This window comes from Scatophagus argus, chromosome 8 (assembly GCF_020382885.2).
Source record: "Scatophagus argus isolate fScaArg1 chromosome 8, fScaArg1.pri, whole genome shotgun sequence".
Lineage (NCBI taxonomy): Eukaryota > Metazoa > Chordata > Actinopteri > Scatophagidae > Scatophagus > Scatophagus argus.
The window spans coordinates 22,839,287-22,982,235 of NC_058500.1; the positions used below are offsets into that span (position 1 = coordinate 22,839,287).

Consider the following 142,949-nt stretch of genomic DNA (forward strand, 5'->3'; position numbering starts at 1 on the left):
TCAAGGATTCAAGGAGCTTTATTGTCATTTCACACATGTAGAAACATGAGGTGGGACGAAATTAGTTTCCCCGGTCCCGGTATAAGCCCAATTACCTAACAAAATGCCTAATGCAAATAAATATAAACAACACTATATAAATATAAAAAAGACAATCAGAATAAAAGATAGAAACAATCAGAATAAAGCTATCTAAACAGTACTGCGGTATTGTGCAAATGACAGTAGTGCAAATGAAATGAGTAGCAGGGTGAACAGGAGTGGGCTCAGCGCACAGCCCTGGGGAGAGCCGGTGCTGAGGGTGATATCATGGATCTTCACTGTTTGCGGCCTGTCCGTCAGGAAAGCACTTCATGATAATCAGAGTGAGGGCTACTGGCCGATAGTCATTCAGGCTCGTCACTGTGGAGGTCTTGGGAATGGGGATGATTGTGGCGGTCTTCAGACAGGTGGGGACCGTCGCCTGTTGGAGAGAGGTGTTGAAGATGTCCGTCAGTGCCTCTGTGAGCTGATGTGCACAGCCCTTCAGCACCCGCCCCGGGATGTTATCGGGACCTGCAGCTTTGTGTGGGTTTATGCTCTGGAGGGTCCTCCTCACTTCTGCTGGGGTCACGCTGAGGGACTCTTCACCAGGTGAGGGGGTGAGGCTGGTGCTTTACCAAAGCTCTATACCACCAACAGTTTCAGCAGTTCTTGATTGACATCCAGGCTGAATACAGAGATGCAATATATCACGATGTGAGGTGGCTAAGTTGGGGGTGCAAATGCAGCGATTTTTTTCTCTCAGAGAGGAAACTGGACATTTTTTGGGTGAAAAGGGGCAACCGATGGAAGAACTGTCCGATCCTGTATGGTTGGCAGATTTGGCTTTTTTGTTTGACATAACAAAGTATGTGAATGTGCTGAATGTTAATCTTCCAGGACAAGATGCAGTGGTGAGCCAGCTGTACGCTCATATCAAGGCCTTTGCCAAGCTGCAGCTTTTCCAAAGACACTTATCCCAAACAGAGTCCTGCACCGCGCACCCAACTTTGAAAGAGGTCATTGACAGTTTCCCCACAGGACAACATTGGTGCGCAAATGAAGAGTTACGCAACAGGGATCGCATCTCTTTCAGTGGAATTTAACCAACGCCTTCAGGATTTTGCAGTTATTGAAAAGTTGAAAAATGTTGCCTTCTCCGTGGAGCCTAATGATGCTCGTCCACAACTGTAGCTGGAGCTCGTTGAGCTGCAGTGTGACAATGAGTTGTGCAGCAAACACCAGCAGCTTTATCTTGTTGACTTTTACTGGCAACGGGATAAAGGCAGGTTTCCAGAAATGCAAACATTTTCCCAGAGAAATCCTGAGCTTATTCGGATGCACATATTTGTGTGAGCAGACATTCTCTGTCATGAACTTGAGCAAGAACTGATTGAGGTCAAGACTAAGTGACTCCCGCTTACATGATATTTTACGCATCTCAACTACTGCCATCAAACCAGACCTGGCCTCTTTACTGAAATCCAGATCCAGATTATTGTCAGCAAGTTATCTGTTTCTTGATCAATCTGAAATTGGGTGTTATGAAGGGTAACATCTGTCATTATTAACAGTGAAAAGCCAGAAACACAATTTCTACACCCACCTGGACAAGCCGGCAAGCACTGTGAGAATCACGTTCTTTGATTTCTCGAGTGCATTTGACACCATCAGGCCGACTCTGCAACACTGGGGTTCCACAGAGGACTGTCCTCTCTCCCTTCCCCTTCACGATCTACACCACAGACTTTAAGCACTGCACAAAGACCTGCCATCTTCAGAAATTTTCTGATGACTCTGCAGTTGTTGGGTGTATTACTGGGGGGGGATGAGAGAGAGTACAGGACGGCAGTGGACAACTTTGTCACAAGGAGCGGGAAAAACCACCTACAGCTCAATGTGACAAAGACCAAGGAACTGGTGGTGGACCTGAGGAGGACTAAGGCTACAGTGACCCCTATCAACATCAAAGGGGCCACTGTGGAGGTGGTGGAGGAGTACAAATACCTGGGGGTGTACTTGGACCACAAACTGGACTGGTGCAAGAACGTGGACATGGTCTACAGAAAGGGCCAGAGCCGCCTCTACTTTCTGAGGCGGCTGAGGTCCTTCAACATCTGCAGGACGATGCTGAGGATGTTCTATGAGTCGGTGGTGTCCAGTGCCATCACATATGCTGTTGCCTGCTGGGGCAGCTGCCTGAGGGTGAGGGACACCAACAGACTCAATAGAATCATCAAGAAGGCCAGCCATGTTGTGGGAGAGGAACTGGACTCTCTGACAGTGGTGTCTGAGAGGAGGATGTTGTCCAAAATAAGGACTATACTGGACTTTCCCTCTCACCCTCTCCACAATGTGCTGATCAGCGGAGCTTGTTCAGTCAGAGACTCTTACTGCCACGATGCACCACAGAGCGACACAGGAAATCATTCCTGCCTGTCGCCATCAAACTGCTAAACTCAGCACTGTGACGGACACACTCACTCACTTTATATATACAATGTATATATTGGTTTTTTACACATGTACATACCTGTATTTTTAAATTTTCTTAAAAAACTCATGGAAATTTAAGGTATTCCATACAGTTTGTTCAATGTTATCTGACTCTCCAGATATGAATGCAGAATTGTGTTTTAAGAGTTGTTCATGTCTACCTAAGTGGCTTATATTTGGTTAAAATGCCATTTGAAAAATAAAGATTATTGTAACAATGAAAATTGTCTTATATTGTATTGTATTATATTTGTAGTTAAAAAAAATGTCAGGCGGAACTATTGGCCCCTGGTGCATCTTCACTTTATCAAATCTCGCCCTCTTTGCAAAAAGTTTGGACACCCCTGCCCTGGAAAGTTGTTTTGGGCATGTCCGTTCGGGAGCAGACAAATGGACGTGTACTTTGGTCTGTATCCTCTCTGTTAAAATGGAGAGGGAGGGGTTTATGACCTACAATGGAGCCAGCCACAGGGGCAATCAAAATAATTTGGCTTCACTTGCCAAATTAGTAAAAATATTCCTGCTACGTTAAGTTGAGCCTAGCCTAGTTTTGGTGTAACACAGCTCAGTGTCACTCAGTCTGAAGTCAGTAACAACCAACTTAAACCCTGATTTGAATATTTTTAGTGGGGCGGCCATTTTGATTACATTAAAACTACAGATTGTGATTTCAATTAAAAACATGTGGAGGAAAAATGGAATGGAACTGTATAGATCAAAGCCAAATAGCATAGAACCTTCGTGAATGAAAGGAATCAAAGGATCAAAGGAAATTCCATTCTATGGTCCCTATATAAGGAGCAGCTCTTCAGATCATTTCAAACTTTTCAACAGGTGACCACTGTGAAAACGTGCCACATCTTCCCGAGCAAACACTGTTACAGAATCTGTTACACATCTGTTAACTGGAAACAAAGTGTTTACAACAGACAGAGAAAATGCAACAAGTGAGGAAAACAAGAGAGTTCCGCAGGACACGTGGACCGAGCTTCACAGACAGTTCGTCCAACAGTCATCAAAACCCCTCGATGGAGCGCTCTGCACCTCGTCAAGTAACTGAAGAGCTGAAAGAACTTAGGAAGCAGCTGGACGAGACAAGGGAAGAGTTGAAAAGACAGAAGACCCTGAAAGAAATGTTTATCAACCAGGGAAAAGAGACAAACAAAGAACTGGAGAGGCTGAAAGCATACTGTGATTCTAACACTCTCAGCACTGCAAATATTGCCGCTCAGGTGAGAGATACCACCAGAGATAAGAAGAAGAAAGACCTCCACAAACATTATGAGGAACTGCAAGTGGCTCACATTATCAGCCACGAGAAGTTCACAGCTGAGCTCCAGGCAGAGAAGGAGAAGAACCAGTCTCTCCAAGCAAAACTGGACACAACCAACGCTATGCACAATGACCTCAACAGAATGTTTCAAAATGAAGCCAACAAGGCCAAGGAGCGGGCTGACACCCTTCAGTGTGAACTGGAGAAGGAATCCCAGCAAAGGATGATCCTTCAAAAGTCCTATGAGGAGCTCCAAGAGACACACAGACACAGCAAGGAGACACTCACTGCTCAGCTCCAGGTGGAGAAGGAAAACAAAACACTTCTCCAGCAAGAACTGGACAGAATGAAAGTTTCATATCAGGAGGAACAGCTAAGGTATGAAGCTGAGGTGACGTCCTCAGCTGAGCTTCAGGAGCAGAAGGAGAAAAACAAGCATCTCCAAGAAGAACTGGAGAAGATCAGTGTTTTATACCATGAGATCAGCCAGAGGTATGAAACCGATGTTCTCACTGCCAGACAGCAAGCTGACACCCTCCAGCGTGACCTTGAGAAGGAGAGCCAACAGAAGACAGTTTTGCAAAAAGAATATGAGGAGCTGCAAGCAGCACACGTGCACGCCCAGGAGACATCCTCAGCTGAGCTCCAGGGGCAGGAGGAGAAAAACAAGCATCTCCAAGAAGAACTGGAGAAGATCAGTGTTTTATACCATGAGATCAGCCAGAGGTATGAAACCGATGTTCTCACTGCCAGACAGCAAGCTGACACCCTCCAGCGTGAGCTTGAGAAGGAGAGCCAACAGAAGACAGTTTTGCAAAAAGAATATGAGGAGCTGCAAGCAGCACACGTGCACGCCCAGGAGACATCCTCAGCTGAGCTCCAGGGGCAGGAGGAGAAAAACAAGCATCTCCAAGAAGAACTGGAGAAGATCAGTGTTTTATACCATGAGATCAGCCAGAGGTATGAAACAGATGTTCTCACTGCCAGACAGCAAGCTGACACCCTTCAGTGCCAGCTTGACAGAGAAATTGAGGCACACACAGAAAGCCTTTCACAAAGTAGGAAAACAATCAACCAGCTGAAGGCTGCCTTCTGTCAAAAGATGGTGGAGGAGACCGACGACATGTTGCAGACAGAGAGTCCTTATGCGAGAGAGCTGGAGAAGCTGAAAGCTAAGCTCAATGACCAGATCTCACACAACCCAAACCCTTCCACTCTCGAGGCCGAGAGAACAGACGACCCGCCTCCAAGAAATATGGCCAAGCAGGAGGAGGAGCATGAGGATGAACCCCACCCTGCACCTGCTGTGGACACACCAAAAGAAGATGAAGTTCCTGAGGAGCTGCAGAACAATCAACAGGCATCCACCTACGATGCATCAGACCTTGAACATCAGTCTCCAACAGACCCGCCTCCAAGAACTATGACCACGCAGGAGGAGAATTGTGAGGATGAGCCCTGCCATTCACCTGCAGTGGACACACCGAAAGAAGCCGAAGTCCCTGAGGAGCCGCCAAACAATCAACAGGCGTCCACCTCTGATGCACCAGACCTTGAACACCAGGAGGAGGCTGAGATCTCCGAGGAGACTCCCCAACCAAAGACGCCTTCCTTCTGGAAAAGAACACGTCACCTTCTCGGCTTGAGGAAACCACAAAAGTGGAAAAATAAGAACTAGGACTGCCAGAAACACCATCATCCACCAACACCAAAATAAAACCAAACAGTGCCATTCTTTGGACCCTTTCCACAGAAGATATTTTGGCTTGTCATAGCGTGACAAGACAAAATGTCTACAGTGAAAGGGTTCTGTTTAACATAGGGACTGACAGTAGGGTTTTCCCCGGGTGCTCCGGGTTCCTCCCACAAATCCAAAATCTTCCAGAAAAATGGTTGATAAATGGATTTAAAAAAAAAACACACACACACACACACACACACACAACACACACATGCACATATGTGCATATAAAATAAAATAAAATAAAAATAGATCAAGGTCATGCTGGAAGCTCAGTGAAACTGAACTAAGGTACAGCTGTACTTGTTGTCACGGTGGCCGAGAGGTTAAGGCGTTGGACTTGAAATCCAATGGGGTTTCCCCGCGCAGGTTCGAATCCTGTCCGTGACGGTCTGCCTGTATTCAGTTTCCCTGAGGGAGTCGTCTCAAAGGGATCAATAAAGTGAAACACAAGCAGCTATGTGTGCATTGGTGCAATTTAGACCTACCAAATGGTTGTTACCCAGAGCAGGCATACTGGCTCACAGCATAGAAAATAAACAGTGACAGTTTCAGAACTAATATCTAATCAAAAATAACCAATTAAATTTAGAAATTAAACTGATTACCTGAAAATGACCTTGAAAGCGTATACAGTATATAGACAAAAATATCCAGACACACCTCTTTATGGGGCTATTTTTCAGGGTTAGGGCTGAGCCCCTGACTTTTTCCTGCAATAATGTTAGCAAAGAAGGAGGTAAGACTATTAAACTTCACTGTATAATTCACTAGCAGGCATCTCAAACATCTCAAATTTGATCATGATATGAAACCATCGATAAAGGCAATCGATTCTATTCGCTCCAAAGGATTCAAGGATTCAAGGAGCTTTATTGTCATTTCACACATGTAGAAACATGAGGTGGGACGAAATTAGTTTCCCCGGTCCCGGTATAAGCCCAATTACCTAACAAAATGCCTAATGCAAATAAATATAAACAACACTATATAAATATAAAAAAGACAATCAGAATAAAAGATAGAAACAATCAGAATAAAGCTATCTAAACAGTACTGCGGTATTGTGCAAATGGCGGAGTAGTGCAAATGAAATGAGTAGCAGGGTGAACAGGAGTGGGCTCAGCGCACAGCCCTGGGGAGAGCCGGTGCTGAGGGTGATATCATGGATCTTCACTGTTTGCGGCCTGTCCGTCAGGAAAGCACTTCATGATAATCAGAGTGAGGGCTACTGGCCGATAGTCATTCAGGCTCGTCACTGTGGAGGTCTTGGGAATGGGGATGATTGTGGCGGTCTTCAGACAGGTGGGGACCGTCGCCTGTTGGAGAGAGGTGTTGAAGATGTCCGTCAGTGCCTCTGTGGGCTGATGTGCACAGCCCTTCAGCACCCGCCCCGGGATGTTATCGGGACCTGCAGCTTTGTGTGGGTTTATCCTCTGGAGGGTCCTCCTCACTTCTGCTGGGGTCACGCTGAGGGACTCTTCACCAGGTGAGGGGGTGAGGCTGGTGCTTTACCAAAGCTCTATACCACCAACAGTTTCAGCAGTTCTTGATTGACATCCAGGCTGAATACAGAGATGCAATATATCACGATGTGAGGTGGCTAAGTTGGGGGTGCAAATGCAGTGATTTTTTTCTCTCAGAGAGGAAACTGGACATTTTTTGGGTGAAAAGGGGCAACCGATGGAAGAACTGTCCGATCCTGTATGGTTGGCAGATTTGGCTTTTTTGTTTGACATAACGAAGCATGTGAATGTGCTGAATGTTAATCTTCCAGGACAAGATGCAGTGGTGAGCCAGCTGTACGCTCATATCAAGGCCTTTGCCAAGCTGCAGCTTTTCCAAAGACACTTATCCCAAACAGAGTCCTGCACCGCGCACCCAACTTTGAAAGAGGTCATTGACAGTTTCCCCACAGGACAACATTGGTGCGCAAATGAAGAGTTACGCAACAGGGATCGCATCTCTTTCAGTGGAATTTAACCAACGCCTTCAGGATTTTGCAGTTATTGAAAAGTTGAAAAATGTTGCCTTCTCCGTGGAGCCTAATGATGCTCGTCCACAACTGTAGCTGGAGCTCGTTGAGCTGCAGTGTGACAATGAGTTGTGCAGCAAACACAGCAGCTTTATCTTGTTGACTTTTACTGGCAACGGGATAAAGGCAGGTTTCCAGAAATGCAAACATTTTCCCAGAGAAATCCTGAGCTTATTCGGATGCACATATTTGTGTGAGCAGACATTCTCTGTCATGAACTTGAGCAAGAACTGATTGAGGTCAAGACTAAGTGACTCCCGCTTACATGATATTTTACGCATCTCAACCACTGCCATCAAACCAGACCTGGCCTCTTTACTGAAATCCAGATCCAGATTATTGTCAGCAAGTTATCTGTTTCTTGATCAATCTGAAATTGGGTGTTATGAAGGGTAACATCTGTCATTATTAACAGTGAAAAGCCAGAAACACACTTTCTACACCCACCTGGACAAGCCGGCAAGCACTGTGAGAATCACGTTCTTTGATTTCTCGAGTGCGTTTGACACCATCAGGCCGACTCTGCAACACTGGGGTTCCACAGAGGACTGTCCTCTCTCCCTTCCCCTTCACGATCTACACCACAGACTTTAAGCACTGCACAGAGACCTGCCATCTTCAGAAATTTCTGATGACTCTGCAGTTGTTGGGTGTATTACTGGGGGGGGATGAGAGAGAGTACAGGACGGCAGTGGACAACTTTGTCACAAGGAGCGGGAAAAACCACCTACAGCTCAATGTGACAAAGACCAAGGAACTGGTGGTGGACCTGAGGAGGACTAAGGCTACAGTGACCCCTATCAACATCAAAGGGGCCACTGTGGAGGTGGTGGAGGAGTACAAATACCTGGGGGTGTACTTGGACCACAAACTGGACTGGTGCAAGAACGTGGACATGGTCTACAGAAAGGGCCAGAGCCGCCTCTACTTTCTGAGGCGGCTGAGGTCCTTCAACATCTGCAGGACGATGCTGAGGATGTTCTATGAGTCGGTGGTGTCCAGTGCCATCACATATGCTGTTGCCTGCTGGGGCAGCTGCCTGAGGGTGAGGGACACCAACAGACTCAATAGAATCATCAAGAAGGCCAGCCATGTTGTGGGAGAGGAACTGGACTCTCTGACAGTGGTGTCTGAGAGGAGGATGTTGTCCAAAATAAGGACTATACTGGACTTTCCCTCTCACCCTCTCCACAATGTGCTGATCAGCAGGAACTTGTTCAGTCAGAGACTCTTACTGCCACGATGCACCACACAGCGACACAGGAAATCATTCCTGCCTGTCGCCATCAAACTGCTAAACTCAGCACTGTGACGGACACACTCACTCACTTTATATATACAATGTATATATTGGTTTTTTTACACATGTACATACCTGTATTTTTAAATTTTCTTAAAAAACTCATGGAAATTTAAGGTATTCCATACAGTTTGTTCAATGTTATCTGACTCTCCAGATATGAATGCAGAATTGTGTTTTAAGAGTTGTTCATGTCTACCTAAGTGGCTTATATTTGGTTAAAATGCCATTTGAAAAATAAAGATTATTGTAACAATGAAAATTGTCTTATATTGTATTGTATTATATTTGTAGTTAAAAAAAATGTCAGGCGGAACTATTGGCCCCTGGTGCATCTTCACTTTATCAAATCTCGCCCTCTTTGCAAAAAGTTTGGACACCCCTGCCCTGGAAAGTTGTTTTGGGCATGTCCGTTCGGGAGCAGACAAATGGACGTGTACTTTGGTCTGTATCCTCTCTGTTAAAATGGAGAGGGAGGGGTTTATGACCTACAATGGAGCCAGCCACAGGGGCAATCAAAATAATTTGGCTTCACTTGCCAAATTAGTAAAAATATTCCTGCTACGTTAAGTTGAGCCTAGCCTAGTTTTGGTGTAACACAGCTCAGTGTCACTCAGTCTGAAGTCAGTAACAACCAACTTAAACCCTGATTTGAATATTTTTAGTGGGGCGGCCATTTTGATTACATTAAAACTACAGATTGTGATTTCAATTAAAAACATGTGGAGGAAAAATGGAATGGAACTGTATAGATCAAAGCCAAATAGCCTAGAACCTTCGTGAATGAAAGGAATCAAAGGATCAAAGGAAATTCCATTCTATGGTCCCTATATAAGGAGCAGCTCTTCAGATCATTTCAAACTTTTCAACAGGTGACCACTGTGAAAACGTGCCACATCTTCCCGAGCAAACACTGTTACAGAATCTGTTACACATCTGTTAACTGGAAACAAGTGTTTACAACAGACAGAGAAAATGCAACAAGTGAGGAAAACAAGAGAGTTCCGCAGGACACGTGGACCGAGCTTCACAGACAGTTCGTCCAACAGTCATCAAAACCCCTCGATGGAGCGCTCTGCACCTCGTCAAGTAACTGAAGAGCTGAAAGAACTTAGGAAGCAGCTGGACGAGACAAGGGAAGAGTTGAAAAGACAGAAGACCCTGAAAGAAATGTTTATCAACCAGGGAAAAGAGACAAACAAAGAACTGGAGAGGCTGAAAGCATACTGTGATTCTAACACTCTCAGCACTGCAAATATTGCCGCTCAGGTGAGAGATACCACCAGAGATAAGAAGAAGAAAGACCTCCACAAACATTATGAGGAACTGCAAGTGGCTCACATTATCAGCCACGAGAAGTTCACAGCTGAGCTCCAGGCAGAGAAGGAGAAGAACCAGTCTCTCCAAGCAAAACTGGACACAACCAACGCTATGCACAATGACCTCAACAGAATGTTTCAAAATGAAGCCAACAAGGCCAAGGAGCGGGCTGACACCCTTCAGTGTGAACTGGAGAAGGAATCCCAGCAAAGGATGATCCTTCAAAAGTCCTATGAGGAGCTCCAAGAGACACACAGACACAGCAAGGAGACACTCACTGCTCAGCTCCAGGTGGAGAAGGAAAACAAAACACTTCTCCAGCAAGAACTGGACAGAATGAAAGTTTCATATCAGGAGGAACAGCTAAGGTATGAAGCTGAGGTGACGTCCTCAGCTGAGCTTCAGGAGCAGAAGGAGAAAAACAAGCATCTCCAAGAAGAACTGGAGAAGATCAGTGTTTTATACCATGAGATCAGCCAGAGGTATGAAACCGATGTTCTCACTGCCAGACAGCAAGCTGACACCCTCCAGCGTGACCTTGAGAAGGAGAGCCAACAGAAGACAGTTTTGCAAAAAGAATATGAGGAGCTGCAAGCAGCACACGTGCACGCCCAGGAGACATCCTCAGCTGAGCTCCAGGGGCAGGAGGAGAAAAACAAGCATCTCCAAGAAGAACTGGAGAAGATCAGTGTTTTATACCATGAGATCAGCCAGAGGTATGAAACAGATGTTCTCACTGCCAGACAGCAAGCTGACACCCTCCAGCGTGAGCTTGAGAAGGAGAGCCAACAGAAGACAGTTTTGCAAAAAGAATATGAGGAGCTGCAAGCAGCACACGTGCACGCCCAGGAGACATCCTCAGCTGAGCTCCAGGGGCAGGAGGAGAAAAACAAGCATCTCCAAGAAGAACTGGAGAAGATCAGTGTTTTATACCATGAGATCAGCCAGAGGTATGAAACAGATGTTCTCACTGCCAGACAGCAAGCTGACACCCTTCAGTGCCAGCTTGACAGAGAAATTGAGGCACACACAGAAAGCCTTTCACAAAGTAGGAAAACAATCAACCAGCTGAAGGCTGCCTTCTGTCAAAAGATGGTGGAGGAGACCGACGACATGTTGCAGACAGAGAGTCCTTATGCGAGAGAGCTGGAGAAGCTGAAAGCTAAGCTCAATGACCAGATCTCACACAACCCAAACCCTTCCACTCTCGAGGCCGAGAGAACAGACGACCCGCCTCCAAGAAATATGGCCAAGCAGGAGGAGGAGCATGAGGATGAACCCCACCCTGCACCTGCTGTGGACACACCAAAAGAAGATGAAGTTCCTGAGGAGCTGCAGAACAATCAACAGGCATCCACCTACGATGCATCAGACCTTGAACATCAGTCTCCAACAGACCCGCCTCCAAGAACTATGACCACGCAGGAGGAGAATTGTGAGGATGAGCCCTGCCATTCACCTGCAGTGGACACACCGAAAGAAGCCGAAGTCCCTGAGGAGCCGCCAAACAATCAACAGGCGTCCACCTCTGATGCACCAGACCTTGAACACCAGGAGGAGGCTGAGATCTCCGAGGAGACTCCCCAACCAAAGACGCCTTCCTTCTGGAAAAGAACACGTCACCTTCTCGGCTTGAGGAAACCACAAAAGTGGAAAAAATAAGAACTAGGACTGCCAGAAACACCATCATCCACCAACACCAAAATAAAACCAAACAGTGCCATTCTTTGGACCCTTTCCACAGAAGATATTTTGGCTTGTCATAGCGTGACAAGACAAAATGTCTACAGTGAAAGGGTTCTGTTTAACATAGGGACTGACAGTAGGGTTTTCCCCGGGTGCTCCGGGTTCCTCCCACAAATCCAAAATCTTCCAGAAAAATGGTTGATAAATGGATTTTAAAAAAAAAAACACACACACACACACACACACACAACACACACATGCACATATGTGCATATAAAATAAAATAAAATAAAAATAGATCAAGGTCATGCTGGAAGCTCAGTGAAACTGAACTAAGGTACAGCTGTACTTGTTGTCACGGTGGCCGAGAGGTTAAGGCGTTGGACTTGAAATCCAATGGGGTTTCCCCGCGCAGGTTCGAATCCTGTCCGTGACGGTCTGCCTGTATTCAGTTTCCCTGAGGGAGTCGTCTCAAAGGGATCAATAAAGTGAAACACAAGCAGCTATGTGTGCATTGGTGCAATTTAGACCTACCAAATGGTTGTTACCCAGAGCAGGCATACTGGCTCACAGCATAGAAAATAAACAGTGACAGTTTCAGAACTAATATCTAATCAAAAATAACCAATTAAATTTAGAAATTAAACTGATTACCTGAAAATGACCTTGAAAGCGTATACAGTATATAGACAAAAATATCCAGACACACCTCTTTATGGGGCTATTTTTCAGGGTTAGGGCTGAGCCCCTGACTTTTTCCTGCAATAATGTTAGCAAAGAAGGAGGTAAGACTATTAAACTTCACTGTATAATTCACTAGCAGGCATCTCAAACATCTCAAATTTGATCATGATATGAAACCATCGATAAAGGCAATCGATTCTATTCGCTCCAAAGGATTCAAGGATTCAAGGAGCTTTATTGTCATTTCACACATGTAGAAACATGAGGTGGGACGAAATTAGTTTCCCCGGTCCCGGTATAAGCCCAATTACCTAACAAAATGCCTAATGCAAATAAATATAAACAACACTATATAAATATAAAAAAGACAATCAGAATAAAAGATAGAAACAATCAGAATAAAGCTATCTAAACAGTACTGCGGTATTGTGCAAATGACGGAGTAGTGCAAATGAAATGAGTAGCAGGGTGAACAGGAGTGGGCTCAGCGCACAGCCCTGGGGAGAGCCGGTGCTGAGGGTGATATCATGGATCTTCACTGTTTGCGGCCTGTCCGTCAGGAAAGCACTTCATGATAATCAGAGTGAGGGCTACTGGCCGATAGTCATTCAGGCTCGTCACTGTGGAGGTCTTGGGAATGGGGATGATTGTGGCGGTCTTCAGACAGGTGGGGACCGTCGCCTGTTGGAGAGAGGTGTTGAAGATGTCCGTCAGTGCCTCTGTGAGCTGATGTGCACAGCCCTTCAGCACCCGCCCCGGGATGTTATCGGGACCTGCAGCTTTGTGTGGGTTTATCCTCTGGAGGGTCCTCCTCACTTCTGCTGGGGTCACGCTGAGGGACTCTTCACCAGGTGAGGGGGTGAGGCTGGTGCTTTACCAAAGCTCTATACCACCAACAGTTTCAGCAGTTCTTGATTGACATCCAGGCTGAATACAGAGATGCAATATATCACGATGTGAGGTGGCTAAGTTGGGGGTGCAAATGCAGCGATTTTTTTCTCTCAGAGAGGAAACTGGACATTTTTTGGGTGAAAAGGGGCAACCGATGGAAGAACTGTCCGATCCTGTATGGTTGGCAGATTTGGCTTTTTTGTTTGACATAACGAAGCATGTGAATGTGCTGAATGTTAATCTTCCAGGACAAGATGCAGTGGTGAGCCAGCTGTACGCTCATATCAAGGCCTTTGCCAAGCTGCAGCTTTTCCAAAGACACTTATCCCAAACAGAGTCCTGCACCGCGCACCCAACTTTGAAAGAGGTCATTGACAGTTTCCCCACAGGACAACATTGGTGCGCAAATGAAGAGTTACGCAACAGGGATCGCATCTCTTTCAGTGGAATTTAACCAACGCCTTCAGGATTTTGCAGTTATTGAAAAGTTGAAAAATGTTGCCTTCTCCGTGGAGCCTAATGATGCTCGTCCACAACTGTAGCTGGAGCTCGTTGAGCTGCAGTGTGACAATGAGTTGTGCAGCAAACACCAGCAGCTTTATCTTGTTGACTTTTACTGGCAACGGGATAAAGGCAGGTTTCCAGAAATGCAAACATTTTCCCAGAGAAATCCTGAGCTTATTCGGATGCACATATTTGTGTGAGCAGACATTCTCTGTCATGAACTTGAGCAAGAACTGATTGAGGTCAAGACTAAGTGACTCCCGCTTACGTGATATTTTACGCATCTCAACCACTGCCATCAAACCAGACCTGGCCTCTTTACTGAAATCCAGATCCAGATTATTCAGCAAGTTATCTGTTTCTTGATCAATCTGAAATTGGGTGTTATGAAGGGTAACATCTGTCATTATTAACAGTGAAAAGCCAGAAACACACTTTCTACACCCACCTGGACAAGCCGGCAAGCACTGTGAGAATCACGTTCTTTGATTTCTCGAGTGCATTTGACACCATCAGGCCGACTCTGCAACACTGGGGTTCCACAGAGGACTGTCCTCTCTCCCTTCCCCTTCACGATCTACACCACAGACTTTAAGCACTGCACAGAGACCTGCCATCTTCAGAAATTTTCTGATGACTCTGCAGTTGTTGGGTGTATTACTGGGGGGGGATGAGAGAGAGTACAGGACGGCAGTGGACAACTTTGTCACAAGGAGCGGGAAAAACCACCTACAGCTCAATGTGACAAAGACCAAGGAACTGGTGGTGGACCTGAGGAGGACTAAGGCTACAGTGACCCCTATCAACATCAAAGGGGCCACTGTGGAGGTGGTGGAGGAGTACAAATACCTGGGGGTGTACTTGGACCACAAACTGGACTGGTGCAAGAACGTGGACATGGTCTACAGAAAGGGCCAGAGCCGCCTCTACTTTCTGAGGCGGCTGAGGTCCTTCAACATCTGCAGGACGATGCTGAGGATGTTCTATGAGTCGGTGGTGTCCAGTGCCATCACATATGCTGTTGCCTGCTGGGGCAGCTGCCTGAGGGTGAGGGACACCAACAGACTCAATAGAATCATCAAGAAGGCCAGCCATGTTGTGGGAGAGGAACTGGACTCTCTGACAGTGGTGTCTGAGAGGAGGATGTTGTCCAAAATAAGGACTATACTGGACTTTCCCTCTCACCCTCTCCACAATGTGCTGATCAGCAGGAACTTGTTCAGTCAGAGACTCTTACTGCCACGATGCACCACACAGCGACACAGGAAATCATTCCTGCCTGTCGCCATCAAACTGCTAAACTCAGCACTGTGACGGACACACTCACTCACTTTATATATACAATGTATATATTGGTTTTTTACACATGTACATACCTGTATTTTTAAATTTTCTTAAAAAACTCATGGAAATTTAAGGTATTCCATACAGTTTGTTCAATGTTATCTGACTCTCCAGATATGAATGCAGAATTGTGTTTTAAGAGTTGTTCATGTCTACCTAAGTGGCTTATATTTGGTTAAAATGCCATTTGAAAAATAAAGATTATTGTAACAATGAAAATTGTCTTATATTGTATTGTATTATATTTGTAGTTAAAAAAAAAGGCAGGCGGAACTATTGGCCCCTGGTGCATCTTCACTTTATCAAATCTCGCCCTCTTTGCAAAAAGTTTGGACACCCCTGCCCTGGAAAGTTGTTTTGGGCATGTCCGTTCGGGAGCAGACAAATGGACGTGTACTTTGGTCTGTATCCTCTCTGTTAAAATGGAGAGGGAGGGGTTTATGACCTACAATGGAGCCAGCCACAGGGGCAATCAAAATAATTTGGCTTCACTTGCCAAATTAGTAAAAATATTCCTGCTACGTTAAGTTGAGCCTAGCCTAGTTTTGGTGTAACACAGCTCAGTGTCACTCAGTCTGAAGTCAGTAACAACCAACTTAAACCCTGATTTGAATATTTTTAGTGGGGCGGCCATTTTGATTACATTAAAACTACAGATTGTGATTTCAATTAAAAACATGTGGAGGAAAAATGAAATGGAACTGTATAGATCAAAGCCAAATAGCCTAGAACCTTCGTGAATGAAAGGAATCAAAGGATCAAAGGAAATTCCATTCTATGGTCCCTATATAAGGAGCAGCTCTTCAGATCATTTCAAACTTTTCAACAGGTGACCACTGTGAAAACGTGCCACATCTTCCCGAGCAAACACTGTTACAGAATCTGTTACACATCTGTTAACTGGAAACAAAGTGTTTACAACAGACAGAGAAAATGCAACAAGTGAGGAAAACAAGAGAGTTCCGCAGGACACGTGGACAGAGCTTCACAGACAGTTCGTCCAACAGTCATCAAAACCCCTCGATGGAGCGCTCTGCACCTCGTCAAGAAACTGAAGAGCTGAAAAAACTTAGGAAGCAGCTGGACGAGACAAGGGAAGAGTTGAAAAGACAGAAGACCCTGAAAGAAATGTTTATCAACCAGGGAAAAGAGACAAACAAAGAACTGGAGAGGCTGAAAGCATACTGTGATTCTAACACTCTCAGCACTGCAAATATTGCCGCTCAGGTGAGAGATACCACCAGAGATAAGAAGAAGAAAGACCTCCACAAACATTATGAGGAACTGCAAGTGGCTCACATTATCAGCCACGAGAAGTTCACAGCTGAGCTCCAGGCAGAGAAGGAGAAGAACCAGTCTCTCCAAGCAAAACTGGACACAACCAACGCTATGCACAATGACCTCAACAGAATGTTTCAAAATGAAGCCAACAAGGCCAAGGAGCGGGCTGACACCCTTCAGTGTGAACTGGAGAAGGAATCCCAGCAAAGGATGATCCTTCAAAAGTCCTATGAGGAGCTCCAAGAGACACACAGACACAGCAAGGAGACACTCACTGCTCAGCTCCAGGTGGAGAAGGAAAACAAAACACTTCTCCAGCAAGAACTGGACAGAATGAAAGTTTCATATCAGGAGGAACAGCTAAGGTATGAAGCTGAGGTGACGTCCTCAGTTGAGCTTCAGGAGCAGAAGGAGAAAAACAAGCATCTCCAAGAAGAACTGGAGAAGATCAGTGTTTTATACCATGAGATCAGCCAGAGGTATGAAACCGATGTTCTCACTGCCAGACAGCAAGCTGACACCCTCCAGCGTGAGCTTGAGAAGGAGAGCCAACAGAAGACAGTTTTGCAAAAAGAATATGAGGAGCTGCAAGCAGCACACGTGCATGCCCAGGAGACATCCTCAGCTGAGCTCCAGGGGCAGGAGGAGAAAAACAAGCATCTCCAAGAAGAACTGGAGAAGATCAGTGTTTTATACCATGAGATCAGCCAGAGGTATGAAACCGATGTTCTCACTGCCAGACAGCAAGCTGACACCCTCCAGCGTGAGCTTGAGAAGGAGAGCCAACAGAAGACAGTTTTGCAAAAAGAATATGAGGAGCTGCAAGCAGCACACGTGCACGCCCAGGAGACATCCTCAGCTGAGCTCCAGGGGCAGGAGGAGAAAAACAAGCATCTCCAAGAAGAACTGGAGAAGATCAGTGTTTTATACCATGAGATCAGCCAGAGGTATGAAACAGATGTTCTCACTGCCAGACAGCAAGCTGACACCCTTCAGTGCCAGCTTGACAGAGAAATTGAGGCACACACAGAAAGCCTTTCACAAAGTAGGAAAACAATCAACCAGCTGAAGGCTGCCTTCTGTCAAAAGATGGTGGAGGAGACCGACGACATGTTGCAGACAGAGAGTCCTTATGCGAGAGAGCTGGAGAAGCTGAAAGCTAAGCTCAATGACCAGATCTCACACAACCCAAACCCTTCCACTCTCGAGGCCGAGAGAACAGACGACCCGCCTCCAAGAAATATGGCCAAGCAGGAGGAGGAGCATGAGGATGAACCCCACCCTGCACCTGCTGTGGACACACCAAAAGAAGATGAAGTTCCTGAGGAGCTGCAGAACAATCAACAGGCATCCACCTACGATGCATCAGACCTTGAACATCAGTCTCCAACAGACCCGCCTCCAAGAACTATGACCACGCAGGAGGAGAATTGTGAGGATGAGCCCTGCCATTCACCTGCAGTGGACACACCGAAAGAAGCCGAAGTCCCTGAGGAGCCGCCAAACAATCAACAGGCGTCCACCTCTGATGCACCAGACCTTGAACACCAGGAGGAGGCTGAGATCTCCGAGGAGACTCCCCAACCAAAGACGCCTTCCTTCTGGAAAAGAACACGTCACCTTCTCGGCTTGAGGAAACCACAAAAGTGGAAAAATAAGAACTAGGACTGCCAGAAACACCATCATCCACCAACACCAAAATAAAACCAAACAGTGCCATTCTTTGGACCCTTTCCACAGAAGATATTTTGGCTTGTCATAGCGTGACAAGACAAAATGTCTACAGTGAAAGGGTTCTGTTTAACATAGGGACTGACAGTAGGGTTTTCCCCGGGTGCTCCGGGTTCCTCCCACAAATCCAAAATCTTCCAGAAAAATGGTTGATAAATGGATTTTAAAAAAAAAACACACACATACACACACACACACAACACACACATGCACATATGTGCATATAAAATAAAATAAAATAAAAATAGATCAAGGTCATGCTGGAAGCTCAGTGAAACTGAACTAAGGTACAGCTGTACTTGTTGTCACGGTGGCCGAGAGGTTAAGGCGTTGGACTTGAAATCCAATGGGGTTTCCCCGCGCAGGTTCGAATCCTGTCCGTGACGGTCTGCCTGTATTCAGTTTCCCTGAGGGAGTCGTCTCAAAGGGATCAATAAAGTGAAACACAAGCAGCTATGTGTGCATTGGTGCAATTTAGACCTACCAAATGGTTGTTACCCAGAGCAGGCATACTGGCTCACAGCATAGAAAATAAACAGTGACAGTTTCAGAACTAATATCTAATCAAAAATAACCAATTAAATTTAGAAATTAAACTGATTACCTGAAAATGACCTTGAAAGCGTATACAGTATATAGACAAAAATATCCAGACACACCTCTTTATGGGGCTATTTTTCAGGGTTAGGGCTGAGCCCCTGACTTTTTCCTGCAATAATGTTAGCAAAGAAGGAGGTAAGACTATTAAACTTCACTGTATAATTCACTAGCAGGCATCTCAAACATCTCAAATTTGATCATGATATGAAACCATCGATAAAGGCAATCGATTCTATTCGCTCCAAAGGATTCAAGGATTCAAGGAGCTTTATTGTCATTTCACACATGTAGAAACATGAGGTGGGACGAAATTAGTTTCCCCGGTCCCGGTATAAGCCCAATTACCTAACAAAATGCCTAATGCAAATAAATATAAACAACACTATATAAATATAAAAAAGACAATCAGAATAAAAGATAGAAACAATCAGAATAAAGCTATCTAAACAGTACTGCGGTATTGTGCAAATGACAGTAGTGCAAATGAAATGAGTAGCAGGGTGAACAGGAGTGGGCTCAGCGCACAGCCCTGGGGAGAGCCGGTGCTGAGGGTGATATCATGGATCTTCACTGTTTGCGGCCTGTCCGTCAGGAAAGCACTTCATGATAATCAGAGTGAGGGCTACTGGCCGATAGTCATTCAGGCTCGTCACTGTGGAGGTCTTGGGAATGGGGATGATTGTGGCGGTCTTCAGACAGGTGGGGACCGTCGCCTGTTGGAGAGAGGTGTTGAAGATGTCCGTCAGTGCCTCTGTGAGCTGATGTGCACAGCCCTTCAGCACCCGCCCCGGGATGTTATCGGGACCTGCAGCTTTGTGTGGGTTTATGCTCTGGAGGGTCCTCCTCACTTCTGCTGGGGTCACGCTGAGGGACTCTTCACCAGGTGAGGGGGTGAGGCTGGTGCTTTACCAAAGCTCTATACCACCAACAGTTTCAGCAGTTCTTGATTGACATCCAGGCTGAATACAGAGATGCAATATATCACGATGTGAGGTGGCTAAGTTGGGGGTGCAAATGCAGCGATTTTTTTCTCTCAGAGAGGAAACTGGACATTTTTTGGGTGAAAAGGGGCAACCGATGGAAGAACTGTCCGATCCTGTATGGTTGGCAGATTTGGCTTTTTTGTTTGACATAACAAAGTATGTGAATGTGCTGAATGTTAATCTTCCAGGACAAGATGCAGTGGTGAGCCAGCTGTACGCTCATATCAAGGCCTTTGCCAAGCTGCAGCTTTTCCAAAGACACTTATCCCAAACAGAGTCCTGCACCGCGCACCCAACTTTGAAAGAGGTCATTGACAGTTTCCCCACAGGACAACATTGGTGCGCAAATGAAGAGTTACGCAACAGGGATCGCATCTCTTTCAGTGGAATTTAACCAACGCCTTCAGGATTTTGCAGTTATTGAAAAGTTGAAAAATGTTGCCTTCTCCGTGGAGCCTAATGATGCTCGTCCACAACTGTAGCTGGAGCTCGTTGAGCTGCAGTGTGACAATGAGTTGTGCAGCAAACACCAGCAGCTTTATCTTGTTGACTTTTACTGGCAACGGGATAAAGGCAGGTTTCCAGAAATGCAAACATTTTCCCAGAGAAATCCTGAGCTTATTCGGATGCACATATTTGTGTGAGCAGACATTCTCTGTCATGAACTTGAGCAAGAACTGATTGAGGTCAAGACTAAGTGACTCCCGCTTACATGATATTTTACGCATCTCAACTACTGCCATCAAACCAGACCTGGCCTCTTTACTGAAATCCAGATCCAGATTATTGTCAGCAAGTTATCTGTTTCTTGATCAATCTGAAATTGGGTGTTATGAAGGGTAACATCTGTCATTATTAACAGTGAAAAGCCAGAAACACAATTTCTACACCCACCTGGACAAGCCGGCAAGCACTGTGAGAATCACGTTCTTTGATTTCTCGAGTGCATTTGACACCATCAGGCCGACTCTGCAACACTGGGGTTCCACAGAGGACTGTCCTCTCTCCCTTCCCCTTCACGATCTACACCACAGACTTTAAGCACTGCACAAAGACCTGCCATCTTCAGAAATTTTCTGATGACTCTGCAGTTGTTGGGTGTATTACTGGGGGGGGATGAGAGAGAGTACAGGACGGCAGTGGACAACTTTGTCACAAGGAGCGGGAAAAACCACCTACAGCTCAATGTGACAAAGACCAAGGAACTGGTGGTGGACCTGAGGAGGACTAAGGCTACAGTGACCCCTATCAACATCAAAGGGGCCACTGTGGAGGTGGTGGAGGAGTACAAATACCTGGGGGTGTACTTGGACCACAAACTGGACTGGTGCAAGAACGTGGACATGGTCTACAGAAAGGGCCAGAGCCGCCTCTACTTTCTGAGGCGGCTGAGGTCCTTCAACATCTGCAGGACGATGCTGAGGATGTTCTATGAGTCGGTGGTGTCCAGTGCCATCACATATGCTGTTGCCTGCTGGGGCAGCTGCCTGAGGGTGAGGGACACCAACAGACTCAATAGAATCATCAAGAAGGCCAGCCATGTTGTGGGAGAGGAACTGGACTCTCTGACAGTGGTGTCTGAGAGGAGGATGTTGTCCAAAATAAGGACTATACTGGACTTTCCCTCTCACCCTCTCCACAATGTGCTGATCAGCGGAGCTTGTTCAGTCAGAGACTCTTACTGCCACGATGCACCACAGAGCGACACAGGAAATCATTCCTGCCTGTCGCCATCAAACTGCTAAACTCAGCACTGTGACGGACACACTCACTCACTTTATATATACAATGTATATATTGGTTTTTTACACATGTACATACCTGTATTTTTAAATTTTCTTAAAAAACTCATGGAAATTTAAGGTATTCCATACAGTTTGTTCAATGTTATCTGACTCTCCAGATATGAATGCAGAATTGTGTTTTAAGAGTTGTTCATGTCTACCTAAGTGGCTTATATTTGGTTAAAATGCCATTTGAAAAATAAAGATTATTGTAACAATGAAAATTGTCTTATATTGTATTGTATTATATTTGTAGTTAAAAAAAATGTCAGGCGGAACTATTGGCCCCTGGTGCATCTTCACTTTATCAAATCTCGCCCTCTTTGCAAAAAGTTTGGACACCCCTGCCCTGGAAAGTTGTTTTGGGCATGTCCGTTCGGGAGCAGACAAATGGACGTGTACTTTGGTCTGTATCCTCTCTGTTAAAATGGAGAGGGAGGGGTTTATGACCTACAATGGAGCCAGCCACAGGGGCAATCAAAATAATTTGGCTTCACTTGCCAAATTAGTAAAAATATTCCTGCTACGTTAAGTTGAGCCTAGCCTAGTTTTGGTGTAACACAGCTCAGTGTCACTCAGTCTGAAGTCAGTAACAACCAACTTAAACCCTGATTTGAATATTTTTAGTGGGGCGGCCATTTTGATTACATTAAAACTACAGATTGTGATTTCAATTAAAAACATGTGGAGGAAAAATGGAATGGAACTGTATAGATCAAAGCCAAATAGCCTAGAACCTTCGTGAATGAAAGGAATCAAAGGATCAAAGGAAATTCCATTCTATGGTCCCTATATAAGGAGCAGCTCTTCAGATCATTTCAAACTTTTCAACAGGTGACCACTGTGAAAACGTGCCACATCTTCCCGAGCAAACACTGTTACAGAATCTGTTACACATCTGTTAACTGGAAACAAAGTGTTTACAACAGACAGAGAAAATGCAACAAGTGAGGAAAACAAGAGAGTTCCGCAGGACACGTGGACCGAGCTTCACAGACAGTTCGTCCAACAGTCATCAAAACCCCTCGATGGAGCGCTCTGCACCTCGTCAAGTAACTGAAGAGCTGAAAGAACTTAGGAAGCAGCTGGACGAGACAAGGGAAGAGTTGAAAAGACAGAAGACCCTGAAAGAAATGTTTATCAACCAGGGAAAAGAGACAAACAAAGAACTGGAGAGGCTGAAAGCATACTGTGATTCTAACACTCTCAGCACTGCAAATATTGCCGCTCAGGTGAGAGATACCACCAGAGATAAGAAGAAGAAAGACCTCCACAAACATTATGAGGAACTGCAAGTGGCTCACATTATCAGCCACGAGAAGTTCACAGCTGAGCTCCAGGCAGAGAAGGAGAAGAACCAGTCTCTCCAAGCAAAACTGGACACAACCAACGCTATGCACAATGACCTCAACAGAATGTTTCAAAATGAAGCCAACAAGGCCAAGGAGCGGGCTGACACCCTTCAGTGTGAACTGGAGAAGGAATCCCAGCAAAGGATGATCCTTCAAAAGTCCTATGAGGAGCTCCAAGAGACACACAGACACAGCAAGGAGACACTCACTGCTCAGCTCCAGGTGGAGAAGGAAAACAAAACACTTCTCCAGCAAGAACTGGACAGAATGAAAGTTTCATATCAGGAGGAACAGCTAAGGTATGAAGCTGAGGTGACGTCCTCAGCTGAGCTTCAGGAGCAGAAGGAGAAAAACAAGCATCTCCAAGAAGAACTGGAGAAGATCAGTGTTTTATACCATGAGATCAGCCAGAGGTATGAAACCGATGTTCTCACTGCCAGACAGCAAGCTGACACCCTCCAGCGTGACCTTGAGAAGGAGAGCCAACAGAAGACAGTTTTGCAAAAAGAATATGAGGAGCTGCAAGCAGCACACGTGCACGCCCAGGAGACATCCTCAGCTGAGCTCCAGGGGCAGGAGGAGAAAAACAAGCATCTCCAAGAAGAACTGGAGAAGATCAGTGTTTTATACCATGAGATCAGCCAGAGGTATGAAACCGATGTTCTCACTGCCAGACAGCAAGCTGACACCCTCCAGCGTGAGCTTGAGAAGGAGAGCCAACAGAAGACAGTTTTGCAAAAAGAATATGAGGAGCTGCAAGCAGCACACGTGCACGCCCAGGAGACATCCTCAGCTGAGCTCCAGGGGCAGGAGGAGAAAAACAAGCATCTCCAAGAAGAACTGGAGAAGATCAGTGTTTTATACCATGAGATCAGCCAGAGGTATGAAACAGATGTTCTCACTGCCAGACAGCAAGCTGACACCCTTCAGTGCCAGCTTGACAGAGAAATTGAGGCACACACAGAAAGCCTTTCACAAAGTAGGAAAACAATCAACCAGCTGAAGGCTGCCTTCTGTCAAAAGATGGTGGAGGAGACCGACGACATGTTGCAGACAGAGAGTCCTTATGCGAGAGAGCTGGAGAAGCTGAAAGCTAAGCTCAATGACCAGATCTCACACAACCCAAACCCTTCCACTCTCGAGGCCGAGAGAACAGACGACCCGCCTCCAAGAAATATGGCCAAGCAGGAGGAGGAGCATGAGGATGAACCCCACCCTGCACCTGCTGTGGACACACCAAAAGAAGATGAAGTTCCTGAGGAGCTGCAGAACAATCAACAGGCATCCACCTACGATGCATCAGACCTTGAACATCAGTCTCCAACAGACCCGCCTCCAAGAACTATGACCACGCAGGAGGAGAATTGTGAGGATGAGCCCTGCCATTCACCTGCAGTGGACACACCGAAAGAAGCCGAAGTCCCTGAGGAGCCGCCAAACAATCAACAGGCGTCCACCTCTGATGCACCAGACCTTGAACACCAGGAGGAGGCTGAGATCTCCGAGGAGACTCCCCAACCAAAGACGCCTTCCTTCTGGAAAAGAACACGTCACCTTCTCGGCTTGAGGAAACCACAAAAGTGGAAAAATAAGAACTAGGACTGCCAGAAACACCATCATCCACCAACACCAAAATAAAACCAAACAGTGCCATTCTTTGGACCCTTTCCACAGAAGATATTTTGGCTTGTCATAGCGTGACAAGACAAAATGTCTACAGTGAAAGGGTTCTGTTTAACATAGGGACTGACAGTAGGGTTTTCCCCGGGTGCTCCGGGTTCCTCCCACAAATCCAAAATCTTCCAGAAAAATGGTTGATAAATGGATTTTAAAAAAAACACACACACACACACACACACACACAACACACACATGCACATATGTGCATATAAAATAAAATAAAATAAAAATAGATCAAGGTCATGCTGGAAGCTCAGTGAAACTGAACTAAGGTACAGCTGTACTTGTTGTCACGGTGGCCGAGAGGTTAAGGCGTTGGACTTGAAATCCAATGGGGTTTCCCCGCGCAGGTTCGAATCCTGTCCGTGACGGTCTGCCTGTATTCAGTTTCCCTGAGGGAGTCGTCTCAAAGGGATCAATAAAGTGAAACACAAGCAGCTATGTGTGCATTGGTGCAATTTAGACCTACCAAATGGTTGTTACCCAGAGCAGGCATACTGGCTCACAGCATAGAAAATAAACAGTGACAGTTTCAGAACTAATATCTAATCAAAAATAACCAATTAAATTTAGAAATTAAACTGATTACCTGAAAATGACCTTGAAAGCGTATACAGTATATAGACAAAAATATCCAGACACACCTCTTTATGGGGCTATTTTTCAGGGTTAGGGCTGAGCCCCTGACTTTTTCCTGCAATAATGTTAGCAAAGAAGGAGGTAAGACTATTAAACTTCACTGTATAATTCACTAGCAGGCATCTCAAACATCTCAAATTTGATCATGATATGAAACCATCGATAAAGGCAATCGATTCTATTCGCTCCAAAGGATTCAAGGATTCAAGGAGCTTTATTGTCATTTCACACATGTAGAAACATGAGGTGGGACGAAATTAGTTTCCCCGGTCCCGGTATAAGCCCAATTACCTAACAAAATGCCTAATGCAAATAAATATAAACAACACTATATAAATATAAAAAAGACAATCAGAATAAAAGATAGAAACAATCAGAATAAAGCTATCTAAACAGTACTGCGGTATTGTGCAAATGGCGGAGTAGTGCAAATGAAATGAGTAGCAGGGTGAACAGGAGTGGGCTCAGCGCACAGCCCTGGGGAGAGCCGGTGCTGAGGGTGATATCATGGATCTTCACTGTTTGCGGCCTGTCCGTCAGGAAAGCACTTCATGATAATCAGAGTGAGGGCTACTGGCCGATAGTCATTCAGGCTCGTCACTGTGGAGGTCTTGGGAATGGGGATGATTGTGGCGGTCTTCAGACAGGTGGGGACCGTCGCCTGTTGGAGAGAGGTGTTGAAGATGTCCGTCAGTGCCTCTGTGAGCTGATGTGCACAGCCCTTCAGCACCCGCCCCGGGATGTTATCGGGACCTGCAGCTTTGTGTGGGTTTATCCTCTGGAGGGTCCTCCTCACTTCTGCTGGGGTCACGCTGAGGGACTCTTCACCAGGTGAGGGGGTGAGGCTGGTGCTTTACCAAAGCTCTATACCACCAACAGTTTCAGCAGTTCTTGATTGACATCCAGGCTGAATACAGAGATGCAATATATCACGATGTGAGGTGGCTAAGTTGGGGGTGCAAATGCAGCGATTTTTTTCTCTCAGAGAGGAAACTGGACATTTTTTGGGTGAAAAGGGGCAACCGATGGAAGAACTGTCCGATCCTGTATGGTTGGCAGATTTGGCTTTTTTGTTTGACATAACGAAGCATGTGAATGTGCTGAATGTTAATCTTCCAGGACAAGATGCAGTGGTGAGCCAGCTGTACGCTCATATCAAGGCCTTTGCCAAGCTGCAGCTTTTCCAAAGACACTTATCCCAAACAGAGTCCTGCACCGCGCACCCAACTTTGAAAGAGGTCATTGACAGTTTCCCCACAGGACAACATTGGTGCGCAAATGAAGAGTTACGCAACAGGGATCGCATCTCTTTCAGTGGAATTTAACCAACGCCTTCAGGATTTTGCAGTTATTGAAAAGTTGAAAAATGTTGCCTTCTCCGTGGAGCCTAATGATGCTCGTCCACAACTGTAGCTGGAGCTCGTTGAGCTGCAGTGTGACAATGAGTTGTGCAGCAAACACCAGCAGCTTTATCTTGTTGACTTTTACTGGCAACGGGATAAAGGCAGGTTTCCAGAAATGCAAACATTTTCCCAGAGAAATCCTGAGCTTATTCGGATGCACATATTTGTGTGAGCAGACATTCTCTGTCATGAACTTGAGCAAGAACTGATTGAGGTCAAGACTAAGTGACTCCCGCTTACGTGATATTTTACGCATCTCAACCACTGCCATCAAACCAGACCTGGCCTCTTTACTGAAATCCAGATCCAGATTATTCAGCAAGTTATCTGTTTCTTGATCAATCTGAAATTGGGTGTTATGAAGGGTAACATCTGTCATTATTAACAGTGAAAAGCCAGAAACACACTTATGCACTTAGACTTATGGCACTTATTTTAATAAACTCTTGAATGTGATTTGGTTATAACTGTTGATGTTATGTACCTGTAGATGTGACACAAACTATTACTTTCTGAAAGATCTTGTAAAAGACAAGAGCAAAATCAGAATCAGAATTCCTTTATTTAGCCCCGAAGGGAAATTCTTTGTCGTACAGACATTGCACTTGCAGTATTCCCAAGAAAGACCAAGAAAGATAAGTGAAAGGTATAAAAATATTATTACATAAAAATAGGATAAACAAAATAATCTAACAACAAAAATCTAAAGAAGAAGAATCAACTTTATTAGCAGGATATATATTTTTACATACACATACTGAATTTGACTTCTGCATTAAACCCATCCTTAGGTGAGCACACATGCAACACCCAGCAAATTACATGCAGTGAAACACACACAGGAGCAGTGGGCAGCGTCAAGCGCCCGGGGAGCATATTGGGGGGTTAAGTGCCTTGCTCAAGGGCACATCAGCCGGCTAATGAAGGGAGGGGAGCATTTTTTCGCATGAATCACTCCACCACACCCAAATTTTTCCTGCCCCTCCGGTGGGGGAATCGAACCGGTGACCCTCCGATCACAAGCTGCTTCTCCAACCTCTAGGACACGGCTGTACAGGTATTTACAATGTGTTCAAAATTTTTTTTTTTTTTTTAATTAAAAATACAGGTATGTACATGTGTAAAAACCAATATATACATTGTATATATAAAGTAAAGTGTGTCCATCACAGTGCTGAGTTTAGCAGTTTGATGGCGACAGGCAGGAATGATTTCCTGTGTCGCTGTGTGGTGCATCGTGGCAGTAAGAGTCTCTGACTGAACAAGTTCCTGCTGATCAGCACATTGTGGAGAGGGTGAGAGGGAAAGTCCAGTATAGTCCTTATTTTGGACAACATCCAGTCCAGTTCCTCTCCCACAACATGGCTGGCCTTCTTGATGATTCTATTGAGTCTGTTCGTGTCCCTCACCCTCAGGCAGCTGCCCCAGCAGGCAACAGCATATGTGATGGCACTGGACACCACCGACTCATAGAACATCCTCAGCATCGTCCTGCAGATGTTGAAGGACCTCAGCCGCCTCAGAAAGTAGAGGCGGCTCTGGCCCTTTCTGTAGACCATGTCCACGTTCTTGCACCAGTCCAGTTTGTGGTCCAAGTACACCCCCAGGTATTTGTACTCCTCCACCACCTCCACAGTGGCCCCTTTGATGTTGATAGGGGTCACTGTAGCCTTAGTCCTCCTCAGGTCCACCACCAGTTCCTTGGTCTTTGTCACATTGAGCTGTAGGTGGTTTTTCCCGCCCCATGTGACAAAGTTGTCCACTGCCGTCCTGTACTCTCTCTCATCCTCCCCCAGTAATACACCCAACAACTGCAGAGTCAATAGAAAATTTCTGAAGATGGCAGGTCTCTGTGCAGTGCTTAAAGTCTGTGGTGTAGATCGTGAAGGGGAAGGGAGAGAGGACAGTCCCCTGTGGAACCCCAGTGTTGCTGATCACTTCATCTGACAAGCAGCACTTCAGGCGTACATACTGCGGTCTGCCCGTCAGATAGTCTGCGATCCAGGACACCAGTGGGGCATCCACCTGCATCGCTGTCAGCTTCTCCGCCAACAGAGCTGGCCTGATGGTGTCAAACGCACTCGAGAAATCAAAGAACATGATTCTCACAGTGCTTGCCGGCTTGTCCAGGTGGGTGTAGACTCTGTTCAGCAGGTAGATGATGGCATCATCCACTCCAAGACGGGGCTGGTAGGGGATCCTGAAGTGGTTGGACCATGGGCCGGAGCTGTTCCAGGACGAATCTTTCCAGGGTCTTCATGATGTGTGACGTCAGAGCCACAGGCCTGTAGTCCTTGGGGTCGCTGGGACGCGGCGTCTTTAGATTAGATTAGATTAGATTCAACTTTATTGTCATTACTCATGTACAAGTACAATGCAACGAAACGCAGTTTGGCATCTAACCAGAAGTGCAATAAGCAGTAAGTGCCAGGTATACAATAATTTACAGTATGTACAGGGTATGTACAGGTGTCTATGCTACAGGTATACTATAAACATGATACAGATTGTTGTCATAATATACAGGGTTTCTAAGTACTATGAACATCCTATACAGATGGATATGTGCTTTAATGTGCATCCAGTGTAGGCAGAAACTATAACACAATTTAAATTTACATATGATATTTACAGATGTTAAATTAAGCTATAAATCACTAGTGCAATGGACAGTATAGTGTACACAGCGATAGGCAGTAGGCTAACTATATTAACAGTGAGGTAGAGGAACTAGTGCAACACTCAGTACATAGTACTCAGTTAGGATAGGGTGGTGTAGTGGAGTGTGGTGTAGGGTGAGGGTGTTAGTGGGGGGCTGAGTTCAGGAAGGAAGCGACAGGACAGGAACGAGGCATGATGTCTTCCACACCACGGGGACCCTCTGAAGACTCAGACTCAGGTTGAAGACATGATGAAGTTCTCCGCTTAGCTGGGGGTGACAGGTTTTCAGGACCCTGGGGTTCACACCATCTGGGCCTGCAGCTTTGCCTGCACAGAGTCTCTGCAGCTGTCTTCTCACCTGATCAGCTGTGAAGGTCATCGTTCAGGTGGTGGGTGGGGGAGGAGTGCATGTGATACCCAGGTGAGAGTGGTCCACCCAGGTTTCTGGGGACAAGGTGTGAGCAAGGCCATCCAGATGGAATGTGGGGGGAGGGAGAGAGGCTGAGTGGCTAGTTGCTGCAACCGTACTGCTGAGGAGTCGTTTGAAGCGTGAATTAGGGTCCCTGTGCCGAACAATCAACAGGCGTCCACCTCTGATGCACCAGACCTTGAACACCAGGAGGAGGCTGAGATCTCCGAGGAGACTCCCCAACCAAAGACACCTTCCTTCTGGAAAAGAACACGTCACCTTCTCGGCTTGAGGAAACCACAAACATGGCAAAATAAGAACTAGGACTGCCAGAAACACCATCATCCACCAACACCAAAATAAAACCAAACAGTGACATTCTTTGGACCCTTTCCACAGTAGATATTTTGGCTTGTCATAGCGTGACAAGACAAAATGTCTACAGTGAAAGGGTTCTGTTTAACATAGGGACTGACAGTAGGGTTTTCCCCGGGTGCTCCAGGTTCCTCCCACAAATCCAAAATCTTCCAGAAAAACGGTTGATAGATGGATTAAAACACACACACACACACACACACACACACACAACACACACATGCACATATATGCATATAAAATAAAATAAAAAAAAAAAAATAGGTCAAGGTCATGCTGGAAGCTCAGTGAAACTGAACTAAGGTACAGCTGTACTTTGACGCTAACGTCAGTGTTAACATGCTAACACAATGACAAAGCTAATATGTTGTTCAAAAAAAATATATGTTTACCATGTTCAATAGTAATGGGCCCTGTGATTGACTGGCGACCAGTCCAGGGTGAACCCCGCCTGTCGCCCGTAGTCAGCTGGGATAGGCTCCAGCTCCACCGCGACCCTGACGGATAAGCGGTATAGAAAATGGATGGATGGATGTTCAATGGTCATGGTAATTCACAATGTGAATTTCCCCACTGTTGGACAATAAAGGAATCTTATCCTATCATCACCATCTAGTGTGTTAACACGCTAATATTTGTTAATTATTACAGCTGAAGCAGATGGGATGTTATTAACTTGTAGGTATTTTATGACAACTGGTCACTCAGAAGCAGGATTGAAACTGACAGTTGTAACAGGGCTGACATAAATGTAGCTGATTCAGTCTTGTAGCCTAAAATCACAATGCCTCAGGAAGCTTTACTGTCTGTACAGTGTACAACACCCTCTGAGACCCTCGATTTGAGTGAAGAAAAACCCTGTAACAAGATAAAAATGGAAGAAACCCAAGAAGAGCCACAGAGGAGGGATCCATCTCCCAAGGTGGACAGGAATGTGATAAATGTCACATGTACAGAACAGAACAACAAAATCACAGAATATACATGGTTGTAGGGTTGTTTCATGAGGTCAGATCAAACATAATGGTTACTGCAAAGACAAGTAACCTAAGAAAAAAGGGTTACAAGAAATGATATAATAAAACCTCACCAAACATGTGAATGAAGGGTTAGAATGTAGTTAGAAGATCTTTAATGATATTACAGTAATCTGATCTCAAACTGTATTTTATCAAATGGTAGAAGAAAAAGAAAAAACACAAAAACAACAAAACTCAATCATTACTGTACAGTAGTAAAATGATTTTGAAATGGAGCCCCACAACAAGCATTTTTCCATATTGTCAGCAGGTTTTGTGCCTTGTTTGATCTAACAGGGCTATTTTTTCCCATTGGTAAAGCTACTTTGACTGTGAATAACACAATTTTTTTGCCCCTCTTCTAAAACACCAGTTATGACAGTTCATGCAACACAATGTTTTTGAGGTATAATGAAAAACAAAATCAGTATAAAATCAGAGTCTGTGTCTGCCTAAATTTCCCTTTCTCACACAAGCAAGTAAGCAAACAAAAACAAAAAAACAAAGTTAAAAACAACATTTTTGGGGCTACTATCATGTGTGAGGTCTGGACCAATCACAACTGGACATTTTACACTGGTCCCCCTGTACAGCTTCAGGTGTTGTCTTGAGATGGGTTCAGCTGTAGTCTGAAGATCTGAGATCCTGAGATCTTTCCCTGATTGTAAACAAGCCGTTTTGGTGTCTCAACCTGAGTAGTTGTGGGACATCTGTGTGCACATCTCACCGCTGCTGTGAGTCCACAGATAGACTGGCGGTGATGGCCAACACCTGAGACCTGAGACCATCTGCCCTGCATGTTTTAGACTTATGTTGTTATCAGACTTCTGCAGAGCTTCATGACAAGCTGATGACTTCACACCATGACACTTTGTCCCAGGCAGTGAGCAGGGTTACATGCAAAGGCAGATTTCAAATTAGTGTCAAAAATTCACCTAATATCAAAGAAATTGTCATTCATATAGACAACATAGAGATGACGTGTCCCATCGAGTTTAGTCATGTTTCCACGTTCCTTCATATCCCATGTGTCCTGTTTTTATTTCTAAACTGATGTTGTCACGGTGGCCGAGAGGTTAAGGTGTTGGACTTGAAATCTAATGGGGTTTCCCTGCGCAGGTTCGAATCCTGTCTGTGACGGTGTGCCTTTATTTGATTTCTCTGAGGGAGTCTTCTCAAAGGGATCAATAAAGTAAACTGTTGCATGAATGGGCAAAAATTCCCACAGAAACACTCTGAAATCTTGTGCAAAGCTTTCCCAGGGAAGTGGAAGCTGTTACAGCTGCAAAGCTGTCTTAGAATGTGTTAAAGTCCCTGTTGGTCTATTGTTCAGGTGGCCTAATGCTTTTGTCTATATAGTGTAGTATTCTCTGTTTCCTCTCTTTTGTAATTATAGTCTTTTAATTTGTGGTTCTGAAGCTTTTTGGTTCCCTGCACCAAAGTTCATACAGTGTTGCTTGAACTGACATTAAAGATTTCACGGTGGTGCAGTGGTTAGCACTGTCGCCTCATAGCAAGAGGGTTCCAGGTTCGCATCCCGGTCTGGGCCCTTCTAGGTGGAGTTTGCATGTTCTCTCTGTGCCTGCGTGGGTTTTCTCCGGGTACTCCGGCTTCCTCCCACAATACCAAAAACATGCACATTAGGTTAATTGGCTACTCTAAATTGCCCCTAGGTGTGAGTGTGAGTGTGTGGTTGTTTGTCTTTGTGTGTTGGCCCTGTGATTGACTGGCGACCAGGCCAGGGTGTACCCCGCCTCTCGCTCGTAGTCAGCTGCTCCCCCCGCGACCCTGACGGATAAGCCGTATAGAAAATGAATGGATGGATGGATTTGATTATTAGCCAGTCCAGTTTTCTTTCTCCAGTAACAATTAAAGTAGTCACTCAGCTTGGCTCAGCACAAACGCTGGAAATACTAAAAGTAGCCTTGCCTGAATTTCACTAATTCACCTGCTATATTTAGTGGTATAATATTGTACTGTAAAAATAAATAACTAAGTTTCATTAGCCTGTTCACAGATTTGTCAGCAACCCCTTCTCTCATTCTGATTCACCCTTGAGAAAAACACAAGGTGAGCTCGCCAGCAGGATGGCACTGGTCTGCCAGTCTTGTATGGAGTCTCTTAGCTCTCTGTTGTCCTCTTACTGCTGGTGAGGCCTGTCTATTCGTTGAATGATGTTGAATTTTGAAGTCATTATGTGAAACATGAAATCAAATCTATATTATTGTCAAATTTTACGTTGATACAACTGATAAAAACACATGGCAGAACCTCGAACTAGAAGTCTTCTGGGTGATTAAAAGTTCAGGTGGTAGTTGGATATTTATCCAGAACACAGAACAGTAAGAATATCCTCTATGAAATGTTATGAATATATACACATGTATTACACATATAATGAAGGGACTGTAGTGCAACCCTTTCCTGGTAACCCCTGTGAGAGAATGCAGCAAAATTTGTCTTTACGTGTCTTCCAAATGTTTATGTCTTTCGTCGCAAATTCATAAAAAAATATAAAATAATAAAATATATAAAATTATAAAATAAAACATTAAAGCACATCATCTCAGTTTGAATACATACTCAGCTGAGTATGAACTACAATGTATTGACTGCTTTTACCAGAAGTTAAACCAGTAAAACCAGGTTAAATCCCTTTCCTCCAATTAGATCAACATATTTTAATTTAGTAATTAAATTAACAAGTTCATACATCTCCTCTGTCCACTGTAAATAAATCAGTTACACATGAATTACATATCTACATTACGTAAACTTAAACTTGAAAGTTCATAAGGCAGAAATTCTGTGTATTTTCTATATATTAAACTACATTGATTTTTTTTTTTTTAACTCCACATCATTCACTTCCTTCCTTCTTTTGCAGCCGGCCTGTCAGCTGCAAATCATTGCAGGTTTAATTACAACCTGCTCTCTACTGTGTCAGTGTGTGTCCCTCAGTTACAATGAGGGAGTGGTAGTTGCTCGACCCTCACTGACACTGGGATGTAGAGGAGCAAAATGCTCAGATTAAAAAGACAAAAAGCTGTAAGAAAAATGGGCTGTAAAGGTAAAAGGAGAGAAATAAGTGTGAAAATAAAGGAAGAGGAAAGGAGAGGCAGCATGCTGGTAGTAGTAAATCTCTTTGTAGCAGCAGAGAGAGGAGATGCCATGTCCAAATTTATGGTGGCCTGCTGGGGTAATAAGAGAATGGATTGGATCCCTTTCAATCGCCCCACTCACCGGGTTGTAGTACCTGCAGCCAATATCAGTGTACTGACTCACTGCTGCCGTGTGAATATCTATATGCTCTATGAATTCCTACAACATGCAGCCACTTTAATCCAATGTGATTTACAGATATCTTGTCATACAGATACAGATATCTTGTCATATGTAGGTCAGTGGCTCCTGTCTGGTCCCCACAGACCCGGTTCTGCCAACCGTACCAGATGATTGTCTGCTGCCATGGAGATAGAAATGGAGTTGGCTCTGATTTTGGCTTTTGAAGAGACAAACAGTTTTTTGTGCACGTGCAGAGACCAAACTAATGAGCTATCTAAACAGTATAATGACTGCAGAAATGATAAGGCCTTTCCTCTTCCCTCCTTCCTGTTGATACCAGAATGTTTCTCTTCCTCACGCTGTACAGTCTCAGGGGCTGAAGCAAAAGGCAGAGAAAAGTAAGCATGATATTATCTGCATGCTCACTAATTACGGAAAAACTCACGTGATGATTGAGAATGTAAATATCATTTGCCTGCAGCAGCGTGGGGTTATTTCTCTGCAAGATTTTGGCTCTGTTTTTGGTCTCCACCAATTGCTGAGGGAAATATCTAGCTGTTGGAGAAAGAGAGAGGGCCAATTCAGCATTGTTTAAGAATCCTATACAGCAAACATTTAGACATGTCATAGCAGGAAAGTCACAGGTGTGTTGATGATTTTTGCATTCAACCTTGGCTATCCATTTTATCGGTTGAATGACTGACCAAGGTTGACTAATTTTTTTTAGCATAGACAGCATAATAAGGGGACAGAGCTTCCCCATATGAGAACCTAAGCCAATATATTAAACCTGCGTTATATAACCTGCACCCAGTATTTTCAAAAAGAAGTCTGATTGTATGTAAGCTTATGAGAAAATGACACTGCTTCTCACTTGATTTATTACCTCATTAAATAGTTTCCTAATGAGTTTACACTCTCAGTCGCCGGTATCAAGTCTTCTTCAATACGGATGGATGTTCATTTTATAAATTATGTCCAAAATAGATAATAAAGCAGGGTATGCGTAGGGGTGTGGCTACCTTGTGATTGACAAGTTGCTATATGTCGTGTTCTTGGGTTCACGGTCAGATCCAGTCAGGATAGAGGCGTAACAAGGAGTATCCTCCCCAGCTTCACTTCCGGCTCCAAAACAAGATGGCAATGTCTGTAATGCCAAACTTGTGTCTTCAAAATGGCTGTCCACAGACATATTAGTGGGTCCTCTGCTATTTGTTAAATAGCCTAAGGTATGTTTTTTCAAATAGCTTAAGGTTTCGCACATGCTTTATCCCCGTCCCCACTTTTTCATTATTTTCTTTTTCTCTTTGTTGATCCTTCCTCAATATCACTCATAACTAAAATATACAAATTGAAAGAAAAATCTCCTTTTGCTTTCTTTTAATTGTCTAGTACTCACTACAGAACTTTGCATGGGAAAATGTAAACAATAATCATCTCCAGTCTGCATGCCAAAATTGTTTTGTCTGGTTTTGTCTGAAATCTGACCCGCTAAAAGGCATCAATAATAACTAGAAATAGCCAGTCTTCTTGGTGATGGTCTGGTTTGCTTATCTAGGTAATATAGAGCTATCAGTATTTACACTGTTTCATAACCCAGTATATAAACATATTTTGCTGTTAAATACTTCTCTTCTTTTAAGAGTACCCCCCAAGTTATTGACCACGAGTAAGACTATGGAACAGTGTTTTTACTTGTATGTCCCGATTTTGTTTGAGAAAATGACTCAGTACCGGTACATATGTTAGACCTCAAGGGTCACACAGTGTGTTTTGGTGAAAACATGACTTTTGTTTGTGCAAAAATAAAACTTTAAATACAGGACATGAATTCCTATTTTTACACTGTGTAATCAATACTTTCATTTAGAGAAAGGATCTGAGCATTCTTCCATAAGTGTATCTTGAGATTCTTTTTAGAGATAATGCAGGTAGCTACTGCTTGTCTAATCAAACATATGCATTTGTTTATGTATCAAGAATCATTCATGAAGTGAAGAAACAAACTCATTTGTTTTCTTCTAATCTGTTTTCACAACTCTATATGATGGCATTACTTTTGCTATTGCAGATATCACTGACGACGTCTCATGAATGGTGAACCAGCATGAAGTCTTCTAGGACCCTCTAGTCACTAATACTCTATTACTTTTCACATGTTTGACACATTACAGAATGGTGCAAGGTATGTGTCAGTGGTATTATGTCATCCAGAGCATAAGAAATAGTTCTGACAGTAATTATGTTTAGGCAGTTGATGGGCGGGAACAAAGACCCACACTGACAATGACCCTCAGGGCGGCCATTGTTGGAGCTGACTTCACCTGAACTCATATTACGGAGTCTGTGTGGTGGTCTGAAAAGTTGTCCCAAAGGGAAATACTGATGCAATGCTGTGGTTTCAACAGACTAAACCACTGCTGGTGATGACATTGATACAAGCACAATGAGTATCATAGTGCAGGGTCCAAAACCTCTGTGGCTCTTGTGACAAAAATACAACAAAGAGAGCATAACTTCCTCTTGGCTACAGATTATGTGGTACACTGAAAGAATGAATATGAAGATCGACTTCTGGAGAAAAATTCCAAACCTGTGTTGCAAGGAAAACCAAAGTGAAGACTCTAAAATATATATCCCAATATCACTTACGTTTGCATATACATAATGTACACATTTGTTTTGGGAGCCAGTGGTTTGTGGCACTGTTGACCTTTAGCAGGGTAGTTATGTTAACACAAGGCCTTGACCCATGAGACAGCACTTTTTCTTTAAGTATTATTCCAAAGTGCCCCTTGGTCAAAAAGTTACGTGCTTTCCTGAGACTGACAAGCTATTATTGGGGTGGGGTGAGACCCAGCCTTCACGAACAAACAGCCAGGAGTCATAAACAATGCTGTGGTTCTCTTTATGTTATGGTGTCATTGCCTGAGGGAGGAAAGAAGAGCAATTTAACTGCACAGCTTGTGTATGTGATTTAGAGGGGTGGGCTACATACAGAGAGGTGAAGGGATGTTCTTGGGTCTCTGGGTTTATGGGTGCTTGTCTGAATCAACCTCCCCCAACAGCTTCACTTTTATCAGCTGCCTTTTCACCTGAATTTCATGATGCTCTGCTGGTTATTGACAGCCTGGCCTGCAGGCTGCTCACAGATTAAAATGCATCATTTAAAATGACAAACATCCCACTTCTATATATGGCCATATATTTTAAATAAAGAGTTTTGAAACATTTTGGGGAAACATACTTATTTCACATTGTTGACAAAAGCTGACGTGAAGCTGGAGCAAGGAGGTGATGAGTTTATTTTAACACATGTTCACTAGAGTTTCTCTCCAGGTGAGCTGTTTGGCTCTTCCCTATACAAATAAATGGGATAAAATAATTTAATCATAGGGCTCTTCAAGACTTTCCAAATGTCATTAGATTGAATGAATCCAATTCTGGAACATATAGGGCCTTGTGAGATTTTACATCTGTGCTGTTTCCACTGTATGTGATTGTAATCATACATTGATTGTGCATGGGGAAAAATTTTTTTGGGCCAGGAATGTAAATGTAGCAACACCATCTGTGACTACCACCTGAAAATGGCTTCACAGTTGCTATATAACCTACTGTGATATATAAAATATATCACAAAGGTCTAGTTGTTGTAAACATCTTAATGTGGAATTGCTACATATTATATCTTTAACTTTAGGCAGAGGTAAAGCAAATTCTTTCCCCTTGCTTTCTGTTTTATGCGAAGCTAAGCTAATAGGTCATTAGCCCTAGCTTCAGACTTAGCTCAGCTCAAAAGGTCCTACTAACTTTACATTTAAAGCCTTATCAGTCTCAACTAGCAAATTAAACCAAAAATATCTTGTCTGATAGCTTGTCTCTTTGCCTCCACCTGGTGACTATGTTTAATCACATCCATACATTCTGAATGTGACTTTCTTTGTTAGGTTCATTGAATCACTTCCTGGTAATGTCTTTAATGCATACAGGACAGGGCAGACAGGGCAGTCAGTGTCTGCTGCGTGGGTCTAATCTTTTATGGTAGCATCACACCACAACAACATCAGCTTTAAATCTCAGGGAAAGATTAAGTGCATGTGTACACATACATCAACACACACATGCCTTCAGGGCTTCCTGAGGCGACAGTCACTGCTGTCAGCCCATCACTTGTGCTGTTGATGACTCTTACTCTGACTGTTGTGTTCTGACCTTTCGCATATGTTGCAGTACTGATGTGAGACAGACTTCAGCAGTTACTGAACAATACCTGTTTCTCGTTTGTCACCTGTAGTGCTTTATTTATCTTGCTTCTTTCTTAGTTTCTCTCACATACACACATTTTCTTGCTCATAATATGCCTGTCTCTGTCAGTTTAAACATCTTTCTCCTTTTCTATTGTCTCTTTCCGTCTCTTGCCCTGTATCTGGCTGCTGTTGCCTCATCACACGGACCCTGAAGCTAAAAACATCCAAAGGAGAAACAATATAATCACCTCCGTTTTAGCCTCCTCAGTGTGTAACACACCGTATATTTCTGTTTTTGTCTTGTTCTTTGTGTGCTTCTGAGAAGAGATGGGGGTTGTGCTTCATGAGGTGAGGTGACAACATGGTTTTCTCACTTTGCTACAGATTAATTAGCCTTGAAGATCAAACAGCCAACAGCTAACACATGAAAACTACACCAACCATGTCCCCCTCCCGAAACAATTATGATGCTCCCAATCTGTCTATTTATTACTTGGTACCACCAGCCTGCCATCAGACACTTCAACAAGGGTACAAAGATCTCTCACCAGAAAAATTCTCTCCATATGTTTAAAGGCACATGTTTGGTGTGGCAGTTTTGTCAGTCGGCATCTGTTGACTTTGTCCATACGTCACAAAAACAAACAAATGATGAGCAAATAATAACTGCAGGAAAGCACAGCATAAAACTACTTTTGGCCAACTGGAAAGCTCACAAACTGAAGAACACAAGTTGATCTGACAACGTTTAATGAAAAGGTGATGGACCGGCACTAGTGAATGAAAATGACTGTAATATGCTGCAAATATCATATTTTTTTATATAATCACATCACACGTAGCCTACTCCTTTTTAAGTAGTGACAGGGGATAATTTAGCCTTGGCTAAAAGCCGTATATGCTACGCATCTGTTTAATGTTTCTGTAACTTGTTACAAAATTACTTGCATTGTCTCTATCAAAAAATCTTACACAAATAAAGTCTTGTATAGAGAAGCAAATTAGAGATAGGTAAAGATAAAGTTTGATAAGATGCAGATCTTATTAAGATTAAAATCTGATTGCTGTAACAGAAGCTCTGTGGTCTCACCCTGGGGTGTCACATCTGGATAAGACGGGATGGCATCAAAATAATAAGACAAGATGAGAGAAAACTCTTACAAATGTCTTTAAAAGCATCTGATTTTCTGCATTTTGATAACCTGGAATCAAAATGTATTAGAGAAAGCAGTCCCAGTCAATAGCAGATGATACAACTATAAATAAAATGAATAGATTTTTGATTGTGTAGATTAGTCGCATCCTCTACTATCAAGCATATTAGTCATTATGAACTGCACATAGCCTAAGCATGTGTAAATATAAGCATTCTAAACTCTCTGCCCTTCTGTGAGGCATATACACAGAACATAGAGGGGAAAAAGCCTTATGCGGTTATATGCACTAGTTATAAGAGACGCTGGCACATCTTCTTTTATGTTCCCTGATCACGGGGGTCATATAGTCTACAGGGCTAGTCAAGACCTTTGTTATGAACAGAGAACGCTCATGAGTTAATTTAGTTTTGTGTGACCTGGGGATACATTGCCACCTTGTGGTGAAAATAATTTTAGCGGTGCAGGAAATCGTGGTTATCAAAAAGCGACTACAGACAGTTTAAATATAAAGAATCCCACATGTTTTTAAACACAAACGTGTTTTAAACCACGTGTTAGTCAGCTTATGTCATTGTAATATGTTTGCCAGAGTCTTTTTTAATATTGACCCTGGTTAAAACCAGATAGGAACCATCATTTGTTGCTTGTTTCCTCAGGTGGAGGCGGACGAATCGTTGAGCGAGCAAATCAAAATGGCGAGCCAAGAAGAGTCTGTGAGGGAGTTCGTTGCTGTTACTGATGTGGACGAGGAGAGGGCCCGGTTTTTCCTGGAGTCCGCTGGCTGGGATTTGCAGGTATGTCTTTTCTATATTTTTCTATTGAGATGAGGTGGTGCATATGATGGGAAATGAAAAGGACAGAGCGTGCCATGACTTGTGTCAGACGAATAGCTCACCGGCTAACGTTAGCATGTGTTGCCGGTAATTTGTGCAAGTCACTCTTTGACAATGGCCTGACCGCCTTCTGTCACCAGTAAAAAGGCTATTGTATACTTGGTTACATGACACAGCTGCTCTCGCATGAAGTTCCATTCTTGTCTCATTACTAAGCAGGTTGCCATCAAGTTTTGGCTAAGAGTAGTCCGCTCTAGTGTCCACTGAGCCGTCTTAGCTAGCTTTAGCGTAAAGCTAGGTTCGTATTAAGTTAATCTAGCAGGCAATATTGGCTAGCTGGCGATGCTGCAGTGTCAGTTGTCTCGTTGAAATTGTAGTAGGTGTTACTAGCGTTAGGTAAGACAGCGAATATGAATTCTATCCCCCCTAGTATGTTTGGAGTCTAGCAAATAGAGAAAATGAACCAGAATGACAGTTGTGATCAGTTTTCGCTCTCGCCCAGCGCTTGCCCACTTACAGTGGAAAATATAAAACTGATCAGTTAGCTGGCCTATTGTTTTGTAGGTATTTCTGTTCGGGTTTTTGGTGAGAGAACGGTCAAGAACCTCCAGTATAGAATCGTATAGATTGAAGTGATCTAGCCTTTAGATGACCTACTGCTTGAAACTTCATCACTGACATATGACATGTTGATTGCGTTTGCTAAGCTGTCTGTCAGGATGTTTTTGTGATACTGAGTAATTTTGCCTCCTCGCAGCTTGCACTCGCCAGTTTCTTTGAAGACGGAGCTGATGACGACATAGTGACCCTTCCTCAACCTGAAGGAGGATCCTCGGTCTCCCGGTCTGCAGGGCCATGGTACTGCTGCTTTCATTTGTGCACACACAGTTTAGCTTATAGTTTATAGTCCTGTTCAAGCAGTTCTCACCCTTTGGGTGAGAAGGCTCAACAACACCTAGAACTCCAGTCAGAGATACTGCGTATCACAATGGTGGTTATCAATTGTCTTTGTTAATCCAGACTTTCTGCTACAGGCTCCATCTGCATTCCCATAAAGGGGCCATTTAGTCTGTCGTTTGACTCTTCTACTGTGCAAAATGTGCTGATCGCATGCCGCCTACTTTGGTCAAGAAGAATAGGTTGTTATAATGGGAGGTTATTAAGAATATAAAATAAATTATTACTTCAAAGGGCAGCATTGTTGCTGCTTGGCAAGGTAAGAAACGAATGCTGACAACAAACATAAAGGATGTATATAGACATGAGAGTGGTATATGTATTGCTTATGTGACCTATTCCATCAGCTGAAAATCTATATTGCTCATGGAGAGCATCGTCAAGAGAGTCAATGAAAGGGCAGCACTTTTTATAGCCATTTTATTCTGAAACTCTGAACATTAGTTAGTCTGTGGGAATGCTGTAAATGAGAAATCTCAGTTGGGTGTTGTTATAAATGAATGATAGACAGATGGTAATGCAGTTAAGTTGGTCATCAGAGCAACACCTTCAAATAAAATGAAAATCAAGTTAATAAAATCAACTAACGATTCATCATCCGCTTTTTCAGTTCACATACATTTCACCTCTTTAGTTACTGATTTTGTATGCCTTTTCATCACCATTTTTTCAGTTATTTTTTGTTTATTGTATTTGTTGAGGCCACTTTCCCTCAATGGTAAATGACAATGCAATGGTAAATGACATAAATGATTTTGTGTTGTTAATGACTAATGCAAGAAGGGGAACATAATAGAACATTGTTCTGTTTTTATCACATCATGACTGTTTTAATCAAATTGGCTTCAAGTTAATCAAAGTGTTTTGGAATTTCTCATCCCATGTTTCATTTCACATGCATTTTTGCCACTCTGTCTTTCGATTCACATGCATTTTCATCGCCTTCTTTTTATGTGGTAATTTTTGGTGATCGAGCCAAGTCAAAAAACAAAAAAAACAAAAAACAAAAACCTTTGACATTGAATACTGGCTTTAAGCTCAACACACCTCGCTGACCCATTCATCTTACTTCACGGTACATTCCTCTGGGCCAACATTTTTGATAGTAAACTTGAAAGATCTTAAAAGCTTACTGTTTGTCCTCAATATAATTTTGTAACATAAAGTTCAGTTCATCAACTCTATATTTTCTTTATCGTCAGTGTTCAGCCCAGAGTGACCTCCTTGAGAGATTTGATGCATGAGGCTGAGGAGGAGAGTGATGAGGAGGAAGGCCAAAGGTAAGCTTAGTTTCCAGTTTCCTGTGTTTATTCATCATTAGAGAACATGTGATTCACTGTAATAGTGCTGGATTAAGAAATAAGTCTCTTAATGGTATTGAAGTGCCACATAACCTTTTTCCTGCAGTCATTTAAGTAGCCACCGTACAGGATATCTTTGTCGGTCTCGAGAAACCCAAAGTTAGGGTGAGATGCTAAACATGTTCAAGGACACTTCAGAGGAATAGAGGGATTAAAGTGGACTCAAAGACAAGCTAATTAATAAAGTCACAGCCCAGTTGATTCTGCTGGTTTTTCCCATCCTCATGAATGGTGGCAGTTGTTCAAAGCTGTAGATGTTGCTGTCTGTGTGAGGTGTACATCCCCATAGCTTTTATAGAAAGTCACACCTAGTGGGTCAATTCCAGAATGCACCAAACTATTTTTGGTCTCACCTCATTCACTGTGAGCTGACTGTGCTTTTCTGCAGCATCACCAGATTCTGCTGTTGGGTCAGTGCAGCAAACTGGTTGTTAAGGGACTGTGTGGAGTTGCTAATGTCCTCTTTAGCCCATTTTTATTACAGTCTGTAATTTCCCCCAGTTCAGTATTGCAGTGCATAATGGCATTGACTTGTTTTTGTGTGAAGGTATTTTTTGTTTGTGTGAGTTCTCTCTGATCTTCTCCTGCAATAAATAGGCAGACTGACAGTCAGTAAAGTAACATCATACACCACCTATATGGAAGCACTTGATATGAGCATTGGACTTCATGTCTGTTGTGGTGGGCAGTTTTCAAGTCTGTTCACACTGTTTTCTGTGTCTGTAACTGCTGCTGCAATGTGCTGTTCATTTAAAGTGCAGTATACAAAGTGTAGTTCAGAAAACTGACGTCATGTGCTATTTGGTTTGTGTGTTTAGCAGTCAGAGCATCCATATCTTGCAGTCTACAATCCACTGATTGTTGCTGATGTCCGATTTATGGCTGAAGCAGATACCTACAGTTCTGATGAATAGTTCAGTATCAGAAATCCCCTGCTGACATCACTATTACAACATTAAATGGGTGTGTTGTACATGTTCGGGCTGTAAATGTATCCATTTTTATCCACAATAACTGATCCCTTAAAAAAAAAACAAGAAAACAAAAAACTCTCTTAATGAGTTGATCATGATCAATTCCAGCATCCAAAACATAGGAGAAAATACAAGCAGTTCGATCTGACCAATCACATTTCTTGCAGTTCACTTACAGTATCTTCACAGCTGCCATAGTTGTGTAGTTACATTTTTGGGGGAGGCACACATCATCTTTGACATAGCTACAAAGCCACCAAATGTATGGTGTAACCCCTTGAAGCAGAAGTATAAACACACTGTTACATAATCACTGCTCTTCAGAGTGATTCATGTACATGAACTAGAATGAGTTAGATGGTCATCATTACCATCAGCCATTTATAAGCTGTGTGAATGTAAAAATAAGCAAAAAGGAGAGGTGATTCTGACTTGACAACAGTAGTCCCCTTTACACTGTGACTGGGAGCAATATGTGATGAAAGATGGTGAAATCTTTGGTAGTTAACCAGATTGGTGGTCATAGATTGTATTGTGAGGCATGGACAGCTGATAAGAGAGCTTCAGTGAACAAAGATAGTGCATTGTATTGTTTCTTCTTTTCTCTGGTCTTCACAATCTCTTTGTGCTCCCCTTTTCAGTTTTTGATGTAGCAGCGCTACATGACCAAAGCTTGTTTAGGTTTTGCACGAACGATGATGCAAATTGTTGACATGACTCTTCTTGCAACCCTTCATTTTTGTGGCACAGCAAATCATTGCACAGTTTGACATGTCTCGAAATTGAGATCATACACTTGAGCCTTACATCTCACCCATCTCACCTTTGTTCACACCTTGCCAGGTTTTTTGCAGGAGGATCAGAGCGCAGCGGACAGCAGATCGTTGGGCCTCCAAAGAAGAAGAGCTCCAATGAAGTGGTCGAGGATTTGTTCAAGGGGGCCAGGGAACATGGAGCCGTGCCTCTAGACCGCACTGGGAAAGGGCTAGGAGAGCCCAGCAAATCCAAGGTAAAATGAAACCCACAAACCCAGAGCCATTGTCCTTTTCTGGTCTCTTTCCGTGTTCCTACTTTTTGTTGATTCTATTGTCTCATTTTGTTTCTGCTGTCTCGTCTCATAACTTAGGCGTTCTTTGGCGGAGGCTACAGGCTAGGTGCAGCTCCTGAGGAGGAGTCAGCCTATGTGGCTGGAGAGAAACGAGCCTCAAACAGCCAGCAAGATGTGAGTTTTGTTTGTTTGTTTTTTTTTTTTTTAAACATATAAAATCTTGATATCATTCAGGCAATCATGCTTTCCTTTATAATGTCCAGTGCTGTATAACTGCAATTTATTTCTTCAAACTATCAAGAGATTTGGGACTCGTTCCTTGTCCAAGTTCAACCCGACTACTCTGCAGCAGTGGTGAGGTGTTTTAACACCCTCCACTTCACTGACCTTCTCCTTTGTTGGCATATTAATTTAATGATTTCAAGATCTCTGCATTTATATTCATTCAAATGTTGTCTTCCTCTCGATTTGGGTATCATTGTCAATCATCAAAGTTCTGGAACATCGCAGAGCTGTATTCAGATATTTAATGTTGTTGCATTAAGTAGTTGACATGCCTGAGAGAAATCCTTCTGTAAACACATGGCTTATCTGCATTGCTTCTTGATTTTTCTGTAGGTGACCTCCCTCATGCAGTAATAGAGCAGGCCACACAGATGAAGTCTGATTATTTTAGATAGATAGATATACTTTATTGATCCCAGGCTGGGAAATTGCAGTTTTCCAAGAGACTTTCTATTCATTTTTCCATTACTGTATGCACATGCATTTCTCCTCGATTTGTTTCTTTGATTTTTGATTTTCGATTGCTTGGCATTTAGCCTCGTGATATACTTTATAAAAGCGAGGCTAAGTGTGAAGCTGTGGCTATTTGCTGGAAGCACTACATACCAATACAGATCAAGCACCTAACACACTAAAAAAAAAAAAGTAGAAAAGTTCCATTCATTTGATTTTTACCTGTACTAATTGTAGGAGAATAATATCCACATTGGATAATGTCCTCTGTCTAAGGGCATGAATAATGTTTGTCTGTGTGTGTTAGGTCCATGTGGTGCTGAAACTGTGGAAGACAGGTTTCAGTCTGGATGATGGTGAACTCAGAAACTACAGTGACCCTGGCAATGCCAACTTCCTTGAAGCAATCAGAAGGGGGTGAGATTTTCTTTCCACCTATCACACATCCCTCATGTTTTTATATAATTATGTATACAGGCATCTGATTGACCTTTTTCTCTCTGAGACTTTGTGTGCTTGAAGTGCACACATTAAGACCACTGAAAGCATGTAGCTAAGCCCCCTGTTCACCTACTGTTTGCTCCCACCCCAACACAGGGAGATTCCCCTGGAGTTGAGACAGCGATCTCGAGGGGGTCAGGTCAACCTTGACATGGAGGACCACAGGGATGAGGACTTCACCAAACCCAAGGTTGCCTTCAAGGCTTTTGGAGGTGAAGGACAGAAGTTGGGAAGGTGAGATTGATGAGCAGTCTTGTTGTTTTATTTAATATGCTTTCTGTACCATTTCTCCATGGTGAAATCCAAAGCCCTTTTTCAGACCAAAGTGTGTGTGGCAGGACTGAGTGTGAAAAGGCGAGCAATGATGTTGTCAGTTTAGCAGTAAATTTATGGACCGACACAAGTGCTCTTCACACAAATGGATGAGCAGATACCCATTTTCCTCTAGGGGTGGGCAGTCTGCTCATAAAATATCATGATCTTTGATGATCCACAAACTGCAGTCACAAACTGTGATTGTTTTCCTCAGTTTTGCCCTGTGGACTGTAGCCAGCCTCTGGATTTCTCATTTTTCACCATTCAAACACGGTATTGGGATTATTACTCTAAAGAGAGTTGTTTAGCACAAGGTCCTCACCGCCGTGCTGCTGGCTATAACTCACACTGCTTTGTTTACAGTGGTGGTCCACAAACTGCTGCATGCATTCCATGCATGGTCTAATAACAAAGGCTGGAAAACCAGTCATCTGCTCTCTGCAAGGATAAATGACTGCTTGCTAATTAGTCATGTGGCAATGTTGGAGCACATTTAAATTTCAAGGACAGAGTAAGTAAGTAAAATGAGGGAATTTTAATAGCACTTAGAAAGGCCCAAATAAGAAAACAGCAGGTTTAAGTAACACTATTCTCTAAGTTCTTCACAGTCATACCACAGTTAGTTTTCAGCAGTGCTGTTTATTCACTGTGAGGCCAGGATCCTTATTTGCCGCACTATATTTGATTGGGCTGGGCCTCTTACTTTCAGTGAAGGAAAATCGTAATGCTTCAGACATTTTGGACAATGCTATGCTTCCAACTTCCAACTGCACAAAGCAAAGCTCCATAAAGACTTGGTTGGATGAGTTTGGTGTGGAAGATCTTGACTGGCCCACAAAGAGCCCTGAACTCAGCCCCATCAAACACCTTTGGGATGACCTGGAACAGAGACTGAGAGCCAGGCCTTTTGGTCCAACATCAGTGCCTGACCTCACTATTGCTCTACTGCATGAATGGACATTAATCTTCACAGAAAGCCTTCCGAGAAGAGTGGAAGCTGTTATAGCTACAACCTTTTCTACATATTTAGGATGTGTCATTGAAGTCCCTGAGTAATTGCCATATAAATAATATGGTACAACTGCATTAATCTGACTTTTACATGTTGCCTCCTCTGACTTAGTTTTCATCATGACCACAGTTTGACAAAGTGAATGTAAATTCTCATCTTTTTCCATCCTCCTCTCCTCTCCAGTGCCACCCCAGAGTTGATTTCAGCTCCAGCCACCTCCCAGCAGGACCAGGCTGCCAACGAGGCCCAGGCCAGTGCCTCAGTGAACCTCGACCCCTCCCAGCCTGTGACCAACATTCAGATCCGACTGGCTGATGGCGGCAGGCTGGTCCAAAGGTTCAACCATACCCACAGGTGATTGGTTAGCTCTTTTCACCTCGAAGTCGGTATGTGTTTGTATGTACAGAAGACGGCTCCAGTATTTGTGCAGGTCAGCGGAATGGTCTACTGGCCTGTTTAAAACAGTACACGTTCATATATTTGGACTGAAAACTACATCTGAAGTCTGTCCCTGGCAAGAGCTCAAGCACTAGACAGAATAATTAAAGTAAAAATATGAACCAAATATGAAGATTTCACTTTTTGTATCCTAATTTATCCTTGTAAAAAGACCAAAAACCCTGCCTCTTCATTGACCAAAATCAGTGAAGCAAAGTGAATAGTTCAGTAAAACCTTATGTAATAAATATGGCTCACATATTTACTTTCTTTCGCATATCTTTCGCATTTTTCTTTTTTTCTTTAAATGACTGCTCAAATATAAAATGTAATGTGGCCAAAAATCTCAAGTAGTCAATAGACAAATAGTCACTGGCCTGCAGGCTTTTCTTTATTTAGTGTCGATCATTTGACAACAAAAACATTGAGTTATTGAAAGGTTATTTAGGCAATTTAAAAAACAAAAAGAATTAAAAAAATCAAATCAAAATTGTTAGTGGCAAACTCAACCACATTCTGTACCACTGTGGTAATTTGTTTTACTGCAGCATTAAGAAAGAAAAACAAACACTGCTGTTGGTTTTTCAAATGTATTTTTGACACTTGAAACTTGCTATGTTGTAGTTCCATTAAAGAAAAAGCAGCTACAGCTGATATCTCCATAACTCAGCAGCTCATACCAAAAACATCTAGATGGTTAAAGAGCACTACAGGTGAAATGAAAAAGCGTATTTTTGATTGGACTGAGGGAAGTGGTGGAGACGGAAAGCACGTTTTCACCTGATGCCAGAGACAGTTCTTGTTTCTATATCAAGTCCTCATGAAGGGTTGTGTTGAACGTCTATTCTTTCTCTTAACTTGCAGCCACATTTCAGGCACACAAACTTGCACATTTTTCCTTGAAGCCCTTACATATGATATGACATTTTTAGGTTTGATTTAGATTTGACCCTCAAATAAATCTATGTAGCAATCATAGCAAATAAATGACACTCCTACAGACTTCAGAACTTCTTGAAACATCACATTTTTACGTTTTCTTCAGTAATACAGAAGTTCAGAAGACAGAAGTTTGTACTTTGCAAACAGGAGCTACTAAAAGCTAATTTAGCGCAATTTTACAGATGCCAAAATGTAAATAAATACAGGCTTGAGAGATGTAGCTGACGGCTAAGTGGAGCATAACCGTCCCTCGCTGTGTCAAAATGTTAAAAAAAAAGGAGAACTCTGCTCCCCAGGTCGTCATCGTTTGGATCAGCTAACATAGACCGCATTTCATCCTGTCACAGAAACATAAGTAAACCTGTATTTCCTGTCACCATGTCACATTTGTGTCCCTCAGGGTTTCTGACCTGCGACAGTTCGTGGTGGCGGCCCGGCCCGCCATGGCTGCCAGAGAGTTTGTTCTCATGACCACCTTCCCCAACATGGAGCTGTCGGACGAGAGCAAGACGCTGCAGCAGGCCAACCTCCTCAATGCTGTCATCGTCCAGCGGCTAAAGTGAGGAGGGGGTGGGTGTGTATGTGTAAGAGCAAAACACCCCACCCCACCCCACCCTCTGGTGGTGTGGCTTTGTAACTGCTGCGCTGTGAAACCTGCTGCCCCCCCTCTGAGGGAGGAGAAAACGTGGACTTATGTATGAACTTGTAATTTCTGAGTTTTGATTTTCTAAAGTGAAACATAACATTCTGCCCCCCATCCCACTCCCACGCCCCCCCCTCCCTCTGTGGCCTGTGATGGCAGTAATGAGGAGGGGTAACTAAAAATCTTCTTGAATGGAACAGAGTTGATGTCAGAGCTATTGGAAAGCCAAATAGATGCTGTAGAGTTGTGGTTCTGATGGGAATGTGTTGACCTGAAAGCAATTTCTGGTTTAACCCAGAAAACACAGCAGCAGCCAAGCTTTCGGAAGAGCGGTTTGGGTGCAGAGATGTTTACTAAACGTTGCTCTTTTTCTCATTAACTTCCCATTAACATCCCCACTTCTCCTCTTCTGTTAACCTTAACTGGACCCTTACTATCAGATGCTGTGGCATCACCAGGTTCATGCAGCAGCACTTCTGGTTTGTCTCTGTTACAGTAGCACAAACCAGACCCACATGAGGAATACTAGTCTTATTAAAGTAGAAGTACATATTCATAGTGTGGTTTTGTACAGGTTTCCATTTCTTTTTAGAAAGAGAAGTGTAATGATGTGACAAAACACAAAGGATTTTTTCTTTTCCACAAAGCAACTTATACCAGTAGCCTTACTCTCCTTCATTCACCTGCAGAACTACACCTCTCCCTTTGTTTAAATGAAGATGGAGTTATTTTTTTAAACTGCCTTTTTTGTCCCTCCCCCCCCCCTTACAGATTGTCCCAGTTAGTGGCATTTTGATATAGTGTAACATGAAAACCAGTTACACTTTTCTTGACTGTCAAACCAATGGTTGAGCAAAAGATCATATAGATTGTGAACACTGGTTTGTAGTAGTGGAATTCCTATGACACATTGACATCTTCTATGCATCCTGGGGCAACATAGAAATATGCTTGGACCTCTGGTAAAATAAATCCATTTTATGGTTGATGTATAAAGAATTTATCGTCTTATCGTGTTTTTTGATAATTGAGAAGCATGACTTCTAATGACAGTTCAACCTAGACTGTTGTATAAATGTGATGTTGTGTTTTTGTCCAAATGATATGAAATGAATGAAACGTAGTGAATGTCCAAAACATTCACTACGTTTCAGTGCAGTCACTTGAGCTATACTAATCAAATCACTTTGGCCAGTAGCTGAATTACAGACATGCTGATTTCCCTTCTGTGGAAACTGAATTCTCACTCCCTGGCTTGTAAGGAAGGTCAAAAGTGGACGCAGCCAAGACGCTCTTAGCATCACATGATGTGACGTCCCAACAACAGATAACGTAATGTTTTTATTTCATCTTTGACTTCTGTGTCAAAAATTCTTGACAGAAAGGAGGCGCATCCACCTAAAATGTTTTCTCTGCTGCAAATCTCATACTGACGTTATTCGTGTTTAGTGTTGTTATCAGTTGTGTGCGCAAGTTATGAAACAAAAATAATCTCTAGTCCTTGTTTTAAGTGATTGTACATGAGCCATCATGATCCCGTGAGGCTGTGCACACCCTTGTTCACTTTTGATGACTTGCCAGTTCTCTGTTCTTGTGACCTCAGTTTAACACTCCCACAAGTATTGAGCTGCAGTCCTGTAAGCCATTAGATTATATATGCTAAGGAAAAGCCTCACACTGTTGTGTGTGTTAGAGGTAGCTGCACATGACAAAGTCAGACTTTTTGGTTTCACATATTTATCACACCTTCATTTGTTGACAATTTTGATTTTCTTTAAAAAAAAATCTTAAAAAGTTGGGTTAAAAAAAATGTCCCAAAACATGCCCTGTGAGCCTCATACTTTTCTTTGGATTTGTGCATGACTTGGCCTGAACTTTAAGTGCAGTAAATGAAATTAGGAAATTTCATTTGGACATTAATGGGTGAATTCAAAGCTAAGAAAAAAAGGTGAATTTAGTCGGCTGTTCTTTCAATTGGTTTATAACTCTAGTGATGATGGTATCATTACTGTCTTGTTCCTGTGGATGTTCGACACAGCAGCTTTGATCTGATGCTTCACTCTGCCTGCTTGCTTCCCTCGCTGTCTTCTTTAGTTTCACACTGCAGTAGGTGTGCTGTACTTCCGTCATGAGCGCTCACTTTTGTGCTTTTCACGCGTTTTATGAAAGCGTCTCTGAAGTGTGACAGTGAACCTCACAGATTAGAGTTTGTTGTTCAGTGGAATAGACCCAGTCTCATCACACAGTCTTTGTACAGTATCACGCTTTACTTCCTACCAGATGTCAAGTTTAACACAGCGGAAAAACAACACACTTAATAGACCTTCAAAATAAAAGCACCCGATATTCCCAACGCTCCAGAAGTAGCCGAGTGATCAGTCCATATCCAAAATGTCTTCCAACACATTTCCAGGCTTTGAGTTGCAGAGAAATATGGAATTCTTTTGCGTGATTTTAGAGGGAGATTACATGCTACTACAGAATTACTGAGATGCAAATGCTAAACTATAACCATCTTAGCAAAATAAGGGCTTTATGTGTGGAGGCAGCTGTTAGTAATATACTAACTGGAATGGTGGCAATTAGGCCAAAATATTTTGAATCTTTAATTTATTTTAAATGCCCTTGAAAATGTGATTTTGAATAAAAATATGATTTTTATTTATATTTGTTTTTCGTGATAATGAATAAACAAGTTAATGAAGTGTTATCAAGTTTGTTAAAATGTAAACATGACAGAGTTGTGCGAGTCTTTGCAGTAACCATAACAGACTCAAAATGAAGAAGAAGAAGCTGAACATTTGAATATTTAGTTAAACATCTACCCTTGCAATAAAGACAATATCAAGATTCCTTCATACCAATGTTACATTCTGTTAACGCTGGGACAGAATCAGTTCTCCGCTTGTCTTGTGGCTGCCCTTCATCCAGTAAGTTTAGCACAAATACACAGATTTCTGTACAGTTTAAGTAAATCTTAATGTCATACTATCTCCTTTGTGGTTTAGTGTGAGTCTCATGCTCTTTAAATTCCTCCTTCTAAATAAATCTATAATGTAATAGAAAATACTATAATATAAATTCTTGATCGAGCACTTCAAACAGGCCAGAGCAAGAATGTGTGCTCATCACTGAATTGTGGCTTATTTATTTTCTGTGTATTTGATTAATATTTCACTGCTAAATATTCTGTTTGTGTGTTGTCATGGTTTCTTGTTTATTTGCTGAATATATCCATTATGCTTATTTGCACGACGCACTGTGTATCAATCTGACCTGACTAAAAATAGTGCATTTGTTGACGTTGCTCAGTACAAAAGAAATACATGCTTAATGGTTTTGTGGAGTAATACAGCACTTCTTTAAGTCACGCGTGATTCGATTAAGACGAATTAACGTTAATGTTGACCTCCTTCTTTGGCCACCAGAGGGCAGCGTTTATCGGCTGAAATTCGGGTTTTACTTTGGAGGCCGTGGGCGGAAGTGTTGTTGTGTAATCTGAGTAATAGACGCTGGTCTCCCTGCAGAGAGGCAGAGAGAGAGAGAGAGATAGAAGGCTGAGAACATCCGCTGGAGGAGCAGACAAACGGACTGCGGGAAGAGTGTGGCCGGCTGCAGGCACAGCTCCAGAACACGCTGCTAAAATGGGAGTCGAAATCGAGACTATAACCCCGGGCGACGGTAAAGCGACTGCACGACACCGAAACGTGTCTGTGTTCATTACTAAGTGCACATTTGCACTTATCTGTTTGCATCTATCTAACCCAGCCGCAGAAACACCGCCTTTATTGCGTAGTATGCCCGTTATATTAAGCGCTTCTTTGCTTTCTCTCCACAGGAAGGACTTTCCCCAAAAAAGGACAGACGTGTGTGGTGCATTATGTTGGTGAGTTTTAAATAAGAAACTTATTACTCTGCATAGTGCACATTTAGCTGCTCCACTTGTTCTCATGGAGGCCGTGGGCAACTGTCTCCCCGTGTGAAAAACAGCCCAGTATGGTAATCCTGTGAGTGTGACAGCAGAAACTGTAAATCCTCATAGGAGAATTGTAATCGCGGTGCAGGAACTCTTTTATACACGCTGTGGAGTGACCTAAACTACGCACAGCGGACATGTTTGCCCTCAGATCTTCCAGGCAGTGGGGTTTTTTTTTTCAGTAGGGCAAAGAGGCATGACTGTCAGTCACCGACCGGGCTGCGAGAAAATTTAACCCCTTCACCACATTTTCACTCAATGGAAGCACATTTGTTTTGAAGACACTGGGATCCTGTCCACAGCAGGAGCAGTGGCGGTATGTCCCGGAGACAGCGCACCGCATCCATCCTGCGTATACAGCGTAAACACAGCGTTCCTTTGGGCCCCTTGGGTCCCTTCTAGTCTAATCTAGACCACTGGGTAATTATTTTCATTTTTTTTAAAATAAAGATAAACACACACGAATTCCGCCGAAAGCTTCACTCGGAAGCCCAGACAGACAGATAAACAGACAGACAGCAGACAGCAGGGTTTTAAATCCCGTCTGATTTCCAGCGCTTTTCGTGCTTTGTTGGAGTTTCTGTGGGGGGTTGAGCCGATTATAACCGTCTGGGCGACTGCAGGAGACTCGCTGTGTTATGATTTGTTTTATACTTAATATACAGTATTACATCAAGGGCTGGAACTAATCATTATTGTCATTATTTATCAATGTCGATACGCTGTCTAGATTAATCAATGAAGTAGTCGATCTACAGAACGTAAGCAAATATAGGAAAAGCCCGTCACAGTTTCCCAGAGTTCTTGTCTCAAAATTAGTGATGATCAGTATGTTTTTTTTAGTACCAATACCATAACCATCATTAGTAATCAATGAGACCGATAACTGATATTCAAAATCGAAGTATTTGCAGCTATAATGAAAATCAAAAGTTGGAAAAGGTTCATGGGTGAAGGTGTGGTGGGTCACATACTGGAGCTGCACGTTATTTATAAAGACTTATCATGACTTATTTCAATTTATTTTTATTATTTTCAATTTTCACTCATATTTTGGTTAGATTTGGGCAACAAAATTACCTGGTAAGGTTCCCACCTGTGTGTAAATAGCCTTACTGCTTATTACTGCGATTAATCAACTAATCATTTCAGCTCTAATTATGTCATGGCTAGGCCTCAGTATCAGTACATGGTACTTGTGAGGTATTGACTGAAATAACTCAGTATCTGTTAGTAATGAAACATCTTCAGACAAACGACACATGCATGCGCTTCTTTTTGTACCTGACTCTAGGAACAAATGACTGTTTGCATGGTTTGGCTCACAGCCAATCACGACAAGCATTCTTGGATTTAATGTGCTGTGTGAATGGCCCACTACCACCGCAGCTACAGACCATACAGGCTGTGGTGTGGTGAAGACGAGCATGATGTATTTGACTGTGTTGGCAGTTCATTGGACCATGATGTCAAATATCAAAGCACTCAATTGGTATTGTTATGACTTTAAGGGTACTGATGTTAGTACCGGTATCATGATTTCTTAAATGATAGCCTGCCTTAGTCAGAACAAGCCCAAGAGGCTATAGCCATGCTAGCAGCTCTGTGAGTTTGTGCTTTGAGCTTTAAATAAACATCAGCATGCTGACACATTCACAATGACAATGCTAACATATTAATGTTCAGCAGGCATATTCAGAGACAGCATAATAGACATGATTTAGGGGTTTGGAAAGTGAAGCCAGTGAAGAAGTGCTTTAAACTTTCATTCTTTCTAATGGCCAGCAGTAGGCGACACCACTGGTTTCAGAAAGAAGTCTGATTGTATGTAAGCCTATGAGAAAATGAGTGCACTTTATTTACAGTTTTCTAATGACTTAATTTCCCATTTAGAGTAAAATAGATGATGAAGCAGCTTATGCTTTTGCGTGTGCCTACCTTGTGATTGAGAAATCACTACCACAACGTTCACAATCAGAGCAACTCAGCATAGAGGCGTAGCGATGCGTATCCTCCCCTTTTCCGCCGCCCCCTCGAAATACGAACATAATGCTAAACTTGAGACTTCAAAACAGCGTTATTATTTGTCCTGTTCTGTATGGTTATGGACATGAGTCTGTGAAATCAATCAAGCAGTCCACACACCAACGGGTGACATCACGGTAGCTTCATCCATCATTTATTGTACAGTCCGAGGGAACTTCAGCATGTTGGCACGCCAACTTTGCTGAACAGCTTTGACCACAAAGTACAGCTGAGCCTGATGGGAATGTTATTAATGTGGCAGCTGTTAGGTCATAAACCAGTTAAAAAAAATAAAAATTTTGACCTGATGATGGCACTAAATTAAAATGAATACAGTGCAAACAATGAAACATGTAGCATTAGGAGCAAAATGGAATTTCATATGGATTGTTGCTTCCAGCGTGCTGGACTGTATATCTGTCTGCACCTATTCTTAGTTTGGCAAAGCTGGCCTCGATCTTTTTGCTTGGTAAGACAGACACACTGCTGTAACACAAATCTCTTTGCTTCAAGATTATATAACTTGAAGTAAGACATGTTGTAGGCACTGCACGGTGAATTATTTTTTATCTGTTTTTGGGCATGAGACTTTTATTTAATATCACACAAAGTACGGGATTTCCCCTCTGGGCGGTCTCCTTTCCTGCTCAGCACAGTCAAAGCAGTACAAACAGGATGTTTCATCACACAAGTCCCTTTAATTTAGACGTCCAAGTGAAGATCAAAACAAGGATTTGTTGGTTCTTTGGAAACGCTCTGTCTGCAGGAAATGGTCGGCTTGTGAAAATGGTGGTGAAATGGGAAATGCAGTGTAGTGGCTCTCACTGATAATCCCACAGGACTGCTTTCTACATGTCCAGACCACCCCAAACCATCACACGCACATGCGCTGCCATGCTGGTGTTAATAACAGTAATAGTGCTAGTGTAAATTGTCTTGGAGGGGTGCAGTTCTGCAGATTGATGCTTGCGTTTTCCTGACTGTCACACTGAAACCCACCCTGCAGACAGCTGCAGCGTCTATTTCTGAGATCCCTGGAATCTCTTCACTTGTGCTCTCATTATACGCCCAGCAGAGAAGATGGTCAGACATGTCAGACAAGCCTGGAAGATGTATCTCCAGTTTTTCTAAAATGTTATAAATGCAGTTGTTTCAATCTGAATTTTGCTACATGGAGAGCCAGTTTTTTTAATCACTACCTGTAATGTTGTTGTGCCTGGAGGATTTATTCACAGGAAACATTGGCAGCTCATCCACTTTATTGCAGACTGTGTCTCTGTCCTTCTCCCTGTTTGCAGGCTCCCTGACGGACGGACGGAAGTTTGACTCATCTCGTGACAGGGACAAGCCTTTCAGGTTCAAGATCGGCAAGCAGGAAGTGATCCGAGGCTGGGAAGAGGGCGTAGTGCAGGTACGCTGGAGTACCAGAAGTGTACTGTGCACATAAAATTTGCGTGTTCATTTCAGTTTTGATGAATCAAAATTTTAACTTGGTGAACTGATACAAATTCTGCAGGTTGCGCTCGTTCATCCCCTCAGAGAAGCCTGTACAGTATTTATTGATGCCATTGGAAGAGATTGTGAAGGCAGAAAATGCATTTTGCTGCTGCTGATGTCATTAGTTCTTCCACTGAAATGCATTCATTTATTGACATGGTTCCATTATCTAGTTTTCACTCAACGAGATTTCCATCAAGACTGCAAATAGTGGGCCAGTATGTGTCGCAGCTCTGTACCTCATACGCTCAGCCCTGCCGCATTTGGCTGAGGTGGCTGGTGGATGGTGCTGTCTGTGGTCATTCACTCTATACATTGTGTTTACAGTGTCAGGAGGCCATCTGTTTAAAAAGCCACTGATGATTGTAACATCCATCCAGCTGACTACGGGCGAGAGGCAGGGTTCACCCTGGACTGGTCACCAGTCAATCGCCAACACACAAAGACAGACAACCACACACTCTCACACTCACACCTAGGGGCAATTTAGAGTAGCCAGTTAGCCACATAGAAGGGCCCAGACCGGGATTCGAACCTCTTGCTATGAGGCGACAGTGCTAATCACTGCACCACCAATTAATAATGATGAAACATTAAAAATAAGAGGGTTGTTTTCGCTGTCACGTTCACTGGAGCTTACTATTTTAATTAGACTGTTGAGACTGCATTGTGATCTCATCACTTTTGCTTTTTGCACTCCATTCTGTTCTTGTGAGCGTCCATGACAAGTGAATTTCCTTGCTGTTGGATCGATAAAGTTCATTTTATCTTAACTGGATTTCATGTTGCAGACTAGCTATTCCACATGACCCCTGTTGTTTCTTTCTCTTCCCTGAGTTAATAATGTCTGTTTCCCTGTACGTCCAGATGAGTGTTGGTCAAAGGGCCAAGCTGACCTGCTCACCTGACTACGCTTATGGAAACAAAGGCCACCCAGGCATCATTCCTCCTAACGCCACCCTCATCTTTGACGTGGAACTGCTGGGTTTGGAATGAAACTAATTCACGGCTTATTTGTTTGTGTGAGTAATCGGCAACACCTTACAATCTGCCAGTTGCTGTTGGTTTTGCAACTTTTAGCCACAAAAAAAACAAATCTTTCACCTTCCTGTGGTGGAGGCTGTGCAGCCATTGATCACTATCGAAGTCAAGTTCAGCTTATCCCAGTAGTTTGTAAAACTTCCTGTCAGCACTGATCAATCAGTCTCCCTCCAGTAACAACACTGCTGTCTGCCTGTGCAGGGTTTACACACAGCACAAAAGAAAATGTCGCAATACTCAAGTGTATCAATATTTTCTTATACCTCTAACATTAACCAATGTGTAGTCAGGATAACACCTGGCGACAGTTGCTATAGTAACCACCATGCTGTTACTTTGATAACATTTGTTTATTTATTTGGTGTTTTATTACCAGGAGTGACTACATTTACTTTTCATAGTGTACTTTCTAACCCCTCGCATCACACATGACACTGTGTTTACATTACATACTGTGCAACATGGACATGCTTACACGTTACCTCTCTGTCTCTTCACTACAAATACTTTCTACTTAATAATTTCCATCTCCCTCATGATTAGTGAATAAGTGGAGAGCAGTTGCTGTGTGTTTAAGCCATTCGACCGTGAGCACTGAGGCACACCTGATGCATGATGTTATTTGTTCTTAATTTTGAATTTTGCTTCTTGCTGTCTTCACAGGTGACTTCCTACTGGGGCGACCCAGAGAAAAGCTAGGAGAGTCTGCACTTGGCTTGAGTCTATAGTTCCACTACTTATTTCATTGAGCTACGACAGTTTGTGTTATTTTGTCTCTGTGACTGAGTGAATTATATTTTTTCCATCATACTCTTCCTCCCAAAAACTATGGGCCATAACCTTACAAACCTCCATGTTCTTAATCTTGAATTATTTTTGAATTGCTCTTTACTTTGTGTTTTTGAAGTGTTGGTTGTGCATGGTTACGCTGAGATAATACCAATGAACCACTAGCAGCGACACTCATCTTATGAGTCAATGCGTACTAGTATTTCAGTGTCTGAGAGCTGGTGCTTGTTATATTACAGAAGAAAAAAAAAGTATAGAAAAGGGAATGAAAAGCACACATTTATATTCCTGTCCAGCTTAAAATCAGAACAAATGAAATAAGTTTAGAGACATAAGACCTAGCATTGAATTTAGCGGCTACCTGTAATGGGAGCCCTTAGTGGTGCAACCGACACTGAGTTTACTATATAAAATGCCTATTCTCTATAATACCACTGTGTTTTCTTTTTAATTGAAATTGTTCACCATGTGTGAGCTGGGGAGGGGTAATTGGCTCAAAGGAGAACCAATCACGGTCATAGATAGTTCTAATGTGTGCCTAAATATTCTCACCAGACACATGGTTACTACCTTACCCTGTCTGCATGTTCTAGGTCTGATGGAAACCCAAGTCTGTACATGTTGAAAGCTTTGCATCCGGTTTGCATTATTACTGCCTTGTTATCTTGCCAAGTCTTTAAACCCCATTTAAAGCCATACACAGGTCGAACAGTGTTAAGACAGGATTTGCGTTGACGCACATCAATTGGATTGTTGTTTTTTCTTAGAAAAATGGAAAATGCTTGAAATTTACATAAGGGGGTTAAGGAATCGATCACATTGTGACTTCCCCCAAACTTATTTTGTGTAACAACTACAATCGTGTATTTTTCAGATGCCAGCTTCCTATCTCTGAGAATCAAATAAGCTAATATATAACCTGTGATGATAGATAATGTTTTTCTTTCTTTCTTTTTTTCTTTTTTTTTTGCCTGTGTCAGTAAAAAAAAGACCACACTGCCTGTTTTGTGGTAGAAGAAAAAGTGCTGACATACAGACATCCTTGTGGTTTTGTATCTCAAATAAAAAGTTTTAAATGGAGTTTAAATGAAGGAATATGCTGGCCTGGCTGTCAGATATTGACCGTGGCTATCAATGTTACATATTGGCCAAGCTGCAACTGGTGTGGCAGCAGTCCACTTCTGTACTGTGTAGTTATTTGCAAATATGTGACTGTATGCAGGCTAAACCAATGATGACGTATTTAAAATAAAAGAAATGCTCTCCACTTGCCTATGGAGTTCAGATTTTCTCACTACTGCCATCCTATATTTGATTTATTAAGAATGTGCATTTGATCTTTTAAATTAATGGAAAGGTGATGGTTTGGGTCTCTAATCCATGCAGACTTTTGAAATACTACTCATGTTGCTAAAAATATTGGCTATACATGCAGATTGACTGGGCATTTGAAGCTGTAAGGAACTGTCTTGCACCCTACCTGCTGAGGGATGACATATACTGTAGAAGGCAAAGTTGTGGAGTGCATGGGGCCAGTGCTACCACAGACTGAAAAGATTCCGTAGGGAGTGCCCCATGCACTCCAAAGGACCTCAGCAGGTACAGTCTGCTCTGGCTCCTCCTGTGCAGTGCAGTGGAGCTGTCTGTCCAATCCAATTTGCTATTGAGGTGAAAACTCAGGTACTTAGAGGAGTCCACTATCTCAATGAAAGCTCCAACTTGTCCCTCAGCAGCGCAGGCAGTTGAAAGCGCTGGAGACATCAAAGAACATGATTATCCCAGTGCTCCCAGGCTTGCCAGGTCAGAGAAGGCCCTGTGCAGGAGGAAAGTGACTGCGTCATCCACCCCATTGCCAGGCTGCTACACCAACTGGAATGGGTCCATCGACGGGCTCACCAAATGGTGAAGGTGTAAGAGGTCCAGCCTCTCCAGAGTCTTAGAGAGGTGAGATGTCATTGCCACTGGCCTGTGGGTGTTCATGTCCTTGGGCTGCGGCGCCTTCTACACTGGTACCAAACGGGATGTTTTCCACAGCTGTGACACTCTTTCCAGCCTCAGGCTCATGGTGAAGACGTTCTCCACTATCCCGCATAGCTGGTCTGGGCAGGACTGGCTGATGCCATCTGGACCTGCAGCCTTTCTCGCCTCTATTATTCTGGTACTGCCCAACAGTAAAGAAGTTATGAAGGAGTTCAAATTAACTCTACCTTGGCACATGCTGCTTATACGTTACATCTATAATTAACACTGATAAGATTCATTACTTCTGATGCATTTTTTCTTGCAATGGAAAATTTCTACATTATAGCATTATTACATCTTCCTCCACTGCTCAGTAAAAGCATTTGATATAACAAAGTACCCCAGCAGACAGGATTTGCAGCCATATGCGCCTCACACATCCTGTAGGTAATGCCCGAAAGTGAAATCGTTTTTTAAAACATTTTTTTATTGAACGTGACTTTCAAAATGAAAATAAGTCAATAAAATAAACTAGATTTTTGAGTAGTTAAGAAAACAGTAAAACATCAGCACTGTTTCCTTTCAATATAAATGATATTCTATTGATATTCTAAGTGGCCCTGCACAAATTTTACACATACAGGTTAGTTTACTATCAGGATGAGTTCTACACTGCCTGTGAAAACAGCTGTGTAATATCTTAGGTGGAGCTTTGTCAAGCCTAAGAAAATAAGACTGATGATGTCATAGGTTACTGTTTGCATTATGGGAGATGTAGTATCCGGTATTTTTTTATTCTGAGCTTCACTCCTGATACAAAAAATCAGGATATCTTGGCCTCTATGGCTTTGATTATTCTATTTGACTAAATTATTTTTAGTCTCCTGTGGCCAACTTCGTGGAAGGTTTTATTTAAAAACTGGAAACACTCAAGTACTTCAAAATGGTAGATAAGCACAGCCCTTGAGTAAATATGCTTTGTCACTTTCCACCACTGTTGCTGTATAATGCTGAATAAACCAGTATGGGCTGGGTACAAAAGTGTTGGACACTTAATCAGTCAATCAGTGGAGAAAAGTAATCACCGGGAGCTGGTTATGGACGTTTTCTTGAGGAAAAGGCCAAATGGTTAAATATTTAAGACACAGTAAACTGTGGTATGGCGTAAGAGCTGCCTCTTTTCATAAAGGCATATGACGAGCAGCTGACAGTCTTGTTACATAGATTTGTCTTGGTCGACTCTTCATTCACTTGACCCCAAACAGAGTGCAACAGAACAAACAGGGAAGCAGACAAAGCACAAGACACAAAATGGCGTTTTGTTGATTCAAAATATTCCATTTAGGTTAAGGAAGTCACGATGATTACCATAAGGTTTTATATGCTCTACTTCATAGTCATTAAATGGTCACGGTGAGTCAAAGTTCATGTGACCGATACGGGGCGTGGCCGACGACGTCAACATTGATTGACGTGGACCGCACGACCAGGAAGCCTGCAGTGACATCACTTTCCAGAAATCCCCTCCACTGCCGTTTCAGCGACGAAGAGCTTAAGCGACGAGGAGACAAACAGAACAATAAAGGAGTTTGAAGCTGTCTGAGGTTCCGAAGCGTTTCAGCAGATTTTTTAACAAAGACATTAAAGGTGAGTCTGCCTCTACCAAACCGCTGTACCAAACCGTCTCTGGTGGTAACTGTTACATCCAGGTTTCATTTACCTTTCAAGCTAGCGTTACGGCTAGCTCTTTGCTTCCCTGCTGTGTATCTGAACAAAGACAGTGCGCTAAGAGATTCAGCTAAAAGGCATCAGTTTTGTTTTCATTAACATACATTTAACCTGCTCCAAATTCAACTACAGCTAACTACTGCATTAGTGCTTAAGCCAGATAACAGTGATGAGGTTGGTTAATGTTAATAATTAATGGCTGCATTGAGGCACGGTAACGTTAGCCAAGGTTGATGTGCAACATTTCATGTCGTAACTTACCGAGTCATATGACAGAGACACGGCAGCCTTAGAAGTTATACACTTTGCCTCAATATCAGATTTTAATGAAAACAACTAACATATTGTAATTAAGCTCACGTCCCTAATGTTAATTATACGTTAATGCAGTAGCTCGTGGTGCGTTTTTATGAAGCATATATAGGCATTTTATCAATCTGTAATGTGTGCAACAATATAATATACTGTGACCCAATTAATGGCTACAGTAGAAAGGGCGTGGGTCAATTTAAAGCAGTACAGACTTCTGCTTCCTTTTACCGTGGTCAGTCCTTCTCGCCTCGCTTCTTCCCACTCCCTCTGTCTCTTTCCCAGCCATGTCAATAGACCGGAATAAGCTGCCCAGAAGACTACATTCTTGTATATAACCAATTCGTTCAGGTTTACTGAAGTTACCCCCCCCCCTTCCTTTCCAGTTCCCAACAGAGCTTTTGCTTTGCTAAATACATACTTTCATGCTGTTTTGCAATGAGCATAACAACAAAACAAAGTGGTTTGATCCCCAACTCTTGTTCATATGTCAGAGTGCCCTTGAGCAAGACACTGAACCCTGAGTTGCTCCCAATGGACAGACCAGCACCTCACATGGGGTGGGTGTGTTTGTATGTGTGAATGTTGTGTTGTTCAGGTAGAGAAGGGGATATAATAATGTATAGTGACAGGAAATTTACATTTCTTGCATTTCAGAGTACATTGCTTGTCTACTTCATTTGAACTGCAGTTGCAGAAGTAACTCAAGGATTAGGTTATGTCATTGCAGGAGCTGCCCAAACAGTAATTTTTTCCAGGCTTATTCAGTTAAACTCCGGCAGTGAGTCTGAATGAGGGAGGAATATAAAGCGAGCAAACAAACTCAGCTGAAAAGTAAACACTAGAAGGTATTAAAATGCCCCTCTGTGTCCCCCAGCACAATGATGCCCTTGTCTGTGAGGAGTGAGAATAGAATAGAGTAGTGGTTGGAGTAGATGGGGAGTGAGAAGTGATTGCGGTCAAAATGATCTCTTTAAGGGATGGCAGTTTTCACTTACAGGTGTCAGAATGAATGTTTGAGCACATATCCTTCCACTGTACGCTCCTGACAGATCAGTGTGGGCAGTCTGTGCTGTTTAAACTATTTGAATAGTTTCTTTGTGACTGATTTTTGCTGCAGTATGGTGTATCAGGTGTTGGTGTGAATTTTTTGTGATGGCATTAATAAATATGAAGAAGAGTGACTTACATGACTTGACAAGGTTGCTGCCTTTTGTGTCTGTCAGTATGTTATTGGATTTTTGTAGCGTGTTATGCTTTATCAAACTGTCATCCTTCTCATTTTGTTTTCCTGTTTCTTATTGAGTAAGAGATGTATTCTTGTCTTGTGATTGTGACACACAGTTGTTACAGTGTGTTGAAGAAAATGGGTAATAAGTCAGCGAGGCTTCTGACCATATCAAATTTTATATAATGGAAGGAGTGGCAAGAATGAAGAGCAGTTGGATTGCTTTTTAAGATTTTGGCTTTTTCTTTGCTTTTATTTTTGAGTCTTGCCAATCCAATAGACTGGATTGGTGGGTGTCCATACTGAGTTTGTCACACGGATCATGTATTGGCCATTACGTGACTAATCCACATTTAATAGTTTCTTTTCAGTAATATCATTATTAAATCCATATTTTCATTTATCACTTAAATTCTTCAGTTATGGAGGATCCCCAGGCCAGATTTTTTTTTAGCTCAAGTATCTTTATTTGGAATTTGCACGAGCACAGAGTACAACAACATCCGAATTATCGCAGGGATCACTGAGTCATTGAAAAGATTAGACCAACAAAGAAGGGGGTGGGGTTAATCAGGATGGTATATGTTAAAATGAAAAAGAAACTCCACATCCAGGTCACATATTGAGTAAAATAAAGTTTGAATATTGGTATTTGTATTGGATTGTTACCAAGTTTTAGAAGATACCCTGAATTGAGGCAGCTTTATTGAAGCAGAGCTGAGGAAGTCACGTTGGACTCAGTTAACTTGTCATATGTCTGCATTTTATAGACCACAAGAAATGAATTTGGAATGCTATTTACACTGTATATGCCTTAGGCCAATAGCACTTTTGATGCTAAAGAGACTGAAGGGCATGGGGAGAGGTGTGAGCATTAGTGGATATCAAGGCCAGTGAAAGAGTGAATGGCATTCACACAAACAGATGCCAGACTCAGACATACTTGTGTTTGTTACCTGTCGTTGTGCTGCTGCCTGTCTCAGCATGTTCTGCTGGGCTGTATGCATAATCTCACCCAGCTGACCGACTTTTATCTTTCATTTCCTCTTCCTGTTGCAGGCTCGGGTTTTCTGTATGTGCTGTGCTAACGAGTTCTTCCGAGTACTTCTGAGCCAACTTTGTTCAGAGTAGACCACCATTATTGTCACAATGCTTTACAACATCACGGGACCCTGAGAGCAATTGTGCTTTTGTGTTCTCAAGTGTTTCTCGGTGTAAGTCTTAGTTTAGTTAGTTACTTATTTTAAAGCTTTAGGTCTTGTGCTTGCTTTTTGCCTGCATATCCTCTGTCCTCATGCCACCCAGCACTGTGGTCCACTTGTTATTTATAGCAACAAGACAAAGTCGAAGTCAACACACACAACCAGTGTGAAAAGATAAGGTGTGGTGTCAGGGTGACATCATCAGAGACTATTTTGGCATTTTGTCTGTCACCATCTTGTGTTTTTGTTTTTGCAGCCAGAAGTGACTATAGTTGGAGGTGGCAAGCAGGTGGCGCTAACACCACTGCAGGCTAGCTAGCCCGGTTGCCTGGGTGCCTTCCAGAATTCATGTTAACTGTGATGCTAATTTTATCCAGTGTAAAATAGGCTGAAAAATAAATTTCATTATCAAAAAGAAAGAAGAACTGACACTTTGGAGTGTCTGTTAGTACAGCCGATCGCTGAACAAGACATTTTTAGGCAACCAAAATGTTGCAGTTAACTTTGAAGTGAAGACAAAATAATCATCAGCATGAGCATCCCTTTCAGTGTTCATATAAAACATAGCTCAATAGATTAAGGGAGTCCAAAGCTAATGGATGACAATATGGTAATATGTGGTTACCCCAGTCAGTAATCAGGTGAGGCTTGTCTGGCTCTTATATGTACAGCTATGCTATTTTACCTTCCTCAAGGTCCTCCACTCACAACTGTTTAACTGTTTGTGTTTCCTCCTTAGGATGTCCCTGTATCCATCCCTCGAGGACCTCAAGGTCGACAAGGTTATCAGGGTAAGTGTGTTGGTTGAGGATTCACAGTATGTATTTTTCTCAGCTGATAACCAACAATCACCCTCCTGTTGTGGCTGAAACTGATAACCGATCATTTCACTTTTTTGTATTTTGAAAAAGTTCATAACCTGTAGTTAATGCACAGCTGAGGGTCAAGAGGCTAAGATGTAGTGAGCAAAGATTGATGATTTAAAATTCCATAGCTTTAAAAAGATTTGTTGTGTTAAAACTCGCAAACATTTCCCTCCTCTCTGAACATGTCTGCGGATGTCTGTGTTGTCTTAGATAGGCAGGATATATATTTCTAATGAAAATTCATGTTTCCTAGTTCAGTCATTTCTCCTTTCTCTCCTCGTTTGTGTTGTACTGAGGACAGTTGTCCAAGTTCACTTCCAGCTGACTGTTGCGTCTGATTGCTTTCTAGGCCCAGGCCCAGTTCGCCCAGACTACCGCTCCCATGCCAGCCATCACCGAGGGAACCTACCAGCCTCAGCCTGCCACTGCTGGGATGCCAGGATCAAGTGAGTCTTTTTGTGATTATTTTCTCCCTTTATTGTGTTGCAAACTTGACTGTCCCTTGTTTCTCTAAGGAGTAACAGAACAACCTTCACTGGTTCTCCTGCTGAATGCTTGTTGGTGTCTCTATGTGGGAGGTCTGTGCTTCTGAACCTGTGTTGTTCTTCTTCGGAGAGCACTTCTGTAGTGTTAGGGAAAGGATAAAGATGAGTGGAGTTGCGGGGTTTGGGCCCACCCACACTGGCTATGATCTCTTTCTTACTCTTTCTCTCTGTGCTTGTGACTCTATATTTCTTTTTCTCTCATGTATTTCCTATGTTTTCCTGAGAATGTGACTGTGGACATGAACTGCACATTAAGTCAGCTTGAGGTTTGAAGAAAAGAGAGAGAAAGTAGGCATCCACAAAAATCAAAGTGTGTAAATGATGGGCAAAGGGGCCCTTTAGAGATTACAGAACTTTTCACATTCTCCCACTCATTCAGTTTCTTTTTACTCTGTTTAGATGCAAACTCCTGTGGGCTTTTCGTCTTTTGTTTTCACCTCAGTAGAGCTAGCTGTGAGTCACCATGGAGACCGGCTCTGGCAGTTGTGCTGGGACAGGGCATGATGGAGGAAAGAGCCTTGAGGAGGAGGAGGAGGAGGATTTGATCTGAAAAGGAGGGTGGGAGGGGGCAGGGAGAGACACAGGGCTGTAAGGGTGACCTAGAGGAGAGATGGGAGGAGTTTGCCATCCGGATGTGCAGTTAAAGAATCAGAGAGGGAGGTCAAAGGGGACGGCCTGATTCACATCAACACTAGACCACAGCCCAGCCAGATACGCCGAGGCTGTATATCAGTGTCGCAGCATTTAAACCCTTTTCCTGTCAAGGTTTTCTAACTGCAAAATAATTGATATAGTAATTTGACTCTCCCAACATTAAGAAAGCAAGATTCAGAAACAGTCGATGGAATTTCCAGGGAGACGTGAATCCAGATCCTCATTTACCAATTTGGAAATAGTGATTTGAGTCTTGAGTCCAGATTCTGTAACTCAAGATAGATTTCTGAGAAGAAGGGGGTCAGCTGGGGATAAATTGCAAGAACAGTAAAATAATATTGGATTAAGCTCATTTCCAAAGCAACAACTTTTTTTTTTTTCTGGTGATTCACATATGTGGGTAGGTGTGTAGGCATGTGAGGGACAGTTCAGGGATAGAGAGAGAAAAAGAGACGGTGATAAAACAGCAGAGCACAAAAACAGAAACGAGTTAAAAAGGAGAGGGCGACTGTCAGGACTAGGCCTTCTCAGTTTTCTCATGTAATGCATTTAGTGTTCTTTTATTAAGGCTTGGTGGAGGAGTACCAGATAAGTTATGACCTGCATTTTATATACTTGTATGAACATTTGATATACTTTTTCTGTCTGGCCAACGAGATGTGGACGTTTCTCTATCTTCATTGTCTGCACCGCGAGCAGAGCTGCATCATGCAACTGTACAGTAGAGTGGGTCCTATCTGTCTGCATGGGTGGAGTGTGTTCTCTGTACTCAAACCATGCTGACTTTAGACTTGTCTCCACCTGATGCAATAATTGCGCAGTCATTGTTGATGAACCAAAAAACAGGTCCTGATTACTTCACACAGCAAACTATAAACTAAGGTACTTCCCCACAGTGTGAATGGGTAGTAAATTCTAAATAACTGGTTAGCATGCATATTTGTGGTTGCCTCTTTGTAGCCACTGGCTGATTTAGTTTCTGCTTATTTTCCTCCTTCTCACTAACTCCCTGACATGTCCTTTCTTTGCCAGGGTACATGCAGTAATCATTGCTCTGCTGCAAAGTCATGGACAGGCTCTTGTTGCCAGATAAGTGATGCAGTCGAGCAGGCAGGCAGGTAAGGGAGGGCACAGACAGACAGGTACCCGCTGTCCCAGCAGACAGAGGAGGGAGACAGCAAAACAGGAGGACACAGCATAATTCTGACCCTATCTTACATCTACAATAGTGTATTAGAATTCAAAGGAGAAGCTTGGTTAATAAACTGGTTAAATTGGACGTGAGTATTATTTCCTTAGATTTGGAGTTTACCTGAAGAAAAGGTGAGGCTGCTGCCTGACCTACTGAAGGCCTCATGAGTGAGACACTTACAAGGCATCACCAGTTTGCGAGAAATTTCTGCATAAATTATTTATCTTTTTAAACAGCAGCAAGACAAAGAGCAGGGAGTGGACACACGCATAGCCATAGCTAGCACTTCAAGATTATAGTGGTCTTTCCATCATAGCAAGGAACCTGAATGCTAATGCCAGGAAAGTTTTACTGAACTGCAACACAGAGTACTCATTATCAGCATTCTTCCAGTGGAGGGCTCATTGTAGATCAACTGTGATGGATGGCATGAATAAAATATAAGGTGGCAGAACGAATGAGATCAGCTTAAAAGATAAGTTATGCGTGGCTAATGTTTGCACACTTACGACTTCAAACTTAAAACTTGACATGCGAACATGTACAATGTACAAATGTCTGCAGCGCTGCAGTTTAGGAAAAGTGCTAACAGAAACCCTGAGCAGGACATGCATGCAGTATGTGTTACCATATGTAATAATTTATTCAGTATGTAACATCTCTCTCACCTGTCCAATCCATTTGGCCTCCCTCCACCCTTCTTTGCCCCCCCCCTTCCAATTTCTCATTTCACCTCTCTTTCTCCACTCACCCAGGCTTGTACCCAAACCTAGAGGAGCTGGGAGAATACATGGGTCTGGCCCTCAACAGTGATGAAGTCCAGAGGAACCTGGCCCTGTTGCCTGTAGCTGACAATGTAAGTGTGTATCCTGGTGATGTGTGTCAGTGCATGCTAACATCAGAAAGTCTGAGTGCAATACTGGAAGAGTACTCCAATCATTTAGCATTGCACTCAGGATGTTATCAAAATCATGATAAACGGTTTAAAAAGGCTAAAAAGTTTCCTTATCAAAACCTTGTGGCTACCTTACCCACAATGCAACGTGATCACAGATCAGTTTGAGATTCAGTGTGTTATGCCAGTAACAGCTAATGTAGCCTGCATCTTCCAGTCTGCAGCCGAGATGAGGAGCAGATACAGATAATAACCTAACTTCTTTTTTAACTCCACACCTGCAGAAGGAAAGCTGTGTTGTACTGGTGAAATGTTAAGCTGTGTGGAGACTTATGGTTACATGGTTATGGATTCCTGCATGTAACACAGTCAAGAACGTTAAGTGTGAGCAATAAATATTCCATCAAAGTCAAGAAGCAGAAGTCGGAATCCCTTATTTCATCTGACTGCTAAGAGATGCTACGACCAGCATGTCTGTTATTAGCCTGTCTGTGCTGCACCTCAGGGGTTTTCATTTTACACTGAAATGTCATTTATAGTCAAATGTTGGTCCATAAAAACACAAGCATCTGTTACTGATGTTAACAACGCTGGTTCACTGCTATGTCTGAGATGTTATTGAATTGAATTGTGATTAATAATTTCTTTTATACATAGTATTTCCACTGACACTGTTTTATTTTTAGGCTTGTCAGCTAGTTTAAGCTTACATTAAAACATCCCTACAGTCAAGTCTTTACACAGCTCCTTCTGGAGACGCTTAAGGTTTTATGCAACCTTTTTTTTTTTCACATATACTGTAGTGTCCCCCAAGACCCCAGGCTTTGATGTGTACAGTCTGTGGAGTTTCCCTTTGGTATCTTTAGTCCATCCAAAAATTGTAGTTTTTGTCATTTGGATCGAAAAATAGGAGTTACAAAGAATAGTTTCAGGTCACATTTAACCCTCTCACTTCGAACCTTCATCCCTCATTGATTCAAACCTGTTTTTAGTTTATCTATCAGAGCACAACAGTGTTCTGTATGTAGAGATCCACATTACTGAGTGAGTCACTGCAGGCCTGGAGCAGTGTGTGTGGGAGGGTGTGAGCTCTTCACTCCCCTCCAATTGCGTGTGTGTGTGTGTGTGTGTGCATGCGGATCCTGCAGATGTCAACACTCTTTCACAGCACCCTAGCTTGTCAGCTGGCATTTAACCATCTGTGTTCTGTGCCTTTTGCTGATACCAACCATTATTCTTCTCATGTTTCCCGTTTCTTTATTTTTAATGCAAAGCGTAACATGATGAAGTTTTTAAAAACAGTGCCTAAAGCATTCCCGATTTCTGGTAGAGGAGGACGTGAAATTGAATCCTCCCACATAAGTCTATTTGATGCAGCATTCCTTTTTATGTTGAGCTGAATTTTAATGTAACATGTCTTTTGAATTCTTTGTTCCTCTCACCTCCTTCTTGCTTAATTTCCCTCTCATTCTTTCTCAACTCACCTCTTTACTTTCTCACCTCCCTTGATGTCTGGCTTCCTTCCCCTCCTCCTCTCCAGCAAGTGGCAGTGCCCTCCAGCTCAGGTATCGGGGGCATGGTGCGGCCCGTGACGGGGGCAGACGTCGGCATCATGAGGGCAGAGATCCGTCCAGGGCTGCGGGAGATTATCCTCTGTAAGGACCAGGAAGGGAAAGTGGGACTCCGGCTCCGGGCCATTGACAATGTGAGTCAGCATCGCAAACTCTGACAGCGTTTATTATTCAACGCACACCGACTGTCATTATCACTCTTGTGAACACATTTACTTGGGGGTGCACACCATTCTGTTCTGCTCTTGATCAGGGTCAAACTCTGCTCTACTTGGTGTAAAACTTCAGTGTTTGACCTGTTCTGCTCAGTATCAGGAACATGTGGTGACTCAGCATGTTGATTCCTAGGGTTTTCAGCAAAACTACTTTAGAAACTAATAAACACATCCTACATTTTAGTGAGTGACAAGTCAAATGTTCCTTAGCTTACGTTGCTAACTTTCATTTGAAGTGGTTGTTTCACAGTACATTGTTCACATTAAAACCATTGACATATATAAAGATGAACAGCACATGTTCAGTTCATCTCACTGTACAGAGGTTAAGCCAGAATGTCTTGATGTCATTCAGAGTTTTATTTGATATATGCTCTTGATTTTTTAGTTTGGCCCATGTCCCACCTGCTGACATGGTGGTGGAGGTGTATATGACCTGTATCACAGCCTGCTACTAGGGTGTGATCAAGATGTTTTTGCTTCCTGTTTGGAGAGCTTTCATGTCATCCATCTTTATATACTTTCAAAAATTAAAATGACACATGAACTAGTGTAAATCTGATTATGTCGTCTAGCACCCCTTGAAAACCCCTGTTACATACAATCTGCTTCTGATAATGTTACAACCTGACCTTAAATTAATCTAAGACATGTAGTAGGCCTGTTTAATAATCATGCCAATATTCCTGGGACACTTGCACATTGGCTGTAATTAGAGTGTTGACATAAACAGGGACTTGGTGGTGTTTATTATCAGTACTAAGAGCAAGGAAGCATTAGTATGTTGTTAGGACAACCAACAAAAGTTTGTGTTTGATCTCCTTTGATACTTGCTCGGGTTGTGAGTGGTAATGCGCTCTTTAATGTGGTTAATTATTCAGTTTATATTCAGTTGCACTAATACAGAGGGAAGCCTTTGAGATGATTTTGCAAAAGAAAAGTTTCAGTGTATTGGCGATTGATGCACTGATGAAATGACACAGCACATTTTGTCGGGAACAGTTTATCACTTCTGTCCTGTCTGTGTCCTTGCTTCCCTCCCATTGAGATGCTTTTTGTGTTTTCTCTGTACTGTCAGCCTCTGTCTTCTCCTCTTCCTCCATTCCTTGGACTTATTCTGAATGTTTTATTTTTCAGGGAGTGTTTGTGCAGCTGGTCCAGGCTAACTCCCCTGCCGCCCTGGCTGGTCTGCGTTTTGGGGACCAGGTACTTCAGATCAATGGGCAGAACTGTGCCGGCTGGAGCGCAGACAAGTCCCACAAGGCCCTGAAGGCTGCGGCTGAGACTCGCATTGAGCTCGTGGTCAGGGACAGGTGAGGGACATTTAATGCACAACTTCATGTCCTAAACCGTCTCCCAGGACTCACTGTATTTCTCTTGGCTCTAGTTTGATCAGTCTCAATGTACTGGCTTGTTTGTGGTGTGTTCTTGTTGTTTTGTTGGCTTGGCTTTATTTTCAGTCTAGAATTGACAACACTGTCTAACATTACAGGAAGAGACAAAACATTATGGCTTCGGGTTGCAGGTCAGGCAGCTGAATCAACTTCTGAAGAAGTTCTGTTTATTTTGGTGGCAGAGGACTTTAATTGCCCATCAGAAGCAGCATACAGTATATCTGTAGCATGCTGGATGTTGCATCTATCCTTTGTTATGTTATTTATATATATTTATTGTAATACATTTTGTCATTTTTTTTTCCTGCAGTGGTTAATTTTTATGTAGTTTCAGTCTCATTTATGTCGTAGTGTTAATGAAAATCTTTCACTCTAACAGTAATTTTTAATAATCTATTTGTCTTGCGTACAAACCGCTGCATTGTATTTTATTATCTTGGCATATGGAGTTCAACTGATTTTCTGTCTGTCTTCTCAACATTAGCATAGCTTTTCATTAGAAGATTTGGCGCCCTCTGCTGGCTGTGCCATCCTCAACTCTCCTGTTACTTTTGCTTTCATGAATGTAGAGTATAGAGCATATAGATTCATTGTACCTTGTGTTTGTGAATTTTCCATATTTTCTCCATCATAATTATTAATAACTGTAGATACTGGTATGCAGCATTTGTTTATGTTAAACCTTCACATCTGTGTTTGTTTTGTGTATCTGTGTGTATCTCCAGGCCATTTCAGCGCACGGTCACCATGCACAAAGACAGTTCAGGCCATGTGGGCTTCATCTATAAATCTGGTAAAATCACCTCACTGGTGAAGGATGGCTCAGCTGCTCGCAACGGCATGCTGACTGAACATTACATCTGCGAAATCAACGGACAAAACGTTATCGGACTCAAGGTCAGAATCTTGAGTCTTTTCATCAAAACTTTTTACAAATTCTTTATTCTATGAAGAATGTGTGTGCTGTAAGACAAGATGAACATCATGGATCACAACGAGTTGACTAGTTGGAATTCCGACTTCGATTGGCACTCAGTTCATCACTTCCAGCATTGGAAGTCGGAACACAACTTGGAAAACGACTTATGAGTACAAATCGAATGCAGCATTAAAATTTGAGTAAATACAAAGCATCTGTGGTGCTCGGAGAATGTCTGGTGGCTAATTTGAATTTTGCTTCGGAGAATGTGCAGCATTCTGATGTAAGTGCAGCGTTCACCAGCTCCACATCTGTATTAGCATGAAGTGAACAGGTGTTTTTATTTCCTATGAGTATTGTAGCCACCGTTTGCTTTTAGTCCGGTGCAGCTGTTTACTTTTGATCCTGCACTATGATGAAGGTTTTGAGTATGTTTCAGGCCTAAATGTTCTGGTTTTGCTTTGCTGGCTTCTAAAACCCCCCACAAGATCCTCACATGTGACTGTTCCTGTGTGAAAATTTCAGGATTCTCAGGTCAAGGACATTCTGACCACCTCTCCCACAACCATGACCATCACCATCATGCCAAAGTTCGTCTATGAACACATGATTAAGAGGTAAGACTTCAAATATTTTAGTTAATCCGGTCACTATCATATGAGTGAGGTGGTGGCACAGTAACTACACACATGGTATAAATATATATTAAATATTAAAGTAATGCATGACATGTTTTAAAAATTCAGCATTAAGCCACAGGAAGCATCTTTTTAATTTGGAATTAGTGAATGCATAGAAGACTGAATATAGGCTATTCATTAGAACCAGAAATATTGTGGACAAAAGCTTTAATATAACCACTCTGATCTCATAGCATGGAGAGCATCTCAGAATATAAATATCTCAGTTCTTTGATGTTTAAATTTCACACTCTTCACTCTTCTGCATTGTTCATGTTATCAGATCAAATGGATTGAATTCTGACATTGAAACAAGTGATTTTGTAGGGGTTAAAAAATAATCCACTGTTTTACAGCCACCTCTTTCACAAAGTATTCTTATGGCAGACTGTCTTTTTGGGCCTGTGTGAATGACATGATGCTGTGGCAGCATGGTCTGACCATGGTATCAGATTAACTTCGAAAGCCTGGCGCTCATCCTGGCTGGTTGCTCTTAACGAGTCAAGAACAAGAAGTGAATCAGAACTAAAAGGCGTTGTATCTTTTTATTTCATGGTCCGGATGAAATGAACCAAATGACGGGTGTGAAAGTGGTATTGTATGAATTGGTGTAAAGATGGGTTTTGCATGACCCCGTTCACTGACACACTTATGGATGAAGGATGTGATTCATATATTTATTTTGTTCATCCAGGATGTCCACCGGTCTCCTGCGGTCAGCTATGGATCACTCTGTCCCAGAGGTGTGAACCACGAGGAGGACTGTAAACTGTCAGGATGTCTTCAGTACAGAGATATCTCTCTCTTTCCCTCTCTGTCTTTTCCTTGCTCATCTTTATGCGTCTCTCTCTCTCTCTCTCTCTCTCTCTCTCTTTCTTTCTGTCTCTTTCCACATACAAAACCACCTCCTGCGTCACAATCATCATCTTCAGCATTACTCTCCCTTAACATAATCTTAAAATGCCTTTTTTTTTATTCCTTAGTTTTTCAATATATTTTTTATCTTTTCTACATTTTCCTCACCTCTTTTGACATATCTAGTACTTTTTATGTGTTAACCACGTAGTCTAAGTATTACATGTTTATTTTCCTGTTTTGTGTTTGAGATCGAGGACAGTACTAAATGTTTTTTTGTTTTAATCCATGCACACTATCATGAGTCCAGAGCTTCCTTTGCATTGTAGAGATGAATTATTGGCTCGTGACATTTCATCTTGTCAAAATGCTGTAAAAGCCAACAGTGAGTCATCGGAGGCCTATCATGTTTGCTCCCAGTCCCTGCACTTGGCCCCTAATATGTAAATAAACAGAGCTGAATTAACATCTGGGGCCTCATGAGAAAACAACTGCTGACTTAATTCTAGATTCCAGTGCACAGTCATTTTTACATGGCCAGTAAAACTAATAGGTTTTAGTAAAGGAAGTCCTTTTTAGTTTATACCATAAAATTAGCTGCAATGTTGGTATCAAGAGTAGTTTCTTTTTTTCATGGTCCCTGGACATTAGAATTTGTCAAAGACAAGTCAAGGCAGTTTAACTTTGTACCACATTTCATGTCTCTGAGGGCAAATGTCGTAACGACAATGTGATGTGCTGAATTCGTAGGTACTGCCAACACTGAGTGCACATTCTAGGGGGAAGTGTAGGGAGCGGGGCAGCAGTAGATGTTTGTTGTCCAATGCAGCTGGGACTAAGTTGTGTTCACAAACACTGCTGTGAGCTATGAGACAGTGAAAGGCACAAGTAAAGAAGATCACAGTGCAGTATGTGATTAGCTATCTGGTGTTTAGTTGAAAGGTTTCTTGGATTTTGTCCTGTGATTCAAAAAATATATATATTTTTGAGGGTATTTGTTTGGGCAGGGTCTGTGCAGGGCAGACCCACTAAGTGCACTTTCCACTACCTTTTTAAGAGGTTGTCTTTCCTGTTTCCATTTCAACAGTGAAGTCTGCTTTTTTTATTATTGTGTTTGTGGTGCCTCATGTTAATGAGAGAACTCATGAAAACAAACCTGTATGTTAATTATAGGAAACTGCTTAAATTCGATGCTGAGAATCATACGCTCAAATTCCACATCATGGGTTTAGCCAACGAACTTGTTCTCCTCTGCTGTTAGAGGACGTCCCTCTGTAATATTTCCTTCCCCCACCGACAAGCACAGTGACAGTGAGCAGAGCTCTCACTTGGTAATTTCTGCTTGTTATATGAAGTTGCTCCTTTTAATGCTGTTCAAGTTTGGATGCATGTATTCCTTTAATTTTCTATGTATGCAATCCGATAAACATCACTGTCATTCTGTAAGAAAATGCTAGAAAAATCTAAAAGTTTATATACGAATGTAACCAAAATAATATTGTCAAACAAATAAACAGTCTTTCCGTTCACATTAGCTTGGTAGTGTTTTCCTCCACTCAGGATGTTTATCCTCATTTTAACCATGAGTGTATAATAAATAATACTAATTATAAATATTAATAATCACACTTTGGTTTGGTGACCGTGATTCTGAAGGCTAGAGTTTGGTATGATAATGTTTTTTTTTCTTTTTTGAGCCAGAAGTGACCATATTTCAACAAAAAGGGGAGAGTGGAGGGGATACACATTGTTACAACTCCATGCGGATTGATCTGACCAAAGGACATGTCATGGTGGCCACGCCCTAAAGTATACCCTGCTTATTCATTCATTTTACTTAAAATGGGACCACAATTGACAAACCGAACAAAATGCTAATTGAAGCAGACTTGAAACTAGTAATAAAGACCATAAACTCATTAGGAAACTGTTTACTCAGATAGTAAATCAAGATATCACTAGGCTCATTTTTTCGTAGGCTTACATACAAGCAGACTTCCTTTTGAAACCAGTGGTGTGCCCCCCTGCTGGCCATTAGAGATAGTGCAAGTTTAAGGCACTTGTGCACTGGTTTCTCTTTCAGACCCAGAAACTCCTGTCCACCTAGCCCGGACGCACAACTGATATATTCTTAAGGATCAGTGTGGTTGGGGAAAAATGCAACAAATAATTCCACAAAGACTGTCACAATATCAATCAAGGAAAACATTCAGAGATATTAGATTCAGACAAACACACAGATGAAGACAACAGAATTGCTTCCTCCATGCTGTTTAATATTGGGCCTTTTGGTCTTTCTTTATACAGTGTGGTGGGAGTGTGAATTGAGAAGTAGCTTACCAATATACTGTACACACAACTATTGCCATTAAAATAGTTAATTCTGTATATATTATCAATGTTAGCTGAATTCCTATACAAGGCATTGAATGTCCTTAATGGTAAGATGTTAAAGGACTTGGTACAACCTCTGTATACATTAATTAGCATTACATACGCTATGGAACACATAAGACAATCAGACAAGGAATAAAGCATATAATGGCAATACACATTCAATTATTGATCAAAATAAAATGCCAAACACCCCCACCTCCTCCTGTCTTCTCCAAGAAATATTCTGCATCATGTGTCTAAGGATACAGTCACATGGCCACTCATCCCTCTCAGCCCACATACTGTACACTGACACAAACTCACACCACAACAGAAAGTCCAGGTGTATTATGGGACAGAAACAGAAAACCACGTCTCTGTGAGGCACAATCATGCTCTTGCAGAAGAGGACACTCTCGGGATACTGGCCTACTGGGCACTACGCTAATCTTAGGATGGATTATGATATGATAAGATGTGTGTTGTATGGCAAAGACTGACTGGAATAAAGTCAAGTTTAACTTTTAATGAATAAATCAATCACACCGTGTTGAATCTCAAGCCTCTTCTGAAACTGAAGCATTTAAGTGTCACAATTCTAAACAAGAACAGACCATGACATTTATTACCCACTGGACAGAAAAATGCTGGGGACAAAGGATGTAATGTTGTTCACCAAATTCCATTAGGACCAAAAAGTAAAAGACAAAAATAAAGACAAAAATCTACCTGATACAGAGTCACCAAAGTCCTGAAATTCTTTCGCCAGAGTGACTGGTACATTTACATAGATGTTGATCAATATGCACTGTCCCTGAAAAAAAAAGATACAAAAACTTCAAATACAGACTACACATGAGATACACAACTTGTACAATCGACAAATGTGGAAAAAGTGCTTGAGTAAAAGTAGCAATATTTTATTCTAAGTCTGACATTTATATTTTTATTTTAATGAAAGTATAGAAGTATTAGCAACAAACTATACTTAAAGTACAAGTAAAAGTATTCATTATGTAGATTGGCATAATTCAAAATAATATATATTACATATATATTGTGATTATTATTGGATAACAATTATTGATGCACTAATATGTTCATCATTTTAATTCTGAAGCTAGTAAACACAGTAGTACTGTATAATGTAGCTATACAGTTTGTCTGTGTGATCTGGGTGGTAAACTGTATCCCTGTAAACTGATTGTCTCAGGGATCAATAAAGTCTAATCTTAATTTATCATATCACGTCATAGTTTACTTACTACTAATTGATTATATTTTGTATTATTAAATTAAATCTGTAAAGTAACTAGTGACTTAAGTTATCAAATGAATGTAGCAGAGTAAAAAGCACAATATTGGCCTCTGATTTGTGGAGTGGAAGTATGAAGTAGCAGAAAATGAAAATACTCAAGTAAAATAAAAGTACCTCAGAATTTTACCTTAACTACAGTACTTGACAAAATGTCCTTAGTTAATTTCCACTGGTGATGCTCAAGTCACCTTGTGAGCATTATTGCACACAACACAATCTACGTGTCTTGTGTAAGAAGAAACATAGTTATAAGACAAGATACATAACTTGTTCCAGCAGGATATCACGATAGGTGAGCGCAAAATATTAAATGATATCTTCTGTGTAAAAGTGATTATTTTATTTAAAGTGGACGACAAGATTAACAAACACATCTTTCAGGACTTTGGAAGCTCTGTGATAATGACAATAATAACAGTGCACTAGAGTTTAGTGGTCAGAAACTCACATGTGATTACATAATGCAGCTGAAGCGTAGACTGTTATGCATAGAGGTAAATGAAGGGAGTTGAGATGATTGCTGCTACCCAAAACAAGCCTGAGCTGAATTTAGCCTTTCTTTTCCCCATCACCCTGTATTAGTTACGACAGCCTGTGTTTAATGAGACCATAAGAAATCAAAGATTTTTTTTTTTTCCAAAATACAGAGGAGGAGGTCACCTCCCACATCTCACATTCCCACACCTGTTCCCCCACAGGGTTATATGGCTTTTTGTAAAACATGAAATCATTTCAGCCTCCTAATCCACTTTATCGAAGCGGTTCAAACAGTCAGGAGATGTCAACACAACTGATGCACGCATGTCTAGACAATGAGGAAAGGTTATGGTTGAGTGTGTGTGGAGAAGAGACAGTCACGTATGTCTGTAAGGCATTCATTCAATTTTTTCATGAATCTTAACGCAATGATGAGCGCTGCTGCTGTGAAGCCTTCAAATCAATGAAGTGAAAACCAAACACAGACAGGATTGTCATGACTGTCACTGACAGTTACATAATTTAACCATGTAGCACACACACTGTTCATTCTCTGCCAGAGTCTGATTTTACAACACAGGAATAATGACATGTATTGATCTACCTGAAATGTCTGCATTACTTTAGTTACGCTTCACCAAAATGACACTGCAGACCAACAAAACAATCAGTCACAACTCAGTGGTCATAATAATACAATCTTAATTTCAAGTAATTGCTTAAAATTCATAAAGTGAGCAATAGTGCAAAATATGTCAACAGAATAGTAAAAAAAAAAAACAAACAAAAAAACCAAACATGCTGCTTCTTCACCAGAGAACTGAACAGTTCAGTTGACGTCATACTATTTTTGCTGGTTCTGTTGGGGTGTTTGACATTTGGCTCATGAGTCTCTGACAGACGAATTTTGATTTTATAGTTGCAGGCTGCTTATTTGCCCTTTTCACGCATACAGTTAAACATCTGCATAAGATCAGCAAACAGAAGAAATTGCCATCAGATGCCACTTTTCTTTAAAGTCCTCTTAAGACCTCAGTTAAACAAAGAAAACAAAAACTGATGCAATTACAACCCATATATCTTATCGATTACTTGAGCGTCAACTAACATGTAGTACTTTATGTCTAGAAATGCTTTACAGAATGAGCTGTTAAACATATCATTGTTTTGCAGTGACTGACTAACTCTTGCACAGTGGACTTGAAATACAAACTACCAGAGTGACAGCTAAACTACACCACAAGAGCATTAAGTTAGCAGAAATTTACAGCACAGAGCACAGACTGAGCACAACTCACTTCATTCAGATCTGCATATAAGAGTCAAACTGAGCCAGTGAGAATTTAGAAACACATGTCTGATAATCAGATGACTTTCCTTAAGAGATTTCCTGTGTGGGAAATCAAAGTAGCCCAAAGTGAGTACAGCTGAGTTTGCTTTGAATGCAAACTCCAGGGTCCAAGAACCAACCGTACGACTGAGTACAGGAAAAAGTTCCATAATGCCATAATGTCCACGTTCTTATTAGTTTCTTTCAAAACCTGAATTCCAAGAACAAAGACTGTGATGAGAAGATATGCAAAGGAGAGACAAGTCAAACAAAATGCCTGAGAAGTGTCGTTAAAGAACAAAGAGTTTCTCGAGACACAACTTGTCGTTTTTTACACTTCCATTGTGTTCTCGTTAAACAAACAAGATCTTTGCTTTTAATTTGTGGATTTTGGAAGTGCTTGCAGGTGGACAGAGCCAGGCTAGCTGTTCCTCCCTGCTTCAAGTCTTTATATTGAGCTAAACTAATCATGTTCTGGCTGTAGCTTCATAATTACCATGACAGTGGAATCAGTTTTCAAATAAGCAAATAAGCAAATTTTCCAAAATGTTGACCTACTCCCTTTTGGTTGACAAAAACAATGAATTGTAGAATATATGTAGGCTGTGGCTATAACTGCACAGTAAAAACCAACAGACAAAAAGAAGTAGAATAACAGACATTGTAAGGTGTGGTCACAGTCATAAAATATGTGGCAATTTTCAATTGTTGAATAAATCTGGAGAATAACTGGGGACCAACTCTGTGGACTTGCTGAACTCAAGTGTGAGCTTTTGCATCTGAATCTGGAGATGTAATCATATACTCTGAAGGTAGAAACACACTAAACACAGCAAGCTGTCATCGGATACAATTAATCTCCAAGAGAAGAAACAAATCCCTCACACCTCAGTTATATGAAGTTTTGACTTTTTTGATTAGAATAGAAAAGAGGCTGAGGGAAATGAAAGAGCAAATTCTAAGACACTGGAGAAATAAATGTAAATATATCCCCTTGGAAAGAGTGGAATTTAGATGGCATCAAGTCAACTGATGTAGGTGTTTTCTGTTAAAAGCAAAAAAAAGAAACACCAATTTCTCTCTATTTCCAAGGATACAGATGCTGTACTTTTTATTAGTATGAGTACTGTAAAATGGGCCAGTGATTGTACTCATGACTAAAAAAAAATCCTCACTGACCTCATTGTTCTGTAAACAATTTTCTAATAAATAGTAAATATAGCAATTTCTGATCAAACATATCAATTTCAGGCTTTCCAAGCAGTTTAAGCCATGCCTTTAGTTTAAGCACCAGCCACTACATACACAGATAATGGTGACCCTCCCTGATCATTTTTATCCTGTCTGATCATTTGTAAAGTTTATTTTTTTAAATCACAGCACAGCAACACTCACATTAAAGTATTAGTTTTGGGAAATACACTTGCATCTTTCTAAATGTTACCAGGAAGATATAGTACCAGCACCTAACATTTAGCTAGAACACGTTAAATAGCTCATTTCTGAGGTGCTGGTAAACAAAGTGTTTTTTTAATACTTTGTACAGAGCTTTGTCCCCCCATGCACAGTCCTGCTAAGCTATGCTATCCGCCTACTAGCTTAATTTCAGCTCACTACAGTTCGCTGATCTTTTTACAGTAGCCATGAAGGAAATTGTGAAAACAGCTCAAACCAACATGTCAGAAATCCATCTGATCACCCAGCATCCACATATTTGATTGTTTGGCCAGTTAAGCAGTGTTGCACACCGCACCAACAACCCATACCTTTGTTTAAATGCAGTGTTGTTTATTGTTCTGAACGCTCACGTCGTGACATTATAAACTCCTCAAACTTTAACGTCAAACTGTCATGAACAGAAACAACAGTAATAAGCTGTCTGCTGTGTCAGCACACTGAACATGCCCGCTAACAGAACAGGCGAGAGTCTAGTTCTGGGTAGCCGTGCTGCGTTACGGTGTGTTTCTACCCTCAGAATCAGCCTGAGTTCTGTTTTTGGTGTTTGTCATGTTTTCAGTCTTGAACTTGAACAAAGACTAAAAGAGAAGAATGTTGTAATTAGAGTGGATTTATCACTCACTGGTCAAAGAGCAGAGTGTGGCTCATCTACTGCAGATCACAAAGCCATGTGGTTTTCCACACAGTACAAATACAATATTGCATGTACACACTCATCAATCGATAATTTGAAAATGTCAGAAATGAGCCAGACTGATAGGTTGATACATCAGTTAACCTTTAACATTTCCCTGCATTTAAAACAAAACAATCGGCATTTTGCATCCAAGCACTGATCATTCATTTCAATCAGCTTGTTCAGTTTTGCACTAGTCAGTAGTGTTAGCAGACATCTTGGTAGCAACAGCAAAGACCAGTGGGTGAGAGACAATAAGGAGCAGGACCACACAGAACAGAGTTTGCCAGTCAGAGACCTTACTCATCAATGCAAATTTCCTGATGCTCCCGTCAGCTATTAACCTTGATGAGAAATGCTCACACTAAACATATTTTCCATCAAGCTAAGGACCCAGCCCCTTAGAGGAGGGGTCGTAATACAAGACCACAGAGATGCTGAACAGATTCTCCTCATATCAGTGATCCACCTAGGTCTCCCCCGCCTGCGGGGTAATGCCTCAACCCACCTCCCCTGCGCAGAGAGTGCAGAGCCACAGTGCAACAGCCGCGTAGCAGTGACCCTATATGATACATGGGCTGGCCACCACGGGCTGGACCACGGCAGAGCCACGCCACTGTCGGCACCACAGGGATGGCCACTGCTAGCAGATCTACCAGGAAGTGACGACTCCAATAGCTTTTCTGAATTTTACCAGAGCTAGATGTCTCTCCCTCCTCTTCTGTGGCACCCTCTTTAGTTTCATCTTCATCATCATTCTCATCATGAACCTCCACCACAGTGGCACCAGCTATCCCCTCATGGGAGGTAGATCTCTTTGGCTGAGAGGTGTGAGGCTGTTCAGCACCTGATAATGATGACTCTGCTGCCTCTACATGGGTTGATCCTGCTGAAAGACTAGCTTCTTGTTGTGTGTCTTCCAAGCTAGATGTTTTCACTGTTGTCCTACCCTGTCTGCTTTCTTCACAGCATCCTCCAAACATGAGCTCACACTGTTTCTCTGCTGATGTCTCTGCTAAATTGCACAGTTTTCCTCGAGCTGCCTCCTCCTCCCCTGCACCCTGAACTTCCACTTCATTTCCTCCCGCTGAGCCCATCTGTGTCTGCTGACCTTCTTCTGTGAATTTTATCACTGTTATTGTTTCTTCCTGCTTCTTAGTTGCCACAGATTCCTTCTCTCTCTTCTCTTTCTCCTGCTTTTCCTCTTCCACCATTCCCTCTTTCCCACATGGGGGACTTTCCATGGAGCACACCATAGTAGCAGAGCGTGGCAAAGGAGGTACCAGTGGCGTTTTGGAGACTGGAATTGGCTCTGTGGCCGTACTCATGACTGTTGCCGTAGTTACTGAAGTTGTGGTGGTGATGGAGTCCAGCTCCTCATCCCCTTCATCAGATATCCAGGTGGAGGTTGGGCTGCAAGCCTGCGAGCGAAAAGTGCGTTGCTCTGCAATGGTATCCAGGTCGGAAGGGAAACCTGCTGTTGCAGGGATGGGGCAGCTTTCAGTCTGAATGCCCGTCTCCCGCAAGGGATGCAGGTAGAGGTGGTGGTGGGACAGGCATGGATGGCTCATACAGCCACCTCCACCCAGGCCACAACGAAAGGGTGCCAGTCGCTCGCCTGTGCACAGCTTCTCGTAGGTGGAGGAGTGCGGCATAGTGTGGGGCACAGAGTGGGACAAATTGTGAGGAAAAGAATGAGGTAAGGTATGGGAGAAAGTGTGAGGCATAGAGTTGGGCAGAGAGTGGGGCAGAGAGTGGGAAAAGGTCTGTGTGTAGGAATTGAGCAAAGATGCTGTTTCCTCAGAGAGGAAGGCCGCCTCCATCAGCAGGTCAGCCCGGCTGGGGACAGTGCTCTCCCCACAGCACACAAAGCCACTGTCCTGAGTGCCGTCACCAGACAGACAAGGAAAGTCTGGGCCATTGCCGTTCCTGTCTGCCAGTGCCTGATCACTCAGCTTAGTGTAGGTGGAGCTCCGGGTCAGAGAACGGGCTGGGGATGCGTCACACGAACAAGAACCTCTCCCTCCTACTGCTGGTTTGGGAATTCCCCCTGGACTTTCCCCTGATACCGATGCGGGTGCCGAACCCCCAACACGGGTCCGACAGCCTGGTATGGCTTCTCCCTCCTTGGCTAATCCAGCCTGGGCTAGCTCCATGTTGAGCAAAAGGTTCTCAAGCTTGTGGTTCTGAGCATTGATGTCCTGGAAGTACTTCTGGACCCCTATGTCTCCGCTGATTCCCCCAGCATCACTGAGCCTGGCACGAACTGTGTCCACTGCCTGTTTGAGCTGCTGGATCTCCTGACGTGCCTCCTTAAGGGCCAGCTGAGCCTCCACACGGTGACATTCCTCCTCAACCCAATCCTCCTGCATCCTGTAAAGCTGGCCTTTCAGTTCATCTATCTCTGTGTCTCTAAGAGGGTCAAAATACAAAAGAAAAAATGGATAGGACAGCAAAAAAGGGAAGGGAAGAGAATGATTAAGACATCAGGCTTAGGATAAGAGTAAGATTAGAACCTTGAAGTCAATACAAAAATCAACTTAAAATTACATTTCTATCGAGTATCTCACCTGTCTTGCAAAGTGTTGATTGTTTCCTTTAGCCTGGCCCGCAGATGTCGGATGCACACCTCTTTCTGTTGCAGGGGTGTGAGGTACTGCTCTGGTGGAGGGGGCCGGATCCCATGGTTGTCCGTACATGACGTATACTTCTGATGACGTCTAGGACAAGAGTATAAAAAGGTGTTTTTCCGAACTGTTGAGCACATAGAAATATGGTGTTCAACATAATTTAATTCAACAGTAATATTGCTCATTTCTTTGTTGGTTGGATAGTCTCTGATTTAAATAAAACAAATTGCCATTTTCAAACTCTATTGACAAGTAGTAGGTAAAAATGCATTGACGTATTGGGTACTAGAACATTTGAGAATTTCTGGCTTCTTGTTGGATTTTTTTTTTTTTAGAGCTTTAAGTGACTACAATATACTCTAGACACTTTAAGAAAATCAAACCAGGTACATAATTTTGCCTGTGTTAAAAAGAAAGCAGGAAAAGGCTATAAAACTGGGACCTCATAACATTACAACATCCTACATTTTATTTTACAAAACATGTTTCCTGACATGGACCCTGTCCTAAAAAAACAAACAAACAACAACAACAAAAAAAAAACAACATGACCACTGATTTTAAGGCTACTCAAATTGTAACTGCTGGAGAAGCTCACATTGTTGTAAGTCTGTCAGAGAAGCTAACACTAACTGTTAGCTTTAAACTTTCCTGACTGTATATATTAATGGGTTTACGTATATCCTCTCCTCCACCAACAATACTAATGCCTTTATCTCATCAAAGCTACAAAACTGAACGACCATTTTTTCTCGAGCTTTGCAGCTAGCCAGCCAGAATACAGACAGTCTCATGTAATGTACATGAGACTGTCTGTACTGTCTGTCTCAACACAGATAAAAAGATGGCAAGGCAAGTGCCGATTGAAGAAATAAGTTCACACATCTAGTTAGGATATCTTAAGTTGTGATAATGCAAGAGCAAACACAGCCATATTTAAGGACTGCTTGTAATATGGGATGATAGGATATCTAGCTTAACTTAAGATAGTTGGAAAAACTTTCTGTAATCAGGCCCCTGAACAAAATTCCATATTATCAAAATGTTCAAACGTCCACTCTAAGGAGAACTGTTTGGACAGAATCACTGTCTATCATACCTCATTACTTCATCTCTATTCATTACTGAACAGACCATGCAGTTTCTGATGCCTTACCCTTTGGTGGGGCTGCAGTCGCTACCTTTACAAGAGCTTGAGTTGCTGCTGCTGCTGACTGAGGCGTTGCCATAGGGATCTCTATTACTGGGAGCGGCCGGTGTTCGCCTGGTCCAAAGCAAAAGGAGACATGCTCATCTGTCCTTTGTAACACCCTCCGGACATAAGGTGACAGTGAATTTTGTGAGTTGTTGCAAAACCATCTTGACACTGTTCAAAACCACAAATCAAAAGTAGACATGAATGGAGCAAACATCAATCCAGGTTCACTAACATGCCAATACAACAGAGAGATGCACATATACACACCGGCACATTACAAATACAGAGGCCAAAGCCACTGCTAACAATTCTGTATTGGAAACAAGGACACACTCCTTCGGGCACAGACAGTGGTGTTGCACGTTTTAGGGGAATATGCTCAACAAACATAAAACCAAAAATCCTAACAAATTAAACAGTCAATGATAAAACTGCAAAAAACATTCCTCAAAATAAAAAACATGTCAGGATATCTTAAGGGAAAAGAAAACAAAGAGAAAAGAAAAAGAAAGGAGTACCAGGTCAGACAAGGCATGGTGTGATGGAAACAGTTTTCTCTGATGTTTTCCACAGTGTGACATCATGAAACATTCACAAAAGTGCAAACGATGTCATCATTCCCAAGCTTCAGAGAGTCAACACTGATCAAGGGAAAGAGGCGGGACTCAAAACACCGACCGAGAGCGAGGGGTGGAGGGAGAGTTTGCTGAACGGCTGTGGCGATCTGGAGATTTGGTGGCAGCGTATCCTTTAGTTGGTGACTTGGTGGATGCATAGCCTTTAGTCGGACGCATTGAGACCATATAGCCTGTCTCCATGGGAACGTAGTCTAGCTCTATGAACCTGCAGTAGTCAAACCTGACCAGGCAGAAACAACAGGGTGTTAAATCACAAGGGACAGCCGAGGACCACACCAGAACAATATAATAAGCATGCTATAAGGGTATGCACACTGTACTACCAAGACGAGACAAACTGAATTATAGCACGTCCTGGGATTCACCTTATTCTTTCAGAGTCTGAGCTGGAAGGCAGGCAGATGCTACACATCAACACAAATATCAGCACTAAAACACTGAAGGGACCCAAGACAGGTGACTCACTAAAAGCTACAAAAGGAGAAGTTACGCTGCTTTCTTTGGCTTCCATATGAAACATCTGGGAAGTAATTTGCAGCTATGAGGCCTTTACTGGCTCAGTACAAAAGCTCATGATCTGTATCCTGAAACACACTGCAAGAGATAAAATGGAAGCTCTAATCATTAGAGAAGCAGGAGAGCTGCAGAACAGCATTAGCATTCACTGATAAGAGCATCACCATCCAGAGCATTTCACTCCAAACAAGCGTTAACATCAAAGACATTATCAAGCACAATTCAACCTTTGACACCTGGAAAGCATATTAAAGGACATGCAGGTCCTTTCAATTGTCAAAATGCTGTTGGATTTAGCCAGCGGTGAAATGGTAAAACCAATGCAACCCTATCCAACATCCCTGCTAGTCTTTGTCTTAGTACAATGCCAGATGTCCTTAATCTGTACAGTGACCACTGCTGAAAATGAATTTGCTCTGAATCTTTGAATCTCTGCTACCTTCTCAGCCAACAGCCTCATTCTGCACTAAGAGGACAGATTACAGTTAATATTTCACTCAACACTTTGGTAAACATGCTGATTCACTTTGTGTTGATTATTAGATGAAAAGAGCCACCACACCACTCTCTTGTCTCCAGGAGGCTGCTTAGCCTAGCTTAAAGACTAGAAGCAATCTCTCCAAAGTGAGATTATCCTGTGACTGAACAAAATCAGAATCGTGTTGATCTTCTCATCTAACGCTTTTCAAGAAAGCAATTAAGTTGATTTTCCAAAACGCCATGCTATCCCTTTGAACTAATCCTTGTCAGACAATACACACATTTGCAAAAATCACATTGATCATGTAAAAACACATATATCATTTGAATAGTAATAATAAAGTAAAATAAACAAAATTTCCATCCTTAACCATTGCTGCTATCCTGGTATAGAAAATGAAGTTGTTGAGTTTCACAGTGTAGTTATATTAGCAGCAGCCATGAAAAGGAAGGGTAATCTGTGATGGGCAACTTCTGTCAAGACTTTCTTTACTGATAAATTGAGTAAATTGTTTTGTTTTAAAATCAGTGATATTGAATGACACATACAAAATGTTCTAATGGCCTTTTGTTCAAAAAAGACATGACTGTTGCCCAGTCACTGGCCTCTACAGAGGACGGTGGGGACAAGCACGACCAATCAGGGCAGCCATGAGGAATTTTCACACAGGACACGATACTCCACGCCATTTGATCAAAAACATGGACAGTACCAACTCAGTGACAAATACTCAGACTTCAACCTCCTGAAACTTTTTCTCTTTTGCAATCTGTCTCATGTCCAACGGAAACATTAATATTATCCGTATTCAAACTAAAGAAAGAAAAAATAATTCAATCCTACAAGCTGAATCCAGTAATAAAATGCACTGTTGCGCTATTTAGTGCACTCGGGTGCTGTTGCTACAATGTCTTGTATGACCAATAATGTACCAATAATAATGAACTTGATATAGCTGTGTAAAGGACATCACTGTCCTTGTCTTTTCTTTCATTTCATAACTTTTCTCAGTTGAGATATTTTACTTTAGCATTTGGTTGTTCAGGAAAAGTTGCACCGAGTCACTTTAACTCAGGTCAGATATGGATGTTAGATAACATCAACATGTCAAACCAGGCATGTTACGGTAATTCAGCGGAGATGGTTTGTAATTGTTCAACATTGCACAACAGCTGCTGTAGTTGACACACTGACACAATAAATTCTCACCATTTTGTGAATACATCTATTTTTTATTCTTGCAACCCTTAACATCCCTAAGTTTCTAAGGTTGTGCTCAGGAAACGTGTCGTGTGTGATACACTGAGGGAGGAGGCCAGATATTGACTACACAGCAGTTCTTTGAAGATCAATATATGGCAAAAGCCAAGACAGAACAGAAACAGGCAGAGAAAACCAGCTGAAGCAGTGAGCCTGGAAAGGGACAGAGTACACAGCAGTGTTTCTGGTGTGACAGTCTATCTGCAAGGATGGAACCAGTGCCTGGACTGTGGGTGGTTGGGTGCTGGGTAACAGTCTGGTGGGGGTATGCTGTAGAAGCCGAGTGTTACCTAGGAGTCGGGTGCTGGTTAGGGTGAAGTAAAGAAATATGGAAGTGACAGAGACTTTGCTCAAGAAGTTGAAATCATTTTAGATAAACCTTATCTAATTTATAAATAAACCAAACAGCACATTCAAGCAATGTCGATGTCTCACCAACTCTCTGTTGAACTGGTTAGTGTTTGTAAAAAACATGGTGCAGTTGACTGACTGTGATTGTGGTGAACCAGTGATCACTTGTGATCACAGTATGCTTCCACAGCATAATAGCGTTATTTCTACAGTGCATGTAGCCGCTAAACACAACTTCATGATAGGAATATCTGCACTGACCCAGGATCAAATGGTCTTACAAATCCTCCAATTTTAGAGTGCAAATTTACCAAGTGATTCTACTAGTGTACATATGTCAGCAGTATGTGCAAAGCGCACACCTGTACATCAGGGTTTCCCTTTTGTCCTGCCAGAACAGACAAAGATGTGACATGACACAGCACACACACAAGTCTGTGCTGTTTGTTGTTATTGATGCCAACTTCCAAGCTGAATATGAATGCTGTCCAGTTGGAGTCCCAGTGTTGTTTTCATATTTATAGTATAGCTATCTGAAGGATATCTGATACATTTCAGTTCCAGCTAAATAAATCAGTTAGGCAGGTTGGCACTGCAGCAATTGACCGTTAACTAAACCCCCCCAGCCTGTCAAGCTTTGGATTTCTCGACTCATGCGTACATCGAGCTGCAGTGAGAATGATACTCTGTATTCGAAGTGTTTGGACAACCATGTCTTTTTTAGCCTTTCCAAAACCAAAAGCATAAGAACGGATCAAAGACTATCTATCTATATCCATCTATTTATCTGTCCATCTACTAAAGGAGGGTAGCGCAGGGTAAGGACAAAATTATGACTACTGAGTGGTCCGTGAAGGTTATATCTTTGCCAAAGTCAGCTACTGATTTGGCCGTTGGTACGTTGTTAAAATTAAATAATCAGTCTTTCCTTAACATACTAGGACTAACTAGTTGGACACTGCTATACAAACACTATTTCCATGTCCTCCACAAGGATCATCAATCTGTGAGGATGCTTACTTTTTGCCTCAGACATACTGCTTTAGCTTCAATTTATTAGCATGAGCTCAGGCAGAGACAGTATCTAAACCACCTCACAGGGCTAATATTAGTTTCCTTATCTAGCTAGCTACAGTTGAAACAATTTTCTAGTGACTGGCATTTCAGCCAGCAAATACATGGACTGGAGTGAATTTTGATTATAAGTCCAGATCTTCATTCTACAGGACATATGTGCCATGCTATATTGAGAAACATGAAAAGTGAGGTAACAGCAATGGAAGGGGTTGAGCTTAGCAAACGGACAATTGGTGAAATCAAGGAAAACCGTGTTAGCCAATGGGTAGCATAAATGTTGCCTGTGTGCTGTTGTTGGTCTTGTTTTAGAGGCTACAATGCATGCTGGAGCTACAGCTACAGCTACTGAGCATGCTGTCTGAGACTGTAACTGAAGTGAGTCTCACGCAGGGGGCGCGGGCACAGGAATGGCCACCGGAGCCGTGGCCCCTGGTGTAGCCGTCCCCGTCCCTGACGCCGGCTTGGGCACCGGGACGGGTGAGGACGCCAGTATTTGCTGCAAGCGGCGTTTGGGCTGCAGCACCTTCAGAGGGTTGAATCTGAGGAGAAGAGATGAGAGAGAGGAGGACACCACCGCTACAGACTGAATTGTAGCTAAATATCACCATACCAATAAAAGCACCAGCCAGAGGGCATTTACCTGTCAGTATCCCACACACAAAAATATGGCTTGCATGAGTACTGATTAGAACACTTAAACCACTTGACACACAGCTATTAGAAGTAGATTTTTAGAAATTTACAGTAAAACTGTTTAGGATCTACTGAGGTTGTATTACTCCAACCAGCCAATATCAGTGTCCAGTATTACTTGCACAATACTGTGTAAAACTGGACCACAGATGTAAGTAAACATTATTAACATACGTTCTGTATTTGTGCAGCATTTACCTTGCAAAGTGGGAACATTAATCTAAGGCTATGGCTTAATGGATGTTGGAAAAAGTCATCAATGGTCCCTTTAGACATCATCCAGTAAACAGGCCAAGGAAGGAAGTTCAGTAGTTGCAGGAAAGAACACATAAATACACTCCATAAACTGTGTTTGCAGTGAGGTCGCTGTTCACTGGTCAGTGTGCAGGAGGTGGCTCACTGTATCTAGTTTAATTTCACACCATCTTCTTGTCAATAATACCAGGGCTCCTCTGCCAGGTTCATTAGAGCTAACTGAAAAAAAGTACAGAAACAAATTGAGCCAAAATGCTAACACAACAGTGACTGCAACAGAGGGGATAGAGGTGAGTAAGAGTCGAAGGTGCCACTATCTAATAAAGCAAGGGCTTTTAGGTTGAAAAGCATTATTTTATTCATTTTTAAAATCATATACTTATGTTTGGTATATGAGTTGTAAACCATAAGAATAACCAACTGTAACTTTTGAGTTGCCGGGTTGAGAAGTATCTCTGTCGATAATAAAATTATTTAAAGTTATAAAGACATTGCAGAGGTGAACTCAAGTTTTTGCTTTGCAAGTCACAAATAAGCCTCAAGTCTTTGCACTGAAGTCCTGAATCAAGTCCTAAACAAGTCATGTACTCCTAAACAAATGTAATGCGATTTTAACAACAAAGCCTCAACATTCCTTTAAATGTAATCATAATGATTAAAAAAAATACTGCATTAAAACAACTTGAAATTAGAAGTACAGTTGAGTTTTCCGATGACAGATTTTTTTAAAGATAATTTTTTAAATCTGCTGATGTATGTTGTAGTAAAGAACAAGTTATGGCTGATGCAGGTTTATGTATTCAAAACCACACCTCACAGAAAGGATATGGACTATTGCACTTTCTAATTAGCTGAATGTAACTGTTTGAGACAGTGTTTTATGAGTTAATGAAATGGTTTTGAAAAAGTTAATAAATACGTATGAGTTCATAATGAGTTCATAAACAATTTAGAGTATTAAAAATGTGAGAGTAAAGAGACAGAAAGAGTTCCAATGTGATTTTATTTTGAAATGTACAGACATGATTTGTTGTATGAGGAATTGTGGGTAGAAGGAGAGCGCGCGCTTAGAGAAAAGAGAGTCTGGATATGGCAGCGCATGGTCAGAAAACACAACAAAAGGACTACACTATGTTCTAGAGGCGCACACGGTAAATATACTTTCGTTTGCCTGTGTATTATTTTGGTTATTTCCACTTGGACTGTATTTTTGTTTGTTATTTTGAGCGGCATTAGCCTCATTTGGACTTTTATGTTTCAGTTTTCACGGTGTCTCAAGATTGTTTGTCGTCGGAGGAGAATGAGGAGGAAATAAAAAAGATGAATCTTGACATCAGTATGATTCGTGGCCTTTTTCAAGAACGAGTGTAGCTACAGTGAAGTTCAGTCATTAATGTGAAGAGCACTTTTCCAGAAGGTCAGAGGTCAGACTGTGCCCTGGAGCAGCCTATCTGATGAACTAAAAAGATAACACAAAGCAAAAGCTCTGCTGGAGAAAGGTAAACACCAAGCAGAGATTTTTCACAACCCGACAATCCAAAATCTATTCTCACAGTGTTAGTAATAATTCTGTTTCACACACACATACATGAAACAAAATTACTCTTGTGCTAGAACGGTCATGTTACAAGGTTTTATTTGCTAATCTGGTGAAGCACAACATACTTGACCTACAGAGAAATGAGACATCCTCAACAAAGACATATGAAAGGAAAAGATAAGGTAGAAAATGTGAATAAACTGAATGAGTTAATACATAATTGCAGCTTCACCTGGGTCTATATTTATGAAGTGTCTCAGAGTCATGCTGAAAGCCATCCTCGCTATAAACACTCCTACACGAGAGTGAGAATCATTTATGAACCTTCCTGCACTTTCAGTAACACAGGGACTACTCTGAAGAGAGAGTGATATTGCTGTTTTACAAAGGACTTAGAATAAAGCAGAAATAATGCCGCTTTTAGGTTTCTGACATCTGAAGTTTGAGATATTAAACAGTGATACAGTTTGAAATGCAGAAAAAAGATTGTGTCTAAGTTTATGTGTCCAGCAAAATAAAGACATACATACAATATATCTGGGTTACATATACAAAATTATGATCTTATAATAATTAAATAAGCTATTCTAGCCTGTGAGTAAACAGTGGTAAAGTGGTTATGCTGCCAGCACATGAGAGAAATACAACATAACGACAATACATATAATAAAAAGTAGCAGGTAACCTGACTCAGCAGCCTGACATATCCTCACATATACGTATGACCTATGACAAGGCTGCTTTTTGCATACACTGTGCGGTATTGCACATGCACCAGTGATGTCACAGATATATATATCTACATTGGGAATGGGGGATCATCTCTTCCACTGTCCAGTCCTTTAAAGTATTCTTTCAGGTGGCAATTGTTAAGTTATTTCTGTAACAATATGAATAATATGGGCAGCAGTAGAAATGGAATGAATCTGTGCAGTATCAGAGGCAGTATATAGATATCAAAGCTTGATTTGCAAAGTGATATCAGAATCAGAATTCCTTTATTCATCCCCGAGGGGAAATTCTTTTATATACACATGATGTACATTAATTAAATGATAATGTTATTTATATTTATCATATTATGTTAACATAAAATTATTTCTTAAATTTGTTTTATGTTTGAATATATTCAAATCCACAGTAATTTGCAGTGAATACCCCAACACTGACAAGTAACAGGTCATCATGGCTACCTACCGGCGAGAACCCAAGCCAGACCTCCGATTGGCTGGAGCAGGGGCAGACATGTGGCCTGACAGCCTCTTGCACAACCTTTAGCTTCTTCTGTCCTGGCTTTGTCTCTCTGTCCTTCAGCTCAACATTGAGAGCCTGGAGGAAAATACAGACATTACCAGTGAGTGACCGCATGGCAGACACAGACAGTCGGAAATAAGAGAGTGGTCAACAAAAGCAGTGACAGCATGTGAAAACAACACACACACAGACACACACACAGACACACACACACACAGAGATAAGAAATGAGTTTTGCCTCTGTGTTCAACTCAGGATGGCTTAGCAGGCAGCATGATGCAGCTGAGTCAAGCTGACACTTAGCTGGCAAAAACAGAAAATCAAGTTTCAGCAGCCAATCACCTCCCAGCCCATGTGTGAGAACTAGGGAATCAGCAATCATCTATCTCAGCGAAAGCCAAATACCACTGAGAGGGGCAGAAATGAGCAAAAGGAACTGACTTTTGAATCTGTGTGTGAGTACAGATAGCTGTGTGTTCAGTAAAGTTTGTTTTGTGGTTGTTATGTGGATGCAGACAGATGAGGATGAGCATCTCATAAACATTTAATCATTAAACCCATCACTGACCTAACAAAGCTCACTCACAAAATACACTGTTAGAAAGGCCAAGTGCCAATTGCGAGATGTGAAGAGTGAGACAGAGATAGAGGGGGAAAAAGCACACAGAGGAGACAAGAGGAGGCTTATTCTCATCAATAATACATCACACACAACTTAATGGGCTTCTGAGTGCCATGTTTGTGTACAGTATGTATGTAAATGATAAGTATCTACTGGAAGTCACTTTCCTGCTGTAACACCTCTGTATGCTGTGCTGTCTCTCTGCCAACAATGACTGACTCAAGATTCTGCGTACTCAATCCCACTACACTCAGGGAAGGAGGACTCAGGTGGATTCATGGAAATAAAGTATGTGTATTGTTTCCTTATTACTGTGTCACTTAAATAACGGGATATTCATTTATACCTCTTTTAACTTTATCCTCAGGTAGGATCTCTAACTAACTCTTTTAGCTTTGCTCCTCCGCTTATTTCATGTTTTTTACAGCATTACTGCTTTGGCTGGGCTCCACAGAATGGCTCACAGACTGTATAACAAATAGCCATGTAGACATTACCCATTTGTTTGTGGGCTATGACTTTGAAACCACAAGTTTGGCGTGTTGACCATCTTCATCCTGTTTTTTGGAGCCTTCACCTCCACACTGGTTGGATCTGACTAAGAATCCATGGTCACTGTGTTAGCAACATGTGAGTCAAGGCAGCTACTACCCAAAGTATACTCTGCTTGATTGTCTATTTTACACTAAATGAGAGAATAAGTTACAAAATTAACATCATATTGTATTAAAAAAAACAACTTGAATCCAGCAGCTGAGACCATAAACTCACTAGGAAACTGTTCACTGTAATCAATCAAATGAGTAGGCTCATTTTCACATAAGCTCACATACAATCAGACTTCTTTTTGAAACCAGTGGAGTCGCCACCTGGTGGATATTAGAAAGAATGCAGGTTTAAGGCACTTCTGCATTAGCTTCATTTTTCAGACCCGAAAGCTCTGTCCACTTATTATACTGTCCATGGAATGGATGTTAACTTCTTCTCATTCTTCTCATTCACAGTATTTGTGTTAAAGGGGCAATCTCCAAATCGAGAGGAGTATCACACAGCCTATTAAAAAAGGTATATATTGACAGTGTAGCATCCACTTTTGGAACATTGTGCAAAATGTATTTATAGATTGTGCAACATCTCCAGCAACACAGCTATGTCACCAGGATATGTTAGCCGCCTTTTCTGTGCTGATCCTCAGTATGGAATATTTCAACATACTAATAAACTTCACTATATCGATTTTAAGCCCCAACAGAATATTTTATTCTGAAATTTTCATGTGGGCTCAGCAGATGTTCACTCACTGCAATATGATGAATAAATTTAAAGTATACTCATAGAAGTGTTTGACTGACTAGAATTTCCAAAGTTTGTACTAGCAGAGTTTCCAAACCATATTTTCATTCAGAGTACTTGGTTCATTTAGGTGAAGCTGATTACATTTTCTGTGTTATTCACCCTGGGCTATTAAAATAGTTTGTAGTAAAAGGATAACCAGTAACCAGGTTTGCATGCATCTCTTTGAGGGGCCAGGTTGCATTTAGTAAAACTTAAATAAGCTAATTTCTTACATTATTATCTACAGCTGAGTTATGAAAAAATATGTAGTTTCGATGTAAACTCTGAAAGGAAAACTTTAAGTTTTGTCAAGGGACAAATATTTTTATTTTAGTGCCAGATTTGGCCCACTGGCTGCTTGTCTTTCACTACTGTACAAAGAGATGATCCACATTCTAGTCATCCAAAGGCCTCACTTTTTCAGTCACGGAGAGAAACTTTTCCACAGTCTGACAGTATATGTTGTTTTTATGTTGAGTGAAGTGACCAGAATATTAACTGCATCTTTGTGTTGAATCTAATTAATATACATTAGAAATGATCCAGGTTATAGACTTCAGACAACAAATATAACACCAAGCAGTCACTCAGTGACCCAATGAAACAAGCTGACTCACATCCATCACACTAGAAAAGAAAACTCTCACTCTGCTTTTAATTCTGACAAACCATTGTCTTCTATCACATCACTGCAAAAAAGAAATGGAGCATGGACCTCTTGTATTAATACACATAAGGAAAACTACACACCGATGAATGTGCACACGAAAACACAGATGTCAGGCATTCTTACTAGAATAAATGTGAAAATTACATACATATTAAGTTGATTGTCTGTTGTGTAATGTTGTTAAAATGATATTTAATTTACGATTTTACAATTTTACTCTACACAGAGTGATACAGGCTTTGGAAGGCTGCATGCTCTCTGGCCACTGTCACAACAGATCAAACCACCTCACAGCACATCATACAGGATTTATTAAGTTAGGGCTGTTATGTAACAGCATATCCAGCCACAGACAGACAGTGAGGTCCACATGCAAGCAGCTTCTGTGCTGACAAGACAGAAACACAGAGCAGGTAGAAAGAACATTTAGTTGACAGGGGAAGGGAGAGAAAAAAGAAAAAGCCATGTATCAGGGACAGGTAGGAGGAGTGGAAGAAGATGTGGAAGGGAAGCTAGATAGATAGAGGATGGACAGCACTATGCCGCAAGGCCAGATAATCTGATGTCTCCTCTTTGTCCAACTGTACAAAAGTGAACCCAAAATATCCTAAACATCATTTGGAGCAGAGTCTGTGCAGTAGGGATTAGTTCTGCGGTATCGAGTTCCTGCCCATACACCCATCTGAACCAATCAGGAGTAGCATCAGCTGTCAATCATGATGTTTCACCCTCTTTTTATAATATCAAATAACTGGTTTTAATCAAACCAATCAGAAAAATGACTTAGATCAAACATACATCAGCATTATGAGAACAATCTTAAATGATAGAAACCATCCTTGGGAAAAAAGTATTTGATGTGTACTTTGAGTTCTTAGTCTGGGCCATTCATTGATCTGGACACACACAGAACTGTGGAAAGGCATGATTATACACATGGACACACAGAGTCATTGCTCATCCCCCCTCTGCCTGCAGGAGAAGAGACCCTGCAGTTTCTCTACTGACAGACACAGGACACAGTGTCTTTCTATGATCACATAACCTTGACTAACCTGTCTATATCTGAAGCAAGCGTTCTGCACAGCTTATATGTGTGTGTTTGTACTACTATTAAAACACAACATAACACAAGAACAGAGCTTAGATGGAGAAACACATATGATCTCTTCCTCATGCGGACAGAACAGACTGCGGCGGTAATGCAACTCACGACTTGCACCCCATTGGTCGGGACAGGGCGGGGAAGAAGGGGTGTATGTGTGTGTGTGGGAAAGTGTGACTCACAGCAGCTATGCTAAAGAGTCTCGTTGAACACCCTGTGCATTCCTAACCGACAGAGGTTTACAGACTGTCAGACAGCCCCGGGAGTCGACAACACTGAGTCATTGTTGTTTATTCAGGGAAAATATTCAACACCGAGCGTGTATACAGGTGTGTTCATGTGCTGACTGTTGCTCATCCAAAGCCTCTCTGATCCTTTTCAACACTTATCCTGTTCCGGTGCTTGAACACTAATCAGTGAGAGGCACTGAATCATGGATAAATGGAGATTTTTATCGACTGTGTTTATTATCTAGCCCTCTTGTGTTGATGCTGAGGTCTTTATCATGATGCTGCTTTCCACAGCATTATTGTGTACCTCAATGACCAGTGATCATATTAGAATGAATTCATTACTGAAATCTTAATTTTTGAACGCTATCCTAAGACATCTTATCTTAAATAATACATTTTAAGTAGTGTCATCCAACTTGTTGTCCCCTGGTCTAAGAGAGGTTAGGCCGTAAGCTGGCGATACAAACAAGCTAGTAACACTTCTATTCAATACATCTCTCTCTCTACCAGACTAGATGATGATGATGATGATGACTCAGTCTCATATCTGGACAGACTGCAGAGTCAGCAGCTTCTATTATCAAGCTGCCTGGGAAACACAAATGTGTGTCTCACAGTTTGTGGTATACTGGGTGCTATAAATACTCACGTGAGGTGGAAATTCTGATTGTGAAAGTGACATTTTCTTTCAGAAGAAATCTTGTTATCTTTGCTAAAAGAGGCTACTGTGTGGTGTGTGTAAATATTTTAGGTGAAGTTAGTTCATTAAGACAACTGAAGGAGGTTCAGAGCTGACTGTAATAATGCTTGTTGGCGACCTTGTTAACCGTAGCCAGGTCAGGTCCATGAAGTCTGCAGCAATTCTCAGAGAACAAGACACACAGAATTCCTGTTTCATATTACACACAGCAGCCAGTAAGATACAATCTGCATCAGCCTGATTGGAATATGAGATACTATTCTTCTCTTCAACAGAAGTGTTTTAGAAAATTAGGAAACACACTAAGCCTAATGTTAATGTAAAATATCAACTGCAAGGGGGCGACTAATCCGTCCACACTCAAAAGCAAACTTGGACAATCTCCACAGAGGAGAGATTTATACTTTACATGAAGGGGTTTCAAGCAGTGTTGGTTTTATAAGTGTGAAGGCTGCTAGGATGAAGACTACAGTGATGTGCTAATGTAGCTCTTGTTCAGCTCTGAAAAAGAGCGCCATACAGCCACTTATTAGGTCTCAGCTCATTTTAGCTTTTCACTTTTATCTCCAGCAGCGGATAGACACTCCCAAACAGGGCTAATGCCTAGTCCGGCTTTACTTTTATATAGTATTGTCCCATGTCAGGATGACAAAAGCAAATCTGCCAGGTGGTGCTGACTGGTAGTATTAGAGCTCCACTTTCCTTCAAGCTTCTACTGCTCCATTGACATACATACGTGTTCAAAGAAAGAAAATGTATTAGTGTGAGGTCTGGTATAGCCTCAAGAATACTCACACATTCATTAGCTCTCTTCTCTGTAAACACAGGCTGAAAATGACTTTCAGTAAAGAGCACAAATGGTGAATTTGGTTTTCACAGACAGTTTTCACAGATCAGGCCAATCCTGCAGAGTCACCCTACTGCTGCAGTGGATGCACACTTGCTTAGCTAAGATCCAGCAGAGCACAGCAATAAAGCTACTGCATAGTTCTTACTGGATCATCAATCAGCACAACACTTAACACAGAGGGAGAAAAAAGACAAAAAGGAGGGAGGTGAAGATGTAGCAAATCTTTCTAAAACTTGAAAAAATATCTGAATTAACCAGATCTTCCTGTTTACTGGATTTTATTAGGAGATTTAGTCCACATTTGGCTGCAAGTCTGGGCTAAAATGTAAAATTAGTTTTACTTCTGAGGCAGTTTAAACAACTTTCTTACGTGAGATGACTTTAAGCCCCATCATAATCAGGTCAAAAGCTCAAAATATCTTTCATGATGAGTTTGTCATTACTGAACCAAACAGCACTCAGATCACTTAGGTTGCAGTGCTCATGCTAATAGTCTGTGTCGACTGCTTTTCTCAGAGGCAAGTGAAGCAAAGAGCAGTGATAGAAACAGGAGGTCAATATTCACAATCACACAAATACCATGTGGGAAGAGACTGAAGACATTCACACACTCTCTGTCTGCATCAGGCTCCATTCACAATGAAGATGCACTGAGGAGCCAAAGACAGGAGTACTTGATCATATCAGTCATAACTGGTTTGCCACTAGGACTGACCCCTTTCAAATGACACCCAGAGTCACAGATTCTGAAGACACTGGGAAGAATAATTGAAGGAAACCGGCGTCTGGTGAGTTCTGAGTTCAGTCGGAGACTGAACCAAAAAAGTCCATGCACAGACATTCAGTTTAGGAAAAGATGTAAATGAGTAAAATGAAGAACTTTTCTTTCTGATCTCTTTTTACTGTAAAATACTGTACAGGTTAACCTCCAAAGGTCTCAGTAACTCCCCAAATGAATCGGTTAGCCAAAGAAACGTTGCTGCTCTTTGAATGACTTACTTGCAGTTCATATACCCAACCTGTCACAAAGGATAACAAGAAGCTGCATCTTTTAATAAGCCAGTTTAACAATCATTATCCTTTATCATGTAGAATAACAATTAACAAAGAGTGCAAACAACATGGATTGACGTGTTTGACCACTCACACAGGAAATAACGACTTAGATGGACATGCTGCAGCAAGAGCAGCCCTGGAGTTAAACTGTGTTATCAGCACTACAACTATAGTCCAAGAGGAATAAAAAACAATCAGGAGACTTTGAAGATTTAGCATGAATAAAAAAAATGAACTGTTGCATATATTATTCTCATAGTCCTATGAGACCACTACTGTGGCATTACACTCGTAAAGATCAATAATTCTGTTTGTGGTTATAACTATCAAAGAATTGAAAGGCAGAAATAGAGATTTTCCCACCATGGGCGCATCTGAACAAACACCATGCTGTGAAAACGACTGCCGAGTCACCATGGCGACGGTCTGTCCACCACTCGTGTGGAACGTGAGCAGAAGGAGAGCTGCCATTGGCTGAGAATCCGGAGGAACAAGATAACAAGATAGAGGAGCTTGCTGCTGACAAGATGGCCATGCAGCAAAGAGCAAAAGTGACCTGTACCAAAGGACAGTTAAGAAAATAGAGCTTTATCTCCATAGTAAGGGTGCTTGGTGTTTCTGTACACATCTAGGCTCATAAACAAATAAAGCACCACAGTTACTGAAGAAGACTATGGCTCACAGGCCAAAGTACCAAAAGTGACAAAACAACAAAAGAGCCAAAACTACTACAAAGACACAAAATCGCTTAAAGCAAAACTCAGCAGCTACAAAAAGAAGACAAAACAACCAAAAAGAAAAACAAAACAACTACAAAGTGACTCAAAACTACTTCAAGACTTGAAACACCTACAAATGTTCACAAAACGACTCCATATAGACACAAAATAACCACAAAACATCTCGTTCAGTTTTGGTGTTTTACTATTAGGTCACATAAAAGTGAGGGTCCTTTAACATGTCTGAGCTGGGGTCCATTGTATCATACTGTGTCCATTAAAGACTACCTGCTTGGATGTAGCACATTTTACTGTGTCTAAATGTTCTGAAAATAATTAAGCATTTTTGAGAACAGGAGAGGTAGATTATAAGACCTTCAGTCAGTCTTTGTCTTCAAAATAAATGTGCCATTGTGCAAGTGTTGTTCAGGAAGATCTGCGTATCTCAAACCAAACTCAGCCTACACTACAGTATATCTGTTCATTTCTGACCCTGCACTGGCTCATTACACAGGATTCTGGGAACATCATGGCAGTAAATTCAATGAACATCGAGTTAACCCTATACCACTTCATGACAATTGGATAATGTTTTGATGCCATCGCAGCATTAAGTGCACAACAAGAGCCGTGCCTCTGTTATCTTAAAGGTGCTACGTACGCTCCTGAAATGCAGAAATGCTGCAAGGTCAAACTGCAGCGCCAGGCAACCCGTCACGACTTCGCTTCCTACAAACATGGATGTCACTTACTTTGGGTCTAAGACATAGTGAGCTGTTTCTTCATGCAGGGCCACAGAAGTAGACGGGGACGTCTTTATGCACCCACAAAAGTACGCTATGCAGCCTGCAATGACGCTGACAACATGCATCTGACGCCCAAAGGCCCAGGAGAGTTACACGCTCAAAAATGGGCGCACAGGAAGACAAGACGCACTAACATCTGCCGGAGCGCACTGCGCAGCATCCATCAGCTGCACCAAATTAAACAGGCAGGAAATAGCCTGCGCCTTGCGAAAGACGCACGGCTTCAAATAAATACCGAGCTCCACACATGTCCTGCACGGCTACTCCAAATATATCACTGATGCACATCACACTCTCCACGTCACAGGCGCATCCTACGAAAATGATAGTCCTGCGGCGGCTAATGGCTTTGGTGATTTCAATGAGAAACTCAGGCCTCACTTACCTGCGCCCTCTAGGTATTAGCGCTGTTAGTCCTGTCGCTGGTCCATTGCCTCCGTTTTCACTGTTTCCCTGCCGTTCGTCGCCACGAGCTCCGCCGGTGATCCTGGCTCACACACCCGGGGAGGGGAGGAGGGGAGGAGAGGAGGGGACGGGTTGGGGGGGGTGGCTAGGCCAGTGGGGACGCAGGAGGTGGATTGCTGCCGCGTCAGGATAGGCACAAGGGTGCATGGAAGGAAGCATCTGCGTCACGTTACGTAGGTTTTGTTAAAGGGAAACACCACTCTATTTGTTGAATGAGGTTGATTTGATCTCGAAAGGACTACAGTAGTGTAACACAGCCCAGGCTGCAGAGATCTGCCTCCGTGATGTCGCTCTTCTCCTCATTGAATGGCAGTGCCTGAGGCGTCGCAAAATTTGAAAAATCATTTCCTGTCATTGTTGATGGCTGCATGGCTACACTGCATGTAGATTTTTATTGTGTCACACACATCTTTACACCACTGCAACACACTTTAGTCTCAGCAATTGGGAGGCTACAATTTATACAAAAGGCTGCTGTCAGGTTTTAAAGTTGTCCTAAGAGAGTCATCCACGTCACACAAGTTTTGCAACCCACTGAAGACCTTATGGTTTGTTTTCAAAGCCTTGCATTGCCAGGCTCCTGCTTATATGTGGTCTGCCAACTCTCTGTGAGACTCACTGATCTCGGGCAAGCCATGTTAGTGACCCTGACGGATAAGTGGTATAGAAAATGGATGGATGGATGAAGGTCATTATGACACATGAACTCTAAAAAGCTGAGTAGATACCACTTTCTTTAGAACCTTAAATAAAAGGGCAGTTTGTTGGACCAGATGGATCAAGGTTAGGTTTCTTTAAAAGAAGTTGCACCATAGCATGTTTAAAAGCAGAGGGAAAGATACCATTTTCTAAGGAATTGTTGATGATAAGTGAAATAATGGGAGTGATGGCATTAAAAAACCTCTTTGAGAAATTTAGTGGGAATAACACCAAGATTGCATGTGGTTGGCTTTGTGTGTGCAGTGAATATGAAATAAGGGACCTTTGCCTCTTTGCTTTTTGATATGATTTGATTTTTCCATGCCATATTTGATAAAATACTTGAGGTCTTGCTTTTTTTTCCCCATTTATGCTCCATCCTTCTACACTGTCCTTTTAAAAGTTTGGTGGATTCATCCAAACAGGGCTGTGATGATTTTGCTAATTTTTCAAACTTTGGAAGGAGCAATGGACTCTAAGATAGTTAAAAAACAAAAGGAGACCAGCTTCTCTGTGTTAAAATCAAAACAGATTCAAATTATTTAGAACTGCACAAGTAAAAAGCTCAGAGAACATGCTAACAGATGTAGAGTTAAATGACATTGAATAGAACTGCTTTATGGTCAGACACACACATATTCTTGATGTCAAAGTTTGAAAGACTGAGACCACTGTGAAGGACCAGATCAAGAATATGACCTTTGAAGGGAGTTGGTTCTTGACCTTAAGGTTAAAGGATTCTAAAATGTTTATAAAATCAGACACAAGTGGCTGAGAGGGGCAGCAGACATGAATGTTGAAATCACCTAAAATGAGAACATTGCTGTATCTTGAGCTAAAATGTGATAGAAACTCTTGGATAAAAGCATTGTTCGGCTTAGTTGGTCTATAGATTATAAAAACAATCGCAGGGACTTTAGAGTGGATCATAAAATCATTGTGTTCAAAAGAGGTTAAAAGGTCATGTAAAACAGGAGTGCATTTAAAATCCTTTTTGTAGATGACAGCCAGCACCCATTCCCTGCTTGGAAGTCTTGGTTAATGGCAGTGCCATAAGCAGTGATAAGCTGACCGCAGTCACCTTTAGATAACCATGTCTCAGTCAAGACAAAGAAGTGCAGATTGTTAGAGGTAATAAGATCAAGACATAAAAACAACTTGTTATTACATGACCATGAAGTGTTTGTTGAGGGACCTTAATTATCCATCCATCCATTTTCTATACCGCTTATCCGTCAGGGTCGCGGGGGAGGACCTTAATTAAGTTTTTAGAATTAAGAAGAGAGCGGCGTGAGCTCGAGCGAGCTGGAAAAGGTCTATGGGTGGTGATGACAGTCGGTATGACAGCTGTGTCACTTCCTGGACTGTTGGGTTGGCTGGTGGGGGTGGGAGCCAATCGGAGACCAGTGTGCGGTTCACAGCCTGTGATGAGGAGGCAGGAGGAGAGAGGGGTTTTGAAGTGGGTGAGTGATGGGTGACAGTGGATAGTCATACATGGGGGGAGGAGTGGACTGCTTGTGGATGTTTGCAGATAGCATCCCTGCTTATTAGAGTGGTTGTCACCTCTGCTAAAAAGGGAAGCACGGTCCCAGGAATAGTTAAAATTGTCAATAAAAGCCATGTTGTGGGACCAACAGGTGGATTGGAGCCAGGTGTGCAGAGTGAGGAGCCTGCAAAAACCTTCATCTCCACGACTATAAGAGGGAATAGGGCCAGAAACGAAGATTGATTTTCCGCTGTCTTCTAAAATGTTAAAAAGTCATTTTTTTCCATTTTGACTCCCGCCCGGATGTGTTATTTGTGCCAACTTGAAGCACTATTCTTTCAATGAAGGCTGGGAGTGGATGGGAGCAAGTCCTGAATTTTGTCCAGAAAGACAGGCACTGTGGCACCAGGGAAACAGGGAGTGATGGCCTTTATGAAGCTGATACCTTTGGTTATGGGGTCTCCAATTATTAATGTGTTCATGGGAAAGAGGAGATGGGGAGGAGGGTGCACCTGTGCTCCCTGAGCAGGAAAGCATGCGAATGGCTACTCCTGCCTGGGCTGTATATTGTGTACAAATATTCCAAAACTGTTTTCCATTCTATTATTAACCTGGTGTGGAGACAACATGAGCTTTCCTGTGTAATTCTTCAATTCAGTTGACTGTAATAGTGAACGTTCACCAGCAGAGGTCATAACTACATTACTTTCTACTTTCTCCAAATGGTTTTTATCATGCCCTCCTTATCAGCTCTGACTGAGACATGTTTTTTTAATTAAAGGCAAAACGTATATCTTGATAATTAATAATTATATAATCCATAAACAATTTAAGAGCCAATAGAGAAGTGAGCTTGAAAATGCGTGTAACTGTGTGAATGTGATCAGGGTATTGCTTGTTGATGATTTTTATGCATGAAAAATCTGGAAGTACTGATGATGCAATATTACTCTACATTATGTTAGTTAAACATTAAACATTTTCTCTATGAAAACACATATCTTTTCAAAGGGCCGATGGATTTTTAATGGTTTTCTTTATTAGTAAGATTATGAGTTTTCTGTTCAATAGAGCAAGAGACTGCAAAAGGTATGATGTCAATAAACTTAACACCACATGGTGTCACTTTTAATCCCCACTGTGGCTGCAACAAACAAGACACTCCTGATAACTCACACCTTTTGACAGTCACTGGAGGAGCCTCAGGAATTGTCAGCAACAGTGATCAACGGCCACGTCAACTTCTCAGAGAATACGGACTCAAGTGTTATGGCAGAAATTGAATGTTAACTCTTGAAACACTGCATGAGAATCTGGTGTGAAGTATTTTTTAAATTTACTTTTTACAATATGTAGTATAGAAACCTGAATGTCTGAAAATAATAGTAAATATAGCTTGTAAAGCTGCTGCTTGCAACCAAATGAGATGATGATGATGTAGATGTAAAGAACAGCTGTCAATCTGTCCAGATGCTTCCCACCCTTCACTCATTTAGTCTTCCTTTATTTATTTATTTATTTATGTTTTACTGTCTTTGTCATTTTAAATTACGTTGTTTGTTGATACGGTGTCCCTGCTGTTGGTCCTCATCTTTGTCGTGTATTGGTTTTAACACTCTGAAGTCCCTAACAAGCTAAATACTGACCATTTGTGCTGTAATTGCTCATACTTCAGGAATACAAAGGTTCATGTTAGTACACTTTATATTCTTAAGTTGTAACCTACTCAATTGTTATACCAGTACTGGTGAAAAACCGCAGTGCATTTTAAGCCAGGCAGTAATGTGACTGAGGCATAAATGAGATTGTAAATGTTCTGAGACTGGAAAAAACAGCCCCTGAATGTCTGAAAAAGACCATTATGATTTCTTTTAAATCACGCTCTTTACATTTACTTCATCTCCTGCTGAGGTATATTGGTTTTATGATTATGCCGTCACACTCTCAGTCCTCTCTCTTCTCTTCTTCTGACAAGTCTTCACCCTTCACTCATTATGCTGGCTGCTTTTGTTGAGCTCCTTCCTGTTGTGTTCTTATTGGAATATGATGACGGCATCTCTCTCTGGTTATCACTGTTCTCAGTAATATGTTTCTGTAGGATTCTCTTCTGTAGCCTATAGGGGCTTTAGTGCACTCCCAGAATGCCTGCACTGCTGCTTGGATCATTTTGAATTTCATCTGAAATCTCCAGCAGACATTTAAAATGGGATTGGTGGTCAGATTCACCATAAGAAATTACTTGCTCAGCAAGGTAAGAGTCAACCAGTGTGTTTCTTTTGATGCTTCCCCATTCCCATTAATAGAAACAAATGGTTCTGTCTGGGCAGAAATGAATTTAACAAATACAGTCTCGGCAATGAATTAATGAATCACGAGGTAGCAGATGATTTGTGCCGAAATGCAAACCAAATTCTAATTGCAGAGTTTTAAATACTTTTTAAAACATGCTGTAAGCATCACAAATGAAATTCTGTTCATCTACAGACCTTCAAAATCCGGACAAAAACATCAGACTAAGTAGAGTTATTGAGAAAATAATAATTCTTGTAGTAGGTTGGCTGAACTGACTGTTTAAACAGTCCAGTAGGAGAGGGGCTGCAGTGATGGGAATAAAGTTCACCTCCATGAAGCATTAAGTCCTGCAACAGTCCAAACATGCTATCTGTGCTGTAAGCAAAATCTTTTTTTATTTGTCAAATTTCTCATTGGCTGAGAGAGCTCAGCACACTGCAACCTAAAGATGCAGCTTAGATCAAAATCCAAAACACATATTGTTCCTGTTACACGTTGTGCTATTTCTCCATCTAGATTGTCTGAATATCAGCTGTAGAGATGTCTGCCTTCTGTTGAATATAAAGAAATTAGATGGCACTTGAATTGTGGTGCTCAAAGCACGAAAACAAAAAGAATAAAAAATAGAATAGAATACTTTTCTGTGAAAGAGCACAGTGGCAGAAAAAAAACCACAACCTACACAACAAGCTCTGTGGGTTATCTTGATTAAAGGAGTCAGGATTTCTATAAAGTGAGGTGCAATCTACTTCTGCACATATCTGTACTGCTGCCACCATACCTGGTCATTGTACTCTAATTGTACTACTGCGAATACTGTCTCTTGAATTTCTAAAAAAGACTAAATAACTTAAAACAGCTCAAACATCTGGTCACTGAAGCAAGCTTAAGCCAGACATGAGGAGGAAGAGCATTGTTTGGGGACTATTTTCAGTATCTGATTTATACACATCTTGTGTATTTTCATCAGCCGAAAATAAAGTAAAAAATAAAATATCTAATTTTTCACTCTCACTGCCAATTGGTAACAACCACAAATATTATAAAGTCAAGCCTGTAACTGATCCTCTTCTTCTCCTCCTCCTCATCATAGCATGAGATGATTGGAGCGCATGTCTGTTTTTCTTCATTTACCGTGATAAATCATGATCTGGCGTTCACTTGCAGCTGTATAACTAAAGCTGGCCATGGAGCAGTGTGCTTATCTTTTGGCTGTTCAGTGTTGCTATTGATCCACAAGTCGAGCTCTTATAACCACTCTCACACTGTGCAGCTGCTATTTACAGGTGATTACGTGACACTCAAACATAACTTATCAATGTACACAATGCTACTTAAGAAGGGGTACTTACATGCCATTCTGTGGTATGGGACATGGAAATATTGTAGACTAATTCTAAACTACTTTGACAAAACAGAAATTATGATGTCATAAAATGTATATCCACATATTCATATCTAACTGGAAAGAGATCCTGAGGTAGACCCACAATTCCCTGGAGGGATTACCTACCCCATCGTGCCTGGGAATGCCTTTGGATCACCAAGGAGGACCCACATTAAACTAAATAAGTACCTGCTACACATGCTTTCCACCAATCGGAATCAGCTGTAACATCTCATCATCATCAACAGGCAGAGCAGTGAATTGAGAAAGAGCAAAAATGATAAATGACTGAACCATCATTGATTGTCTTGTATAAAAAAATACCAAGATACACTTGAGCCTTGATCTTAGGTAACCCTGTATAATGCTGATCAGCTCCATATGTATAGGCACATGCATGCCCACACACACACACACACACACACACACACACACACACACACACACAGTATGACAGCCATTGTCAGTCAGCAGGTTGTGGCATTCAAGCTGACATGTGTGACAACAGCACCGAAGGTTTCTTTTTGTCCCTTTTAGATGCATCCTGCAATGTGATAATGCAGTATTCAATTTCATGGCTGATGTGTGTTGGATATGAATCTGAGGAACAATTCTGTGATTGTACTTTTGGTGTACAAGGGTTAAATGGGCTATCAAAGGCTTGATGGAAATAGTAAAACCATTACAACAGATGGACACAAGTTCTCCTACACTGAGCATCCATTAACTTCTGTAGGTAGTCTTAAGGGAACTGGACAGCAACGATGTATATCTTTTCTCCATTTTTCTCTCTGACTCTCTGACCAAGCCATACCATGTGTTCAAACACTGAAGGTAGAAGCTCAGTGATGTAACCTGTGCTTCTGAAGAGCTCAAACCAATTGTGACTTCGGTTAAAACCCATAGTAATTTTGCAAGAATAACAACATAGAGTTGTAGTCGTGTGACATAGCTATATAATTATTTAAAAGTAGCTAACTTGCTCTCTTTTCCATGGTGGAGATTTCGGATTTCTCTTGCTGAGATGCAGCTTCCTGCAGAGCCGGGCCTAGTCCAGCTCAGAACCTAGATCCAGCCCCATCCTCTAAACCCAACATTTATGTCCAGCCATCCAACCATCCCTCATTTCATGTTTGCAATGTCAACTTTCCATGTGGCAGTCTCTAGTGTCAACAGAGTAAAATGGTTGAAAGAAAATGATTGACTTGGTAATACAAACAAGCACCAAGAAAGAATGGGTGCAAGTTCACTGTGCTGTGCAAGCATCCAGATGGCCTGTGAGATACTGGTGTTTAGTTCCCACAAATATAGTCGGTACTGTCTGCCCCCTTTCTCTGTACATGCAATGTGTCTGCTCCACTCAGTGTTTGCACAGAGAGAGAGAAATGTGTGTGAATATCATGTGGTAGAGATAATAAAAAAAAAATCCTTTATACTGCCAGAAAACATTACATTAGTATTGAACAGGTGTAAAATGCTATGGCGCACAAACTCAATCGCAACTTTTGTTTAACATGAAACGAGCTGGAAATTGGGATAATTCAAAACATGTTTAGTATTATTATAGTAGTATATTAAGAAATATTGAGTACTATAACATAAAAAGATTGGAATTCTTCATTAATCAGATGGAAAGAAATTAGGCAAGATCAACGATAATACAAGGTTTTTTTCTACAGAAGACATTTTAACTTACAACAGTAGAAAAGCACAGGTGCAATCACTGAAGCTGACAATAAGCCTGTCTTGTTTCGGTGTCTGGCTATGTAGCAGTTCCTGTTGTCACGCTGACACGTTCTTCATGTCTACATGTAGTGTATTTGTGAGTCAAAAGGCCTGTTGGCTGTGTCTGAAATCAAGCCCTTGTCTACTCATCCACTTCAGCTGACATGATAAACACTGTAATAAATACAAACTTTAACAGAGATTCCAAAAACTTATGAATCTCATTTTGCCCCTTCACTGACAGATGCAGTGTGAATAATGATCATTTACCACAGACTTTGACTATTTTATTCTACAGCTATTTTATCTTTCATTGTGAGGAATGTGAGGTAACGCACACACACATCTATTGATATCAAGCCAATAATCCAGCCGTGTTTTTTATTAATTGGGTCTTCTGATTACCTTTTCACTATTCATTAAATTGAATTGTTCTTTTTGTACATTTTTGTACCGTTACAGACTCACTCTCCACCTCATATTTTGAGCATAATTAATTTGTTAAAACAGGCACAAAGTTAAAGATGAATATGTGTTATATAATATATAATATTGCCATAACCATAGAATGAACTGCAAGTAAATTTGGTGCAGATATACATGGTGCTCAAATGCTGAATCCCACAATTTTGGGAAAAATTAGTGTGTAAATTTTGTAACTGTGAGACAAATGAAATACATAAGAGTGTGATTATCAGTGATTAGAGAGAAAGGTGGTGGATTGGGTGGGGGGCGGGGTTAATCACAACCATGATTTTTCATTTTATTTTATTATTATAAAGCTCTTATTATTATAAAGTGAGCTCTCTCTCTTCCTCTCCCTCTCCTTCTGCACACATTTTTGTCCCATTAATGCATATCACTAACCCAACTTCTTCCCTGGAGCGCTCATGCTTTCTTGTCCCGCAGGTTCCCATGGATTGTGATTGGACCTCCTGTTGAGGTGCTGCTCGAAACTTATCGCGATTAATACTGTTTAGTCATAATCTACTTTAATTCCATTACTACTCCGCTACAGCTGCTACCATTATTATTGTTACTAATATTGCTATCATAATCACCATAGTACCTTCTGTATACTTCATTATCATTATCTACAGTTCCAGTACTTCTTGTATTATTGCTGCTGCTATGCATCTCTGCTTGTGTCCTCCTTCTCTCATGCCCCACCCCCCTCTCCTTCTCTCTTTTTGTCTCTCTCTCTCTCTCTCTCTCTCGCTCTGTCTCTCTCGCTCTCTCTCTCTCCTGCTCTCTCCCTCCCTCAACCCAGGCGGTCAAGGCCGCCCATCTTGAGCCGGGGTCTGCTCCGAGGTTTCTGCCTTCTAAAAGGCAGTTTTTCCTCGCCACTGTCGCCAAGTGCTTGCTCAAGGGGGAATGTTGGGCTCTCTCTATTTTACAATTTAATTAAAGAGTTTGGTCTAGACCTGCTCTAATTGGAAAGTGTCATGAGATAACTTTTGTTGTGAATTGGCGCTATATAAATAAACTGAATTGAATTGAATTGAATTTCGTGTTTGTCACAGGCAGCAGAAATACAAAGATGCCAGGTGTACAACCAGTCCCATTGTGACGTTTTACATACCAGTTAGATGGAGTTGTGCCTCTGAAACGCTGGTCAACCTTTGCTTGTGCTCAGTCTCGTAGAACTGCCAACATGGCAGTTAATTTTGTCAGTGAAGAAAAAACGTTTTCATGTTAAATTACCTTTTTATCTTTAGCAGATACCTGCCATGAGTTCTCACAGTTTGCATTGAGGGAAAGACAACAATAGCTAAATTACAGTGGAAAGAAAGCTCCATGCATTGCATCTTATGACAACACAAAACACACACAAATTAAAAGAAAGAAAAACAACACCACATGAATATCATAAAGGAAACATGTTGCAAACGCAGACAACCAAATACACAAACATTCCAACACATACCCTGTACTAAGTAGATAAATTAAAAGCAAAATAGTACTGTTTCATGAAAAAACGTCAGGAGCTGACAGGAGTGAGTGGACTGCAGTCAAGAAACTACACAGTGGAAGATTCAAGCAAACGTCAGCACTGCTGGAAGGAAAAACAAGTCTGTAAGCTGAGGTTTTAGATGCAACTGCTCTCGGCCCATGAAGCACATTATTGCAAAGCCCAGAGGCTCTGAGGAAAAGAGCCTGACAACATTATATCATCTGTGCAGACTTTGGAACAAAAAAGTTATGTTGTCTGAAGAAGAACCTTTGAAACATTAATTTATTGTTGTATTTATTGTAATGTATTAGATGAATGGCTTATTAACTTATGCAGAGGAGTGAGCCTTGATATTGTTTTGTTATGATTTATTAACTCTAAAGCAAGGACTTAAGCTAACCTCTCTATTTTCTGCATATTTGTTCTCATGATATACCCTTGTATCCAAAGAGAACCTGTTTTGATACCTGCATGTGTAAATCAGTGTTCCTTGGCCAATTTACTGGCAGTTTCTCTCTCAATAGTTCCAAAACTAAGCCTTTAAATCCCCGAAAATAAACAAAAAAACAGAAATTTTGCTCCAGGAAATTGTAGACAACAGCTTCCCGACAGATACTGTGATCTGAATATTATCAATAATGCTTATAGCTGATCACAGGATAATACCTTATATTATCCTACTATAAGTATAAATGAAGGTTTTGACATGTTTTTTACTGATAGATATAGCTATTTAAAAAGACTGGGGGAGGAAGAAAGTGCTTTCTTATTGCTTACCAGACAGCACACGCATAACCCTGACAGGCTTTTCTTTATTAGATTTATGCAACACTTCATTTATACAGAATGATGAATTACTCAAAAGTGAGAACAAGGACAGCAACACAAATTCCTGGCATGCAACAGGAAAATAGACAATGGAAAGGCAACGAAATAGAAAACCTTATGCACTTCTGTAACTGCACTAACCTTCAACTTGATTGGGATCAATGTGAGGCCTTCTGAATGCCTCTCTATCTTTGATGTCTTGTCACAGAAAATCATGTTCATTCTGATCCAAGGGTCTGAGGACTTTCTCAGTTTCCATGGCAACATCCAAAAAAAAAAGTTTTATTTCCAAGGTTCGCATTACATGCTTGAAGTGCTTGAAAAAAAAAATCAAGTACTGGAATACCTTGAAAATAGCCCCGTTTTTCAAAAAAAGTGCTTAAACAGTCTTTGAAATTCAAATGAACCGCAGTTGTCATTGTACAGCTTAACCAAAATTTTAATCATTAGGTCATTAGAATTAAATTGCTCAGAATCATAAATCAGACAGCTTTTTCTTTTTTAAAATGCAGACATGTCGCTTTTTGACACATGTCTTTTTGACACCACCAGGCGACGGCTGTACCTCTCCTTTCTTCCTTGTCTTGATGAACTCATTACTTAAAACTAAAGATGTCAGCGAAGCATAAATTTAATCCAGCGTGGCTGGAAATTGATCTTTATTGCAACTGGCTTTTGCCAGACAACACCAATCCTCATCAAGGAAGATGTATTAAATGTTGTATAGAGTTTGACCTGTCTAGTTTGGGCGAGTCAGCCCTGAAGAGCCACATGAAGTTATCAAAACACCTCAGCCATGCCACAGCCTCTGCCTCAGTTCAAGGCTTCAACCTACCCCAACCATTAAGGGTTTACTGATGAACATGGTGTCAAATAAGGCAAGAAAATAAGTAAGTTAGCTCAGTGGTGTTGCATGCATTCAAATAGGAGGATGGACAATGCTTATGTGATGATGTTTTTTAATTTGTCTATGCCCTCCATTTTTGTGCTTTGACTATTATTAAAAGTGCTGCCTGTTATGGGGAGTAAGGGTGTCATGGTCATGAAATGTTTGACCTTCGATTTTGAGATGACAATTAGATTTGATTTTTGGCTGCTATGCCATTGTTAGACTTCTGCATCTTGATTTGTAAAGAGCAACAGGTCACTGGTTTCACACACTGAAAACTGTCATTTGAAGTTTCAAATTCTTCTTTCAGTCTGAGTTACTAGAGGTACTGGTCAGATGATCTTCTTTGCATGCAGGAGAAGGGTCTCAAAGTACAGCTGCAGGCAGCAGGTAGGCTGACTGTGCCATCTCTTAAGTGTTGTTTCACTTTCCCTTAGACACCCATAATATGGACACAGGGTCTATGAACAACTTACAAACTATGTGCTATCTCTGTGTTTTACAAGGACTTACTCTTGGAACTGTTTTGTCCTAACAAAGCACACCATATTTAAAAATCTTTTAAGTAATGCTCTGCCAAATCGTTTAGACAAGCTCTTGTTGCCTGATTTAATATATAATCAAGATATATAACTAAATCACACATCAGATCGTACAAGTAGCAATAGCAGTAATTGTATATGTAAACTCTCCAGTGGTTTGTCAGACCCTGAAGTGTTGCTTGGTTTCAGTGGGACGCTAAAGTTTTGCATCCCAAAGAACATAATAATGGACCAATATGATGATAAAAACATTCCCATCCAAAATGTGAAATAAAAATCACATTGCTTTAAGTGAAGTCCTTGAAAATGGAAAAATAGTGTATGAAAAAATACTTCACTGTCCTTGTCCTACATGGACCCTGTATTTCCCTTAACGTCCCTGAACACACCTAACCATGGGCTGAATTGCTCGTGAATGGAGAGCTTACCGATGAACAGATGTGTGTATTAATCTGCCTCTAACAACTCTGTGTGTGTGTGTGTGTGTGTGAACTTAAACGGTGGGGTCATGTAATGTGCAGCATATGAAGCACAATGGCCTCATTCAGGAGAGCCTGCTGTGTTTACAGTCCCAGTGAAGTGTTAATCACCCTGTCTTTTCTCTCAGTTCTAAACTCTTCTCTGCTCTTTTCTCCGGCTTCTCAATTAGGCAGTGCTGAAGTTCATTTGACTCAGGTTTTCTGCTAGTAGTGTATGTTTATATCTGTGTGTTTTTGTGTGTACAGGCACATTTGGCATCTATGTCCTTGCCTGTATGTTGGGTGTTATTGTCACCTGGACAGACTGAAAACATAATTTTTCTCACACTTTTGCTTCCCACATTTGCTAACTTTTAGAGGAAAAAAAAAAGAAACATTCTTTAAGTCACTTTCTCCCTGAATCTTTCAAACTGAAGTTGAAATTGAATTCTTGATGGATGTGCTTCTCTGTGAAAGCAACGAGTGAATAGCAGGGAAAGTGGCAATAACTGAAAGCATTTTGATGAAAGGTTTATGAAGAGGACATTTCGGAATGGAAAGCATTTTATGTGTCATGTGACATCATTCCCACAACAAGGGAAATGCAGTTGTTGTTGTTTCATTATTCTGACAAAAAGACTGAAATAAGTGACCCAGGGTAAGATGGCCCAAGATTGACCAATTGTTCGTTCATTAAGACCCGCCCTCCTTAGTTACTATTGCCTGTCAAGCTCTCCATTCTTGCACACACACAGTTTATAATGACACTGAGGGCAAATTTACCATCAAAATTCTTGTTAATTTTTCAGACACCGTGTCCTGGATTTCAGACAAAACTTGTTGCCTCATTCTAGCTGGCATCCATCGGTTTTGATGTCAAGAGCTCTGTGAACTGGTTGAAAAACATCATCACCAGCTGACTTTTTAACCAGAAATGTTTACGAACAAGAGTCTTGTAAAAGCGGACTTAAATGCGCTTGAGGGCTCCATATCTTGGCAATAGACTAAAGCTATAAATACATGTGCCAAACAAAAAGTTAGCACCATCACAAGCTGATAATCTTTTAAATGTACTTATCAAACAAAGGGAATTAAAAATAAACTCTCCTTCTGTACACATTCATGTCCCATCAATGCATGTCACTAGATTTCTTCTTCATCGTCTCTCAGGTTCCCATGGACCATGTTTGGACCCCCTGCTGTGGTCCTGCTTGACACCAACTACTGCTATCACCAATTAGTCATATTTCTACGTTGTTATTACAACAGCAACAACTGCTACTGCTACTACTACTGTCATTATTATTATTGTTAATAATGTTTCTATTGTTCCAGCACTCTGTTATTATTGCTATTGGATCTGTCTGTGTGCCCCCTGTCTCTCTCCCTCTCTCTCTGGTCAAGGCAGATGGCGGATGGTTCCAGGTTTCTGCCTTCTGAAAGGAAGTTTATTAAAGAGAGTACATTAAAGAGCAAGGGTCTAAACCTGGTATAACTGGAAATTGTCATGAAAGAACTTTTGTTGTTGTGATTTGGTGCTATTGAGTTGAACTGAATTGAATTGAATTGAATTGAACGGAATTGAATTGAATTGAACTGAACTGAACTGAATTGAATTGAATTGAATTGAACTGAACTGAACTGAACTGAATTGAATTGAATTGAATTGAATTGAACTGATGATAGCATGTGCAGACGAGGCAGATAGGGCCCAGGTCTGACACAGGGCACCTAACACAAAATGTTTACTCTTTCTGAAAACAACTCCCCATGGGAAACAAAGTAGATCATCAGAAAACACTGCCAAAGAGCCCAGCCCATGTTTGTGACCTATTACAACCTATAAGTTTCTAATCTATTGGGAGATCATCATCAACTGTATCAAACATAACACTGAAATCATGATGTACCATAGATGGTATCTAAACTGGTTCTGGTTCTCTGAGGAGAGTTGTCTCTGTGATACGTTTGGCATGGATGCCAGATTGAATTGTTTCAAAAATACCACTGGAGCCAGCAAAGTCTGATAGCTCAAAATACACCAGTTTCTCAAGTACTTTACTGAAAAACATCAGGTTGGAAATGGACGTGAAGTTATTCAGGTTACATGCATCTCAAGTCCTTTTCTTCTGAAGAGGCCATACCTAAGCAGTTTTTAAGGCAGCTGATCTGAAGGGAGAGATTGACAATGTGCAGTAGATACTGATGAGCTGACCATTTTAAAGGTCTAATGTGTAGGAGTTAGAAGCATCTAGTGGTGGGGTTTCAGACTGCAGCCAGGCTAGTACTAACCTTCCCCTTCCAAACATGTAGGAGAATCTACTGTGGCCATGAAGAACATGAAAGGTCCTCTCTGTGGAGAACAGGATTCCACTGACAAGAACCTGCTCCTTCTGTAGATAGAAAGGACTCATTCTGCAGTAACAAAACCCCAACTATTCTTAGATTCAGGTGATTTTACACCAATGGAAACATAACTATGAATATTATATCCCATTTTTGCCAAGTCCTACACACTGAACTTCTAACAAAGCTGTTATTTGTCATGGGGTCAACAGGACAATGGAGAAACATTGGATCCATATATGGATGTCATGTTGAAGAATGCTATTCATTTTCTATGGAGAAAAAGAGCCGTGAGGATGGTGGATGAGTCGCCATATCTGAATTTGCATAATCATGACTAAGCATTTACTTTACACAAATAAAACCTTCTAGAAAGATGAACCAGGCTGGCAAAAATCAGATAAAGCTGTCAAACTAGGCAGTGCTGATAAAATATCAGTCCTGATTCTGTTACTGCATTGCCTATGTTTCACTTAAAATATTTTCAGGCATGTATATGTGAGAGGAATATGTATATGCAATATGAGAAAATTTGGCCACCATGTTGAAAATGGAGGGGCCAAGGAACGCTCAACCAGCAGCTACATCACCCACCAGCTGTAAATCCTCGTGGTCTGAATACATTCTCACCAGATTTGGTGTGTTTGCATCAGCATTCTTATGAGAAGACAGTATTTAAAAAATCACAGGCACTGCCTTCCATCCAGGACATTACATGTCTTCAGACTCTGGAAAAGGACGGAAAACATGATAGCAAATCCTTCACACTCTGGACACAGTGTGTTCCATCTTCTCTGGTCCTCTGGTAGGTGGTACAGAGCTTTGTTGCTAAAAAAGCCAGACACAAGAACAGCTACTTTGCACGTCTTAACATCAGTCACATGGTGTCAGAAAACACTGTGCAATTGTCATGTGACACTGTTATCATCACTATCATTTTCAAATGTGAATTAAAGCACATAGTATATATTGTATGAAAACATGTATATACTGTTCATAGACCTGCTTTGCTTAAAGTAATCTATTACACAATCATTTGATTATTTATTGCATGACTATTGTATTCTTGTTCCTGGTTTACAGAAACAGCCTCACTTGAATAGGTGTTGTGTATTATTGGGCATTATCTACAGTATATTTCTACACTTTTATGTACATAATAGTTATGTTTATTTTTAACTATGTTGTCCAGTTGTTCCCCTTGTTTTAGCTCTGTGTCGTTTTGTTCTTGGCACTGCATGTAACATTAATATGCTGCCTACTCAGGTTTTCACATTTTGTTGCTTTATTTAACTGCCACAGTGAAATGTTTAGCCCTTTGACTTTAGATCCAATGAAAACAGACTAGTGAACTCCCTTTATACACGCACACACACACACAGATGTGGAAATACAGTCTAGACATAGGTAGCACGACACAGTACACCTGCTCTGTATTGTTCTCTTTCCACTTTATATTAGTCAGCGTGGGCCAGAAGATCAGACAAAGGAGCATTAATTCTTCAGCATGGATCTGTCAGCATTCAGCCCTGGGCTGTTGCACTGATCTATGTGTTGGCAATACCAAGTGCTGTCCCTCCAATTTCAGTGCCTGGCCTTTTGCTTGAGGGTTGTTTTAAATCCTCAAACTTTATATCTTTAGGTGCTCCTTACTCCTCATCCAGACACTGAGGTGTTAGAGTTGTCAGACATCCAGTGTGTCAAAAGTGTAGAGACGCGGAGTCCCGTCGTTGTCTTCATCTTGCTGCTGTCTCTACAAGTATGCCATTAAACTAATCTCAGTAATTGAGAGTGGTTTTCATCCACCAGTATTTAATATTGCTTCTATCAATTTCTCTGACATCTATTGTTTGCCACCTTGAACCCTGGCTTATTTTTTCTGTCTCTCAGCTGGGCCGCTTGCAGTTCCCTGCCTGCTCTCCTTGCTCTATTGCATTATTCCAAGTTGCTTTAAAGATGCCAGAGAAAACATGGTTTTCAACAAGGAGTGTAATGAGAATAAAAATCAGCAAGTGACTGGCACAACAAAACCCACATGGAGACACTGCACCATCCGCAAGGTACACACACAAACACACACACACAAACCTTTGAGTACAAAATGAAATAAATTCCAGAAAGAATATTATGTAATATGTAGTCAACAACAGCCAGAAATCATAAATAAATGAAATATAAATAAGATGAAAAGTAAAATAAAATGTTATGTTAAGTAAAACGGTCACACATAAAACCAATAAAACCTCTAACCAAACTTTTAACTTGCTTTATTGGTAAATCTGTCTTGACATACAGCCACAGGTAGAATAGGTCTGACTAACTGTTTGTCTTTAATCTCTATCATAGCTAAGCTGCTATAGGCCTATGCTGCCGGGGGACACAAACATGATCCACCGAGCAGTTCGCCCACCTCACCCCCACCACCATCTCTACTCCCCCACCTCCTCTGCTCTTCTTCCTCTCCCCTCCTCTCCTCTCATCAGGTCAACATATGATTCATTATTTTATGTCACTAACTGTGTGTCCAGTTCTCCTCGTAGTTTTGTGTCTCTCCCTCCCTTTCTTTCTCTCTCTGTATCTTTCTGCAGGTATCTCTCCATCCAGATCTACATGTTGAACTGCATCCAGCCCTCTGACAAACCCAATGTCTACTGTCAACATCTGCCCATGTTGTTCTTCTATGTAGTGCTATTAGAACTAACTTACACAACATATCAGCTAAAAAACAAATACATACAATACATAGTCTTTCACAATTCCAATTATAACAACTTGTCATGTTTGTCCTTTGTAATGTATGATGTTTATTGCATGTATGTTTCTCTTTCTCTCTCTTTCATCCTCCCTGTCCTGTCTACCTCTTGTTCCCCCCCTTCACCCAGCCGACTATCAGCAGGATGGTTCTCCCTTGTGAGCCGGGTCCTGTTCAAGGTTTCTTCCTGTTAAAAAGGAGTTTTTCCTTGCCACTGTCTGCTTGCTCAGGGGTTCAGGCTCTGGGTCTCTGTAAAGCATCTAGAGACAATTTTGATTGTATAAGGTGCTATATAAATAAAACTGAATAAAATTAAATTTGAATTAAATTTGAATTGAATTAAACCACTACTCTATAAGCTGTTCCAGATAAATGACACAAAATATGTGAAAGCTACATCTGTCCAAGATGAGTGTTTCCTGCAGGAACATGTAGTGTGAGCCAGTCCTGAGAAAGGGCTTTATGAGTATAATGTCTTAGGCAGTGGAGTGATGATAAGTAAGGTGGTAACTTTTGAAGTAGTCCTTTACAGATAAATAAACAGAGGTGCTGCTCTCCCCTGACAGAGGAGGAAGGCCAGCCCACCTTCAGATACAAGATATAATTTCTGTAAATAAAATCCCCATAATTTAATACAGAGAGCAAGGTTGCTTCCACAATCATTTTCGTATAATAAAATGGGATGCAGGCCTGGATGCCTCTCCAAAATAAATAAATAAATAAATAAAAATGCATTTTTTTTGTTTGTATAATTTCAAAAGTAAATTTGTCATCAATCCAGATGGAGAGCAGTCGTCGGCAGGGGACTGGAAGCATAGCACTGTCAGTGTCTTGGTATGCTGAAGCCTTAAAATTTCCCTTCGCTGGAAGTAAGGGGCCAAGCCAAAAAAACAGCCTTGAAAAACAGCCCCATACCACATCTGGATTTAATAATATAATAGTTGATAGTTATTTAATAATAATAATAATAATAATCACTAATAATTCACGGACAGGGGGAGGTTTGTGTGGTTAAACAGTTGCCTGTGGAGATCATATTTCAGAGTAAAAGTGCCAGAGAAAAAGGAATCAGACTCTGAGTGTAAAACAAACCACAGGGGTCCTGTTCCTTGAAGTCAGTGTGTTTTGATATGTTTGGATCTTCCATGAGATGGGCAAGAGACAAATGTGAAAAACGCCTCAATAAATCTTTCTGTACGCCCTCAGAACCACAACAAATTGCACTCTCAAAAACTACAACACACAAACAACTAAACCAGTGTCAAAAATTGTGTCTCCGGTGGCAACTGAAATCTATTGCAGGTCTTATTTGCATCATATTATGTTATACAATTTTTATTTTTCACATTTCACTCTCTCTAGACTAACTGGTAGTATTAAAGCAGGATTACAATTCAGACTGGACAGTACAGTAGCAAATAAGCACCAATATATTTCATTTTGAAAGTGATAGTATTGTAATGAAGTGATGGATCATTAAAATACACATGCACGTCATATCACATTTGGTGGCTGCACAAAATGTGACAAGTTGCATTTTGAGTAATGCAGGTGTCAGATTTTGAGAGGACAGAGGAATGTCTGGAGTCAGTAAGATCATATCTCTTCTTCTACGGCATCGGTTTTACTTTTAAACTGCATCATTAGTCCAACTGAACAGTTCTCTTCCTCTTGTGATCAAAGAAATTGATCTGAAGCTCAATTCTGAGGCTGTTCAGTTAATAGTTTTTGAATAAATACTGAATATAGCAACTTCTGATCACCCCATATCAATTTCAGGCTTAAATCAACAAACCAACTGTTGATTAGTCATGCCCAGTTTCAGTATCTTGACAGGGATACAGATCCAAATCAGGTGTACTCAATCGTCCCTGTTTGTCAGTCATGTAAAACGAGTCCTCTGGGTGACAGAGTGGTGCAGGCTGTACTCAACAAGGAAACCAAAGGGGATTGGTTGTGAAGGGAGACTGGCAGACAGGCTAGTCTGCAAACCTGATAGCGTTGATTACAAAAGCACAGTCGGCTTCTAGTTTTACCCAAACCAGTGAGGCAACATGGCAGAGCGTGTAATACATATGAATATGACTCATATCTAGCAGGTAAAGGAAGAAAGAACAGAGTGCTAGAGACTTTAGAGATTCATGACAAATGGCCTGACCGCATAATATCATCATCAGTTATGTTTCATCAGTTAGGCCTGTGTTCATGGGGGCATGTTAGAATCAAATTCTCTCTACTGTTTAGTTTCCATATGTCTGTCCAGACATCCACAGAGACAACACTGCATGCAGAGAAAGTTTTCTGTTTTACAAATAACCAATAGCTCACAGCTATCTTAGGCAGAGCATCAAATAGCTGGAAATTAAAGGCAGCCAGTGCAGTAAGGGGTATTTGAGTGTGGGGTATGCATGACAAATTACTTGTCTGTGTATTTTTTGCAGTGCAATTTTTCCCCGTGTGGCTGAATGACCCAGCGGCATTTCTGACTATCAAGCTGAAGAAGAATTTCAGATTCATTTTGCCTGACAGCTTTCTCGTTATTACGAGTTAACAGGTTCCAACGTGTAGCCAGATATAACAATTTTTTTTCCTGTATTTGTCTCTTAAATTCTCAATGTATCACTCTACAGCTATAACCAGGGTTCATGCACATTTTACCAATAAATTTCCTTGACTTTTCTGTGTCCTTGAGGCAAATATTCATGACACATTCTCTGAAACATCTGCGTATACATGAAAAATAGGAAGATAAATACATGTCAAACTTACCACAGTATATATGAACTAAAAAAAATGACAAGTTACATGGTTTGTAGCTTGTAAACATTTATGCAAGAAGAAGAAGAATCAGCTTTATTGACAGTATATATATTTTTACATACACACACTGAATTCAACTTCTGCATTTGGCCCATCCTTAGTTGAACACACACATGCAACACCCAGCAAATTACATGCAGTGAAACACACTCAGGAGCAGTGGGCAGCATCAAGCGCCCGGGGAGCATATTGGGGGGTTAAGTGCCTTGCTCAAGGGCACATCAGCCGGCTAATGGAGGGAGGGGGGCATTTTTTGCATTAATCACTCCACCACATCACTCCACCTGCCCGTCCGGTGGGGGAATCGAACCGGTGACCCTCCGATCACAAGGCGCTTCTCCAACATCTAGGCCACGGCAGACACACCTGTGGGAAGAATAAAATGCGTCACATTCTGAGAACTTCACTGTGTAGGCCTAAATACCATAAAACACTGTTAGGCAAGAGTGATTTAAAGATAAATAAGAAAAATAAAGTATCCAGTGACACTGATGTTAACCTCAGAAGGTACCAGTGCCAGAATTAAACTGTCTTTTGGAATACAAGATTTCTTAACTGACAAGGCTTTAAACCCACAATGCTTCCTGTTTACCTATCTGTAACCTTACCGGACAGTAAATAACATTCCCTGTTTAAATCCCCCGAAAACAATCCACACAGTTTATTTTATAATTTCTTGAAGCGTCTCATCAATCTGCATTTCAACCTTCAGCTGAGACACTTCCAGAACAATGTGCGCCTTTGTCAACACAACAACAATGTGAGTGCTGATTCTAATTCTCTGCTAAAAAAAAATATAGATTACACAAATTAACTATTACTAAACTAAACTAGTTTTAGCTTTTATTTACAGAACCATATCAAATTTACTTGTCTAACAATTAAATAAATGACTGTTTTGACACATTCCAGTCCTTGAATGACATTCCAGAAACTCTGACTCATCCATGATTTCTTTTAATATTATTAAATCACTGCTGCTCCACAGGTCATCACCAAGTGTTCACTGCCACCAAGTGAAGTGAAGTGAAGTGTTCACTGGAATCAAAAAGAAGTCTGATTGTATGTAAGCTGATGAGGAAACAAGGCTACTTCTCACTTGATTTATTACCTCAGCAAAGAACGATGACATTATGGTCTCAGTTGCTAGTTTCAAGTCTTTCTGAATACAGAATGATATTTATTTTGTAAGTGCTGCCACTACCATTATTATTGTTACTACTATTGTTATCATAATCACCATAGTACCTTCTGTATACTTCATCATTACCATTATCTACAGTTTCAATACTTATATGTATGCAGCTGTATTTTGACTGGCCTGTTGGCGAACTGTCAATCAGAACAGAGAGGGAGCAAAGCCTACATTTAAATAGCTGAGAGCTTATTTTTGGGTGTTCCGTATTTTGGTCTTTTAAGCTTTTTGCAGTGTGTTTTCAGATCATGAAGAGTAACATGACATTTTGGTCATCTAAAATGTATTGTTCAGTTCTGGGTTGCCCAGAAAAGGTTGGCCGTTAGTCATTTCTTAAAACCAGTATTAGTATTCTAATTTATATCAGAGTGAATTATGACTGCATCTTGCTAACCAAGCTACCCAGTCTACAAATGAGTGGGTGACATCATGGTGGCTATGTGCCTTTCTTTCACCTTGTGGGTGTCACGTTCAGGATCAGGCAGGACTCAGACACAGAGCAAGCGGTAATTTCTGCAGACTTTATTAAAGTAAGGCAGCAGGGTAAAACAAATGGCTATGAAAATTCCTAAGGCACGTCTTCTCTATCCGAAGACGCACGGCTATGAAATGTAGTACTCTCCGATGAGAAGAAACCAAAAGGCTAAGAAGTTTACAAATGAATTACACAACTATATCTTTAAACTAAGGATCACTCCAATAGGAGGCCAAAAAAAAATGCTATTCTATGGCTAAATCCTGAACAAAGAAAATTTCTACAAAAAATCACTCTGATTCAGAGGTAAAAAAACCAGGAAGGATATTCATGGTGAGAGACAAGGCTGTGGTTGTGGATGTGGACAAGGCTAGGGTGAACACACACGGACAAAACACACTGGCACAAGACAAGGGGAAAGTAGACTATTTGAACACATGGAGGTAATGGGGAACAGGTGGATACAATCAGACTGAAGACACATGAGGAAGGACAAGTGACCTAAACGAGAGTTACTTTTCAAAATAAAACAGGAAATGACGAGACATAAACCCAAAACAAGACAAGACCTCACCTCGGCGTGACAGTGGGATTAATACACATTTTCATCAACTACAGTGAAATAAATAATTGAGTTTAAAGGTTTTTGTCAAAGTTTGTTTTCTATAAGGATGGAAAAACAGCGAATTCTGCAATCTTTTGTCCCTGCATTGATTTTGCAATGCGCTCATTATCTAGTTTTAACAGTTCTTTTAACAGTCCTTTAACCGTCCTACTTATTTTATGCAACTTCTAAAGCAGTTGCAACTATGCTCACTATGAAATGTAGTATATAAATATACTGCCTTGCTAAACATGTATACCCTCTTTCGTTTTTTTCATTAATTAGAATACTATCTCTTATGCTATCACTTGGCATTTTAATTCTCTTTTAAGCTGCAAAATTATCTGCCAGTGCAAGAAGTTCAGACAGAATAATTATGGAACAACTTTGAAAACTTGCAAAGCTTGCTCTTTTTCTCATGTGAACCATTCAAGCAAAGCTGTCAGTCATGAGAAAATCAGCTCTGAATAAACTGATGCTAATCCTACAATTGTGGGATCAAAGCCTGTCTAAAACAGAGGAAAATATGAACACTTATGATATGATCACTATATGATGATGTTAGCTGGACTGCGTAGTATTTACAGATAGCATCTCTCTCCAATAAGGTATTAAAACATTTATTTAATACTAAGCATCTCAGCTGGAATCACACACGTCTCAAGGTGTGTGAAATCAAAAATACATAAAACACATAAGATCATAAGCAGCCTCCATCTGAGCCCTCTTCCCCCTGCACATACCGATTTGATAGCAATGGGGTTCACATGATCTATAGGGGCTGCAACATTCACACAATGAATCCTTTGAAATGCAGCACATACCAACGTGAAGCTCTGTCAAGAAGAAAAACAATACATACACCTGCTGACATCTACATAATAGCTTTCAGTTGCTAAATTTGTTTATGTGGACTGAAGCTACTGCCTTATAGGGTTGTGTGTAGAAAGTCAACATTTTCTTATACCATATTTTATCTGTGGTGGAGACACAGCACATAAAGATGAATAAATGCACTTTACACTCTGTTAAATCAAAATAACAAATGAGTTTCATAATCAGTGGGGAGCACAGATGTATGTATGGTCCTTTGTAATAAAATTCATCATTGTTGGACTAAAGTAAATGCATGAGGCAACATCATAACTCAGGAACAAAAAACAACAACTTTGGAGACCTTTATTATGCTAGACGAGATGTAGGGAACTATTTTATGTTGTTTTTAGGGTTGTGGTTTTTTTTATGTTCTATATCAAGTCCCCAACTTTTTCAGTTGTTTAGGAGAAACACCCTTCATTCACTCACTCATTCACACACACACACACACAAACTTTTTGACATTTGCACAGAGCATGAGCAAGGACACCTTTTTAGATAATGTATTATTAGTATATTATAAGTTTGTGCTACCAGTACTGAATCAAATGAAGTGACATGTTTGTTCTTGACAAGCTCAGAGGACTACTACATTTTTCATGGTTTCTGTAATTACTGTCAGTAATTATGTCTTACTTTCCAGCAGTGAGCTAATCATCCTGGAGAGTAAAGCTGATCAACACGTCAGACTTTAAACAGCTAATACATCCCATAGGAGATATGAAACAGCTGTATTTGTGAAACCAGAGAGAGTGCATGTGTTTACTTATGCGCATATCACTTCCTCACTGCCATATTTGTACCGGTGTACCTATTCTGTGTTTGTAGGAATAAAGACATGGTGCAGTGACAACTTCTCAAAATCTGAGAGGTTCCAATTAATCTAAAACATGATTCATTCATTATTTATTCCTGAGGACATAATAAGGTGAATACTAATTCATGAGAGAGGCAATTCTGAATGTACAAGATGAGTCACAGCAATCACTCACTAAGATGAAGATGAATACCTAATGATGCATCTTCAGATGTTACATACATTTACATAAAAATAAAACAAATATACAGTTGCATTTAAGCAAAATGCAAAAATAATTAGATTGGCAATCATAAGGAATAAAACTACAGAAACTTCTAAACTGTTGCTGAGAAATGAAGGTGTATTGACAGAATGTACACTTGAGAAATCCAAGGCAAAATTCATGCTATCCAAGCTATCTATGAAGATGTTAAAGGGAAAGCTCACATTTTATGATGTTGTCAATAAACCAGGAAACCAACAACCCTTGTGTTCTGCAAGATAAAATTGATGTTTTTGTCAAAGAAGTATTTTGTTAGAACATGCTGGATCAAATGGCTTCAGCTCCCTGTCAGAGACAACATAAGCTGTATATATATTTTATATGTAGTGGGCATTTAAACTAAAATGGACTTTTTTAGGGGACCAACACGTCTTGCTGTTGTGCCCATCCACAGCAGGATGTTGCTTTGCTTCCTACACTGATACTCCTGCTGCTTCCCCACTCAGGAGAGTGCTGACTTCCATCTACTGCAGGTAATACACTGACTATGGACAATACCTCATGTAGCTCCTCTTTAACCAAAAAGAGCTTGTAAAGACTGTATTCTGATCATGTGGTTCGAGAACATGTAAGAGTAGGCTTTGGTAAAGTCATCTAGATACAAGCTGAAAATGTGAAATTATTAAAGATTGACCACCCAATTAGCAGTTAGCAATGCAATGTTTTCTGTATTCAACACAGATACAAATGAGGCTGTAAGGCCAAAACAGAACCTTATGAATAGTAAAACCACTGATCCCATCAGCTTCATTGAACAGCTCCTTGGGGTGCTAACAGCAGTCAGTTTTATTGTAGCTTTTATTATATGATGTGACAAACACAAATATAAAATGATATTTGATACCAGAGACACATGACTTTTAATATAGACAACTCGAATTTGATAACTTGTGTTGTAATACGGCTCATTGGCTCAATGTAGAAACAAGCAGAGGCACTCTCAAGAGTAATGGAGCTTAGAATTTTTCATAGGAGCCGATAGCTAAAGAATGGACTTAAGCCGCAGGGAGTTAAGTAGATGGCAAATTTTAACATCAGGCAGACATCCTTGATTTGGTAGGAAGGAGGATAAAATCTTAATCCCCTTTCGTGTCTGGGAGGAATAAGATCAGAGAGGCTGAGATGGAGCGTGGTGTGAGTGGCACAATTCCTGGCATTAGCTTTTACTCTCCGTGAGTCCTTCAAAAGCTTTTCATTTTCATTAGTTGCTCATTATGTCCTTTCTTTTTGAAAGCAACTTTACATCAGAATTTTGTTAAGAAGGGATCTTAAAGCGGCATTTCCATATGCATATGTGAGTAATGTCGTAACAGTTTCTCTGTTAACAGTCTCTGCTAACTTCTAAGCAGTTGACGAACAAATTAAATGATAGGAACAGATCAAATCAGAAATGAGTGTGTGTCACAGTGTTTACCTCTGCCTGCTGCTGTAGACGACTCTCACCAGGCTTTGTGGTGTCAGCTGACTTATTCAGTAAAGATCATTATTTGTCATTGGTTTGTCTTGTTCTTGAAGACTTGTTCTCCCTAAGTTGCCTTTAAGAGGCAACATTAGCAAAACAATTGGCAGTATTAGTTTACCTCTCTGCTAGTGATACCAGAGATGTAAAATAGGAATAGAAACTACACTGAATAGAAACTAAACTTAATAGAAAATAGGAAGCTAAAAACCTGAGAGAGAATTTTCAAGCGGCAATCATCATTATTTTTAAAGCTTTTCACTGCCTACCACCTTTTTAACCCACCTTTTACATGTCCTTTTCTCCGTGAGCTGTCACAGTAATAACACACCATGCAGTGGCACATTCTATATTCTTTTCACAGTGTCCCTCAGGGAACTAATTCAGGGCATGTGTTGTTGTTTGAGTCTGTCTTTGATCGGTGCAGTATCTCATTTTTGGGGGGGCTCAATTATTCTCCACTCACATCTCATTCATTTTTTCCCCCATTTCATTTTTCTTCATGTTCACTCAAGTGAAAATTGAATGCATTGTATAATTGTAATGAGTAATGAATGCCAGATAATGACATCTAAGTGCATGTTATAAATACCAATAAGAACCACTTGTGAGAGCTGAGCAACACTCCTACTTTGTTCTGCTGTGAAAATCTGAGAAGCAAATCCAAGTAAGTGTGTGTGTGTGTGTGTGTGTGTGTGTGTGTGTGTGTGTGTGTGTGCATGTAGTAGACAAAAATCTGTTTATATTGTGAAGACTCCTCTTACTCCCCCCTTATTTATGGGGACAATGTGCAAGTCCCCACAACATAAATCATGACTTATTACAGTGAAGACTTGCTTTAAGGTTAGGGTGATGTTAGGGTCAGGTTAAGGTGAGGCTTAGGATTAAGCAGGTAATGTTTATTGTTATGGTTAGGTGGTGGTTAAGCCTCCAGGAAATGAATGTAAGTGTATGTAATGTCCCCAAACATGACTCTGTGTGTGTATGTCTGTGTCTGTATGTGTGTGTGTGTGTGTAAGTGTGTTGGTATGCTGTCCAAGAGGAGAAAATAATTGAAAAAAAATGATGAATTTAAAAAAGCTACACACAAAGATAAATTACGAGACAAAGCTAGCCTACACCCTAACATCTGTCTATGAACAACAACTGACGCAATGATAGTTTACGTGTGTGTGTGTGTGTGCAATAGCAGAGCTGTGCAGGGTAGTCGCTATGCATATCTATAACACAAAATGTAAAATTCAAGTACTTTGAGCTAAAATGTGTAATGCTAAAATCAGTAACACTATTAAATATCTGATATTTGATGTCTTCCACCAAGGCTGATCTGCAGACTCCAGACATCCATTAACTGCCGGAATTAACTCACTACTCCTTGGATGTGCTCTGTTTATCTTTCCTTTCTGCTTATCTCCTTCACTTTTTCCACACAACCACTTACCCTATTGGGTCACTTGAAGAAAATTAGGAAAGGAAGGGAGGGAAGTGAATGTGCTTGGGAAACAGAAAGAAAACTGGAATAGTTGTTTTCATAAATTATGTAACATGACTGTACAGTTGTTTTGACTATTATATGGTAGCTGAGAGGAAAAGGTGCAATTATGTTGAATCATCTGACCCACATAGAAATTATTAAATGATAGAAAGAGCATGACATTTCATCAACACTCGCCTATCAAAGCATGTCAACAAACAATTAAATATTGTGTTTCTTTCCACCCTGCGTCCTGAGGACCCAGATGTATATCCCTGTGTAGCTTTTGGTCAAACATCTTTTGAATGAACTGTGAACTCACTGACCTGCTAAAGACCAAGCTAAGCTAACAGGTTTAGTCATTACCTTGGAGGTCTTAGGGAGAGCTTTCCCTCTTCACTAACTTTTTATTGAACAAAATGGTATGAAGTGATGAACAAAATGCCAGAGGAAAAGAAGAGGATATAGGAGAGCGAATTAAAGGTTAGTTTAGCAGCTATAGCAGTTCACCACACAGCCCTGCAGGAAGTCACTTCATCACCAGGCCTGCAACCCCACCTGTTTCACATGGATAAGCAAATGTCACTTCGTGGTCTGACTCCTGCTTTAGTGAAAAATACACACATCAGCAACAACAACAGCTTGCCCAAAATGTTATGTCTGGTGCAAAAATCCGATATTTTTATTCCCAACCTTAATTTGGAGTGCCGTGTTAAATATTTTTGTCTCCCTAAATGCATTGTTCATCAGCCTCAGCTAATTTTTTACTGTCGTGACTCCAGCTGGTTCAGAATGCTGCGCCGTCTCTGATGTCAGCAGGAGCCTCAGGTCTTTAGAGACAAGACTTCTGGCTGCTCCAAAGTCTGCAAATCCTTCAACGAAGTCTCAGAAAATCCAAATCTGCATGTTTAAATCCATTTGTTTTCTTTGGCATTTTCTTTTATAATCCTTACTTTGTGGGTTACACATTAATTTCTCCCTTTATATTTTTATATATATATATATTTCCCCTGCCTCTTCTAAGCTCTCTCTCTTTTCTTTTTTTGAAAAGTGCCATAAAGTTTTCCTGCTCCCATTCTTGAGAGTCCTGACCATCCATTTGTGACAAATACTATCCAAGTTGGTAATAATAATCTGTAGGCCAAATGGAAATGGATCTACTTTCCATTCCATGTCCGTGTCTATGTCAGTGAATTCTTACATTATCACACAGCTTCACTTGTGGAAGTCCTCTTTCTATCAAGGACAAGAGCTAAGCCTTAATAAGTGCCGGAAGGAAAACTGTTATTTTGCAGCAAAGTCAGTCGTTTAACCTGAAGGAAAATGTGACACTGCACTATTGAGTGCTGTACACAGCTATCATCTACTTCATACAAATATTCATTTTTCATTCACTGGGTTGACTAACGCCATCCTGCATCCTGTTTATCTTCATTAGTTCACTCATTTGTCAACCTGCTTTTATTGTTTTTTACTGCATGTTTTTGCCCAGCTGGACAGTTTCTTTTTGTCTTATTTGAACAGCCTGGTTTATGAACGTAATGATCATCCGCACAATCCATCACACCCAGTCTATGTCTCATTAGTGCCATATGAATCTGAGACAGACTGCCATTGTGAAGGTCAAGTAGGCATTTCATATCCAAGGGTTAGACCAGGCTTGGCATGAATTGCCCTCTGTAATTGATTGATTGCTTCGTCAGTCTTCTTCCACCTCTCTCTCCATCTATCCAACCTTTGCGTCGTTCCAATCTGTACACAGTTAGTATGCTTGCTGTTGCTCAGTTTGATTGTGATTCATTTCATACTTAGGCCCATTGCCTTCATGCCTGTCTGCTCATTTCTATGGATTTTAATCTCTTTCTGCAAATTTAAATTCACACTTAAAATCACTGTGTCAAAATCAATGCAAAAACAGTACTGATACAATATTTGTTAAACAAGGTTTCCCTTCCCACTTGATTGCTTTGCAGCTGCTATTAAAGATTGAAACCATGAAACAGTTAGACAATGATTATTTTGCTGTTTCAGTGTTTCTGTTTAACAGTAATCTTTGCAGTCGACTTACCCGTTGACTCTGCAGAGGTCTAAGGTCTTATGGAAAATTAGGCTTGCAAAAGGTTTATAAAATCAGAAATATAGAATGGACAGTGATAATAAACTATGAAAAGAAAAAGACATACGTAGACGTATGGATTGAGCCGTAGAAGATAATGGCTGGACTGAATTAAGGCTGGATTTTTATTTATTTGTGTTTTAGCAAATTCAGTGAGATTTTCTGTGTGGTTTTCTTACTTCTGAAATGGAAGCCAGAAGTTCTGGTTTCAGTTAAGCTCTCTATAACACGCTCTTTGTCTTTTAATCATGTCCATATTTGATGCTGATTGCTAAAAATAGTTGTCGTAATTGTATCATTTGCTCTTTTGTCACGTTGTTCCGTACTACAGTAAATGGTTTCTACCCATGACTTGTCAGTAAATGTTGCTATATGGACCCAAACTGGATCAGTTTTGATGCCGCATGCACATTCATTCTCTTCAAAGAGGGACTGATTTTACTCTTAAATTGAGTGGGTTTGTCTGTGACAGTGACAGTTAGTCATGTTATGGCACAGGAGGCATTTTATTCATCTGTTCCTGTTTTTTTTTTTCTTTTTTCATTATTTATATCAGAGGAAGCATAATTGAAATGTTGACTACTGCTCATTTGTATTTATTTGTTTGTGAGTTTCATAAGCTGCTTGGAACCCGAAAAATTCACATAAATCAATCCTCTGCATGGCAGTAAGGCTCGGCTGTCAGTCACCACACAAAGATAACTTTCTATTGATTGTTTTACAGTCCATGATTTTTCAGTTTAACCTTTATTTTTCAGCCTCTGTGGGCACAGATATTTATTTTTTTCTTGTTTGCAGCTGCATGTTGCTACAGGTGGATATAATGGCATTTTTTTTCACTGTATACCCATAAATCTTACCTAGTGCAGTGTTAAAGCTGCACTAATCAATATTAGTATGTTGTATGTCCCGTGTGGTTCTGTCCCCCGATTACCCATATATATATACATATATATTTTAATGCATACGGCTATAGTATGTGCTATACCAGTTTCCTTTGCTTAGCTCATTATTATTGGCACTGCCATACTCTAAATGAAGCAACTACTGGTAAAGGCAAAAATGTAGAGATACATTATTAATGTACAAAGATTGTTTCTTTCAACATACATGAATACTATCAACAGGTTTTATGGCAGAAATGGCATAACATGTACATGCAAATAATAACAAAACCTGACTCAAGTATTGGGACTTTCTTGCACATTTGCATTCTTCTACATTCCGCAATAACAATTAATAATTACAGAACAGTTACCGAAAGAGGAAGTGGCCCCTGTCTAATGTTTTCTGATTCTGTGGAAGCTGCCTCCTCAGTGTCTTCTCCATGGTGTGGTCTCTCCTGACTTTCATCTGTCTCTCACCTGTCCTTCACTTGTTCATTTTGACTCGACTGTTCAGCCACCGCAGCATCTCCCCTCCTCTCCTTCTCTTGCAGTACTCTGCTCCTCATTCTCTGCACGGTCAATCACTGTTGGTTACTGCTCTGACAACTACAGAAGACAGAAAAAGAAAAAAAAAAAAAGCTATGAGTGTGTGTGTGTGTGTGTGTGTGTGGTGGAATCTCACTTAAGTTGATTTCCTCCGGGATGGGAATGACAATGCAACTGTGTGTTGTCTCACACCAATCAGCTACATTCATGCCAATATGACAAGCCATTAATCTGAGCAGCTGGGTTTTGTCAGCAGTCTGTCATTGTAAATGTGCATTAATAAAATACAATGATAATCGATTTTATGCGGCTACTTTATATGGTCACAAGGCTTTGTGCATATATGGGATATATGAAAGGGAGGAATACAAATGAGACAACACTGTCAGTTTCAGAACAGGATGAAAATAATATTTAAACTGAAAAAACTGCTGCAGATTTGCTGCTGCTACAAAGTTTTCACTGCTACAAAACAACACTTATTTTTAATACACTTTTGTTCAAAGTTCAAAATCTAAAATTCAACTTTCGATTTCAAATTTTTTTTTCAAATTAATGATACTTTTAACCCTGATTTGGCTCCACAGATATCTCTTTGATAATGGTGGTCCGTGGCAAAAGTGCTTTGTTGGCCACAGTGGAATTTTTCCACAGCACTTCAGCTGAAGACCTCTGGTCAAAACCGGACCAAGGCTGAGTGATGGCACCATATCCAAGATCTGAAGACATGTTAGCATTTGTTTATACTAAAACTCAATGAGACAACTGAGGGAACTTAAATGAGTGAGGGGACCTATAGAGCATGTTAAGGTAGACTGACTGATAGATCATCTGCTGTCTGTGTTCAAACATTACTTGGTATTTACACAGCACATAACTCAGGTAGAACAAATGTGAGTCTAGCACAGAATGTTTCCCACAGAGTTTATAATAATAATAAAAAAAACACAGAATGCCTGGAAAGTTACTCAGGTACAGTTACAATGAACTCTTAGTTAGTTGAACGTATCAACATGTTTATCTGACTGCATGCCTTGTCAGGTTGACTTTAACAATCTGGTGAGGGTTGAACAACTTCCAAAAAGTGCTGGGAACAAAGCCAAATCTGGAAACAGCCACCAACACTAATTCCTCACAGCATCTTTCATAACTTTGGATGAAACTTGAACATGCCATGACTCAGACTGTACAGGTTAAATAAAAGGTTACCAAAGGCAATTGAATATATTTTGAGTATGAGTCTTGCTCTGCATTAATGTTGTGGATCAAGTCTAATGATACACTGCCACAGAAAGATTCAGTTTATATATATTTGAAATGGCCCTCAGAACAGGGTCACCTTGGGGGAAAAGTGCACAACAAGAATTTCCATGAACAATTTGAAATTAAATGAGGTGCAAAGGTCGAATCAATACAGCAGTGGCAGGCTGGGGTTTAATGACATGTGAAATGCTATAGCAGCCGGTGTTACTTCTTCTGCGCAGGAAAAGTTGGAAACCAGCTCTCATTGGAACTTAAGGATAGTTAGATTATGTCAGACAGTTTGTCCTTTAATGTTTATGCAGTGAGGTTTGTTATACATTAATTAATTGTTTACGTATAGCTTTATTTTGCAGTCTTCCATCAGGTGTGAGGATCATATACAGGGAACAGCAATTGGACAGAGTCTAGCTTTGGGAGGAGCTGTTGATGACCTGTTGATTGGAACTGGTGGATTATTTATGTAGAAAAATTAGTGGTAACATGTACATAATTTGGTAGATCAAAAAAGAAAAAAAAATCTCAATTAAACAGATAGTTCACTGAAATCATCCAAGAACTCAAACAAATAAATAAAGATTGCTTCTGTACAAGAGTTATACTCACATGCTGTTTGTGGCGTTTCCTCCTGCCATCCGAGTGCTACCCAGGATCTCGTGAAAGTCAAACTTGTTTCGAAATAAGAACAATAAAATGTAATTCTGACATTAAGACAATAAAAGCCAGGTGTCACTGGGGTTTCATGGCTTTTTTTGTCCAGTGTGAGAGGGATCATCAGAAACACAGGAGTTTCCCTGATAATGTAACGAGCCTTCGGGGTTAGGTTATGAATACATGATTCAGTTTTTACTGAATGGACATGTGACACACTGCCTGAATAACAGACTAATTGTAAAGGCACCAATCAGTAAGTGTCCTGCTCGTGCTAGTTCATTTTGCTTTCCTTCATTACCCACTCAGTAAGTCAGGGGCAGACTCTCTTGTTGAGAGGGTCAGCCCCCATGTGCTGCGGCCCATTGTGTAAGAAAACAAATAAACCCAGACTGGCAGCTGGTGGTGGTCCTATTGACTTGATGTCAGGTCGCAAAGACCTGTGGTGACAGTATTCATTCCTGCCATGTTAACACCATGGATCACGTCCATTGATGTCATATCTGTGTACATTTGTAGACACTGGTTGATGTTGTGTTGCAAAACAATTCTCACTGATTGGATTTTATAAATGAACCTGGCAGGGCAGCTTAGTTAACAAGTGTTTTAATGACAGAGCTTGTCTGTTAATCTTGTTTTCTGTGTTGTTATTGTTAACCTTGATGAATTTAGAAGCAAGAGTTCAAAGATCATCAGATTACACAACAGGGCATTCAGTTCAGCTCAAATGTCTTGCTGGATCTTGTTCCCCTGCTAGTATCATTGATTCATAGTAAGGATACAAGGATACAAGGTGTTTGTATTGTCATTGCAACCCTGCATGTGTAGTACACAGAGCAATGAAACAATGTTCTTCCACACATATTGAGCATAAAAAATAAAAAAAGCAAAAATGAATGTGTAATCATATTTTACAACCCACATCTGCAATCTGAATAATATAAATGAATTTTATTTCTATTGTGCTTCTCAAAACACATTAACATGTGCCCTACATGGCAACAAAATCAATGCAGCGTATTTGCAAAATAAACTAAAACATTTCAGCGGGTCGAGAGCTACATTTTGTTGTCCTTCAAAGTCCTCCAAAGAAAAACAACAACATCAGTTTTTGCGGCACAGTGAGGAAGAACAGTGTTATGTTGTAAAGGGGCACTGGTTTTCACAATTCAAGGCTTTGCAACACACATAAAAACCCTTAAATAATTAATAAATCATCTTTTGATGAAGATTTTTTCCCCCATAATAGTGAAATGGTATATGGATTGTGCATAGTAGTATAGTATAATATGAAGCTTAGCAAAAGTTCAGTCAGGAGGACTACCTCTTTGTGCGTGCCCTTTAAGTCACAAGCGTTTTCCCACAATCCTTTAGTTCCACTATGTCATCCTTCCCTCTTCCAGTCACAGCCTGTCACGTTTCTCCTACCTCTCTGTCATTCAGCTGTCTGTTCAGCCCTGTGAATATTTGCATCCCGCCTCCACCCCTTCACCACTACTGTGATGTCTGGCCATCTTCAGTCACATCCTCCATTTTGAAATTACCCTTCCATGCAGTCGGCGTCACTCCTCATCACCACCACCAGCGTTTAGGCTCCGGGAGTCTCCTTTGCATGGAAGCACCTCGTTCGTCAGAGAGTTTCCTGTGGTGATCTACTTCCTGTTGGGGTCTAAGCGCCAAAGTCTATTTAGTTCTTCTCCTTCACTTTTCTCTCTTGGTCTCTCCAGACTGAAATAGTTTTTCTGTATGGTAGAAAACTGACTCAGGATGTACATGTGAGATATCTTGTGAGTCACAACTTACAGATGTTGTGTTTCTGTGACTTTTTCTCATTGCATGTATTTTTTCCATTTATCAAAATTTATAAATAAATTAAATATATTCGGGTGCTTTACATCTCAGCTCCTGACTGCACTCATCAGAGACTCACAGTTCAGAGTTCTCTCTCTTCTTTTACATACATTTCCCCTCCTTGAATGTTTTCAACTTGTGTAAAAACAAGTCGTAATGCCATACATCTGCTCTGGAAAGAGCAATGTCGTTAAATCACTGCAGCTAAATTTGAGCAAACCAGATCAGTTTCCTGTTTGCTGTCTTGAGCACACCCATTTCCTCTCGCAAATGAATCAGTCATTCATTGAGTGTATTCATGCACATTAGCCTGCAACTGCCTAAGAACTCAACTGAAATGACTAATGAATGGCTTGAGAACAACACAACACTACATCTCACCTTGCAGGTAAGTAGTCATGATCAAATGATCAAATGATCACCCTGCAGATAATGGCGTCAGATGAGAAAACATTTGTATGTGTCACTATGGAGTTTCTGTTGTCTCAGACTGCAATTAAAAACAAAGTTGCCGTTTATGTTGGAAGACTTACCGGCTTTCCTCATTCTGGATTCTGACACACACGTTCCTGACTGAGACCGGTCGCTGTTTGTCTGAAGGGAGTCATTGAAGGCTGTACTGACTGCAAATTATAGTTTCTCTCTGGCTGTGACCTCTGAGCTTCTTTTTACGACATGCAGAGGGAATGTAATGATGTGAAAACATAACCTTGGCACAAACTCATTGAGATGTATTTCAGATGAGGAACATGCTGCCTCTAAACCGAGGCCATAGGTGCGCTGCAAGCTATTTTACTGAATCATATTAGGGTACCAGAAGGTTTGGAGTGTTTATATCATTTGCTAAGATTTTGATTATCTGAGGACAAGAGATCAAATTTTGTCAGATTTTATCGCTCAGTAATGCATTTGCAGCACCTGAGGTTGTTAATATCTGTGGTTGTATTGCAGTCTTTGTGGATGAGATGGAGCTTCCGTTTGAGAATTTCTAACCTGTGAATGCGAGAGCTCTGTGCTTAATGCTTGCTTCAGTAGAGTAGCTTCAACCGCACTACAAACTAAAAGACTTTAATTAGTCCTAACAGATGAGCTTCCTCTATCTCATGTTGTTGCAGACATGCACACTGTTGGGTGAAACAGTGACCAACTTGGCATCTTGCTGAGACTCAGTCTTCTGGGTTATTTATTAAATATCTTAATCATATTTTTGACTTGCACTTTCATTGGTTTTCTGTCAACACTTACGGCCTCAAACTATGAAATAAGTCACCAGGAACAAGTGAGTATGCCACCCTCTGGACTGGATGAAGTTCTAAGGTGGAGGATGAGACACTTTAGCTGTCTTCTACTAAAATGCCGCCAACCGTGACTCTACTGATAAACTCTCTTATCTGTCGCCTCATGATATATTGAACCTGCCACTTCACTTAACCAGCGTGTTTATGTTTTCAGAGAAATGTAATACCGCACTTGTGTTTCCGTGTTTCATATCAGGGTGGGGAAATGAAAAGTATTTAATGTTGCAGCGATAAAGGTGGTTATTTTACTTTTTCTCATTCACAGTAAATTGACTTTTGGTTTTCTAAGTTTGAATAATTGCATGCAGTCTGACCTTATTGTTTTGGTTGACCCTCATCTGATCAACATCACTTAGAGAAGCCAGCAGAAAGCTGTTTTCAGCTGACATGCCCTGGTTTACCCACTGAAAAAAAGAGAAAGAAAAGAAAAAGAGCATGTGTAAATATGCAACAATTACAATATAATAATACGTTTCTCAGATTCTAATATGTTATTGTTATGTTTCCATGAATTAATAGGTTTATAACAGATTTTGCACTCAAATCTACTGAAAATCCTGCAATTTTCTTTTCTCTCAATGTAGTTTAGTAACAAATCACATGTAATTGATATTGAGTAATCAGACTGCAAAAAGTATACTTAGATTACACAGGAAAATAAATCTGTAATTATAGTTACATTACCCAGTTATCTTTCTGATTACATCATGAAATATGGCCTTTTTTTAAATGAATATGAATATGCTTAAGATGTTCCACTGTGTATCAAACTAAGCTCTCAGGTTGCCAGTTTTGTTAATGGTGACAGTTTTTGATGATAATGGAGTTTTATTCCTCTTTACTCACACTGTAAATGGAAGCTGAACATTTTCAGTCAGAACTCCTCTGACTGAAAACAAAACCGCACTCCAGATGTTGTAGAATGTTGTAGTCTAAGGGTCAATGATTTGGCATTTGGTAAATGATTAATATGACTAATACATTGTGTTTACACTGAAAATGTTTTCAGATGTTTAAATAGAAATAGAATATTTGTTGTTTTGTTATTATGAGGTACAATATTTTAATGTTTGATTCTGAAGTAATCCAAATCCAATCCAAATCCGTAATCAGTAAGTAACTGACTGCATTTCAGAGTAACCTGACATAACAATGACAATTCTAATTTTTGCTGAAAACAACAAATGACAAAATGTTTATGTAGTTTCAATAATTTCACTGCTTTCTGCAAGGCCCTCTCATTGCTGCTCTTGTCTCTGTACCTTAGTGGAGACATCATGACATTGAACCTTGACTATGAGCTTATTCTTTATTTTTGCTTCACCGCTTCATGCCAACATACCTCAATACCTTTACAACTGAAAAATCTGGTGACCAATGCCAGGGCTTGCCACACACACACACACACACACACACACACACCCTCGATGACTAGCAGATTTATGGTGACCAGTTATAGACCCATCTACCACAAATCAGTTTTAGTTTGCATTATTATAACATCTGACATCCTTTATTGCAGTAAGATATTGGACTTCTTAATTATAAGTATTGATTACTTTACCACAAATAAGCGAGCATCCAAAAAGGGATGTTGCTGTGTTGTTCATAGCATGCAGGGAACAAAAACAAGAAACCTGTACTGCCCTTTTTCACATCAGCATGTATACTGGGCAGCATAGGCAATCATTAGCACTGTAGTACTATTGTATTCACAATACATTTATGTAATCAAACAATGTATGAATTCAAAGATTTTCATGGCTTCTGGGAGCCAGTGATTCTGGAGGAAAATAGCTGATTGTTGTTGGTGGCTACTTGACAACTCAGCAATAATGTGTTTAGAAACAGCAACTGACAACTACTGCATCCATCCATCCATCCATCCATTTTCACTACCTGCTTTATCCGTCAGGGTCGTGGGAGGGGTGGAGCCTATCACAGCTGACTACGGGCGAGAGGCGGGGTTCACCTTGGACTGATCGCCAGTCAATCACAGGGCTGACACACAAAGACAGACAACCACACACTCATACACTCTCACACTCACACCTAGGGGCAATTTAGAGTAGCCAATTAACCTAATGTGCATGTTTTTGGTATTGTGGGAGGAAGCCGGAGAACCCGGAGAAAACCCACGCAGGCACAGGGAGAACATGCAAACTCCACATAGAAGGGCCCAGACCGGGATTCAAACCTGGAACCCTCTTGCTATGAGGCGACAGTGCTAACCACTGCACCACCGTGCCGCCCAAAATACTGCATATTATGCCATTAAAATGTTCATGAAATCACATCATAGCAGAAGCAGCATAAAAACAGTGCTCTTGTTGATGCTACATCTACAGGTTGTTTTGCTGTTAGGAGTTCTGCTTAATTTGTTAAAAGCCTGAATATACTCTCAAATGGATGTGGGGTTCGCTCAGAGGGCATGGATCACACATGTACATATATATTCCATGGTTTGTTATAACAGAGTGGTTATGAGACAAAATTTATATCATTTTTGATGACAAACTTTACATCACACGACACCACAGAAGATTCTTGTGTGTTTTCAGCCGGTAATCATTCTTCCCCATTTTACTATGTTCATATTGAAACACAGTAACCACAATTCTTAACTAATTTATTAAAGCAGTATTTATTGCATTCTGTTAATTTGTAAAATTATTTTGTTCTTTATTTAAATGTAAATTATTTTAATTTAGCTTTGGCAATTTGTGGAAACCATGGAGGCCAACAGGGAAAGAAAGAACAGTAAGGAATGTTACTGAGTTTTTTTGCCCGTGACCTGGCCATTCTGTCTGACTGCTTTCCCTCCTCTGTTCAGCTGCAGCTAATGAGGCCGACAGCTTCCTCATGAAAACCTGTGGGAAAGCCATCTCTAAGCTCCTGTGTTGGCTCTGAAAACAATTTGTTGTGCAAATTCCCAGAGATTGGATTTGGATACCCCCTGTGCTGGTTTACCTATCTCCAGTGACTGGGCAGTAACATGTGGTTCATACGCCTGACTGAATCTCTCTCTCTCTGTCTGGGTTTCTTCCTCTTAGTTTATTCTTTTTCCTTATTTCTCTGTATATTTCCTCCCTTATGCCTCTTTTTATGTCTCTCACTTTTCACTCAGACACTCCTCTCTGTTTTTCTGCATTAATTAATATTTTTCTTTTGATGTTTCCAGCCATGTTGCAACATTTGAAGCCATGGCTTATTGTCTCAGCTAAATGAGGCAAATACAAAGGAAATCAAGAAAAATATGACATGTTGCTGGCTTTCCCGACTCCAGAAGCAGTTCATGGATAAATATGCATGTTCAATATGATAATGTAAGAAATTATTGAATGGAGGAATATTTTTTAAAAAAGAAACGTAAAAATTGAAGAATAATAATAAAAATGATAAATAAGACATAAATGTGTAAAAATAGATACATAGACTGCAGATTTGTAAGATACATACATGGATGTACAAATGAGTTGAGGGTAAGCTTTCATCAGTAGCCATTTCATCCAGTGTTTCTATGTTGTGAATAGGAGCCCATCTTCTATTCAAAGTTCCTCCTCTTCATAAGTAAAGCTTTCAGGTTTGCTGGTAAATAACCTAGAAAGGGAGACCAGGCCTTCCGAAATAGTTCTCTTCTGTTTACAGCTGCCTGTAACCTTTCATGAGGCAGGGTATTAAACATTTCTCTGTACTAAA

At 41.2% G+C, this 142,949-nt stretch overlaps 4 protein-coding genes and 5 non-coding genes across 11 annotated transcripts; 8 read left to right on the forward strand and 1 right to left on the reverse strand.

Annotated features, from left to right (window-relative positions):
• The first annotated feature begins 5,839 nt into the window (after positions 1–5,839).
• On the forward strand, positions 5,840–5,921 carry trnas-uga. The gene has a single exon. It is a non-coding gene; the product is annotated as a tRNA-Ser (tRNA).
• A 6,305-nt stretch (positions 5,922–12,226) lies between these two features.
• On the forward strand, positions 12,227–12,308 carry trnas-uga. The gene has a single exon. It is a non-coding gene; the product is annotated as a tRNA-Ser (tRNA).
• A 6,303-nt stretch (positions 12,309–18,611) lies between these two features.
• Positions 18,612–18,693, forward strand: trnas-uga. Its single transcript has one exon. It is a non-coding gene; the product is annotated as a tRNA-Ser (tRNA).
• Positions 18,694–24,995: 6,302 nt separating this feature from the next.
• On the forward strand, positions 24,996–25,077 carry trnas-uga. Its single transcript has one exon. It is a non-coding gene; the product is annotated as a tRNA-Ser (tRNA).
• Positions 25,078–32,270: 7,193 nt separating this feature from the next.
• Positions 32,271–32,352, forward strand: trnas-uga. Its single transcript has one exon. It is a non-coding gene; the product is annotated as a tRNA-Ser (tRNA).
• An 8,188-nt stretch (positions 32,353–40,540) lies between these two features.
• Positions 40,541–50,665, forward strand: nsfl1c (NSFL1 (p97) cofactor (p47)). The gene is made up of 9 exons (XM_046396692.1): positions 40,541–40,698; positions 41,495–41,595; positions 42,897–42,974; positions 44,873–45,038; positions 45,156–45,251; positions 46,123–46,232; positions 46,413–46,550; positions 47,827–47,997; positions 49,424–50,665. The coding sequence occupies exons 1-9, from the start codon at positions 40,597–40,599 to the stop codon at positions 49,584–49,586; spliced, it is 1,125 nt and encodes a 374-aa protein (XP_046252648.1). The 5' UTR covers positions 40,541–40,596; the 3' UTR covers positions 49,587–50,665.
• Positions 50,666–53,186: 2,521 nt separating this feature from the next.
• Positions 53,187–60,261, forward strand: fkbp1ab (FKBP prolyl isomerase 1Ab). Its single transcript, XM_046396693.1, has 5 exons — positions 53,187–53,347; positions 53,505–53,552; positions 56,966–57,078; positions 58,032–58,186; positions 58,869–60,261. Exons 1-4 carry the CDS (start codon positions 53,311–53,313, stop codon positions 58,158–58,160), a joined length of 327 nt encoding a protein of 108 aa, XP_046252649.1. The 5' UTR covers positions 53,187–53,310; the 3' UTR covers positions 58,161–58,186; positions 58,869–60,261.
• Positions 60,262–62,446: 2,185 nt separating this feature from the next.
• Positions 62,447–76,738, forward strand: sdcbp2 (syndecan binding protein (syntenin) 2). The gene is made up of 9 exons (XM_046395760.1): positions 62,447–62,603; positions 66,163–66,214; positions 66,639–66,735; positions 69,436–69,536; positions 71,116–71,280; positions 72,499–72,674; positions 73,481–73,652; positions 74,200–74,291; positions 75,049–76,738. Exons 2-9 carry the CDS (start codon positions 66,164–66,166, stop codon positions 75,101–75,103), a joined length of 909 nt encoding a protein of 302 aa, XP_046251716.1. The 5' UTR covers positions 62,447–62,603; position 66,163; the 3' UTR covers positions 75,104–76,738.
• Positions 76,739–77,432: 694 nt separating this feature from the next.
• snphb (syntaphilin b) lies at positions 77,433–103,423 on the reverse strand. 3 transcript variants are annotated; one of them, XM_046395757.1, is made up of 6 exons: positions 103,219–103,423; positions 94,681–94,812; positions 87,351–87,530; positions 86,631–86,738; positions 85,415–85,564; positions 77,433–85,256 (listed from the first exon to the last, which is right to left on the reverse strand). In XM_046395757.1, the coding sequence occupies exons 2-6, from the start codon at positions 94,728–94,730 to the stop codon at positions 83,297–83,299; spliced, it is 2,448 nt and encodes an 815-aa protein (XP_046251713.1). In that variant the 5' UTR covers positions 94,731–94,812; positions 103,219–103,423; the 3' UTR covers positions 77,433–83,296. The 3 variants fall into 3 exon arrangements, with proteins under 3 accessions (XP_046251713.1, XP_046251714.1, XP_046251715.1); XM_046395758.1 differs by lacking the exon at positions 103,219–103,423 and adding an exon at positions 102,780–103,166; XM_046395759.1 differs by lacking the exon at positions 87,351–87,530 and having other exon boundaries at positions 103,219–103,420.
• Positions 103,424–142,949: the final 39,526 nt, after the last annotated feature.

Bases quoted from the DNA above. Each gene is read 5' to 3' on its own strand.
- nsfl1c (XM_046396692.1), top strand. From the start codon at position 40,597: ATGGCGAGCCAAGAAGAGTCTGTGAGGGAGTTCGTTGCTGTTACTGAT. The intron at 40,699-41,494 runs GTATGTCTTTTC...GCCTCCTCGCAG, and splicing joins CCGCTGGCTGGGATTTGCAG to CTTGCACTCGCCAGTTTCTT. The intron at 45,039-45,155 runs GTAAAATGAAAC...CTCATAACTTAG, and splicing joins GAGAGCCCAGCAAATCCAAG to GCGTTCTTTGGCGGAGGCTA.
- fkbp1ab (XM_046396693.1), top strand. From the start codon at position 53,311: ATGGGAGTCGAAATCGAGACTATAACCCCGGGCGACG. The intron at 53,553-56,965 runs GTGAGTTTTAAA...CCCTGTTTGCAG, and splicing joins GTGTGTGGTGCATTATGTTG to GCTCCCTGACGGACGGACGG. The intron at 57,079-58,031 runs GTACGCTGGAGT...CTGTACGTCCAG, and splicing joins GGGAAGAGGGCGTAGTGCAG to ATGAGTGTTGGTCAAAGGGC.
- sdcbp2 (XM_046395760.1), top strand. From the start codon at position 66,164: ATGTCCCTGTATCCATCCCTCGAGGACCTCAAGGTCGACAAGGTTATC. The intron at 72,675-73,480 runs GTGAGGGACATT...GTGTATCTCCAG, and splicing joins GAGCTCGTGGTCAGGGACAG to GCCATTTCAGCGCACGGTCA. The intron at 74,292-75,048 runs GTAAGACTTCAA...TTGTTCATCCAG, and splicing joins TATGAACACATGATTAAGAG to GATGTCCACCGGTCTCCTGC.
- snphb (XM_046395757.1), bottom strand. From the start codon at position 94,730: ATGTCTGCCCCTGCTCCAGCCAATCGGAGGTCTGGCTTGGGTTCTCGC. The intron at 87,531-94,680 runs GTAGGTAGCCAT...CTGCCTGGTCAG, and splicing joins TCTGGCTTGGGTTCTCGCCG to GTTTGACTACTGCAGGTTCA. The intron at 85,565-86,630 runs GTAAGGCATCAG...CTCTTGTCCTAG, and splicing joins GACTGCAGCCCCACCAAAGG to ACGTCATCAGAAGTATACGT.